The sequence below is a fragment of the Aythya fuligula genome, chromosome 16, assembly GCF_009819795.1.
Source record: "Aythya fuligula isolate bAytFul2 chromosome 16, bAytFul2.pri, whole genome shotgun sequence".
Classification (NCBI taxonomy): domain Eukaryota; kingdom Metazoa; phylum Chordata; class Aves; order Anseriformes; family Anatidae; genus Aythya; species Aythya fuligula.
This window is the reverse complement of record NC_045574.1, coordinates 3,400,303-3,537,015: the sequence shown is the minus strand read 5'-3', so window position 1 is coordinate 3,537,015 and position 136,713 is coordinate 3,400,303. Positions and strand designations below refer to the sequence as shown.

General features: G+C 57.2%; 4 protein-coding genes and 1 long non-coding RNA gene across 8 annotated transcripts in view; 3 read left to right on the top strand and 2 right to left on the bottom strand.

Annotated features, from left to right (window-relative positions):
• Positions 1–830, bottom strand: part of LOC116495921 — an 8,094-nt gene extending 7,264 nt beyond the window's left edge. For all 3 annotated transcript variants that reach the window (XR_004253972.1, XR_004253971.1, XR_004253970.1), the window contains exon 1: positions 777–830. This is a non-coding gene — a long non-coding RNA (uncharacterized LOC116495921). The remainder of the gene's footprint in view (positions 1–776) is intronic.
• Positions 831–33,180: 32,350 nt separating this feature from the next.
• SOGA1 (suppressor of glucose, autophagy associated 1) lies at positions 33,181–53,275 on the top strand. Its single transcript, XM_032198513.1, has 16 exons — positions 33,181–33,487; positions 39,125–39,349; positions 40,290–40,448; positions 42,572–42,634; positions 44,443–45,669; positions 46,938–47,057; positions 47,218–47,343; positions 47,655–47,885; positions 48,002–48,109; positions 48,272–48,439; positions 49,152–49,403; positions 49,558–49,629; positions 50,021–50,091; positions 50,327–51,776; positions 51,864–52,005; positions 52,863–53,275. The coding sequence occupies exons 1-16, from the start codon at positions 33,356–33,358 to the stop codon at positions 52,916–52,918; spliced, it is 4,602 nt and encodes a 1,533-aa protein (XP_032054404.1). The 5' UTR covers positions 33,181–33,355; the 3' UTR covers positions 52,919–53,275.
• A 9,763-nt stretch (positions 53,276–63,038) lies between these two features.
• Positions 63,039–94,180, top strand: ACSS2 (acyl-CoA synthetase short chain family member 2). Of its 2 annotated transcripts, XM_032198634.1 has the most exons (19): positions 63,039–63,121; positions 63,238–63,433; positions 78,297–78,388; positions 79,095–79,198; positions 79,485–79,557; positions 80,353–80,428; positions 82,424–82,538; positions 84,080–84,118; positions 86,630–86,767; positions 86,907–87,077; positions 87,945–88,078; positions 88,559–88,691; positions 89,081–89,137; positions 89,259–89,339; positions 90,018–90,126; positions 90,270–90,338; positions 91,070–91,246; positions 92,194–92,268; positions 92,434–94,180. In XM_032198634.1, the coding sequence occupies exons 2-19, from the start codon at positions 63,345–63,347 to the stop codon at positions 92,559–92,561; spliced, it is 1,860 nt and encodes a 619-aa protein (XP_032054525.1). In that variant the 5' UTR covers positions 63,039–63,121; positions 63,238–63,344; the 3' UTR covers positions 92,562–94,180. The 2 variants fall into 2 exon arrangements, with proteins under 2 accessions (XP_032054525.1, XP_032054526.1); XM_032198635.1 differs by lacking the exon at positions 84,080–84,118.
• A 1,140-nt stretch (positions 94,181–95,320) lies between these two features.
• GSS (glutathione synthetase) lies at positions 95,321–101,935 on the bottom strand. Its single transcript, XM_032198653.1, has 12 exons — positions 101,690–101,935; positions 101,446–101,591; positions 100,790–100,865; positions 100,420–100,559; positions 100,215–100,331; positions 99,971–100,051; positions 98,973–99,050; positions 97,819–97,885; positions 97,081–97,275; positions 96,820–96,901; positions 96,435–96,624; positions 95,321–96,318 (listed from the first exon to the last, which is right to left on the bottom strand). The coding sequence occupies exons 1-12, from the start codon at positions 101,816–101,818 to the stop codon at positions 96,195–96,197; spliced, it is 1,425 nt and encodes a 474-aa protein (XP_032054544.1). The 5' UTR covers positions 101,819–101,935; the 3' UTR covers positions 95,321–96,194.
• A 6,681-nt stretch (positions 101,936–108,616) lies between these two features.
• MYH7B (myosin heavy chain 7B) lies at positions 108,617–136,075 on the top strand. Its single transcript, XM_032198506.1, has 42 exons — positions 108,617–108,713; positions 109,565–109,668; positions 111,516–111,659; positions 111,764–111,920; positions 112,076–112,103; positions 113,213–113,309; positions 114,192–114,215; positions 115,553–115,645; positions 116,427–116,490; positions 116,612–116,710; positions 117,537–117,640; positions 118,211–118,349; positions 119,205–119,323; positions 119,848–119,997; positions 120,368–120,538; positions 121,248–121,427; positions 121,512–121,644; positions 122,138–122,214; positions 123,835–123,922; positions 124,383–124,500; positions 125,101–125,224; positions 125,725–125,861; positions 126,276–126,531; positions 127,077–127,319; positions 127,703–127,879; positions 128,237–128,382; positions 128,939–129,029; positions 129,651–130,040; positions 130,430–130,556; positions 130,978–131,096; positions 131,326–131,522; positions 131,692–132,041; positions 132,623–132,747; positions 133,018–133,133; positions 133,279–133,471; positions 133,557–133,760; positions 133,846–133,971; positions 134,131–134,301; positions 134,525–134,629; positions 135,001–135,096; positions 135,228–135,371; positions 136,058–136,075. Exons 1-42 carry the CDS (start codon positions 108,617–108,619, stop codon positions 136,073–136,075), a joined length of 5,841 nt encoding a protein of 1,946 aa, XP_032054397.1.
• Positions 136,076–136,713: the final 638 nt, after the last annotated feature.

The window sequence follows — 136,713 nt, the reverse complement described above, 5'->3', positions numbered from 1 at the left end:
CCTTCTCCGCTCCATCCACCAGCACAATGTGAGGAGCATCTCTGTCTGGGGGGGTGGGAAAACATCTTACGTTCTTTCTGTCTCCAGTTTCGAGGTTTTCATGATAAAATCAAATGCAGGCTATGGCAGAAACATGTGTGGCAAAGCAATGACAAGAAGTGGTTGAATTATTCATGGTGAATAAATTAGCGATGAGCACAGGCCCTTCCCAGTGCAGGAAGCCTCTGTGAGTTATCTCCGAGGTGGTGGAGCCCTGTGCATGTCCAGGGAAGCTCCACTTAACTGGACAGACTTTCTGGGGAAATTAGTGCCAGGATCAGATCCGTAACTTGAAACAAAGCACTGGAGCTGTTGCTGTAGTTATGCTTCATTAGAAAATATGTATTTCATTTTCATCCAAATGTTGCACAGCAAACCACTGATTTCCACACAATTTTTGATGGGAAAAAGTCAAAATAAAGCACTTCTCTCTCATTTTGATAAGGAAAAAAAAAAAAAAAACACGTCACCTATTTAACTGACTTCTTTTTCCTTTCCTGCGTGATGTTGATGTTCTCACATTTTAGAAAGAAAGAACCACAATTATATCACTAACGTTCTTTGTAACACTTTCATCCTGTCGGAAAGGTAAACAATTTTTCTCTTCTTTGTTTTTTAAATTCAAAATTTTTCTGTAGAACAGAAATTCCTTTTTTCTGACCAATCTGCTGTGCGGATGGGATGAATAATTTTTCCGGCTGCATTTGCTTCCTAAGTTGTTTACTTTGACTACTTACTAGTCATTCTGTGGGATATCTGAGCTGTCACTGAAGTCATTTTGGCTTTCCTTCTGCTCCTGGAACAGAGGACAAACTGTTTAAACAGAGGAATAACAAACGACGAGCAGCAACTAAAGAAATGTAAATAATTCATAACTAGTTGTTTCTGCGCATCCTGGCACGGCCGTTCCCCAACAGCTACGCACACAGAGATCTGTTTGTGCCGCGATACCCCAACCCCTTCCCACCGCTGTTCTCAGGCAGCAGCCTGGAAGCAGAGCTGAGAGCTGCGAGCGGCTGTATGGAAAATGGGGGAGATCAGGCATGGTGCGAGGGGTGCTCCCGTCAGGAGAAAGGGCGATGGGTCCCATTTCACTGGCACTTGGTGTATATGGAACCACAGAACCCACGGGTTTGGGTGGGAAGGGACCTCAAAATCCACCCAGGGCCATCCCCTGCCCCCAGCCCCCCCCAGCCTGGCCTCGGGCACCCCCAGGGATGGGGCACCCCCAGCTCCTGGGGCAGCCTGAGCCTGCCCTCTGCCAGTTTAACGCCATCCCCAGCCTGTCTCTACCCCCTGCAGGCTCCCTCCCCTCTCTCCTGCAGCCCCTCAGGCCCGGGCAGGCGCTGGGAGCTCTCCTGGGGCTCCCCAGCCCCAAACCCAGCGCCCCCAGCCTGGCTCCATGCCCGGGGCGCTCCACGGCTCCCCCCGGCCCCCCCCAGCTCCTCACGGGGGCCGCCGCGGGCAGGGGGCGGTGCTGCCGCCGCTGCCCCGTGCCCCTGTCGTGTCATGTCGTCAGCCGCTCTCGCGATAGCTGCGGGCTCCCCCGGAGGGTGCCTGGCTCAGCCCCTGCTGTGGGGGTTTGTGCGTGAGGGCACGGAGCTGGAGGGTTTAACCCCTGGGGCTAAATGATGTCGTTTCCTTAGGGGGACTTCTAAAAAAGATGGGAGCGTCTCTTTACTCCTTGGTGGGTTTTCCTCCAGCTCTGCACAGACGCAGCGCAGGGGGGTCCCTGTGGTACCCAGTCCGCACCCAGCAAGGGCGATCCCACACCAAGCACCACGCTCCCCACACGGCCCATCCCCACCTCAACCTCCACAAACACCAAATTTGAACAAGAAATGGGGCCGGGCGCTTCCCTCAGCAGCCCCCTGCTTCTCCTGGGCACCTCAGCCCCGCTGCTTGGCCCCAGCCCGGAGCAGGGTCTGATGGTGGTGCCCAGGGTCCAGCTCCTCACCGGCCCGTGCCAGCCGATGGCTCTGGGAGATGCATGCAGGGCCCTCAACCTTCTGTCTGAAGCTGTTCTTCAGGAAATAATTAGCGAGTAATCAAGTAATTCAGACTTTTTGGTTTGGCACAGGGACCGTGTGTTTCTCCCACCGTATTGAAATCTCCGTGCTGTCAACTCACAAAGTAATGACAGTGGTAGCTAGGTGAGAGTGGATACATTTTGGGGTGATGCCCTGCAGACAGCTTCCCAAGTGACCATAGAATCATCCCCCAAGAAAAAATTAGTTTTCCGTTGGTCCCCTTCTGAATCTTCTCTCTTGATTTTTTCATGGTTCCACCAGCACAGCCAGTCGCTGGGCTTTTCTCCTCCAAAGTAAAGGGCAGTTATTTGCACAAGGTGAAGCGAGAACAGGGAGGGAAATGGGTGACAGGAGCGCCTGTACGTTCTTGCCCCATGGGTCTCACTCTCTGCAGCATCACGGGAGGGTAACCCAAACCCGAATCAGGAGCAGACATCCTCCATGGAGGAAATTCCCAGCAGCCGAGCGCAGTGGGTGAGCTTTCCCAGCCTGACATCCCCCCCCCTTACATCCCTCTTTGTGTTTAACCCAGCCTAATTAAGTTGCTTAATTCCATGTTGCTGATACATTGTGGGAGCAGAGCTCCATTCCAGCAATGCTAATGAGCCTCGGAGAGAAGTTAAAGCACCCACTAATGTGTTTAAATGAGTTCTTCCCTGGAGCTTTGCAGTCAGCTGGGAGATGCCAGCGGTGGCACAACGGGCCAGGGTCAGCCCCAGGTTAAGGTCCCTCTTCCTACATCAGGCTCCTCAAATCAATCAAAGCCCATGGAGACCACCTGGCGGAGCTGACAGCTTCCCACATACCTCCTGAGCTTTGCCCTTCAGAATACTGTGGAGTATCAATTGTTTTTTGGTTGTTTTTTGTTGTTATTTTTGTCCTAAAACAGTTCCTGGGACGCTTCTGCATTCCTGGGGAGAAGGGAGCTGCCTCGGACTGACCCCTCTAATGCTGCCAAGAAATCTTCAGCAGCTCCTTCACCCCCCCAGGATCAATTCTGTGGAGGTAATGGATGGCTCCTTCATCAAGTCTTTCTTCTTGCAGTAAATACACTTCCTCGTAGCAGGCATTAGCATGGTCAAGTGAACTCTTTGCAATCAATGGCCGAGGGTGAGGAAGTTTCTCTGAGAAAAAGGTTGTGTTAGCAAACTTGGAGGCTTGCTGCTGGGGCAGAATTGAGGCTGAAAGGAGCAGCACTCGGCTTCTCTTGGGCTGTTTTATTCCTACACTTTTTGTGTACTTTGCATAATAATGCAATAGAGCTGACAAAAGATTTATTCCTGGCGCCTATAAAATGACACAATACAATGAGTTTTAAACAGAGAGGAGAAAAAAAATCAAGAGAAAAGGTAATTATGCGGGCTCCTCTTAAAGTCTGTAAACGCTATGGACAGAAATTCAATTAGTGCAGATGAAACTGCAGAAGCATTCATTTTCTTCTTTCTTTTTTTAAAGCCTTTTAATGTCCAGGCAACAGGGTGGATTTGAAAGACACCGCTTGTGCCTGCACATGCATGCAGGCACATATACATGCATACATCTGCACACGTATAACCATCGCTGCTCTCCTTTACATCCACACACAGCTCTTCTCTTTTATGATGGAGCACTGCTTGCTTAAGCAGAAATTTTTTTTTGTAGATTATATATAATCTTAAAGCAGTGGTGCTCATCCATGGACAACAGTGTGTGCATGTAGTTCTTATAAATCACTAACTCGCTCACAGAGCACGTTTGGGTTAGAAGTACTTTTGGACTGAAAAGATGTTGATGGGAGTGCTGGGCACCCAAGCCTTCTACAGCACATTTGTTTTTTTTAAAGCCTTACCAAATTCTCTCTCAAACTTCCCAGCCCTGCTCCAAAGCCAGCTCACGTACCACTTCCTACAAAGAGGGCACCAAAAAGCATTAAAGCAGGCTGCAGTGCAGGGACACCCCACATGCAGGACACTGCACCCGTGATGTGTTTTCTTGTGGCTCTAGCTTTCTTTTACAGAGGGTCCTTTCCCTGAGATGGAGCTTTCTGGGGCTGCAAGAAGCCCTGGAAAAGATCTTTGTTGCCTACGTTGCACATTTAGCCTCAGCACCTTCTTGAAAGACACGTTGGTGGACCGTCCACAAGGGCATTTGGGTGCTGCAGCCATCAGGAGGCTCAGCACAGCCCATAAAGTGCTTGGGCATCTCCAGTTTTGCATCCTGAAGGAGTCTCGCTAGGGACAGGCTGAACAGCGACCGTCTGCTGATGCTGCGGCTGCAGGCAGCTAACGCAAAGCACGAGCACCATCTACTGCTGCACAGCGCTGGGCTGTCTGTCAGTGCCAGGGGCTCAATGAGGCGCTGTTATTATGGTCAGGTTTCTTGACAGTTGCACTAAATGTTGCTCAATAGCTTATTAGTGTTTACTAATAAGGAAAGCTCATGGAGGAATGGATTTTTCTATTCAGCACTTAGACCAAGTGCAAAACTCAGCATTTACCAGGATGCAGCAAGGCCCTCCTGATGACACGTGCTGCAATACCACAATAAAGTTATTTTGCAGGGTCCAATAATATGCATTATGCAATGCACAGCCCATTATAAGGCTCCTGAAACGCCGGCATGCATTTTTCAGTGGAAGTAACATGTTTGAAGAGCAAGCAGGTGCACGCCATCCTGCACAATCCAGTGCACTGATCAGCTCTGTATAAATAAACTTTTATAAAAGCAGCCTATGAGTTGCACGTCCCGGTCCATCACTGAGAAGTGTTCACTGCCCCATGTGGCTGCTCCTCCTCTGGCATTTTTCCCCAAAGACAGGGGTGTCAGTGCAAGTTGGAGCACAGGGAGCCAAGGGGAGGCACCGCAGCTGGTAGCAGTGGTGCCATTCTGATCCAGCAGCGCTTTATACCCACTTTGATTTAGTGGAAAAAACAACCAAGGCACAGATCAACTGGCCTCATTTTCACAGGGAGACTCTTAAACCTCTCCCCTCCCAGATCAAGAAACATTTTATTTTCAGTCAGTTATTTAACACAAATTTGTTTTGCTGCAGGCCATCACAGGGAAAGTGGAGGTTGAATCCCAGACCCGAATAAACTCTCACGTTTCCTTTTCCACCTTTTCCGTTGCTGTGTCACCCTGCACGTTGCAGGTTTCAGCAGTTCAGAAGGCAATGCTGAGCACTCTGGTGACTGCAGCGGTTTTCCTCGCAGCCCCATAAATTTCTCCCAATGGCTTTTTTTTTGTCTTGCTCTTGCAGCCCCGATTTGCCCCCATTTCCCCCAGGGACACAGGGGGCCAGTGGGGTCCCTCATGGGGACAGGGACCACCCGTTTCACAGCATTTGCGGCTCATACCTGCAGCACTGTGGAGCACTTCAGAAGGCAATAATTTCTCTTTTTATGGGTTCTTAGAAAACAATTACCAGCAGGAGCGATGAATGCACCTCTAATTATATCTTCAGTCTCACCCACTCCTAGTCATGAACTCCTGTAATAGCAGAGGGCACTCAGGGAAAAATCAAAATGGTTTCATACGGGGATGATTAACCAGACTCGAAGGTTTCCTCACCGGGTTTGCTCCGCAGGGATGTCCCCAGTGTCCAGGGTTATGCTGTGCAAGGCTGAGGGTGGGAACCCAGCAGCAGGACTGCGTCCCCAGAAAGCCTGCATGTGTTTTGTATGCAGCTGCATCCCCGCTCCGCATGGCACTGCCACATCATTTGGGCCACCTAGCATTTGGAGGCACGTTCTACTGCTTTGCCTTGCAACAGTTGCTCCTTGTTAAGCAGAGACTCGCATGGTGTGATACAGGTGGACAAACCAGCAGGAGCTTTTAAAGCAAATCAGTTCTAGCTGTGCTGCGTTTTGGCTGTACTTTTTAGAGAAGGGTGAAAAGCATCTTTCAGGTGTTGCTTTTTTGGCTAAAATTTGTTAACAGAGGGCTTCCCGTGTGTGTAGGGAAAGCCTGAGCAAGTCCCTGATGGGGGAGACGTGTCTGAGGTTCACCCAGCCTGGGAGGTCTGTTACACAGTGCTGGAGAGGCCACAAAACCACGCGCTGTCTGACCACAGCAGCACTGCTGCTACCTGCCTCGGCTGCCAGTCTGACCCCAATATCTCTGCAAGGATGCAGAGATGCAGCTCTGCAGATTTCCTTCCAAATTCCCACAGAGATCTGCATCTATTGCATTTTAACTGCTCTTCACTGGGTCTGGCCTTTGTTTCTCTTCCTTCTTCTCCCCGTTGCATCTAAGTCATTTGCATTGCGTAAACGCGCTGCAGCACTCTGCTCGTACTGCACAGGCTGCACCACGAGCCTGCCTCTCCGCTGTGCAGCTATTGAATCAGCTTTCTATTGTCTCAAAGTACTTTTTCCTCCTCCCTCCTGCAAGTCTTTGAGAGATGTATAATACCCTCTTGAAAATGGCTCATCATGGATGCAGCACCTGAGGATCTGTTTCTAACTGAGATTCACACCAAATAGGCATTATCCTTGATAGAATTTTTCATGCATTAGGTTGGAGGCAAGCGTTGATCAATACGAGTTAAAATATCACTAAGCTACATAAATATAGAGCTCAAGTTTGTAATTATTTGCAATACTTGACTATAAGCTGGAAAATAACATTTCTTATCTCATCATACACAACCTTCTCCACGTGACAAAGCCTGAGCTGCCTTTCCATATGGGCTTGAGCCTCCACTGCCAACGAGGAGCCTGCCTTCGGAGAAGTCACAGCACTGAAGAAATGTCCCCTCTGCTAACCCCGGGCTGCAGCAGAAAGGGCAGCTGCAGTAATTTAACGTTACCCCAACCTTTAAGAGACACAGGTGCACAAAATAAATTTAAAATAGGTTTATAGCCCTGGACTGCCAATTGCCTGCAAATAAATAGAGATTATTCTTAGCTTTGGTAAAGGGCACAGAGCAAGGCAAGGGGGGATGCAATTGGCAGCTCCCATCAGCTGTGGCTCCTCGCAGGGGGGCTCAGCAAGCACCAGCAAATGTAATGGGGACATGGCAGCGCAGCCCCACAGCACAGCTGTCAGAAAAGCATCTCTGCCTTCAACCCTGCTGATTACAGCTCCGGGGTGGCTGATGCTCAGCCCCAGCTGTTTTGCCATCACGGAGCCTGACAGAAGAATTTTAAGTCTATTATCTAAAATATGTAGCACGCTGCCTTTTATATTATAATTGAGATTTCTTTTTCTTCCCTCTGTGGATTTATTTTTTCTTTAGTTGGCTCATGGCAATCAGATAGATCTCTTCATCTTCCCAGGAAAGCTTCCAGTTCATTAGAATCCACTTTTTTGGTTCCTTTTTTTTTCTTTTCTTTTTTTTTTTTTTTAATTACCGTGAGTCACAGAATATTTTATATTTGGAATGGCATTATTTGTAGACAGTAGTCAAGCATGTTTGGTTAGCAGCCAGATGCTGAGCACATGCAGCAGGGGAGCGAGATGAAAGGCCCCAGGTAAGCAGGGGGACACGTGCTGACAGCAAGGAGTGCACGGACTGACCCCTCCGTGCCTCTCCCCTCCTAAAGTGGGTGCCAGCACTCAAGCAGGCTGAAAGGCAAGCAAAACCCAAGCTCAAATGGAAACCAGAGATAATTTGGAAGGTAATTTTTTAATTAACAGAAAGCAGTATGGGATAGCAAGTTCAGAAAGATTGTTCCTAAAAGCTTCAAGCTTTGTTTCTCTGCCTGCTATCTTTAGCTTTTTTATTATTATTGATACTGAATGAGGAAAGAGCTTTTTCAGGGTGCTTTGTAGGAAAGTACCATTGATGCTATAAGCATCTTTCTCATTTCTATCCACTGTGACTGCTATGGCCTTTGAACGGCTACAAAAAGAACAAATAGAGCAGAAAGGGACTCTGCTTGCCAAGTGACACATTGCAAACAGATCACACAGATCTAGAACTGCAATAGCTTCTAATTATCTTGCAGGGGTAATTTAAATTAGTTTGACTCTTATTTATGAGTGTGACATTTGTTTCTTTGCATTGCAGCCGTTCTTGAATACCTTAACGCAGGATCGATATCATTTTGTACCGAGCCAGACCCGCACAACATGCTGCTCCCCACCGAACGTTTGTTTTGCCAGAGCAATTTGCTCGACCCACCTCCTGCCAGCAGAGCAGCGAGGGACTGGGCACCCCAAGGGGTGAGCTCCCTGGCTGCCTGCCTGCACCTACCTCCTGCTGTCCGGCCGGGCACCCGCTCAGCAATGCCACCAGCCTGCCACAGCACCGGGCTTTGGCCTGGACGGGGACAGACAGGGGACATGGGGATCACTGGGTGTATCAGTGCCAGGAGTACGGAGGAAGTGAGGAGCTGGAGACCTTGCTCAAGTAATCCCCCGATTATACCCTCTTTGCAAATTCACAATATAAATAGACAGTGAATATGCTGGAAACCCTTCTTTCCCATACAGGCAGCCTTTTTATGTTCCAGTAACCCAGCCTGGTAGATGAAGTCAGCCAAGCAGCAACCTCGTGGTGCACGGCGGGTTTTCTCTGGAGCAGCAATGGCATGTGAATCTGGTGCTCCACAGACTGCGCCCACCCGTGCTTTGACAAAGCTTTTGATTTGTCTCCTGTAGCCACAAAAAGATGAGTTACTTGTGTCTTCATGTGACAGACACCACCTCTCAGCAGAGGCTGGGGAAAACTATAACAAATGGTTTGGGGAGAAGTCTGAACTCTGGTCTTCCAGCATATGTGGTGCTGGAGACAGGAAAATATTGTGTGAGAAAGATCAGCACCAAAAACATTTCTGTAGGACTTTTTTAGATCAAGGATCCCTCCCCACAAGATGGGCAGAAATCTGTGAGATTCGGTGCAGCACTGATGTGGGTGGCTGAGGCTCTACCCACCAGCACTGGTACGGGCAGAGCAGAAGTAGCCGGGCTCTGCCCCTTGGAGGTAAAGGCAGGCTGGAGCTGCATCCACTCCACTCATCCTCACAGGACTCGAGGCTAGACGAATACAGGCATCACCCTTTGCCTTGTTTTTCCAAGTCACTTGCCTCTGAGTCATTTTATGGCCAGATAGCCACATACACATGACCCATCTTGGTCCAGATTAACACAGAAGTCTGTGAGCTTCAGGATGGTCAGGGACAAACTCAGTGTTCACAGCAGCCACTCAGCTCAAGGCCTTTGCTCTTGGTGAGGACTTGTAAATTCCCCCAGTGCTGCACAGCACCTTGGCAGAGGCCGCAGGGATGAGCACTGGGGCTGGAAGCAGCCCAGGACCAGCAGCTCCAGCACAGGATTTGCTCCCTGCTGCTGGCACTGGCCTCGGTTCCGCAGATTGGCAGAGGAGCACCCGAATACCAGGAGGGACCTAACCCCAAGCACTGCTGGACAAGCATGGAGAAATAGAGGGAGGAACAAGGCAGTTGTGACCTTTGTAAAAGGATGAAACAATTGGCGTCACATTGCTCTGATATAACTGCAGATGGCAAATCTTTAAATCCAGAATATTTCCAAAGCCAGAGACGCATATTATCGGTCCTGGTCTATCCCAGTGCCAACTCCAGTTCCACCAATGGAATTTTCTCTACAGTTACACACCTCTTGCTTCTCTGAAAAGCCAAGCTGTTCTTTTCAAACCTTGGGGCAGATGCATCAAATGAGAGAGGTGAAAGCAGTGCTTTGGTTTGATCTGCCTTTGACAGATAAAATCAGAGCCGCCCAGCCAAGCCAAGAGCAAAGCACTGAAGTCAGATTGGCAGCTCAGCAGCAAGACCAGAAATATTCCTGGAGGCCATTGCACAACCCCCCAACACTCCTCCCCAGCCTCAGTCTCCATGATGAGGGCCTTTTTTTTTTTTGGCATAGGCAGAGATATTTGAGATCCAAGCAAGCGTGGTTAGCTAGCTCTGACTGCTCCTAATAGTCACCCTCATTCATGGCCTCAAAGGACAGCTGATACAGCCCAGGAACCTCTGAGATGAACAAGCTTGTTGATAAAGGACAAGCAAGCATTATATTTTAATGATACTAAATATTAGCATATCAAAATCTTGTTCTTTCAGAAGCCTGTGTTCCTGGAGAGGGGGAAGGAGCTGCCAAGCAGTGGTTCCTCAGCACTGTAATGCCTGTGTTTCTGTTCAGCCAGCTGAAGCTCTTCATCAGGAAACTTTATCTGAATTCCTAAGTAGCCACAGCAAAGAACTGTTCATAGGGATATGTGGCCATGCCTTAGGTCTGAGGATGCAGACTTCATACAGGGTCTCTCCTTTCCCATGTAATTGCAGGGTATATACACAACAGTGGCCACTTACTGTCGAGATGAAAAACATTTTAGCAATTCCTCCTCGGCGTCACGGCTAAAGCACCTTAGGCATGTTTCACCATGGCTATTTCAGGAGAGGAGCTCTATGCTATTCCAGTCCTTGGGCATAAAGCAAAGGCTGCTGGAAATGAAGCAAGCCTGCCAGCGAACATTTTTGTAACTATCACTTTTGTTTTCAAATCCTGTGCGGTATTAATTATTTGCCCATAAAAACAGCATGCAAAGGGGACCAGATGAGAATTTAGTGTTTTACGAATCCAGATGGTTTCACAGCTCAAGTTGTAAGGGACAGGCAAAAAGAAAAATTCTTGCTTTTCTGACTTCTGCCTGCAGGAGCCCGAGGGGAGGGGAATGAGTGGGTGGACGGGAGTTATTGGTCCCATTAACCAAGCTGCCAAAACTACCTCTATTGTATGTATTCTTTACCCTCTCACCTACTCAACACACAAAACCACTGAAGTGTGACTGATACAAGCTAGTGTCTCACCAGCCTATCTTGACAAAAGGCAACCTTGACATCCCATGAGTAATTTTAAAAACTGTTTAGAGTCAAGATTGTATTTTTTCTTATTTTTAGTTTATCCATTTAAAAGACAACTGAATTTATCGCGCTCTCCAGAAAAGTTACATTTCCAAGGTTAGATTTCTGAGAACTTCACTCTAGCTATAACCTAATGATATTTTTGTCAAGAAATCAACACTTCAAAGCTTGAGATAGAGCCATTGTTTGAGCTAAAGCCCAGCAGCACTTACTACTGAAGAGGATTTAATCCCATCCATCTCCTGAGGGAATGAGCATGTCCATCCCTGCAGCATATTAAGAAATTTGCATTGTATGCCCATTTGCACCCTATATGGAGGCAGTCTATATTATATCCCCATTTATTTAGAGGAATGTCTAAAGACGGACATGAACCACACACAAAACCCGAATGCCTGGTTGGGCTGCAGTGACGCAATGACACTTCCTGCTGCCTGAAGAATAAAAGGCAGGTTTTGTAGGGAAGTATAAGACATCTATTAGACAAACACTGATATAAGCAAACCAGAGACATGCAAACTACAAAGTGCTATGTGCAAACCATTTATGTCTTTCCAGAAAATTTGAAAAAGCAAAGAGGTGCATGCTTTTCATTCCAACATGGCCCTTTCCTTACTCTCTACAAGTCATCTGCCAAGCGTATGGCAGGGGGTGCTTTAGCCTGCCGCATACTCCTCGCGGAGCCAGGGTGTTTGGAACCTGCACTTTCAAGTATTAACACTGCTCTCAGATATGCCAATGGGTTTGCAAGAGAAAGTATTGTGGTGAAGGCTCTCTGCTCAGAATTTAAACACGGCAGCCAAATGCACAGTGGGATGTACCAGCCCTAGGAACTGCAGGCAGATCTTTGAGGTCTTCCCCTAGACGTGCTGGGCACACTTTTCCACTTGGCCTTGAAAGAGCCAGGCTTGTTCCAAGTCACCCAAGTAAAGGTAAATTGTTGATCAGCATCCAGAGCAGACCTGCCTGGTTGAGGCTGCAGAAGAAAAATGGCTTTATTAGAGCCTGTCAAACCATAACCCTGATCCCATGAAGAAGACACTGCTTCATGTCCATGATAAAGAACCTCTCTGCAATGACAGGCTCAACCCCAGCAGTAAGATAAATAGGCAGCAGAGCCCAGCTGTGTGCACAGTGCTGCAAGGACCTCCAGGATTTGCCCATGGTGTAACTAGGAGCATGGCCAGTGCTAAGCTGAACCTCTGAGAATAACTGACTGTGCACGCCAGAAGCCTCTTCACTTCAGGAAATGCACCCAAATCCCTGGGAAATGCAGTTGCTCAGAGGCCTGCAGAGCACAAGCTGCACTTGGTGGAACAGCTGCTTTTTAGCTCCCTAAATCCCCCTCCCAAGCAGCTTTCCTACAATTAAAGGAAACAATTCAAGATCCATCCTGGAAATACATTTTCAGCAATGTTTCGAACTCTTCGGGAAGAGACAAATAAGGACAAGCCTGGAGTAGAGAGAAAAGCAAATATAATTATCGAAGCTTCACTTGCTTCTGCTGGCAAGGTGAGAGCAGTAACAGCGGCCCTGGGCTTATCTCTGTCTGCTGGAGGGTTTGGCTAGGGCCCAAGGCAGAGGAGGGCAGACCAAGTCTGAGCCTCGCTCTTTATATCTGTGGCCTTACCACAGCAGTGAAATAGAGCTCAGACCATCCTCTGTCCCCTTCTACAAAACCAAGAGGCAGGAAGGTTCTGCTCAGCATCAGGTGCATCCAAACAAACTGCAAGATGTGCATCCATTGAACCAAAAATAGTTTCAAAACCAGGTCACCGCAAGGTAGCCATGTGCTGTAGCCTGTGCTGTTTTTCCATCAGGGAGCGATTCCTGGTTTGGGCAGGGAGGAATTGTTCAGTCGGGTATGTGGGGACCCGAGGTGGATGCAGCCATGCTCAAAACACAGATGCATCCTCAAAGGACAGATGCAGACAGCTGTTACCAACACTTTCCCCAAAACAGACAGACACAAGGCACCTCTGGGCCAGACAGTCCTCATAGTCCTGTTAGCATGGCATGGAGCCCACGGTAATACGCCAAGCCTTTCAATTTATTTGTGTATTGTTTATATGTTTATAATGATAGAATCATAACTCTCTCCCGTATTAAAAGATCCCAAACAGATGCAACAATAAACTGAAATTTAAGAGAAACAGATTGCAAGGCAGAGACAGAGCAAAAAAAAACAGTACTGGTGAATCACAAATACTGAAATAAAATAAATTAATCATCCTAAATAGTCTAATTAATAAAGGTTAATTTATCATCCTGGCTAACCTGATATCTCTGAACCCATCTAACTTAATGCAAAAGGAACAAGCCAAAAAGGACAGCAGTAACTGGAAATCCTCAACAGAAACATTTTCCAGAAGCTGCTTTTTCTGCTCTGTAGAAAGCATCGCAGGTCCATTAGTGCACCAACATGGTCAAGGTGCACATAGATGCTCACTCAATTCCTGATGTACAGCAGCATAATTAACAGGACATGGACTGACTAACTTTTGATTAGGGACAGATCTTTCCCCTTCCCTTTGCCGTGAGCCACAGACGGTCAGAGGCACACAGCACAACGCCCCCACCGCGCCCCGTGCAGCCTGCAGCGGGGTGGCTTCATCACACACAACAAAACCAGCATGGGACAGTCACAGGCTGAGAAATGAGCTGTTCACCAAGCCTGACTGCAGAGCAATCTCTGTAACGTGCTACTTTTCCACATCCGTACCTACCCCCAGCTTGTACCTAATTGCAAACACCACAGTGCCTGCTGGCTCCCAGTGACTGGCAGCGCAGTTCCCTGCTGATGTGCCATACTCAGTCCTCACCAGGGCACAATCCTCCAGTGCTGATTTCTTTTAACACAGTCAGTTCTTCCTTAAGGCCCAGAACTGAGAGATGGAGGAGCTGCATGGCTCATCAGCAAGACCTTGGCACAAGTGCTGCACTTGGGGCTGGTGCAGGGGGCAGCCTCCAGACCCACTCATTCCTCCCACCACCCCACAAGCTGTCCTACACGCAGTCCTTGTGACAGAAATCCTTACTTAATACTTCAACAGCAAAAAGAAAATCCAAGAGTTGTGCTTTCTGTTGCACAATTAAAGACACCAGCACAAGTTGGGCAATGCCCAGGTTCCCACAAAGCAGTTACCCCTTCTTGTTCCGGGGGCTCCACTAAGCTCTCCACACCCACTTTGACTCCTTGGTGAGTTTTAAGACCGATCTAATGTGTTTAAACTGGAAAAAGAAATGCTTGGAAGGTCTACAAAGACTGGGAATGTCCCAGGACTGGCATTTTGATGCCCCTCTGAGCTCCACACTCAGTTACACTCCGCAGCTTCCCTTCCCCGGGAGATGCTTTTGTCTTCCATAAGGAAGGAAAGATGCAGCCCCTACCAAAATGCTTTAATAACAATTTATGAAATGTGGCTTGAACTCTGCTGGTGGCAGTGGGCGGAGAAGTAGATTATACAACAGAACTATGGTCAAAAAAATGCCATTTTTTCTTCCTTTCTTTCTTCCTTTCTTTCTTCCTTTCTTGAAGAGGCCTTCTGGATTGCTAAATCCTGTACATTGTCAGTGGCAGCTTCATTTCTAAGGGCACAAATGGCTGTCACTTAGCAAGCAACTGTGGGAGGTGGTAGGAGAGTATGTCAAAGTGTTCGCTTTCAGATGGGCAAGTGATTTTTCATTACTTTTCCTTGACAACTCTGCAGCTGCTAAGGAATTCTGCCCTCTTCCAGAAGAAAGAACTCTAAGGACTATTTTCTTTTTTTATCAAAGAGGTAAGTGCAGGCTTCGGAAGTGAAAATAGCTTCCCACTGTCTGAGCCAGACCTGGGAGCTTCAATGTGTCACTGGAAAAAACAGCAGTGCAATTCTGGGAGGTTTTAAAGGCCACAGCTTAAATAAAATGTAATTGACTTTCAAGCATTGATCCAGTATTATTAGTGTTTGTTTAATAATCAAAGCTTATCTGAAGTTATTTTGCTGCTCACTTTGGCTGCACTGTTTGATTATTTCACCAAAACAAAGTAATTTTGAGAAGCTTTTCTTCCAGTAATGCTGCTTTCCACCCTTCCTCCTCATTAACTTCTCCATACCCTGATGATTGTGGAGACTTCACTTAGCTCTGAAGCAGCTTCTGCCTAGCTTTGGCTTCTTCATTGTCATCAGTGCTTCTCATTAGTATATGTCAAATCTAGAAGACTGCTCGGGTTGTGAGATCCAGATGGGGACAACAAGGATAACCCCAGACCCTTCAGCCTCTTCTGAAGTAGCTAGAAAATGCAAATCTTTTCCATTATCACCATGAAAAGTAAAACAGCTCCCTCCATGCTCTGTTTGGTTACACTGACCCGTGAGATGCGGTCGTGAGTTGTCACGGTGGCCATCAGAAAGTCCCCAGCTTCCACCAAAGGCATGGAAACTTGTCCACGTCTCTGCGGGTCTGAACAGCTCGATTGCTGCTATCTTCAAAGAGCAGACACCACGGCCAGGATGACCGGGTGGATTAGCGAGAAATCATTTCCAACTGCTTCTTCATTGACTGTTGCAGGGAAGAAAGCTGCGGATATTTCATTTGATAAACATCATTTAATCCATTTATCCAATTACTGGATAACAAAACAGTCTGAAAAATGTGAACAACTCCATTGCAAGCTAACAGACCTTCTTTGAGTAGAATCACGATTATTTGTCAACCTTAGACTAAGATGAGAACTGGGACTAAGTCAATGTCTCCTTAACCTTGAGCTTACAAGAAATTCCTGCAGTTTGCCAAACCCACTGGTTGAGTCTTTAGGAGGTTAAGACTTCACAACAAATCGTGGAGATACCTTTAGTTTCCTTTAAAAGCAGCAGTTTTCATATAAATACATGACCCCAGAACCTGGCATTTGAAGAAACCGGACAAATGTTGCAAAGGAAAAGCTCTGAGCCACCACGATTGGCTACAGAAGGCATACAGAGCTCCCTGGAAATTACCCCAAAACACAGCCAGGTAAATGAACATAGTCAGTGCTAATACACGTTAGTCTCTGCACAGCAGCCACCACAAAGAGGTCCTGGACGTGAGGCACAACAGCAGCATAGATGTAAATAATTCGGGCACTGACCTCGTGGGACTGAACCCAAACCCAGAGCAAGAGGAGCTGCTCCTCTGAGGGGGACGGATCCCTGCCAGCTTACGCTGAGGAAGTGGCCCCAGATCTGATCGCAGCTGTGGGAGCCAGATGGTGTCTGATGATTTTTTTTTTTTTTTAATTTTTTTTTGAGTTCTTCAGACTGGCAAGGAGAAAAGGCAGAGGAACGGCACATTGCATCAGGTTGGTGGGTGGTGATGGGGAGGGGAGGAAGAAGCAGGAGTATTTTCCCAGCTCTGTGGAATCTGACGTAGGATGAACCAGCATTACAGGCTAAGTGTAGTGCTCGATCCTCATGGGTATGAGTACGCATTTTCTCAGGGGGTGTTACTGGGCAGCAGCTCTTCCCTCTTTTCCAGTGAAGCCAGCAGGGGACCTGGCTAGCTCACTCCAGCTATGGATCAAGTTCCAGTCTCCTGAACCCCCATCCTCTGTTCCTCCTCACTGGAGGTTACCAAGCTGTTAAACACATCGAGCATATTGTTTCTCCTGCGGGTTGTCCCTCAAATCTGCCCACGCTTCCTACATGGGGGTAGAGAGTGAGCTTCCAAACTATTTTTTTTTCTATCCTTTTTCTTTAAAAGGAGGTTTACTTCAGCTGAAACGAAGGAGAGCAACAACTCCAAAGTGGAGGCCAAGAACCTATTCGAGACCTTCCCAGTATCTTTACCTCTTGGAGAAAACTGCTGAGCACGCAGTAGCACATTGCAGTGACTTCTCAGATGAGGAAAGCTTTGTGGCAGTTCTGACAGACAGAAGCTCCCCTGGAGAGCTCACCTGCTGGGCAGACGGACAGAGGGAGGCTGGGCAGGGCAGCTCTTGGTCACTGATGGTCCCAGCTCTGAGTGCTCACACGGGCTTGTGCCCTTCTTCCTCCATGTCTATATGCTGTTACCTGTATGTATGCATGTGGATATGTATACATTTACAAGCTCCCAGGCAGGAACAGCTCTTCAAACGTGATATGCAAGGATTTCCATTTGAATTGATTTCCATGATTCCATTTGATTAAAATGGAAAGACATTTGCAGGCAACCCAGCTGAAATTTGCAACATGCTGGCAGCCCCAGTGGGTGCCAGAGGCAGTGGCCCCTCACAGTGTGCCTGTGTAGATAATTCCCCTGGCCACATCCTGAACTTCAGAGCAGCCAGAAATTGCACCAAGACACCCCCACATGGTGATGACAGTCACTCCTTCCTGACAGGAACCAGCTGATCCTCCAAATCACTTTTCCTTGCTAGCCTGAGGACAGCTCCTCTGTCATCCCCCCCACGCTGAAGACAGTGGGAGAGAGGATCTGGTTTCCACTTTGGCACCCCAGTGCCTATTGCCAACCACAGAGAGATTTGCCAGGTGGCTCAAGCACAGTGGGAGTTGCGTGTTCAAAGGCAGGGAATGGCATCAATAAATCCAGGCAGCCTCTCTGCTTGCAGCGGAACACCATGGAGAGCAATGAAACCTCTGAAACAGCTTCTAATTGCAGTCTCTACCCCTGGGAGCCACGGTCTTTATTAATGCAATTATGATGTAGCCAAAGGCAGGGGATGCTTCTGCTGACCTTGGTAGGGGAATGGAGGCCTTTAGTCACCACAGGCAGATTGCTTCCTCCCCCGGTGAACAGCACATAACCCAGCGTGCTCCCGTTCCTGCAGATGCACTGTCCTGTCATTTGACCAGAGCCTATGCAAACCGCTGCTTCGTGCCACCCCCCTTGCCCTCACAAATCACAAGTAAAATTCAACAATCCCCAAGTTAGTCTTTTGGTAAAAGAAAAATCAACAGAAATAAAGCTTAAAGTTACACCAGAAGCACTCTTACGTCTTGATTTATACAAATTAGGAATAACAACCTTCAAAGAGCCCTGATTACAACAAATTTTGAGCTCTGATTTAACTGTCATTTGATGCTTTGGACTAATTACCTTAAAAGCAGTCAACGTGGAGGCCTGTTCTCAAAATAAATGCTTCCATAAAGTTAAACTCTGGGAGCAAGGTGGTGCCATTAACAGTAATGGGGATGAGGAGGGAGATGACCACGTCTTACCTGTTCAGATGAGAGGCTTGGGAAAGCACCGTACAGACTTCACTGTGCAGACCTGCAACCAAAGCAGATTCTAGCTTCAGAGCATTGTGTAGTTTTAGTCAAAAGAGCTTTTCTTAACATTACCATAGACACTTTGTGAACATAAATCTGAAAGGGGATTACTAGCTGTGCTTGGATTGTAAAGTACCCACTGCCACCCCCCTTCGGAGATCAGTCCCAGCACTTTATACCTGGTAGCTGTAAAATCACACCAACCTGAGTTCCCCTACGTAGTGGATCAATCACAAAGTAAAAGAGCATCCTGAGACTGGGTTTCTCTATTTGACTACTCAAAGCAGACAGTGAATAGAAGGAGGAAGATTTCTTACTTCACATGACACAGACCTGGAGCAACTGGGTAGCTTGGGCAAGGTTATTCAAGAAATCAGCAGTTACGGAGCACTCCTGGGGCACTGGATCCACCTTTCCTGGTGCTGGCTGCAGCACGCTGTGGATGACCCCAGGACAGGCTGCGTGCCAGCCAAAGCCTTTGGCTGGGCTTCACAGCAGAAGCAAGCAAAGCCTCTGCTTTGCTGGGAAAAGGACAGAGACCTACAGGGTCTGTCTGCAAAGGAAAGGATTGAGACTTAAGGAGAAGGCACAGTGTGTAGAAGCATGGGAGGCGGGGTGGGGCAGGTCACTCACACCTACCCTGAGGACACTTTTCCCTTGTACATCTTGTATAGACTGTGACAAGGCCCCAGGGAACTGCATGCTGCCAGCCCAAGGTCCAAGGAGTGAGCATCCCATAGCTTGAGGGGGTAATATGTGACAGACACTTAGATAACATCCTCAAGAAGTCTAAGGGCTGGAGTTTTAAAAGCCAGTGCACTAATCAACATTAAAGTAACAGCCTCTGTGAGCCTCTATCTTAAAATTATGCTTTAGGGATTTACCCAAGTTGCACAGAAACTGGCAGCAGGGAGACGACGGCTCCTTTCAGCCCCTGACCACCAGGCTGCCCCTCCTTGAGGCAGTCAGACGCCCATTAATGAGTAAAGGAGGATTTGTATGCATTTATCATACTGTGTTGCTCATGGCTCATAATAGCTTTCTATTCTGCATGATACTATAGTTTAGTTTCCTACTGTTAAGCATGAAGAACTGCTATAAAGCAACAGCTGGTGCTAGCAATATCTGCTTAGCCTGTAACACCACCCAGCAAGCACTAGCACTGAATAGTGAGGAAACTCAAATCTTATTACATGGTAGCACAGTGTGCTCCTTGCCTATAGATCCCCCTTTCAGCTTCTCCTTATAAAAGTAGATTCAAAATGAGGATCTGTCCAACTTCAAAAACCCACTTAACCCAAGGTTTTGAAAAAAACCCATGGAAGGGTCTTGCATGGCTCTGGGAAGGAGGGTTTCCTACTGCAGAAGTACAGCCCAGCTGCCAAGTGAAACCCACGTTGGAGGATGTCAGGTCTCGCTCCATCTCAGCATCACATTGCACCAAAGGGTGGTCTCATTGTCCTGAAGACAAATTTACCACTTCAGAAAACAACACGAGTTTCCCCACAGCAAAACTTGCCAACAGAATCCAAGAGGAAAATCCTTGTTTATCAAATTCACTTTCAACTTGAAATCTTTTTCAAGTTCAAAACTGAAAGTGAAAAAAATGTGGTGAGCTGCATTAGTCCAGAAATTTCTTGGTCAGGACTTTGAGTCTTAACCCTCCCCTGACCTAGTTGCAGCTGAGATCTTCTGTTTGACCTCATTTGCAAATTTAATAAGAACAATCTCTGGCATCTTCCAGATCATTAGTGAAAACACTGACTGACAGTAAACCCAGTAAACGGTTGCAGGACCCCACTTTACCAAATCCTGTTTTCACAAGAAATAACTTTTTATCATGGCTTCCCTGCCAGATTTCAACCATCAAATGAAAGTTTCTTTAATGCAGTTTCCCCTACCATGATTATGAAAATATAATGGGAGAAAAATCAAAAGCTTCATTAATGTCAGGTTACATGATATCCACTGCTTTTCTTTAGAATTTAAAAAAAAAAAAATGGATGATGCTGTCACAGGAGAAAATCAACACGGTTTTAAAAAGTGCTGCTGACCTTATGTGCTAACTTTCATTATTTGTTACAGTATTTTCCTGGAAATTAAAATTAAACTTGCTGGTCTGTACCTTCCTGGAGCCCCATTTTAAAGAGAATTGTTTTTTATCTTTTATCAGGAGACATCCCTAATTCTTCATACGGTCTCAAAAATAGTGGTGAACAGCTCTGAGGTTGCTCCAGGCTTTTCTCTACATACCCTACAGTGATTTTCAGCGCACCTAACTGATTTCAAAACAATCCATTCTTTTTCCTGCAGTCTTCTGTGTTAGCTGCTGGACATTTCAGTTGAAGCTGAAGCAAATTCATCACGAAATACTTCTGTGTGCTGGGCATCACCCAACCACAGCCTCCCCTCCTCACTGCAACCAACACTCCCTCTCTTCTTCCTGCATCTGATATGCTTGCACAGTAGCTTTTCATCCTCTCTGCCCTTCCTAGTTCTGCAATCATTTTGTGCCTGGGCCTTTTGACAGTCCCCAGCCTGTTCTCCCAGGCCCACACACTATCCTTTTGTATCCCTCTCTAGCAATCTGACCCACTTTCCATGGTCTCAACTGTTCCACTCTGCTTTTGTGGTGACCGAAGGCACTGTGACTTAGCACCAGCAAATAAAGCCTGTTAGATGCCCAGACAAAGCCAGCCAGAGGTATCTGGGCCACAGCCCCCTGCCCAGCACACCCGCTTTCTCCCTGCATACTGATAAGAGAAGCTTCTGGCTGCAGAGAACCAGGAGACGGGCAGCTTTCTCAGGGATGTAATTAGGAATTATTTGCACTAACACCTAAACTGGGCTGTGACTCAGCTGTGCTAGATACTCAGTGTACTGAGCAAGGACAACTTCTGCTTTGGACGATGAAGGTACCGCACATAGAGTGAGCAGGGGGCAGAGGGGCTGGGAGCAGTATGAGGCAAAGGGCAGGGGGAAAAAATAGGATTTAAGGGTACCCACTAACCCACTCATGCACAAAAACATCTCACAAACCTGCAGTAAGGAGATGGAGCTCCAGACCCACCACAGCTCTGAAAGCCTCCCCTGCACTGGGCTTCCCTGGTAGCACCAGAAGGAACATCTGAGCCCTGGGTGAGCCACCAGGCACGGACACTTCTGTGTCTGCAGAGATGGGTAAAAAGGCACAGCAGGAGGCTGACCTGGATGATAACCATGGTACTGGGGACAGATCAGGGAAGAAGATGGAGGGAGGAGACCGAGGGCTCACTCAGCAGTGTTGGGATTGAGCTGGTGAGAGGCAGCCCCTCTGGAGGAGACTCAGACAGCCTGAGCTCTCCCTATGGAGACAGGACAGGCCTGACGAGGCTGGAGCCATCAGTATGAGACCAGGAGCTGGATGTTTCCTTGCAGAAGGTTATTCCCAGGTAAGGCCTGAGGAGCAGATGCTGGCCAGAGGTGGATGTCCTCGCCACAAAGTCAGCGAGCAGCACTGCACCGCGGTGTGGGGCCAGGTCGAGCTGCTGCCAAACAGCCCCGAAGTGAGAACCACGGCCCGGCACGGCCACATCGCCCCAGCAGCCAGGGGCAAGTCACCTCGGTCTTAGAGCAGACGTGCAGAAAAGCCACAATGCTGTTTATTAAAGCAAAAATCTGTGGGAAGGTTACGCCTGAGAGACAGGGTTAGATAAATAAGGAAAAATGCTTTGAAAAGTATAACTGATCATCTCTTACTGCTATAGCAACGGACCTTGAAAGTCATTGTTAGGGCACTAGGAAAGGGCCCTGAAGGAGGAAGAACCCAAACTTGGATTTTGGTATGTTATTAAATGCCACTGGTGTGATATGTATTACTTGGCCAACAGAATAAATGTGTATTACCCAGCCTCAGAATAAAAAAAAATATATATGAAAAGGCCAAACTCACCTGATTCAGCTAATTGCACCAATGAAACCTCATTGCCTCTGGCAGCCCAGCAGCTCTCCTGGGCACACACTAGCACCACCCAGAGCACACAGCTCTGTCCACACCACATGGGACAAATCCCACGCCACGTGGGAACACGGGCAAAACCCCGCAGCTGCCACAGGTGGAGGTTTTAAGGACCCAGACAAAATCACCCCATGCCAATGGGAAGCCCAGCCAGCAGCTACCAGTCCCAATGCATGTGCTGGAAGGCAAGGCAATCCATCTGGGGGTGCCTCAGGGCACCCCTTGGCCCAGAACACGTTTGTATAGCAAACGGTGGGAATTTTGCTCTGTAAATTATTCAGCCTCTCTGTCCAGTACTGGCTGTTACTGAGTCACTAAGGAAAAGGTCTTCCTCTGACTTCAGAGGGCTCCAGATCAAATCCCAATAACTTTATTCTACAGAGTGAACATCTGAAATTAAAATAAAGTTCAGGTTAGCATTTCACACCTGTGAATTTTTTGTATTTTCTAGATTTTTTTAAAAGCTGTGACGACCCAGATGTTTGCTTGACAAGAAAGAAGTTTGCCACAGGAACCCATTTTGTTCATTCCTTCACTTTGTAACACAAAAACCTTCCAAGAACTGTCCACATGTTTCATGATGCTGATCAAAAGCATCATTATTAATGAAGAACATAATTTGACAGGACATGTTCAGAAAAACCCTTCTCTGTAAGACGACTCAGATCAGGAACCCAGCATCAAATAAAAAATTGTTCCAAAGAGCCCTCCTGTGCAGAAAGCATGAAAACAGAGGGGAAGGCACAAAAAGAGCAGTGGGGCAGAAATCCCACATTTCTCTGGTGCCTCTATGCTCAGTACAGCCACGTGCCCTGTGGTACAGAAGTGCTGTTGCCTGAAGCAGCCCCAAAGCCTTGTCCTGGGTTTGCGAGGACTCAGGACTTGCAAGGACACAGAGACACAGGGTGTGATGCAGATGTGCAGCCAGTTAACGAACAGCAGACCTGAAGCTGGGCAAAAGCAGTTTCGGGTTGACAAAACACAGAAGCAGGACCTAATGTACGCAGATGCCACCAGAAATAGTGAATTCAGGCATGACGTAGCCACAAAAAAATGAAAAAGAGCAAAAGTGTGAAGACAGGTTAAAAACAGTTACCCTGACTGGACCCCAGAAAAAGCAAAACAAAATCCCTGACCCAAACATCGCGTTCCTGCCCACAAAGGGCCCAGCTGGTGACAACCTCCTGCAGCCCCCACATCGTCCCCAGACAAACTGCTGGCCTAGCAGCTGTGGGAACAGGGCAGGGCTGAGCACAGCCCCCACGTGAGTGAAAATTAGGTGCGTAAAGCCATTGTAATTGTTATTTCTTCTTGCAACCAAACTTTAAAAATGATTAACTCATATATAACAATATATTCTTGGCTTTACTTACATATAAAGCATGCTCTTTGGCCGCTTACAAAATGCTGAGCCCAACCGCAGCAATTAATGTGAGCGCACACAGGCTCAGCACAGGTCGTGTAAGTACTTTTAGGGGGATGTGGTGGTGCTTTCCCTCTGACTGGGTTTGCCCACCAAGGCAACTCCCCCAGTTACAGCAGACACTGCTCGCTCCCTGTCTGTGCTCTCTGAAGAAACCTTTGCAAAGACCACGGGAAGCCTGCTGCCAAAGCCACAAATTAATTTTATTGTGTTCAATGCCATAAAGCCCCGTAGTGATGTCTCATTTGCAGTGTCCCTATCCCACAGCACCATCTCGTGGGAGACTGCAGCTTGAAAAAATGAACCAGCAAAACCACCAATTTAGATTAAATCTACTTCCAAGCATCCCATTGCCCTTCCCAAGGATTCAAGCCCCTGCAAGAAGCTGCCTCAGCCCAGCAGGACCAACGCCGCAGGGCTCACACCACCTCCTGAGCGCATCCTAAAGGAGGAGGGACAGAGCCCCACCAGGGCACAGCACCACCAAGGGCACGTTTCTCCAGGAGAAAGCCAAGCATCCTGCACCACGCTGCAAAACCTGTGCCCTTTAACGTGCTGGGAAGGATCTGGGCTCAGAGCAGGAGCTGGAAGTGCAGCAACCGTTTAGCCCATCTAGGAAGTGCCCTGTTCTATTTTTTTCCTCTGAAGCCCTTTGAGCTCTGCACGCTCAGCTCCTGGGACACGATTAGTGGGAGGAAGAGCCCATGCAAGACCCCGCATCTTTCAGGTCATGCTGACAGCCTGCAAAGCCTCCAACTGCTCAGCTCATAGCTCCAAATATCCCTGAAAAGTCTCCCCAGTTTCATGAAGCATCTTTGGGCAGGTTGGGAGATCGTACAGTCAACCCAAAAGCACACATCTTTGGGGTATAAAAAGAAATTTGGATTAGAAAACATTTTCATCTTCTGAAATATTCTGTTTATGGTTCTGTTGCTTGGCAGCCACAACTGAAGTGGAGCAGCCTTTGCTCACCCAGTTTCCCCCATATTTAAGAGGTTTCCCACAGCAGTGCTCCATAAAGCAAGGGCGAGGAACCCAGGGGCTGCTCCTGCCCGGGGCTGTGCCAGGGTCCTCCCCAGCATCCCAGAGAGCACACTGGAGGGTGTAATCCCCACCCCTCAGAGCAACAAAAGGGTGAAAAACGGGTTTTAATTGAGTTTGTTTTATTTTCTGCATAGGTTTACAGGAAAAGCTTGCCTGTGGCTGCAGACAGTTCACTTGGAGACAAGGGAAGCCAGAGGAAGGCACACTCCAGGTCTCTTGGGCCACATATCACTGCCTGGGTCCTACTGTAGGGCAGGGAGACGCTTCCTCCTCCCAGAAAAGGATCACCTGAGGTCACTTCAGTGGCACCACTTCTCCTCATGGGCACCCACAGCAGCTCCTTGGCACAAGCATCTCTTGCTGCCTTTTACAAAACATCTCCCTTCTGAGCCAGTGCTGCATGGGAACACAGGAGGAGTGGCAAACGGCTCACTGCCTCGTGTCTGCTACAAGCATTGGAGGTAAAGTGTGCCAAATTAGCCCTACAACTCCGTAGTAATGCCTCAGCCTACCCCAGCCACATGCTGGGACTCCCATTTGGGGAGCAGCCATCTGCTCGGGGGCAGGAGACCCAGACGTTTGGCTGCACCTCCCACACGCATACCCAAAACTCAGATTTAGCCTCTGGCTTGTGATTGTAGGAGCTCAGTGCTTCCAGTTCCTTTATATACCAGCCCCAGAGGGTTATTAGCATGCTCGATTTACACCAGCACGCTGGAAGTGGGGTGTATCGAGCATCCACTGGGCTTTCAGACAGCCTGCTGAGCTAGTGTCCAGGCCGCTTTGTTCTTCTGAGCTCAGAGATCTTGGCCAGGGGGACAGCACTGCACGCGCTGGCCCCCAAACCAGTACCAGGTGCAGGCAGCAGGGGAAGCTCCTTCGTTTCCCCGTTTACACCCCCCTACGGAGAGGGCCAGCACAGAGGACGCTGTGGCAGTGCTTTGTCCTTCCCCACCAGCTGCTCTGAGCTCTGCGGTGACTCGTGGCCACCACAAACCCACCCTGCAGGGCTCAGCATGGCCAAAGCCCAAGTTCACCCCAGGGCTTCTTCCAAGCCCTCCACAAGCCATCCCTGGCAGATAAGTTCTTCCAGCTGACGTCCTGAGGCTGGTTTTGTACATTTTCCTTCAGCCCTGAGCACTGGTGCTCTCTACCACTCAGGAAAGTCTGACCTGCCTTTACAGAGCACTGGCTGCAGGCTGAAACACCCCACGAGGCCCCTCTCATGGGCTTCCTTCAAGGTTTATTAAACAATTTGTCAGCCTAGCAGCCCATCGGCTCCCCAGTGCTTCCAAACCCCAAACTCACAATGTATTGGAGCCTGGCTCACACTTTGTTTATGGGACACGTGGCTAAGGAGGAAGAGAGAAGGGGTTTGCTGTTGGTATCCAGAACTCTGGGAATTCAAATACCACATGGAAAAGCTTCCACCCCACTTCAAACTCTGCTGTGATCAGGTGAGAGACCAACATTTCTACCTACGCCATAGAACTTGCTCAGAGCTTTAAAGCTGAGATTAGGCCCTCCATTTCAGAAGCACAAACTCCCAGAAATTAACCCAAAATAGGCTTTCCATTAATGAGCAGTAGTTAGGGCTGCTGCAGAGCCAAGTGACTCTGATTCCACCCAAAGCTGGGATCTGTGCTCTTGTGCACTGGCCAGCTCGTTACAGCTGCTTTATTTGCCATCTTCAGCACAGACAACATCAGAGACACCTCTCCCCTCCTCTGCCACCGGTCACCCAGTGGGAGACATGGGCCAGGCACATCAGAGCACCCAGAACTTTGTTACACCACATCTATGTGTACAAAAAAAATGCGTACATGGTGCAGAGAAACTCCTGGGAACCCCAGCTCAGCCACAGCCACAGCTGGGGGCAGACACGAGGAAGGCTCCTGCACACCCCCACCTCGTGTGCTGCAGTGCCAGCACCACACACAGCTGCCCGGGAAGCCTCACTCACACCAAAACCCCACAGACCTGGTGCTGCCAATGTCACTTCTCGCCATGGCACGTCCCCACACCACGGACAGGGTCAGGCAAAGAGGATGCAGTGATAGAGCTGAGCCAGGTGAGATGGGCTTTAGGCTGTAAGTGGAATGGAAGTCTGTTTTTTATCAGGTATTTATTTTGTATTCCATACGATTGCTTTTCACAGCATCCCCTAGTTTAAAGTTGTCTTGGTTTTACTGATGTTTCGTGCTCTGAAGGCATTAAAATGCCTTAAATCTTAAACAAATCCATTTTCTTTCAAGCTCAAGAAAAAGCGATGCATGTGTAAATTTTATTCCTGAAGAACACTCCTCTAAAGAAACCCCAGATCCCCTGTTTAACACCGACCTGACACAAAGCAGCTTAACCTCAAAGAAGAGCTGAGAGCTACGCCTGTACAGCACCCACTCAGTAACAAGGAGAGGGAGAAAGGTGCGGGATCGAGGGTCCTGACTCAATCTGCAGAAGATGGGGCCTTCCTCGCACCCTGAGGGCAAGCGCTTTGGGGTACAGAGTCTGTTGGTAACAAACTCACAGGGACTGGGTAAGCAGGCCGGTCTCTTTGGCTGAACCAAGTCCCCGTGAATATCCCCTTGGTCTCTGCACTGGCTCTCTGGGTTTCGCAGCCTGAGCTCCATGCTGCTGGGGCATCATGTAAAGCAGGTGTGAAAGGCAAGGAGGCAGTGGTGGATCTAGGGCACACGGATGGAGCAGTGAAGGGCTCCCTCTCTTGTTCAGAGAGACCTCGCTGTATTTAAAGCTAATTCGAAGTCATTAGGTTGCTTCTCACATAGAGGCAGCCCTCCTCTTCCTCCCTACTCACAGACAGACCCCTCGCTCCTCTTCCTCACAGGGATTCACTGCCAGCCTCCACCCGCAGCCCTCCCAGCCCTCTCCCCTTCCCCTGCGAGGGCAGAAGGGATCTCCAGTGCCCAGATCAGCAACATCTGCCTGAGCACAAGAGGCCCCAGCTATAGAGACGTGCAGAAACACTCACTGCCTTTTCCAAGCCCTCATGGTTTGTGCCCGGGTTTTCCCCAAAAGAAGCTCCTGCTGAACAAGATTGCTCGTCTGCTGAACTAAAACCATACCAAGGCACCTGGGATGAGCGTCCCTGGGATGCACACCAGCACCGGGCACAAAGCCACAGACCACAGCAGGTCGTGGGGCTCAGGACAAGGAGCAGCAGCCTCCTGAGCTGTCCCATCAGGGGCCACACGTGGGGCAGGCAGCTACTCGAGGAAACCCTCCCTGCAGCTCAGCTTCCCCTTCGGGGCTCCTCTCCCAGTGGGAGCCACATGAGCACACCCTGACTCTCCCCACCTTCAGCCTGGTAGCTGCAAACCTCTCTGCAACCCCCCAAAGGGAAGGCTGAATATGGGTGTTTCTTCTCCTTCGTGATCAGTTGTTTTCTGTATTCTGATATTAAATGTTGGCCTGATGTCATCTACTCACAGAGCTACAGAGTGCAGCCTCTGTCTTTCCTTAAGGGACCTCATCTCAGCAAGGCTTTGGTGGCTTTTGCAGTCCTGCCCGGGGGCTGCCCCGTGCTCCTGGCTGCCAAATCTTCTCCAAAAGGCAAGTGTGAGCACAGGGGGCTCGCCCAGGGGTCAAACCCGAGAGGTCTGAGCGCTGGTACGGCTTCTCAGCAGCCGAGTTAGGGCAGGAGAAGAATCTGTTTTGATTTTTCCTCATCTGTGTTTGACCCTCTGGCTGAGGGGTGGCTTTGCTGTCCCCCCCCAGCAGTTTTTGGCTGCGGGGAGCTGGAGCAGCCGCGCTCCCGGCTCAGCCTCTGGGCTGCCCCGGCCAGCTCCAGGCACCAGCCCGGTCCTCCCAGCACCCATACGGGCACAGCGACGTGCACAAACCCTCCTGCCTCACTTCCCCTTGCTGACTGCTTTCCGTGCCCTGTTTTTGAGGAACTGCAGCCAGGAGCTCGGTTCAAGCACCGCCGAGGAGCTGCGCTGCTCCGCTCGGGCACCAGGCGGCAATGCCGGGTGAGAAACGGGGAGGGAGGCGCTGCTGGGGCGGGGATGGCAGCACCCCCTTAGGGACCTGGGCTTGCTTTGGGGCCAGGAGAAGGCTGGTGGTGGGTGGCAGGAGCCCCTGAGCCCTGGCGATGTCCCTGTCGCAGCAGAGCAGCTCCCCCGGGGAGGAGTGAGGTGGGGGGGGGGCAGGCTGGGACCCCCCTGCTGCAAATTGGGGCTCAGAGCAGCAGCGGCACAGCCCAGAGCCCCCCGGAGCATGTAAAGGGGACCCCAGGGTGGGTTTGTGTTTGCTTCATCCCTCGGTATTCTCACACCTCAGGGCCGGCTGGGGAGATGCTGGTATCGTGCCTGGGAAAGCCGGGCGCTGTCAGCATCTAGGGGGCTGCTCTGAACCCCTCAAATCCCCGTGGCCATTCCCGGACTCAGGACCCCATCTCCAAACCCCAGCAGCTGTCTGGATGAGAAACACCCTCGTGTTCTGTTGTGCCAAGCCGTGCTGCTGGTGCTTGGCTTTTCCTCCCTCCTCTCCTTCCCTTGCAGGCAGGCAGCGCTCCCCACCCTGCTGCGCAGAGAGAGCCAGGCAATGGGGTGCAGCTTAGGGCTCGGGGGGCACATCAGCCCCTGTTCCCTGTCTTGTGCTTGGGCTTTTGCTTGAATCTCTCAGGCAGCAGCAATTTTGGGAGAATCAGCATTATCCGTGCTGGGAAAGGTGGAGAAGGGAGGCAGCCCGGTTGCTATGGCTGCCGCAGAGCCGGCCTCGGCGCGAGGCTGCCTGGAGCAGCACGGGGATGTGCACGGCTGGCACAGCTGGGGGCGAGCACGGCATCACTGGGGCACGGCACCTCCGTCCCCACAGCCTCAGCCTCCCTGAGGTGCTGGCTGCTCCCCTGGTGGCACATCCCCATCCTTGTCCCCCAAAAAACAAGCAAAAACCTCATCCACGCACGGCACTTACACGAGGCGGTGCGCGTGGGTGTTTGGAAATGACCCCCTGGGATTTCTGTCATTCAAATACTCACGTAGGTGCTCGATGGTGGCTTCAGGTGCAGTTTGTGTAAGGGAGGTGCCAAACGCTAAGGACTTGTAAATATTTTTCCCCTCCCAAAGAAATTACGGCATCCTCAGCTCCTTGGCTTTGGGTCGAGCTGGTAGGAATTGGGCCAGCACCTGGGGGCCTGCTACAGCCTCGGAGGCTACACCTGCTGCTGCTGCTGCTCCAGGGCTCTTTGCTATGAGCTCTTTAGCATCTTAACCCGAAATGCACTTGACAGCAGCCTCAGAGGTCTGGAGGGGAGCCAGCAGGGAGGGAGCCGGGAGCAGTCAGTGCCCGGGGCCTGATCCAGCAGGGTGCTCAGGTGGGCACGGGGAGGCTGAGCGGAGCCTTGCTCGGCGCTGCCCGCGGCCGTGCCACATCCTGGCTCCGGCTGGCTGCCAGCCAGACCTCCCCAGGGCCCAGGGGGCTGCTTAAGCTCATTGCTTTTCTTCCAGAGGCTTCAGAAAGCCGCCCGCCCGCTTTTAATTCAAATTTATTGAATAATTCCCCCCCGGGATCAGCTAGTTCAAGGCCAGCCGCTAAACCAGCCCCTGGATGAGATGGGTTTGGCTCGGTGTCTCCCAGCTCATCCCTGCCACCCTGCCAAGGGGGTGGCGAGCGCAGGAGCGGGCGCCTGGCTCGGGGCGGCGTTGGCTCGGCTCTAATCCTGGCTGCCTGCATGGACTCCAGCCCCAGGGAGCATTTTGAGGCCTGTTAGCGTCCCTCCCTCCTCCACCCCAAACCTGTCCCTGCCTTTGAGTGGTTTTCCCCTGGGGCAGCAGTTCTGGCTGCTCTCTCACCTGGGCTGTGGGGAGGTGTGGGGAGGCTCTGGGTGCACAGCCCGGGGACACCCGGCTACGAGCAGGGCGCCCTGGATGTGATGTGTGCCACTGCACGCCGGGGCTGTGCACGTGCTGACGCACACAGTGTCCCCTGGGAGCACGTGGCAGCGCTGGGGACAGCATGCAAGCCACACACCCGCTGTGCTGTGCCAGCCTGGCTGGTGGGGGACACCAAGGAGCCCCAGCCCCAGCTCACCCAGCGCTCAGGGCAGTTTTGGAAGCACAGCACGTGCCACATCCTCATGGCACCACGGGGGCTGTCCCCAGTGCAGGGTTGGGACATGGCATCTGGCCCCTGCACAACCCCCCCGCCACGCCATGGCTTGGTGAGGGCAGCACACGGCGTGCCTCGTGTTGTGCAATTAACCACTGCTCGATGGGACACTAACGATCCTCGTTAATGAGCACCGCACTGGGCAGTCAGGGCACGGCCCCGCACGGGGCAGTCGTGCAGCAGGACCAGCCCCACGGAGCGATGCTGGAAGTCAGGAGCCCTTTGCTTGCAGCTGGGGGGGCTGTGCCTCGTGCGGCCACGTTGGGGACAGAAGGGACCAGCACGGCCTCGCTGGGCACGGTGCTGGGACAGGCGAGTCCCCCAGCGAGGCTGGTGGGGCCAGCACGTCGGTCACTCCCTGGCACACGGGGGTAGCCCCCATTCACCATTTCACCATTACTCACAGCCAAAATAACTGCTGCAGACACGGGGACACCATCCCCAAGGCTCTGAGGCAGGAGGGGCACAGGGGGCTCTGTCAGAAGCTGCCTGAGGTCCGTGCAGGGCTCTGCGCCCTGGCCAGGCTCGGGTTTGCCCCCCCGGGGCAGCGATGTTGGTGCACTGGGGTCGTGTTGGTGCAGTGGGGTCGCGGTGCCCTGCACGCAGAGCCCAAACCGCTCGGCGCAGGGGGCCGGGGCTCCGCTTCCTGCTGCAGGGACGCGTCCGGCCACCACGCTCGTGCTGCGCTGCTGCGGGCGCAGGCACGCGGGAGCATTTTTCAAACCCAGCCTTTGGATGCTCGCCGTGGGTTTGGGGCCGGGTTGTTAACGTACGAGACGCGTGCCGCTGGGTGGGAGCGCGCGCTGCTGGCGCTCCCCCCCCTTCCCGAGAGGCACCGTGCAGCAGCAGCACCATGGGGCCGCGCGCGCCCCGGTGGCTTGGCGGGACGCCCTAGGGTGCGTGGGGGGGGTCCCCGGGGGGGCCCCCACCCATGGGGTACCCCAGGGAGCTTTGCCTCTGAGGATGTCCTGTGCTTACAGCGGTGCCCTGCTGGACCCCCATGCCTGGGGGGGTCCCATTCATCCTAAGGGGACCCTGGGGACCCCAATCAACCCCCCCGGGACCTCAGGACCTGCACTGCTGAGGACACCCCAGAGACCCTCCCCTCCAAGGCTGCCCCGGGGGACCCGCGCTTGCAGGGACACCCAGGGGACCTGCAGTGCCCCAGGGGACCCTCACCCTTAGGCATCTCCCAGGCACCCCCAACCCTTGTGACACCATGGGGAACCCTCACCCATGGGGGTACCCCTGTTCTTGGGGACACTGCCAGCCCCCTGACCCACAGGGATGCTCAGGGGTGTTGGGGGGGGGGGCAGGATGCCACCAGACCCCCATGCATAAGGGTGCTCAGGGGTGTTGGGGGGACACCACCAAACCCCCCACTGATAGGGATGCTTTGGGGGCGGGGGGAGATGGGGGAAGGGGCCACCAAACCCTCACCCATAGGGATGCTCGGGGGTGTTGGGGGGGGGCACCCCAGAGACCCACACTCATGGGGATGCTCAGGGGGTGTTGGGGACACCCTAAAGCCCCCCACCCATAAGGATGCTCAGGGGGTGTTGGGGGACACCCCAAGACCTACACCCATAGGGATGCTCAGGAGGTGTTGGGGGACACCCCAGAGCCCCCCACCCGTAGGGATGCTCGGGGGGTGTTGGGGGCCACCCCAAAGCCCCCCACCCATAAGGATGCTCAGGGGGTGCTGGGGGCCACCCCAACGCCCCGCACCCATAGTGATGCTCGGGCCCTGCTGGGGGCCACCCCAAAGCCCCTTACCCCGTGTCCGCCCCCCCCTTACCCCGCGGCTGCCGGGGGCGGGCGGAGGGGTCGCTGTTGCCTCCAGCGCGGCCCCCCCGTCCCCTCGCCCCCCCCCTCTCCGCCGCCTTTTGTTCGCCGCCCGTGCGCGTCCCCGCCCGGCGGCGGGGGCGGGCGGAGCCGGGGCCGCAGCCGCAGCCGGGGCCGAGCCCAGCGCCGCGCCGCGGGGCCACGGGCACGGAGATGGAGGCCGCGGGGCCGCAGCCGGACCCCCGGGAGCTGCCCCCACCGCCTCCCCTTCCTCCCCCTCCTCCTCCTCCTCCTCCTTCTCCTCCTCTTCCTCCGCCGCTCCCGGAGAAGAAGAAGCTGCAGCGGGCGCCGTCCCCCGCCCGGCCCAAGGAGCTGCCGGGCTGGGCGCTGCCCCGCAGCCGGCGCGGGGCTCCGCGCACCCCCCGGCGGCCCCGCGGCGAGCGGGAGGCGGCGGCGGCGGCGGCGGCGCAGGGAAGGAGGCGAGGGCCGAGAAGCGATCGCGAGCGGCGGCGGCGGCGGCGGCCCCGGGCCGGGGCGGGGGCGGCCGGGGGGGGCCGGCGGTCCGCGGGGCGCCCCGGGCCAAGGGGAGGTGCCGCGGGGCGGGGCCGGCGGCCGGGGGGCTGCGGGCGGGGGGCGCCGCCGCCGGCCCCGCGCCGGGAGCGGGGTCGGGGTCGGGGCCCGGCTGCGGGCTGAGCGACAGCGGCTCGGAGGCGTCGGAGGGCAGCGCCTCGGAGGAGGCGAAGCTGCCGTCGCTGGAGCTGAGCGGCAGCGACGGGGAGAGCCCCGGCTGCCCCCCGCCGCCCTCGGCCGGCGAAGCCTCGCCTCTGCCCGACGAGCCCTCGGCCGGCTCCATGGCCAGCAGCCGGCTGCGGCTCAGCGCCTCGCTCGCCTTCTCCGACCTCACCGAGGAGCTGCTGGACGCCGGCCCCGACGGGCTGCTCCGCGAGCTGGAGGACCTGCGCTCCGAGAACGACTATCTCAAGGTGGGCACGGCGCCACAGGGAGTCCTCGGGCGTCCCTGGGGGTCCCCGGGCATGGCACGGCAGCCCTGGGCTTCCCTGGGCATCCTTGGGTGTGCCTGGGCAGAACGGAGCCTCCCTGGGCATGGCACAGCGCCCCTGGATATCCTTGTGCATGGCATGGCATCCTTGGGCATCCCTGGGCTTCCTTGGGTGTGTCTGGGCATAACAGAGCATCCCTGGGCATGGCACAGGGTCCCAGGGCATCCCTGGGCTTCCTTGGGCATCCTTGGGTGTGCCTGGGCATAACAGAGTGTCCCTGGGCATGGCACATCGTCCCAGGGCATCCCCAGGCATGGCACAGTGTCCCCTGGCATCCCTGGGCATGGCACAGGGTCCTTGGGCATCCTTGGGTACCCCTGAGCGTGTTACAGCACCCCTGGGTATCCTTGTGCATGGCACAGCATCTCTGGGCATCCTCGGGCACCCCATGGCATCCTTGGGCATGGCAGCTCATCCCAGGACACCCTTGGTTGTGGTGCAGCATCGCTGGTCATGGCATGCTTTGGCGTGATGTGACATCCCTGGGCATGGCACAGCATCCCCGGGCACAGCTCGCATCCCTGGGCACAGCATGGGTCACGTCCCTGGGCATGGTGGGCATGGCACAGGTGGGCACGGCTCAGCTCAGCCCAGCGTGGCCTGGCCCAGCCTGGCAGGGCATCGCTGAGCACGGCCTGGCAGGGCTCGCTCTGGTGTCATGCCCAGGGGCAGGGCTTGGCTCTTCTGGGCCTGGCGTGGCATCACCAGGCATGGCCTGGCACAGCGTGGCTGAGCCCAGCTCAGCTCAGCCTGGTGCAGCTGGGGATGGGCTGGTTTGGCTCAGCTCAGCTCAGCTCAGCGTGGAGAAACCCAAGCTCGGCACGGCCCAGCTTGTGGCACGGCTCGGCACGGCGCAGGGTGGGATGCTGCTGCTGTCCTTTCTGCTTGCTGACGCTGCCAGGCCCTGAGGAGAAGATTTTCCAGCTCATTTCCCTCCACCGGTCCCTGTGCTCGCTCTCCACGGGGCCCCCAGCTCCCTGGGGCTTTTTTCCAGCCTGGCTGGCTCGTGGGCACGTGGTGGAGCCAGGACGGGCTTGGGGACGAGGGGTTGGGGACACAGAGAGGCACAAACAGTGGACGGGCTGCGGGTACTTTGTATCCTCTGCTCCTCTTCAGGGTGCAGCTCTGGGTGAGATGTTTGTGCCATCACCCAGGCTGCAGTAACACCTCGGGAGGGGGGCAGGAGGCGATGGCAGGCTCGGTGGCTTCTCCTTCGATGTGGCAGGTTGGAAAACGGGCCAGCTCCCGAGCACAGGTGCCAGAGTTTGTGAATGCGCTGGGATTAGTGCTGCGAGGTGAAGGCTGGGCGCTGGGTGCCGCGCCGGAGATGCTCAGCCAGGCCCTTTGTCCATTAGCAAAGCCCCAGCTCGCAGCTGGTGTCCAAACTCCTGCCAGAATTAGCAGCAAGAGCTTAAGGGCTTTGATTTACTGAGAGCTGGAAAAATACAGATGAGGCCCCTCCGGTTTCCAAGAATGCGTGTGAAAACGCTGCTGCTCCGGCCGAGCGCACGCTTGCTTACTCCATCTTCACGTGATCTTCACGGCGAGCTGCGGGCCTGGAGGGCTCGGGGTATTTTGTGAGCCACGAGCAGCAACGGCCTCAGTCCCTGGCAGGCAGGGCACAGCGCCCGGGGCCATCGCAGGGACTTTGGTGTCCCCCCCGCTGCGGTCAGGATGTCCGTGCAGGTCCCGCCAGCTGTCCCCCACGGTTCCCCGCTGCCCCACGGGGTAGGGAAGCAGCAATTTGGGGGTTTTGTTCCCCTCTCCCGGCCTGAAGGCAAAACACGCCGGCTCCAGCTGGGCAGAAACCCCAGCCACGTGCACCCGTGGGGCTCCAAAAACCGAAGCAGAGGTCGCTGGGCAGTTTGTGCCCGGCTTCTCCGGCAAGGAGCAGAAAATGGGGCTGGGCTGCAGCAGGGTCCGGGGAGCTGCTGGCTTGGCTGTGAATCTGTGGGTTTGGGGCTTTAGAGCAAAAAAAAAGCCAACCCTAAACCAAACGATAGTGGGACCTGTCCCTGTCGAGCAGCGAGCAGGGACCCTACAGAGGCAGCAGCTCCCCTCCCCTCGGATACCGATGAACCCGACTTGGTGACGGTGACACGTCCTGAGATTGATCAGAATAGCTGCGGGTGACGTTTTAATTTGTTGGAGCCAGGTGAAATTCGTGCTTAAAGAGGTGAGGGTTTGGGGCAGGAGGGTGTTCGGCTGCACCCCGGTGTCCCCAGGGGCCGTGCGGGTGCCACCACGCCGCGGTGGGCTGCTGAGCCTCGACAGGGCGAGGCGCCGGCTCGTGTCGCCTCCTTCCCCGGCCGTGATAATCAAATGTACATATTTAAGCACGCCTCACCCGCTTCCCCTCACAGCAGTGATTTCTCAAGGCTTGGAGAGAAAAAAAAAAAAAATTGACAAAGGCTTTCAGAAAAACACCAGCAGTGCCGAAACGAGCCACAGGGCTGCCGCTGCCAGCCGCTGCCCTTGGGGCCCACGCGTTGCTTTTCGGGTTGGGGATTTGGGTTGGGATTGTCCCAGCCGGCCTCCTGAGGCCCTGCCGTGGGTGCTGTGGGATGCAGCTCGAGGTGCCGATGATGGGAGCCCCCCCAGCAGCCGCCCTGCGAGGGGCTTGGCAGCGTCCTGCCCAGCCGGCAGCGAGCCCGTGGCTGTTTGCCTCTGAATTTCCAGGGGCAGGTGGAAAGCTGGGAACTGTGTTGTTTTTTTTCCCTCGCTGAAGGGTGCAAGGCGAGGGCAGGGAGGCTGATGTTTGCTCTCAGAGCTGCTGCTCTGCACCGAAAGGAACCCCCGGGGCCGTCCTGTGGGGCGTCCCTCACTGACCCCACACCCCACTGGGGGCGAGCGCTGTGCTGGGACCCTCTCGCTGGCAGGGCACCCTGGATAATTTCCCTTAGAAATCCAGTCTGATTTTATATTGATTTTTATTTTTTTCCCTTTAACAAGTTACAGCATAATTCCCTCTTCTGTCTGGCGGGGGTTCGGAGTTAATTGGAAGCTGCTGCTCGTGCCCTGTAATCTGGGAGGGAGCGGTGCCTGCTGCTGCTGGGCGGTGACCCCGGCTCGGCACGGGCACAGCAGGCGCTGGGCACAAAGGCCCTGATGCAAAACAACCCCACGGCTCTCATCCTTCCCCTCTCCTCCTTTGCATCCCACACCGAGGTTTTGGGGTGCACATGGTGCTTTTTGGGGTTCACATGGCGCTGATCCCTGGGTGCTGGTGGTTGCTGCTTGGCTGCGCCCCAAAGCTGGCGGTGCCGGCGCTGCCAGCGGTGCCGCTGTTTGCGTGGCTCTGTTGTGCATCTCCTGCTGCTTTCTGCTTCTAAATACCGGGTGGGATCCTGCCGGGGAGCTGCGAGCTGCTCCGGCTGTGCCACCCTGCGGGGACATCACCAAAAGACCCGCTTGCTCTGAGGGTCGCAGGGGCTTTGGGTGAAAGTGGTGCCTCGTGTTACCGGGGGAATGGCCGAGGGAATTCCCCCTGCTTCTCCTTGCCCTCCTCGTCTCCGTGGCACGCTTTGTTCAGCGTTGCTTTACGGTGCTCCACGCTTCCAATGCCAGCCCTGATTTCGGGCTGTTTCTGAAGGGTGTCTCCCTGCTGCTGGCTCTGTCCTCGCCTCCATCTGGGTTTTTTGGTTGGATTTTGCAAAGATGCCATTCCCAGGAGTTTCCTCCAGCCTGTCTGGTGGTGCCACGGGGCTGCTCTGCCTGCGAGGGCATCAGCTCGGTCGTCCTAAGCTCTCCCCCAGCCTGGTGGCGTTTCTCTGCTCTCCCACCCTAATCCAGTTACCAGGGCTTAGCAGCGCAGCCGGCCTCGCGGGGGAAGCGTCCCGTGCAGCGCCCTGGCTGCCCCTGCAGCCGTGTTCGGGTGTTTGAATTCCTTCAGTGGTGGAAGCTTTCCCGAGCCACCGGACCCCCATCTGATTTCATGCCCCCTTCTTTTCTTGCAGGCACTTCAGGGTGTTTGGTTTTCAAGTGCTCACGTTTGCCGTGCAGGATCTGCCCCGCAGCAGTCCCTGCTCACAAGCTGTTGTTTTCCCCTGCGCTGCTGCAAGCTGCCTGCTCACCTGTGATGTGTAACACATTTTTTTCCATGAAAACTCCCAAGATCTTCCCAACCCCACCCCAAAAGCTCTTCAGGCTGTCTGGGCTTTTGCTGGGCTCCCCAGGTCATGGTGGGTTTCCATCGGGGATGTCACCCCGGGGGGCACCACAGCCCTCGCAGCCCTCGTGCACATCCCGGGTCTCATCCCTGCGGGGTTTTATGGTTGAACCAGCCCGAGGGAAGTGCCCACCACGTGCCTGCACTGATGCCCCTCAGTGGGGCCATCCCGGCTCTTCCTGGAGCATCTCACTCCCACCCTGCTCCCTCTCGGGGTCACCCCCGGTTCCTGCCCGCTCCGGAGCCCCAGCACAAAGCCACGCGGCCGCCGTGGCGCTGGCTGGCTTGGGGATAATCGGGGATTGTCTCGGTGACGTCCCCAGTTTGTCATCTCGCGTTGAAATGGGGGCAGGGAAAAGGATGCTCAGGCCCTTTCAGGATCATACCGGGTCTTGCCGAGGCAGATAACACCCGCTGCGGTGGCTGGAGCGTTTACGGGGAAGATTTGGGTGGAGATCGGGGTTTTTCACCAGGTTGAGGGGTCCGTCAGGGTGAGAGCTAACGAGGCCGGGCAGGAGGTGGAGGAGGACCCAGCTCGGCGATTGCTGCCCGGGGGCAAAACGAGGGGAAGCCGCAGGTCCCCGCTGCTGGCAGCCTCTCGCTCCTGTCCCTGCGTTGCCTCTCCTCTCCTCTCTGTGCCTGCCGTCTCCTCCTTCCTTCTGACACATCTTTTCCAAGACGACCTACATTTTTCTCGCTGCGGCTGCTGCCTGGGCTGCTCCTGCAGTGAATCCTCTCCTCCCCCATCTTCCTCTTTATTTCGGTTTATTTAAGCAGGAGATGCCGGGAGCCGTGCACGTGCTCCTTGGCTTGCTGGGGCTTTCACGGCACCACCGCAGCCCCCAAAGCCCTGTAAAATCCACCCCCTTTCCCTGGTGTGTGGCTCTGCAGGGCTGCGCGGGGCTCGGATGGGATTTCACAGCCACCTCGGGTGCTTCTGGTTGCTTCCTCGGTGCCACAGGTGGGCTGTGCACGGCGCCGGTAACTCCCTGGGCTGATGTGCATGGGCTGCAGGCGGTCCGGTGCTGTCCCCTGGCTCCGTGGGTGTCCCCACCATGTGCAGAGCAGGGTGACGGTGTCCACGGGTCTTCCTGGTGGAGGAGGGAGCCAGCTGCAGGTCTGGGGTCTTCCCAAGCCTTGGTGTAAGCAGCGCTGCTCCATTTGCAGGGACAGTGGGGGCTTGACCAGGGGGTTGAACATTTGCAAAGAAGGCTGGGGAGGGGTGGGGAGCACAGCGAGGAGGTGTCCTGGGGGAAAAGAAGGAGACCGAGGTGGTAGCCCCCACCTGCAGGCTGAGCACTGGCACGTCCCATCCTATCCCCAGCAGTGCCATCCCGGGCAACACGAAATGGGCTGCGGGACTGACGTGTGCCACGTGCATCTCCCCGCAGGATGAGATCGAGGAGCTGCGCGCTGAGATGCTGGAGATGAGGGACGTCTACATGGAGGAGGACGTCTACCAGCTGCAGGAGCTGCGGCAGCAGCTGGACCAAGCCAGCAAGACGTGCCGCATCCTGCAGTACCGGCTGCGCAAAGCCGAGCGGCGCAGCCTGCGCGTGGCACAGACCGGCCAGGTGGACGGCGAGCTCATCCACAGCCTGGAGCAGGACGTCAAGGTGATGCTCGGGGGGCGACGTTCCCCCTGTCCCCAGCCCCAGGTGTTGGGGGATGCCCAGGGGAAGGGGTGGAGCGAGGCGGGATTGGTCCCGAAGTGGTTTGGGGTGAGATGTGCAAGGTCTCAGGGTGCAGCTCCCCCAAAATTTGGGGTCCTGGGAGCTGCTTCTCCTCTTGGCCATCGTGGAAACCTTGCGGAGGCCTGGGCTGGCGTGGGGACGAGGTGACTGCTGCGGGGTGGCATTGCCTCGCCCTCCCCAGCCGCCAGCCCGGTGCCAGGGAGTGTTTGCTGAGTGCTCCGTCCTGAACAGCCGCTGCCGGGGGGTGCGGTGGCAGCCGGGGACGTCCTGGCGCCGGGGGGTGGCTCGAGGAGCAGCTCGGTTTTTTGAGAGGTGACAGAGGAGCCCGAGACCAAGCACCGGGGGGAGGCTCGGGGGCTGTTCAGGGATGCTCGTGCAGTGCTGACCTCCAGCAATGCCTCCCGCAGAGGCTGGAGCTGGGGCACGCTGGGCTCTGGGGGCTCTTGTGAGGTTTTTCCGTAACCCGATGCAGCAGCTCGCCTTTCCCTCTCCGCGGGGCTGCTCCGCTCGCCCCCCTCCCAGCCGTGCAGCTGCTGTGCTGGGGTGAGCCCCCGGCTTTGGCGCCGCTTTTCCAGTGTGGTGGCATGGAAAAAAAGCACAAAGAGGCAACGAGCATCCCGCAGCACCACGATACGATGGAGGAAAGCAGGGTTTGGCCACTGGAAATAGGGGCGGGGGGAATGGTGGTCTGGGGACGGGGTGTGACCCAGTGTGGTGTCTGCTCCCAAGGGTCTCGGCAGCACCCTGGTGAGCTCCGTGGGTGCTGTTTGGGGATGGGAGGTGCCCACGAGGTCCTGTCCTCGTGTTGTGGCCGCAGTGTGCTGCTGTGCCCGGCCCAACGACTGCCCCGTTGTGTCCCCAGGTGGCCAAGGACGTCTCCGTGCGGCTCCACAACGAGCTGGAGGTGGTGGAGAAGAAAAGGATCAGGCTGGAGGAGGAGAACGAGGACCTGCGCCAGCGGCTGATCGAGACGGAGCTGGCCAAGCAGGTGGTGCAGAACGAGATGGACAAGCTCCGAGAGGTGAGAGGGACACGGAGGGGGGACCAGCGGGTGGCCCCAGGGCTCAGCCCCTAGCAGGTGTCCTGGCCCTGTGCCGCGGCAGCCCCTTGGCCCTGCTCACATCGCTGAAACCCAAACCGTGCTGCAGATGCTGGTGAAACCCGAGCAGCGCCGCCGTGATGTGCAGGCAGCAGGGCTGTCCTGGCCGCCCGTGGGAGGGATGTGCTCCTGCACCACGGCTTCGTGCAGCTTGGGCTCGTCCCTTAGGGCACGACTGGGCTCGGCTGGCACACACGTGGTCCCCTGCGGGTGTCCTGGGAAGCCACGTGCGTATCTGCACGAGACCGGGGTGCTCCGCGCCGTCGGTCTGGGATGAGCTCCCAGCCAGGAGCGCTGCTGGTCCCCGTGCAGCAAGGGGACATCCCATCCGCTCCATCCTCGGGGACAGGAAAGGCATCCCGGTGCCAGCACCGCTGTGTGATCCATCACGGCGCTCGTAACCCACTTCCCTACTGCCCCGAATGCCTCAGGTCCCCGGGGAGCCTGGGGAGGCGGCGCTGGCTGAGCGCAGGGCAGTGTGCCGGGGGGACGCAGCGGCATCGCCCAGCCCTGCTGCCTGCTCGGGGCCACCAGGAGTGGGGACAGGGACAGGGGGCTGCACGTGTGGGACAGGAGATGTCCCCTCTGCAGCCACATGAGCCCGAAGGGTCTGTGCTAGGACATGGCTGGGGACAAATCCGGCTGTCACTGCGGGCTAGCCATGTGGGGACAAAGCCGGGCGTGCTGGGTGCTTCTGCAGCTCCTGCTGGGCTCTGCACTGAGCACAGGGGCTTGCTTCCACTCTCAGAAAGGGCACGTCCCCAGGCGTTGGGGTTACTCACTTATTCCGGAGCGTTAATTAGAGTTAACAGCCCTCAGCCGCCTCCTCCCTTCTGCCGGAGGGCGCAGAGCAGCGGCACGGCTTGTTAGCAGCCAGGCGAACAGGAGGAGGCTGGGCAGGGCTGGGCTTGCCCCTCGGGCCCGTTCTTTCTCGCTTCCACGAGGTTTTTTTCCATGGTGGGACGTGCAGTGTGTCCCCCAAGGTGCCTTCACCCCCCTCCAGGGCTCGATCCCAGCCTCAGGGGCCGCAGCACCTCCAGCGCAGGACGCGGGGCGAGGGCTGGGCCGAGGGATGCCGACGTGGCACAGGGAGCCCCCGGGGGGGTGCAGCAGCTCCAGCGCTGGTCTTGGCCTTAATAGGAAAGCTGGAGCCCGGCACCTTGGCACAGGCAGCCGCTTACATTTCACAGCTGCTTTCTTTGGCTGCTGGGGCCTCAGCGCCAGCTTGGAAGCGCGCCCGGGGCGGCCCCCGGCCCCCCGTGCCTGGGGGGGCTTCGGCCCCGCTGCGTCACCCACCCCGGCAGAGCGGGATGGGGTGCGTGGCCGGGGACAGGTTCACACTGATGTGGTTTTTTTTAGACCCTTATGGCTCTGCCTGGGCTCCCCGTGTCTCAGCTATCCTCACTAGCCTCGGGGTCGTCCCTTGTGCCCCCGGGGATGCTGGTGCTGCCTGCTGCTGGGTGCTTCTCGTGCTGGGGCAGTCCGAGGGACAGGAGGACGATTGCTGGGGGATTTAGGGACAAAAATCCCGCTGTCACGCTCTCGCAGGCTGTCCCCAGCAGCCTGACAGCCAGTGGCTGATCCCAGGTCTCCGTTTGCAGCTGCAGCCGGTCGGGGAGAAAGGCAGCAGGGACGTGTCCCCCTGCTGCCTGCAGGCAGGGACGAGGTGGTGGGGAGGTGGTGGGGAGCATCGGCTGCTCCCAAGCTGGGATGCCCCGGAGCCATCTCGGCCTGGGATTCCCCGTGAGTCCTGCCATGACTCAGCCTCTCCACCACTCGCTTCCTGCTCCCTTCCTGCTCTCGTGCCCGCAGGGGTATTTCTGGCCAAGCCTCATGACACGACGCCTGGCAGGCCGGCTCCCCCATGGCGAGGGGCTCATCCCACAAGGCCTTGGCATTTTTCTGGCTGTCACGAGCCGTGGAGCCATCGGCACTGCCCTGCCTGCGGTGTCCCCAGCCCTGGGGGTGGCGGGGTGGCTCTGTGTGTGTGCACACCGGCATGCCATGCTGCGGCCGTGGGTAACGTCCCTCTCTTCTCTCTGCAGAATTCCCTGAAGAAAAGGGGCTCTCGCTCCCTCGGGAAGGCCGAGAAGAAGCCGTCAGTGCAGGTAGGGGCTGCGGTGCCCACCCCAGGTAGCGGTGCCAGCCGCTGAGCCTGGCACAGGGGGGAGTCCCGTGCAGGGCGGCGACATCCCCTCCTTGCAGGGCTTCTCTGCCTTCTGCACAAGGCAGGGATTGATGTGCTGGGCCATCCTCCTTGTCCTCAAGGATCCCTTGTCTCCTTTATCAATGGGGCCTCAGAGCAGGCAGTGGCTTGAACCTTTTCCTCGTGCCGGGCCTGCCTGTGCCAGCGGCCGGGCTGCAGGGTGGTCCTGGGGGGCCCAGGGACCCCGTGGGGAGCAGCTGGAGGCTGCTGCCCCTGTCCCTGCCCCGTGACAGGCTGCTGGGCCAGCACGGGGAGGGGGACGTTCCAGCAGCAGGAGGATTTCATCTGTCACTCGCTGTTGTGCTGAGCTGCCCTGAGTCCTAACGCTGTCAGCGGGGAGGGGCAGGGCTGGCTGCTGCTGGGAGGAGCCGAGGGCTCAGACACCCCCCCGAGTCCCCTCCCGAAGGCAGCCCCGTGGGATCTGGTCTGGGCAGCAGACCTGCGCCCCAAAGCCTGGCGGGGAGCCTCATGAAGGTTTTCCTGCTGGGAGGGTCTCATCACGGGGCTCCCTGGCTGGCCCCACGTCCCCGTGTCCCTGCAGTTGGCAGCACACACCCCGCTGCCCCCTCGCTGCCTTCTGCACAGAGCTGAGGGCCCCGCTGTGGGGCCGTGGGGAAGGGCAGGAGCGGGTACAAAGCCGAAGCCAGCCCTGGGCTCCCCGGGGTGCCGGTGCCCTGGCAGCGGGTCCCCGTCCTCCTTCCTCCCTCCCACCCCAGTGCAGCCGCCTGTGACTCAGCGGTGCCTTCCTGGGCCCCCTTCCTGCCTGGCCCTACGGGGCTCTCACAGAACACGGAGCTGGGGTGGGGGCAGGCTCAAAACCAAGCTCCGTCCCCTCTGTCCCCACCCCGGGAGCTCTCGAGGTGCTCCCCGTGCTGCCTGGAGCGTGGGTGCCCCCCCGGCCATGCAAGGGGCAGGGGGAAGCGCCTGCCTGGGCGCTTTTATTTATTTATTTTTTCCTGGAAAAAACAGGAACTGAGGTCACGTCTGCCCAGCTGGGTCTGTGGCCCTGTGGCGCTGTCCCCGTGGCCATGCTGGGGAATACGGCAGCACCCTGAGCCCAGGGCAGCCCCTCGGGGCTGGAGGCACCGCAGCGTTTGGTGGCTCCTGGAGCCCTGCAGGCACCGCTGCCCATGCTGGAGGGGCACTGGGGTGCTGGGGACGGGGCGAGCAGGCGCTGGGTGCCCCTGCAGGCGGTCAGCAGGCTGCAGTGACCCCACAGCACAGGAAGCCACGAGCTGGGCGTCAGGAAATCCTGGTCCTCTGTCCAGAAACCGCTCCGTAGCTGAGAAATGGTCTCTGAGGGCAAACAGCAGGGCTGGCTGTTGTAGGATTGAAAACCGGCCTGAGCAAAACCCCACAGAGGGCTCCGGGAAGCAAAAGGGCTCGGGCAGGGCTGGGGCTGCCACCCCCATGTGTGGCAAGGGGGGCAGCGAGGACAGGGACAGGACAGGGACAGGGACGGGTGGCTGGGAGGAAAGGGGCTGGGCGAGGGGTGGGACCTGGGGAGGTTTCCAGCCCTCGTGAAAAACAAAACCTGACCAGAAGAAGGCCTCGTTCCAGCCACTTCCCCCGGCACCCGGCAGCTTTCCCTCCCTGTCACACGTGGTGGCGGGGCTGGGCCAGGTCCCCACGTCCCACCTTGGTGTCAGTGCCCCATGTCCCTCAGGTCCCCCAGGCCCTTCCTAACACCTGTCCCCGCTCGGTCCCCAGGAGGACAGCGCGGACCTGAAGTGCCAGCTGCATTTTGCCAAGGAGGAGTCAGCCCTGATGTGCAAGAAGCTGACCAAGCTGGCCAAGGAGAACGATGGCATGAAGGAGGAGCTGCTGAAGTACAGGTCCCTCTACGGGGACCTCGACAGCTCCCTGTCCGTGGAGGAGCTGGCCGACTCGCCCCACTCGCGCGAGGCCGAGCTCAAGGTCCACCTGAAGCTGGTGGAGGAGGAAGCCAACATCCTCAGCCGCAGGATAGTGGAGCTGGAGGTGGAGAACCGCGGCCTGCGGGCCGAGATGGACGACATGAAGGGCCAGGGGGACAGGGAGCTGCCGGGGCAGGACCTGCGGTTCCTGGCGTGCCCCTCGGGCTGCGGGGACGCGGGGGACACAGTGGTGGAGCTGCGCCGGCACCTGCAGTTCGTGGAGGAGGAGGCCGACCTGCTGCGACGCTCGCTGCTGGAGCTGGAGGACCAGAACAAGCTCCTGATGAACGAGCTCAACAAGTACAAGTCGGACCACGAGCTGGACGTGACGCTGTCGGAGGACAGCTGCTCGGTGGTCAGCGAGCCCTCGCAGGAGGAGCTGGCCACGGCCAAGGTGCAGATCAGCGAGCTGAGCGGCAAGGTGAAGAAGCTGCAGTACGAGAACCGCGTCCTCCTCTCCAACCTCCAGCGCTGCGACCTGGCCTCCTGCCAGACCACCCGGCCCATGCTGGAGACCGACGCCGAGGCCGGGGACTCGGCACAGTGCGTCCCCACCGCCGGCTGGAGGGACGGGCACGGCGGCGAGGCCGAGCAGCAGGACAGGCCCGGCGGGGGGAAGGCGCTGGACGGGGGTCCCGCCGCCAAGCTCCTCAAGGCCAAGGACTTGGAGACCCTGCTGGGCATCCGGGACCAAGCGGCGCTCGTCAGCAAAGCCATCGACGTCTTGATCTCGGACGCCAACGGCTTCACCTCCGGCTTGAAGCTGTGCCTGGACAACGAGTGCGTGGGGGGGCTGCTGGCTGAGGCGGTGGATAACAGCAGCGAGGGCCCCAGCGACGCCAAGCTGATGAACGTGCTCCTCATGAGGCTGGGGGTGCTGCAGCAGGACCTGGGCTGCTTCATGAGGAAGGTGGACCACCTCGCCGGCGGCCTCAAGGAGCACGCGGACTCCTTCCCCTTCTCCGGCAGCCACGAGGCCACCAAGGAGGGGCTGCAGAAGGAGCACGGCTCCGACTTCCAGGTACGGGGCTTCGTCCCGCGGCCGCCCCGCAGCACTCGTTGCTTTATTTGCCGCTTCTCGCTCTTTTCTCCTGCTTTAACGGAACAAACCCTGACCCGTAACGTTCCCCTCCTCCTGCCTCCCCAGAGCAATCCCCCAACTAACGCTCGCCTCGCTGCATGCCGTGGCACCCGGGACAGATAGGACTCTGCTCCAACAGAGTGTGCGCCGGGCGGGAGGTGGGGCCGGGGGGCTCACGGCCGTGTCCCACCCCAGCGGGGCGGCTCGGCCGCTCTCCTCCATCTGTGGGCAGGCTCCTCGCAGAGCCAAACGTCCCCAGCTGTGATGCTCTTTGCTGACGGGGATGGGCCCCTGGTTTGAAAGCCTGTCCGGTCGGCATCATAAGAGCACCCCAAGTTCACAGAATCATGGAATCATCTAGGTGGGAAGAGACCTCCAAGATCGCCCAGTCCAACCTCTGACCTAGCACTAACCAGTCCTCCACTAAACTCTGTCACTGAGCTCTACATCTAAACATCTGTTAAAGACCTCCAGGGCTGGTGACTCCACCACTTCCCTGGGCAGCCCATTCCAATGCCTCACAACCCTTTCAGCAAAGAAGTTTTTCCTAATATCCAACCTAAACCTCCCCTCCTAATATCCAACCTAAATTTCCCTCGCAGCCTGGCTTGCAGCAGGCACCCAACTTGGAAGGAGCTTCAGCCCCCATTGGTGTGCACTGAGACAGTTCCCAGGCAGGGTAATTCACAGAGCAAAAACCCCGAGGCAGCTTTGTCTCCAACAGGGAACCCTCCCCTGGAGAGCAGCCCGTGCCCTCCTGTCCGGGGAGGCCAGTTCGTGCCAGGACAGCCAGGGATGGGGACCTGGCTGGGGACACGGGTCCCACCATGGGCACAGGGCGCCTTTCTGGAGCACACTCGCTTGTTCAGAGTCCTATTTTTCTGCATGCTGCTGGACCACAGTCCCACCAGCCCCAGGTCCCGGTTTCCCCCAGTCACTGCATGGCACCGTAACTGGTGTTTGCACATTTTTTCCCTCTTTCTCTCTTTTTTTCCCCTTCCCCAAACAATCCAGGCCACGTGTCTCATCCTGTGTTTCCTTTTGGTTTCCACATTGTCTCCCACCATGGTGATGAAGTTCCTTCTCCTCATCATCCTTTTTGTTGTCTTGTAGTCCTTTACTGTTTCGGAGACCCATTGTTTTGTTTTCTGGCTTTCTTTTCTTCCCGCTCTTTTGGTTTGTTCTCATTAACTTGCCCACGCATGCAGCAGCCTGATTTTAGGGACGCCGACCCTTACCGCATCACCCACACCAAGGACACGGACCCCGCGCATCCCCGGAGCTACAAAACCTGCCGGCCCGACGAGAACGACTCCTACGCCACCGAGGTACGGAGCCACCTCCCAGCACAGACGGGGACCCGTGCGTGGCCCCTCGGTGGGGCTGCCCGGGGAGCAGCTCAGTGGGAGGGCTGCAGAGCTGGGGAGGGGGTGCTGAGCACGTCCCCCTGCCCACTGGGCACCCACCGTCCCTCCCGTGCCCTTGCAGATGAAGGAGCTGCAGCTGGTGCTGTCGGAGGCCAACGAGAGCCTACGGGGGCTGCAGGAGCAGCTCTCGCAGGAGAGGCAGCTGCGGAAGGACGAGGTGGACAACTTCTCGCAGAAGATCTGCCAGGTGAGCGGGCGGTGGTGGCCACGGGAGGAAGGGGCCCCATGTGTCTGGTGACCCCCCTGGTGACACCCGGACCACACAACATCCCATCCTCCAGGGGCGCAGGGACCGAGCGTGCCTCTCTGTGCACGTGGGCGTGCAGCCGTGCAGGGCTTACACCTTCTGCCTTGATGGCCCTGCTCTCCCAGGGGGGTTGCAGCTACCCGTAGGCTGAGCTGGGGGCATTATTTTGGGGTCCCATGCTGGGCTGAGGCTGTGGGGAGGAGGCACGACAGCCTGCGCGGGTGCTGGTGGCTCACCGTGTCCCTCCGCAGCTGAAGGAGGACCACCAGAAAGCCCTGCTGCGGCGGGAGTTCGAGCTGCAGAGCCTGAACCTGCAGAGGCGGCTGGAGCAGAAGTTCTGGAGCCAGGAGAAGAACCTGCTGGTGCAGGAGTCGCAGCAGTTCAGGCAGAGCTTCCTCCTGCTTTTCATGAAGCTCAAGTGGTTCCTCAAGCGCTGGCGCCAGGGCAAGATAGTGCACAGCGAGGGCGATGACTTCCTGGAGGTACCGTGGGCACGGGTGGTGGGACACTCGGATGTCCCCTGTCCCCGGCTGGGTGCCGTGGGATCCTCACGGGATCCATGGGACCCTCAGCAAGCTGCCTGTGCCGTCTCCTGCAGGTGAACAGCATGAAGGAGCTGTACCTGCTGCTGGAGGAGGAGGAGCTCGCCCCGCAGCAGCAGGCAGACAACAAGACCTGCGCTGGGGACGCCTGGACCCCCAACACGGTGAGCGGGGTGGGCAGGATCAGTCCCCACTGGGCATCACCGTTGGGCGGCGGGGTGATCCCAAACCCTGGTGGCACCCCACGTCCCTCCCCCTGGGGGTGGCGGCGTGCAGGGCCGGGGTACAAAGGCAGCAGCCCCCGCTCACCCCCCGGTCCCCGGCAGCCCAACGAGTGCATCAAGACGCTGGCGGACATGAAGGTGACCCTGAAGGAGCTGTGCACGGAGCTGCGGGAGGAGCGGCGCGGCGCCGGCGAGCTGCAGCAGCAGTTCACCAAGGCCAAGGCCGCCTGGGAGATGGAGCGTGCCGAGCTCAAGTGCCACATCGCCCAGGTGGGAGCCGCGGGAGGGGGGACGCGGGGCTGGGGGGGGGCTGCCCGCGCCGGGTGCCAAACCCTGGCTGCTGCTGGGGAGGGCTGGGAGGAAGGATGGCACGGCGGGAATCACAATGAGCAGCAGCTCCGGCAGGCGAGTTTCTATAGCAACGGGGCTGGCACGAAAATCCGACTGCGGGAGCAGAGGATGCTCTTTATTCCTCTGCTGGGTTTGTCTGGGGCGGGCGGGGTGGTGCCGGGGCTCACCGTGCTCTGGCCACGCACCGCGCTCACCCCGTCCCCTGCTGGAGCAGCACCAGAGCCCTCTTCTCCTGTCCCCTCGGTCCCCCGGCCCGTTGTGCCCTGCTCTCGTGGTGGTGAGGGGTTTTGGCTCCCTGGGGCCGTGCTGGCAGCAGCCGGTGGCTGTGCATCTGCTCACCAGAGCAGTGCCAGTGCTTCCCGGGCAGCGTTTCTCCACGGTGCCCATCCACGGTCCCCAATTCCCCTGTCTCTTCCCCAAAAGCAAGCTGCTCCGTGGGGGCAGCACCTCTGGTCCAGATGCCTTCAGGGCCAGCAGTGGAGCCTCTCAGGGAGCACTCTGCCAGCCCCAGGCAGTGCCACCCTCACGGGGTGGGGAGGAGGGCAGTGGGGCCATCCAGCCCCCGTCCCATCGGGTGGCCGTCCATCGGTCCATCTGTCTCGACGGGGCTGCCAACGCCGTGTCACCGCAGCTGGAGGCCAAGGCGGGCAAAGGCCTCACGGAGCGGGCGCTGCCGGACTGGAAGGTGGCCCTGAAGAGGGAGCGCGAGGAGCACCAGCACCTCCTGGCCGAGTCCTACAGCGCCGTCATGGACCTGACCAAGCAGCTGCAGATCAGCGAGAAGAACTGGAACCAGGAGAAGGTGGAGCTGCTGGCACGCTTCAAGGAGGAGCAGCAGCAGGCGGAGCAGCAAGCGAAGGACCTGCAGAACAAACTCAACCAGGTGTGGTGTCCCCGACCGTGCGCGTGTCCTCCAGCCTCTGCTGCTTGCTCGCTGTGCTTGAACGCCCCTGGGGCACACCCGGCGAGCAAGCAGCAGAGGCTTTGTGTGCCCAGAGGGGCACACGCACGCGTTGGGTGACCGGCATGTTCTCCAGTTGCAGAAAGGAGCCAACCCATGGGCTTTGAAGCACTCTGAAATGGAGAAGCACGGCGGCAACTGGAAAGAGGTGGGCAGGAGAGGGTGGCGTGGTCCTTTGGCTTCCCATGGGGCTCAGGTGTGTGCTAAAAATTAGGGGGAGGTTGTGTGCGCCCCAAAATAGCATTCCCTCAAGCAGCAGCCTCCCAGCCATGGTTGCAGGGAGGCCACCAGGGATTAGGGAGGTGGAGACAGCAGAGAGCATGGCTCATCCTGCTGTGGCAAACCCTAGGGGCTTCAGACAGTTGATTTAGGATAGTTTTGGTCACAGCCAGCCCTGTTTAGCCTTGGGGGTGGGGTGCAGGACCTGGGGATGTTGGGGAGGTGCCGGAAAGGAGCAGGGTGCAGCCCCTGCTCCAGCACATCCATGTGCTATGGGCCTGTGCCTTCTGCCACCAGAGCTTGCTTCTGTGTCCTCCTAGGCTCTCAATGAAAAAATCACAGACAAAGAGACAATCTCTGAAGAAGAAGCCAAGGGAACCAACCTAAAAAGGTGAGTCTGTCAGTGGTGTGATCCTCGGGGCGTGGAGGGGGTCAGCAGCCCTCGCAGCCAGGCCTGCCTCCAGCTCCGACTGGACACAGCCGTGGCCCAGGATTGTCCCGCAGGCGAGAAGCAGGACTGGGTGCCCAGCAGGTCCCATTGGGGTGGAGCCTTCAGCTGTCCCCACACCGTCCCCCTGTCCTGCTGTCTGGGCGATTGGTGAGCCCTGTGCTCTCTTCTCCCGCAGGACCAAGTCCGTTTCCTCCATGTCAGAGTTCGAAAGCTTGCTCGACTGTTCTCCCTACCTCCCTGGAAAGACTGCGCCCGGGCTGGGCGACCATTCCCGAGGCAAAAAGGTGTCTGCAGCCGCCCAGCTGCTGCCCAACGGGATCCGGGACAGCACCGGCCTTCCTCCCCCGAACTGTACATATGTGAATATCGAGCAACCTGCCCCTGACGGCCTGGCCAAGGAGAAGCTGGGCATCTCCTCCTGGGACTACTCGCGGGCCAGCAGCTTCTCGGGACACGACCCGGCCCAGAAGCAGATGCAGAGGAGCTACACGGCGCCCGACAAGACGGGGATCCGCATCTACTACAGCCCGCCCGTGGCGCGGCGGCTGGAGGCGCCTCTGGTGCACAACAAGGAGGGGAAGATCATGATCGAGCCCGGCTTCTTGTTCACCATGGCCAAGCCCAAGGAGCCGGAGGAGTCGGCCAGCGCGGAGAGCACGTACAGCCAGTGGCTGTGCAACTTCTCCAAGCAGCAGCGGGAGCTGCTGGACGGCGGCGCGGTGGAGAGCGCGGTGCCGCCGGTGCCCCGCTTCCCGCCCTCGCTGCACGACCTGGAGATCTCCGGCAACATGAGCGACGACATGAAGGAGATCACCAACTGCGTGCGGCAGGCCATCCGCTCCAGCTCGCTGGAGAGGAAGGTGAAGAGCGCCTCGAGCCAGACGGTGGGGCTGGCCCACGTGGGGACGCAGACCATCCAGACGGTGAGCGTGGGCCTGCAGACGGACCTGCCGCGCGGCGGCGTGCACGGCAAGAGCTGGTCCCCCCGCAGCTCCTCCCTCGTCTCCGTGCGCAGCAAGCAGATCTCCTCCTCCCTGGACAAGGTCCACTCCAGGATCGAGCGGCCCTGCTGCTCCCCAAAATACGGCTCCCCGAAGCTGCAGAGGAGGTCTTCCTCCAAACTGGACGCCTCCAAGGACAGGAGCCTCTGGAACCTGCACCAGGGCAAGCAGAACGGCTCCGCCTGGGCCCGCTCCACCACCACCCGCGACAGCCCCGTGCTCAGCAACATCAACGACGGCTTGTCCAGCCTCTTCAGCGTGGTGGAGCACGCGGGCAGCACCGAGTCCATCTGGAAGCCGGGCTGCCCCGAGGGCAGCAGGGCCAAGCCCGAGGCCCCCAAGTACGGCCTGGTGCAGGAGTTCTTCAGGAACGTCTGCGGGCGGGCGCAGAGCCCCACGGCCCCCCCGGAGAAGAAGGATGCCGGCGGCGGGGAGGAGGGTGCCAAGAAAACCGAGCACCCCGGCCCGGCCGCCTACCACCCGGCCGAAAGCGCCTCCCGCATCTTGAGCAAGAAAGTCCTCAAACAAAGCAGCTGCGAGGACCCGAAGCCGTCATCCCCCGGCCAAGGGAGCAAGGAGGCGGCCCCCCGGGACCCCGACCTCATCTCGGCTCTGGCCAGCGAGGTAACGAGGCGGGGTCCCCCCGCGCACCGGGGTGTCCCGCGGGGGCGGCTCCGGCACCCTCTAACCGCCCCCACTCTCTCTTTGCAGGACATGGCGTGCGACTGCAGCTCGCAGTCCCTCACCTCCTGCTTCGCCCGGCCCTCCCGCTCCGCCGCCCGCCACTCGCCCTCCAAGTGCAGGCTGCACCCCGCGGACCCCCCCAGGGCGGAGGAGAAGCCGGGGCCCCTGAGTGAGTGAGGACGGCGGGACGGGGCGCGCAGCCTTGCCTGCTTCCCACTCTCCTGCCCCGAGAGCGCCCGCGGGGCCCCTCTCGGGGACGCATCTGTCTCCTAACCGTCCCCTCACCCGCGGGGACGCTTAAGAAGCAGATGGCGAAGGGCGCCGGGCGGCGGAGGCTGCCGGCAGCAGCGGGGCGTCCCGCCGGGGTGGCCGTGTCACCGGCACGGGGGGGGGGGAGCGGCGGGGTCCCCGCGGTGGCCTGGGGAAGGGGACGGCCGCCGTGCGAGGTGGCGGTGCTGCTCGGCCAGGGCTGAAGCGCTGCGGGGTTGGAGTCGAGGGACGGAGGCAGCGTGGCTCCGTGGGCTGGATCCGGCCCCGTGGCCAGCGCCGCCTGCCCGGCGTGTCCCCGAGGGCCGCGGTTGCGGGGCGGTTGCATCAGCCGCATCCGTCGGCTGCATCCTGGAGGCTGGAGGGAGGCGGGGAGGGTCCCCGGGCTGGGCGGCGCACATGGAGGCTGTCCCCATCGCCCTCCTGCTGCTGGGGGGCTGCCGGGCTCCTCTGCTGGTGGGAAGGGTGCGGGCAGCCCCCGGCGTGGTGGGGAAGCTGGGTGCACGCGTGGCGTGTCCTAATCCCTAATCCCAATGGGCCTTGGCTGGGAGCAGCGCGTTGGGGCCCCCCCAGCAGCCTCCACCCTGCAGAGCGCCCACCTCCCTGCCCGGGGCCACGTGTAGTTATTTGCTCCTCCAAGTGCTGAATTGAAATATTGCCCCCCGTCCTTGTTTCCCCCGCACCCACCCTTTTTTTTTTTTTTTTTTTTTTTTTTTTTCCTTTCTTCCTCCTCTTTTGGCTCTGCCCATCTCCGGACAGCCTGCAATGTAAACCAAGTGCATTTTTTGAAAACAAAACAGACCGAAATGAGCTAACTTGGAGATGCACCAATTGGATTAAGAGATTGTGGGCTGGGCGGCTGCAGCCCGGCTCGCAGCCTCCGCCGCACAGCGGTCGGGCGGTCGCCATCGAGAAAAGCCTCAGCTGGGGAGGGAGGAGGGCAGCAGCCCGGCAGCGCTGGTGCCCCTGTGCGCAGCCCAGGGCGAGAAGGGTGATTTTGGAGGCGGCTGCTCGACCTATTTTCAAGCTGCGTGCCGGGGGCTGGGCAGGATTCGCACAGATGGAGCTGCCTGCAGGTGCCTGTGCCCACCGGGGCTCTGGGCATTGCTCGGAGGGGGGCTCTGGGCATTGCTCCAGAGCCTCCGGGCGTTGTTCTGAGGCAGCGTGCACTGCTCCAGGGGCTCTGTGCGTGGCCCCAGGGACCCTCAGCATTGTTCTGAGGCTGCGGACATCGCTCCTGGGGCTCTGTGCAGTGCCCCGGGGGCTCTATACACAGCTCCAAAGGCTCCTGCATTGCTCAGGGGCCGTGCGTAGTGCTCTGGGGGCTCCGTGCAAGCCCCTGGGGGCTCTGTACATTACCCTGGGGGCTCTGCGCGCTGCTCCAGAGCCTGTGCACATTGTCCTGAGGCTGTGTACATCGCTCCAGGGGCTCTGTGCACTGCTGTCATCTTGCAGCCAGGCTCAGAAAACGCTCCTGCTGCCGCGGCTGCTGCCCCCTCCCGTCCAGCCGCTCGCTGCCCGCAGCAGCACGGCCGCATCACTGCCACGTCGCAGCCTCCGTCAGCATCTCCGCGACAGCCGCTCACTGCCTGTGTCTCCGGACACACCAGCATCAGCCAGGGCCAGCCGGCCCAGCACCGATGGCCTTTCGCTCTGGGGGCGGCCAGCCGGCCCCCCGGGGCCCTCGTCACCCCGGTGTGTCACCAGCAGCCAGGGCCAGGCAGCGTCCCCCCCCCGGCCACCCCCACGCCCCCGGCGGGCGCAGCGCTGCCGCCAGCACTCTCCTGCTGTACATAGATCCTTCCGGGGTGGTTTTTAGCGTTTTCATCGAGGACTAGGTTTTGTTTCCGTTCCGTTTTTAAAAGACTCTCTACTTTTGGAATGTGGTTTCTCATTTTTACAACTGCCTTTTAATTATTTGTAATATCGGTCAGTTCTGTCTTACTCTGTAAATAGGGGTGCCAGGTGTTTCCCACGGGGATGGGGACGGGGACGGGGGACGGCAGGGGCTTTGCCAAGGCTGCGTTGCAGAGAGGCAGGAGCTGCTTTGGCTGAGCCCAGGGCTCTGGGAACAAATCATGAGCTGGGGAGGCGGCAGGTTTGGCCTCAGCCCCTGCAGCCTCTGCCCTTGTCCTCACCATGGTCCCCGTGCCCACCCCAAGGTCGCATGAAGGGCAGGACCTGCCCCGATGACGGCGCCCACCCGCCCCCTGTGCCGTGCCTGCTTGTCGTGTGATGAATAAAGCCCTGCAGACCCTCACCTGCACCCTCAGCGCCGCTTTCCCGGGCTGCGGAGGGGAGCGTGGGGTGGCCCCTGGCTGTGGGGTGCCCCCAGACCCCGTCCCTGCCAGCTGCCCGCACGCGGTGTCCCCTCCTCTCCCCATCCCCGTGTGCTGACCCCAGCTCTGCCACGCCACCGTGGCTTCCCTGCCATCGCCCTCGGGTCCTCTGTGGCCTCTCACCCCACGTGGGCTCCTCACAGCTCCGTGGTGGTCTCGTGCCGCTGGTGCTCCCCACGCCTCCCCTGTCCCATCCTGCCCGGCCGTGTCCCCATCACTGCCCTGGCTTCCCACCCTTGTGCCCCTCATCACCCGGAGGTCCCTGTCTCCTCCAGGCTCGCTGGATTCAGCTGTCCCTCCCTGAGCTCCTCCATCGCCTCCCATGTCACATTTTGCTCCTCCATCATCCTTTGTGTCCCACCCCTTCTGTCCCTGCTCCTCGCTCCCACCGTGTCCCATCCCTCCTCCTTGTGCCCCTCCATCACCCCATGGTGCACCCTTCCCTGCCGTGCTTCACTACCATCCACCACATCCCCTCCCTTGTTATCCTCATCTGCCTCCCACCATCTCCTAATCTCATCTTCCTCCGCTTCCATGCTGTCCTATGTCCTCACCCTGCTTCACCTCCAGTCTTTTCCTCTCATACTACTCCTTATCTCAACATCTCGCCATCCCTTCTCGTCATCCGTGAGCTCCCACCATCACTGCAACCTGCTTTAACCTCTTCCACTTCTCACCTTCTCCCCATCTTCATCCTCTTCTGCCTCTTGTCTCCTCATCCTCTTCCCCATCCAATCCATCCTCACCTCCCACTATTTCCCTGTCCCTCCAGTTGTCAACATTTCCCAAGCCTCTTCATTCACACCCACGTTTCCAGTCCCCCTCCATCTCTCACCAGTTTGTCTTCCCCTACCCCTTAAACATCTCCATCTCCTTGTCATCCTCCTCCATCTCCCATCTCCTCATCCCTCCTCTTCATCCATCTTTCCTTCCCTCCTTGTCCTCCACCACCTAGCATCTCTTCATCTCCTCTCATCTCTCATCTTCCTCTACTGTCCATCACTTTGCCAACCTCCATCCTCCTCCACCTCCTGCTCTCCCCAGTTCCCCAGCACCTCCCACCGTGTGCCTGTTCTTCCTCCTCTCCCAGTTCCCACCTGCCTGGTTCTCCTCATCCTCCTCCAACCTCCTGTTTCCTCTTTTCATCATCCTTCACTTTTCATCTCCTGTAGCTCTTTGTCCTCTTCTGCTATCTCCTATACCTTCTTCATCCTCCATCTCCCACCTCTTCTTCCTCCACCTCAGTCTCCCCGTCCCTCCTGCCAACCTCCCCCTTCCATCATTCCCCATCCCTTCCCACGCACTTTCAGCTCTTGCCATTGCCTTTCTCCTCACACCTGACCTCCAGCCAGCTCACCATCCCTGGCTGTCACTCACCTCCCAGTTTCAATGTTTCTCCTCACATTACATAATCACAGAGCTGTAGGGGTTGGAAGGGACCTCCAGAGATCACCAACCCCCCACCAAAGCAGTTCCCCAGAGCAGGCTGCCCAGGGAGGCGCCCAGCCAGGCCGTGAATATCTCCAGAGGAGACCCCCCAGCCTCCCTGGCAGCCTGTCCCAGCGCTCCGGCACCCTCACCGTGCAGAAGTTCTTTGGCATGTTGGTGCGGAGCTGCCTGGGCTCCATTTTGTGGCCATTGCTCCTTGTCCTGTGCCCACAGCCCACTGAGAAGAGGTCGGCCAAATCCCTCTGTCTCCCAGTCTTAAGGGTATTTATACACATGGAGATCCCCTCTCAGTCTTCTCTCCAGGCTGACCAGCCCCAGGTCTCAGCCTCTCCTCACAGGGGAGCTGCTCCAGGCCCCGTACCATCTTAGTGGCCCTCCCCTGGCCTCTTTCCAGCAGATCCCTGTCTTTTCTGTACATTCTTCCACCTCTCCCCATCTCCCCATCCCTCATTCTCCACGTGTCCCGCCTACCTCATGGGTTCCCCTCCACCTCTTCCTGACCCCCAGCCATCCTCATTTACCTCACCCTTCCCTTCCTTGCCATCCTTTCATTCTCCTTCACCTCCCAGCTCCATCCTGACCTCCCCTCTACTCCCAGCCTGACCTCTTGCCTCCTCTCCTCTGTTCTTCCAGCACTCTTATTCCCAGCCCATCCGGCCCCTGCTGTTACCACCTATTTCTCCTCCTCCTTCCCGTGCCTTGCATCCCATCCCTTACCAGCCCAGGAAAGCCACCCCTGCAAGCAGGAAGGGCCCCTACCGCTGGGGATGGGGTGTGGGGCTGATGGATGGAGAACCAGCCTCCCACCCCATCCCCGCTGCTCGAGGCGTTTTCGTAGCAGAGGTAAGGGCCCAGCCTGCAGGGTGGGAGATCCCTGGGGCTGGGGCAGGTGGAACTGGTCACTGGTGTCCTGATTCAGCATCAGCAATAACCCTTTGGAACCAGGGAGCTCTTGAAGCACACCCGTCTGCAGGAGATTTCTCCAAGCAGTGGAGGGTTTCCAAGAGGGGCAAGACATGGCTTTGAGTGCCGTGCTTGGGATGCTGCGGGACACGAGGAACCATCCTGGCCACTTGCAGCTGCTCCATGGTGCTCAGGCAGGACCACTCCATGCTTCTCCAGCAGGACCACCCCATGCTGCTCAGAGCCACCCCCGGCTGCGTGAGCAGGACCCCTCCATGCTCTTCATGCAGGACCATCCCATGGCTGCTTGAGCAGGACCATCCCCTGTAGCTCAGGCAGGACCTTCCCATGTTGCTCAAGCAATTCCACCCCACGTAGCTTGAGCAGGACCCCTCCAAGCTACTCAAGCAGGACCATCCCACGTTGTTTGAGCACCATGAGCCAAGCCAAAGTGGCTTCCTGAAAGACTTCCAGCTCCCAGGCCAGTGAGGTACCCCTGAGATGACCCCTCAGACCCCACAGCCAGGAACCCTCGCATCTCCTCCTTTTCCTTCCTCGGACCGGGCCGTGCAGGGACATGGCCTTTCCCTTCCAGCCTCCTTACGGCTGCACCAGGGCAAGGGGCTGCTGGCGCTGCTGCCACGGGGAGGACAAACCTCTCCTCCATCCCGTGGGAGCCCCAGACCCGGAGGGACCTTCACGGAGGGCCCTCTCAGAGCATCCTACAGCACTCACGCACAAGGGCCAGCCGGCCGCAGACCTTGCCTTGCAACGTTGGGGGCTCCCAGCCATGCCGCAGGGATGCCACGTCCCACGTGCTGTGTCCTCCTGCGACACGGGCAGGGACGGGGCAGCCAGCGTCCTGGGGTGGGGGTGACATCTGTAGAGCGTTCCCGTCCAAATGCCTTCCTGGCTGGTGAGTTTGGGGGAGGGTGGAGGGAGTTTGCTACCTGTGTTAGAAACTAGCTGAACTTAACGTGTCTCCCCAAGCTGGATTTCTTATTCCAACCGTTCAAACTGTTGTATATTGTACTGGGATTTTTACATTGAATTATTGTAGAAAACAAAACAAAACAAAAAAACTAAACCAAGTCTGTTAAAAATAAACATTAAAAAAAAATCTATGAAAAAAAAAAAAAAAAAGAAAGAAAGAAAAGCTGCGTCCAAGTCATCTTCTCACTGGTGTGTCAAGCGGCGGCGTACCTCCGGCGCTGCCTCTCCTGTTCCCTCTGCTGCTTGGCCCCTGCCTGCCGCACCCCTGGGGACACCGACCACGCTGCAGACACAGCTCCCGTGGCTTTGTAAGGCCCCGGGCGATGAAGGGCACAGTCCCCACCTCACAGTGTTGGCCTGACCCTGCGGAGACCCTGAACCCCAGGTGCATGGTGGCACAGGGGGGATTCACCGGTGCCCACACGCAGGCAGGGCACAGCTGAAGCCGTGTTGAGCAATGCCTGGAGCCTGGTTTTGGGGTCCAGAGGACGTCGCTGCTGCCTGTCCCCAATCTCCCATGGGTGCAGGGAGGCTGCAGTGCCACGGGGAAGAGCTGTGGAGGATGTCGTGCAACAGAGGGCCCTGCTGCTGCTTCAGGGACCGCAGCATCCCCACCCGGGTGCCCCAGGGCGCACAGAGCCCCGCTGTGCTCCCTGCCTTCCTCTGCAGCCCCACGTGGCTGCCATGAATTCATGCCTGGAGGCTGCATCGCTGACACCGTGGGCCACACGTTGCCAGCGTGGCAGAGCCACCTCACTGCCACTGCAGACCCTGCAGTGCTGGCACCGAGGGTCCCGTGCCCGTGCCACCACGGCCCCTGCAGGGCTGGCAGCTCAGCAGCAGAGGGCACGCCGCTGCCGCCTGCCCGCGCTGCCTGCGCTCCTGCTGCCAAGCCAAGCAGAAGCTCGCAGAGGTCGCTCACGCCCAAGCTCAGCTGTCCCTGCAGCCCAATGCACAGGGAAAAAAAAAAAAAAAAAAAAAAAAAAAAAAGGTGGTTGCATTCATGACCGGGCAAGGACACTCTCTGCAGTTCTGGGACACCAATTCTGGGACAGCTGGCCTTCTGGGGAAAGCAGCTATTAAACCCCAACCTCTCTAACGTGCTGCTGATTGAGGCACTGTCTCTCCTGAGCCTGGTTTCATTTTCTCTTTACCCCTGGCCTCTGCCGAATCCCTCACCAACACTGTCCCATCTTCCAGATGGAAAATAGCAGCAGGCGGCAGCGCCCAAGTAAACAAACAAGCTGCTGTGAGAGGGGAGAGCATCTTTATAAGGTTAATTGGCCCCATCTAGGAGACAGACAGACATTGTCCTTTGGCTCGATCACTCATAAAGCTCAGGCGAACAGCAGTAATGCATCTCCTGGGTTGGATTTATAACCATGATTGCATTATCAGCTCATCTACATGCAAAATGATTATGAATATATTGTGTGTGCTCTGCAGAGGCTAAATTACCAGGTTCTGATATTCATCAGCTTCCCTTTGAAGCTTGAAACAGGCTGAAATTCAGCAGTCTGTCTCCCTGTGACAGCAGAGGCAGGAATGGGATGGCTCGGGCCTGATCCTGCCCAGCTGGGCCCATTTTTACTCCCCAGACCAGCAGCAGGAGGGGGCTGCTGAGCCCAAGGGCTGCAGCCGTGCCCAGAGCCGCAGCGGTATCGAGCAGCTCCATTTACAAACAAAGGCACTGATAACTCCCAGCAGGACCGACAGCCTGTTATCGCGGAGCTGATTAAAATTTCCTCTTGCAGCCAATGCAGAGGAGTTAGCTCTGTGGCAAAATGTGCACACTCCAGCCTTTAACCCCACTGCAGCGATGTGCCGAGCCCTTCAGCTCCAGGGACTGGCATTGCTTGAACCAGGTGGCACCGTCGAGTGACACGGTGGCATCCGTGCATGCAGCAGCTGGGAGGGGGATGCAAACGAGAAGGAGCGAGGAGAGAAGGGGAACGCTGGTGGCACAGCCCCAGGGCTGTCACAGAGTGGCGTGGTCCCTTTCCTCCTGTCCCAGATCCAGGCTGGCCTGGCCAGCAGCTTTGGGACAAGCGGACAGTCAGCAGGAGAGAAGGGTGGTGACCTCGGTGCTGCTCAGACACCTCAGTGCCTCCCTGGGTCGCTGTCTCCACGGCTGAGAGCTGCTCCCTTTCTGCTGCGCTGCATCCTGCACACCCACGTTTTGGCGAAGAAGACAAGACATCCAGCTGCAGAAGAGACCCTCTCATGGCTTCTGCTCAGAGCTGGTCCCGAAAGGACCTGACCCCCAGAACACCCCAGAGCTGACCCAAACCATGCCCTGTGCAGATCTCACACTCAGCGGAGCCTCACCCCGAGCACAGGGCACCCAGTCGTGCACTCCTGCAGAAGGACCACAACACAGCACCCCTGCGACGTGCCTCAGCAGGGTCCTCGTGGTGGCAGAGGGGGTGAGGAACACGGGGAGCCCCTTTTGGTGTACCAGCAGCGGGCACTCAACACATTACGGGGTTTTAACTGCTGCTAGCTGACATGCATTTATCAGCAAGCAGATTTTAGAGTGACAGGGAGCTTGGATGAAGCAAGGAGGATGATGGGTGGAGGGCGGAGAATGCTGCTTGTTTCGTGTTACCCCATATCTGATATGCTCAGTTGTTTGCAAGAATGAGGATGTGTGTGCCACCCATTTCTGGGTAATTAGACCAGCAAGAAGGGCAACCCCACAATCCTGGCTGGAGCCACCCGGGTCAGGCAGCCAGCTGTTCTACTGAAGCACGCTTTTGTCCCATTTAACACAAGTTCCCCATGCAGAGATGCTTCCCATGCACTGCTTCATACATGAGGCCTCATTTTCTGTTATTCCAGCTTCTCTTTTCCCCCTCCAGGTTCTCTAGGACTGAGGTTCTGTATGTCAGGGACCGTGGAGGAAAGTGTCCCACAGCCACCACTGAGCTGTGGTGGGAGCTGCACACAGAGGCTGCTGGCAGAGCACCCCTGCAGACCATGCGAGCAAGGCACCACGTAACATTGATGTGTCTTATTTATGAGCTTTTTTTCCTTTACAGGAAGAGGAAGTGAAGGGCCCGAAGCGAAGCTGATTTCCTGGGGTTTCCTGGTGAGTCAGGAGCAGAGCTGGGAGCCGAGCTCCGAGCACGCCCTGCAGTTCCCGGCCCCACCAAGCTCCAGGGCAGGAGCCCAGCTGGATGCAAGCTGCGCTGGGGCAGAGGGAGCTGGAGCAGCAAAGTATGGTCACGCAGCAAGAAATCACTGCAGGGAGGCCAGGACATGTCCATATTTTGGCCATGGACCATTGAAATGAAAGTTTGGGAAGGGTCATGTCTATGCCATGGCGCTGTCCAGACAACAGCATGGTTCACAGCCTTGTGCACAGGCATTTGGAGGATTATTGGGCTCCTGCGAGACAGCATGGGAAAATGTGCCCAGGAGGCTATTCTCAGTTTTCCTCCTGCAGGTGGTTTGCGAGAAGCGATTGCTCCCCGTCAGGCAGCTTCTTGGCCACAGCTGCAGCACAGCAACTCCTCCAGCCGTGGCAGCCCATGCCGGGCAATGCTGGATGGAGGACAGCTGGGGCACGGCGCTGCCCCGGCCTCAGGGCTCTGTATGTCCTGCCCACAGCAGGCAGCAGTTCCTTATGAGAAATCATGCTGTCACGGAGCCTGGTGGAGCATTTCAGCTGGGCAAATAAACCTGCAAAGTGCTTCTTCCTGCAGTGTCAGGGCACCTGGAGGTTCGTTAGGGAACCACCAAGCCCTGCCTGTAAATGCAAGACTGAGGCTGCTAATACTGAGGGCTGGCAGTTCATAATGGCAAATGTTTGGTGTGAGGTGGCTTCTGAAGGACTTTGGAAGTGTCGGGCTAAGTGTAAGTGGGGTACACTGGCCCTCTTTGCAGGACAGGACCAGTGCACTTTCCAGCTGGAGCAGCTGAACAATGTGCGATGTGTACCCCAGAGCTCTCAGGGCTGTGCCTGGCCCACAACTCCATGGGGTGTTGTAACTCCTATAGCTCCTAAAACACCCATGCCAGGGTGCCCAGGTTGCAGGGATGAATTCAATTTTTCTCCAGAAACATCTTTTTGTAATAGGGAGCTCGGAGGAAACAATAGTGCTGGCTGGAGGGGGAGACACCTCGCAGAGGTTGGCTGTATCTGTGTCACATCTGCCTGTGGAGAGAGCCTGGGCTGGGAAGCTGTGGGTTTGTGTTCCTGTAGCATACAGCAACACGATACTCCCAGGGAGTGCATAAAACATGGAAAACAGCAAGGATCCCAGAATAGGCTGGAGCTAATCGCTGACAGGAATATGTGCCAAGTTTGAGATTCTGGATTTTTATCTTCTGAGTGCTCCTGGCCCCCAGCCCAAACTACCACAGAAATTGCCCATGTCTCCGGAGGGAATGGCTCCACAGACACGGTGGAGCTGTCTCGGAGGGATGGTATTCCTCACTGCAGAAGGGACCTTCAAGGTTTCAGCAGCCTGCCCCGGCAATGTAATCAGGACATCCCAGCTCAAGGCAGGAAATATTAAGGATTGAGCTGAGAATGGATCTACTGAGGTAGGCACCAGCTCCAATCCCTCAGAGCAGAGAATTGGACTGGTTCCTCAGGGTCCAGCCTTCTGCCCCAGCACAGGCCACTCAGGGGCTTGTCCTCTGAGTGCTTTTGAGGTAGCTGGAGGAGGATTTGGGGTGGGTGAAGGAGGATTTGGGGTGGGTGAAGAGGGTTCTCAGCCATAGCACCCTGTGCCTGGCAAGGGGAGACCTGGCCCTGAGGGGATACGGCTCGCGGGGACACTGCTGATGGCAGAGATGGCGCTGAGGGGGCAGCACTGCTAACGGGGGGGACACTGATGGCGTGGGGGGACAGCAGTGACAGGGGGACACGGCTGGCTGGCTGGGCTCCACTGACGGGAAGACATGGCTGACGGGGGGACATAGAGGCTGACGGGGATACAGCTCATGACAGGGACACACGGCTGTCAGGAGACACCGCTGACGGGGCCACACGGCTGACAGGAGCCCACCAAGCCGCCCGCGGGCGACCGCACTCTGCCCACACCGGCCCGGGGGCTGCGGGCGGGCGCTGAGGGGCGGTGCGGGGCGGTCCCCGCCGCCGTCCCCGTCCCCGTCCCCGTTGCCGGTCCCCGCCCCCGGCTCCGCGCCGCTTTGAAGCGGGCTCGGCGGCGCCCTCCCGCTCAGAGCCGGCGGCGCCCGCCATGGTGCAGCCCGAGGAGCAGGCCCGGCTCTACCCGCCGCGGCCCGAGCTGCTGCCGGCGGCTCACGTCCCCTCGCTGCCCCACTACGAGCGCCTCTACCAGCGCTCCGTGGAGGAGCCGCAGGGTGAGGGGACGGGGACGGGCCCCGGGGGGCTGCGGCCTCGCTGAGGGGGGAGCGGGAGGGGGCGGCCGCGCCGCGGTCCGGTTGTTTTTAACATCGGGCTCCCGGTGCCGTTGCAGAGTTCTGGGGCGACATCGCCAAGGAGTTCTACTGGAAGCGCCAGCACCCGGGGCCCTTCCTCAAGTACAACTTCGATGTGACCAAGGGGAAGATCTTCATCGAGTGGATGAAGGGGGCGACGACCAACATCTGCTACAACCTCCTGGATAGGAATGTCGGCGAGAAGAAGCTCGGCGACAAGGTCGCTTTTTACTGGTAAATTCCTCTTTTTATTATGATGTGGGACGTGTGTGAGCATAACGCAGGAGCGTGCAACCGGTGTGGATTGCTGTCGAGGTGAATTAAAACATGATAAAACCCAAGAGGCTTTAATCTCGGCACAGGTACAGCAGGTGTTTGCAGGGGGCTGTGTGGCCGAGCTGCGCTGCCCAGCACGGGGTGGTGGTGCCGGGGGGTCCCGGCTGTCCTGGGCTGTCCCTGCTGCGAGCCACCGGGTGCGCTCCTGGCAGGTGTCACAATGCCCCTGGGGAGTGGGAAGAAACAGGGTGAGGAACAGCCAACATCCACAGTCAGAAAGCAAATTAAGCCTGTTGCTGTGTTCTGTGGGTCTGGCAGGCTTCCATTCCTGTGGCAGAAAGGCACTTTCCCAAACCTGCTGTATCGATTCCTTGCACTCGAGCACATGTGATGTTGTGATGCTGTCCGAAAGGCTGGCTTTTCAGACCTTACCTTCAGGAAGAAAAGTTAACTTCCAGCCTTATCTGAATGTGCTTGTATTTTTTTCTACCCCCCAGAGTAGTTCATAGTTTGAAAAGCTCTGCAGAGCTGAATTTTTCATGTTGATACCAAATAAGCTTCTCTAGTGATATGTGAGATCTAGAACCACTGCTCTGCTGCAGGACGAGCTCAGCTGGCATCACAGCTGTGCCCCCAGGTTGAGAGCAGTGCCTTGCCCACCCCTGTTTGGCTGCTCCCTCCAATTAGCATGTGTTTACTCTGCATCTATGTTCCCCTGACTGCGCGGGGCAGTGCAGAATCAAAATGAAGCATATACAGCTTGTTAGGATGCAGTAATTTGGGTTAATCTGAGTCCCTTCAGAGGGGCTGCTGTGGAAGTCTTATCCTCGCTAAAGCAAAAAGCACCAGGTGCTGTAACGGTGATCAGCGGGCCTTCTCGAAGTAATTGGGTGCAGCTGAAGAGTCATCCCCACCGTGTGTGGCTGTTACCTTCAGGTGATTTGTGGCTACTCTACTGCAAAAAGAAACATGCTCATAAAGTGTTGTTGTGGCTGCATTTGTGAAACTGGGTTTGTGAAAGCTGTTTCTATCCATCCAACCGCTGCTTCAGCGAAAGAAAATTGCACTTACTGCCCAGCAAGTAATCATAGTGATGACAGTACACAGGTGAAATGGTGGGAAGTATTTACTTCCCTGCTAGTCAAACACATGTGCCAGCTCACTCAGCTGTAAAAATGACTTCAACTTCTGAATGAAAACGCCTTTGTAAACTCATTCTGGTAAAGGTGTGGCAGCAAACAGCACCATTTGGCAGGCTCCTGGGCAGCCAGAGCATCCTTCTTCTTGCACATAAATGTCCTTGTGGCAGTTAGGCAGTAGCCTACAGCTCTAATTTTGTCTTAGTGAAGGCTTTTCTTGTTAGCTTTCCTGGCAGCCTTAGCAGGGTGTTTGGTGCTGAGCAATACTTGCAGTGCCACTGGTGGGTGTCAGTTGTGGTGTTTACAATGCTAAAAACGAGTCTGTCTTCATCCGCAGCAGGCAATTTTCCATGATAATTTTGGGATAAACTCTGGGGTCTGACACGAATGACTGATTCTGAGGCTGGTGCTGGGGTGTCTGGGGCTGTCAGCTGTGGAGGTAATAGTGCAAGGGGTGGAAGAGGCACGCTGAGCATGATGTGTGCAGCGCTGACCTGCAGGCTTGTGGTGCAAGGAGCAGGGCTAAGGGTTGTTAACTGTAAAATCACTCTCCTGGGAACATGCACATGGCTCTCTGGACACACGCTTTCATCTTCAGTAACAAAATATACCTGTTGTCATCTTGTCCTTCCACATTTTGCCTTTAAAAACTGTTGAATGAGCCTGGCTTTCTAAAAACACTTGGGACTTGTCAGACTGGTTGAAAGGTCAGAAGAGGAATGAGAGCCTCTGCAAGCCAAAGAGGTTTCCTAGGACAAAGTTAGGTTTTTGAAGTGCCTTGGCCACCTCCTTGCTTCTAAGGATGTCTGTAGAGCTGGGTAGGAGAAGGGGCTGAGATGACCCTGAGGTATCCCTGACTGCCCCAGCTGTATGAGAGCTTTGAAAAGATGCGAGGCCGTGGTCTTTGCTTTCAGAGAGAAAGCAGGAGCATGAATGGCATCTCCAGGCATGGCTGAATGTGTCTGAGGAGAAATGTGTCCTGACAGAGGTTAGAGCAGCTCGCTGTGGCCGTGCTAAGTTTGGCACGGGCTGGAAGGAGCTGGCAGCTCATCCCCATGGGCTCTCACCAAGCCGCTTTGAAGGTTCCTGTACCCCTGCCAGTCCCAGAGGGCACAGCTCAGCCCTGCTTGGAGGATCTAAGCCCAGGGATGTGCGTTGGCCACCAGGCTCTTGGAGCAGCACCATCATCAGGTTCACTGGCGAGCTGTGTGGCTCAGGCGTGGGGCTGCTCTGGCACAGAGGACGGTCCATGAGATCGCTTTGTGCTCCGGGACTTGTACGTAGGTGTCTCTGCTGTGGTATCACCCCTGGGTGCAGTTCGGGCTGCTGAGTTAAAACGTCCGCCCTGAGCTGTAGGAGATGGTGTTTCTCTGCCCTTTTCGCTGCGCTTTCTCCTGCTGCTTGTGAACGTTACCCATTTCTGCCCATGCTGCTTTTGATTCCTCTTTCTGCTTGGTATTGCTGACGTGGTCTAAAAAGGAACCGGAGAGCCAGGAAAAGTTTCTGCTAAAGTGCTGGCCTGAAAAGTGACATCTCCTTCATCGCTCTGTGGGAAATCTGAAGGCAATAAGGCTGCAGGTACTTGGGTACCTACCTGCCCTGGCACTGCACGGCCAGCTGGGACAGGGCATCTGCACGGGGCTCGGGGCAGTGCACAGACAAACCCTCACGTCTGTGAAACGCCTGTTAATGATCTAGAGTAAATGTCTGCCTGGTGAGGCTGTGGAGGTAAAAATATAACCAGGTGGGAATTCAAGAAGCCAAGCACCCATTACGGAGCTCTGCCACAGTCCCACTAATTAGGCTTTGGGGCGCAGAGGTACGTAGGGGAAGCACGCTGCCTGTGTGACCTGGGCACAGCTGAAGCACCCATTGCTGAGCTCTGTTTCCCAACCCAGGCAGCCCAGCTGGGACTGGGGGCAGGAGATGGAGCTCAGCGTGCTGCTTTTTGTCTCCCCGTTGCCTTGGTGCATGGGTTTAGCAGGGTGCTGGCTTCTGCCAGCTTTGGAAGAATTAAAGTTTTTTCCTTCCTTGTGTTTCTGTATGGAGTAATGCATTTAGAAAGGAGAAGCAAAGGGTAGCGAAGGTGGCCAGAGCTCACTGCAGCTTTATTTAAAGGAGAGAATAACTGCTAATTGATCCCAATCTGGGTCTTGAGCAAATATAACATGCAAGGATAAAATGAAGCTGTTTTTCTAAATGTAGAGAAGGATTCAGGGGGTTGTAGTCATAAGACTTCTTCCAATAAATCTTTCTGTAAGAAATAAACTTGGATAATGGTTTTAAGTAAAATGAAATCAACTGGAAAGCAAAACACTACTCCCTGGTTATTTTTTTTTTTAGGAAACTGGAAATAGTTTTGTGTTTTTTTTTTTTTTGGCAGCAGCCTTCCCGAGAGGACACAGGTTGTCCTCTGTAGCTCAGTGCTCAGCCGAAGCTGAATGCCTGTGCGGTGTGAGCGTGCTGCTGGGGCCCGGTGGGACGATGTCGCCCCTGCTGTGCCCTTGGTCTGGTGGCTGTTAGCAGAGGGGCAGCTCACGGAGTGCTTGATTCTGGGGTGAGCAGTCTCTGAGCCAAAACCAAAGCCAGATGCTGCTGTATTGCAGTTGCATTTCTGCACAGACCTGGATCTCTTCTGCTTGCAGGAATGAGCTTGCCTTAAACTGCTGGGTTTGTGGGTTTGTTTTGTTTTTCTTTTCTTCCTTCAGATAACTTCACAGGTGTCTGTGTTCCATTACTGCCGTGCACACGGTTGCAGTGACTGAGGATGGTGGCTGTTAACACCAAGGGGTTCAGAGGTGCTTAATCATAGCCAGCTTCTACACCGTGCTCTCAGCTCTCTACTCCCACTGGCCTCAGGACATCCGAAAGTCTGTGCCAAACTGACTTTTCTTTGGTAACTTCCTGGATGATTTGTCATACTTGAGTGACACAGCCTCTTTCAACAGTCTCCTGGTAGTGAAAGCACGTCCTTGAATCACACAGCTTGTTTGAAGTGGGAAAAAAAAATATATATATATATAATCAAATCAGCCCTGGGAAAGCTGTGTTTACTGCCACACACCTCCAGGCGTGTGCCTGCACGCTGCTGAGAGCAGTCAAAGGGTGGCTGCCACCAAACTGCTGCACCCAGTGCTGCTGTCCCCCTGCTGCTGCACGGGGATCCAGGCAGGTGCTGCAGCAGCACGGGCCGTTTTTGGGGACGTTTCTGTGTGTTTGGGGTGTTACCCAGGCCCTGCACAGCTCCCTCCTGCTGGAGGGGATGCTCACTGGGGAAGGGGTGACCCTGCTGGCAGAGCAGAGGGGCCTTTGGGGGCACATCCTTGGGGCTGTGGTCTCCCCGCTGTGTGTGCTGAGAGCAGCGTGATGGATCTGGGGTCTTGGCAGATCTTAAATATCGTGGGAGCATCACTGGGCAGGCGGGTTAGGTGCCCCAGAAGGAGGTAATAACACGCACCGAGTGTACTCCTGCTCTGAGAAGCACACATCTGTGTGCTCCAAGGGCAGCGACAGCCCAGGCTTTCCACCCCAGCAAGCAGAGCTGCCTGCTGGTGGGTCCCATGGCACCTCTGGGCATGGCAGGGGTGTTACAAAACTCTGCAGCAGCTGCACCGGAGCCCTTGGGATCAAGGGTGCTCATCCTTCCACCAGGACACCTCTGCTCTGCGGGGTGGGGGCTGTGGGGAGCAGCAGCAGGAGCCTGGCTTTAAAGGAAGGAGGTCAGATGCCTCCAGGTGTCGAGGAGGGGATGGGTTTTCCTGATTTCTTTGGGATCTTTCCTGTCCCGGTGCAGGGACAGGCACAGGGTGTGGTTTGTGCCATGGCAGCTGTGCTGAGAGATGGAGGTGCCTTGGGGCAGCCTCCTGAGACCTGCACAAGGGGTTGGCCCGAGGGGTGCAAAACACTGTTGGGGGTCTGGGGCTTGTTTCTGGGGGCTGTGTGTGTTTGTGCTGAGATCTGGCATCAGCCAGCTTGCTGCTCTCATGCCCTGAGGTGGCTGTGCCCTGAGCAGTTCTGTTGATGGCTCATGCTTACTGTGTTGTGTCCTACATCCTCTTTGCTTCTGGTGAAGTCTGAGGCAGTTTCCACTTAAGAGAGCGTGCCAAAGGATGAGCTGAGTGTGTGAGAACAGCAAAATGCCTTCCTCGGGCTGCTGCTGTCCCTTCCAGCCCCAGGAGCGATGCTCAGGCTGTGCCCTCCTGGGTGCCGCGGGTCAGTGCCGGAGCCCCGCGCTCCCAGCCTGCAGGCACAGCAGGGCTGCTCCCTTCTGAGGGCAGGCTTGTCAAGCTTTGCTTCCTCGTCCCCACCAGGTGCACGAGGAAGCAAATCCCAAGCCCTGTTCTCCTTCTGCAGAGCCGTGTCCTCCTCGGGATGTGCACTGGGACGTGCTCTCAGCCCGTGCTGCTCCTGCCGGGAGGTCTCCGGCTGCTGGCAGCGGTGTGTGGGCACAGCAATGCCCGAGGACTTCTCGGGCTGCAGCAGCAGCTGGCGAGGCCCAGGCTGGCAGAATGGGGCTTTTTCTCCCCTTTTAACAAAAGGGAGCCTGTGCACAGCACGGGTGTGATTGTTCTGGGGCTGAGCTGCGAGGAGCGGGGCTGTACGAGCATCTCCTGCTTGGGAGCACGGGCTGGAGGCAATGCTGAGCAGGGCGGCTGGCTTTTGGGCTGTCCGAGCTGCTGTAGCTGCTGCTGACGGGGCTGAAGGAATAGCCAGGAAGCATTTGACAGAGAAACGAGCTGGGTGTCAGGGCGTGCCCAGGATTAGGGGGCTGCAGGAACCTGCCTGGAGCTGCGGGGCTGCTGCCGGGGCTCTGCCCGGTGCAGGGGAGCAGCGGGGCGAGCTGCCCCGTGTCCCCGTGGGTCGGGGTGAGCTCCCTGTGCTGCTGTGAGGACGGGGGCTGCGTGCTGCCCTGCTGGGGCTTGCTGCGGTGGCGGTGAGGGTGTGGACAGAGCCGTCAGGCAGCCTTCGTGAGGTTTCCTGCGAGATATTAATCAAGAGGCTCATTTAGCCACGGGTAGAAGAAACGCTGCCTAATCAAGCTGGCTTAGCCGCGCTCTTTGCTTCCTCTCCCAGGATCTCAGCAGGTTCCCCAGGTACTGCTCTCCACCCTGGCCAGGCTCACGCCCCCCAGCACCTCCTGCTGCTGAGACGAAGGCTGGGGCCTGGCTCTGCCCGGTGGGTGCTGGGGCTTCCCCTAACGGGGTCCTGCCCACGGGGCTGCCAGCGTCCTACTGCTCATGGTGCTGTGGTGTGAGACCTGCGGCTGCTTCTGTCCTGCTAGCTGGTATCTTGCTCTCGTGCTCATTTTTGGACTGTCAGGGTCTGGCTGTAGCTCAGCACAAGGCGCTCAGTAATTCTGGAGCTGTTCCTTGTACCTCTGCCCTAACGCTGCTCGCACCCTTCCCAAAGCCACCTCTCTGCGTGCTTCTGGGTGTGTGGTTGCCCAATAACTACCCGGGGAAGTACAGGAGCTGCTGGATTTTCTCCCAGCCTGTGCAGCACGCATCTTGCAGCTCTGGCAGACGTTGCAGGCACCTGGGTGTTTCTAGAATAGTTTGCTCCCCGCTGGGGGGACGCTGCGGTTACGCAAGGGCTGCTGTGAGTATTGGCAGGGGCTGACACTGCAGGTGGAGAAATGGAGTTCACGGACAGGGGATGCTGACCTCCCGTGCAGACCGAGGGCACGCTCCTTTGCAGGGAAGATCAGAGCCTTCAGTTTGCTCACTGGACTGGAAAACCTGATTATTTTGGCTGCGTGGCCGGTTTGTGTGCTCTCCTCCAGCACCGCCACGTGAAAGGCAGAGACGCAGGCAAGGAACGAGGCTGGAAGCGGGTGAGGCTTGCTCAGACTGGGGGCACTTAGAGCACACAGGGTGCTCGGGCTTTGCAAGGAGCAGTGCAGGCAGGTCCTTGTTCCAAGCACAGCAGGTTTTTCATGGGGAGCTGCATTTGTTGTGCCTGCTGGGCTTGCTGTGCGGCTGCAGCACTGATTTACCCCTGCACTGAGGAAGTCTCTCGGCTCCCAGCAGCACAAGGAGCTGATTTCCCCCCGTTCAGTCCCGTGCCAGAGCTGTCACACCGTGCTGGGGCAGGCTCTCAGTCTCCCTTTGCATTTCTGCACGCCGTTCGGAGGTGTTAGCGCGTGGTGTGGGACCAAGTCAGGAGCCCCGGCAGTTCCCTGCGGGGTCAGAGCCCGTCCTGCTGGCAGGGGAATCCCGCGGGGAGATCGGCCCCTTCCTGGTTGCCTTTTTGTGTCCGCATACCTGGTGGCTCAGCCCTCCTGGTGCCACTGCCCAGCCCCTGGGGGATTTTTGTGCCACAGGGTGAGGGGGCAGGCGGGCAGGTGACATCTGCCCGTCACCTGCAGGGGTTTGAGGCACGACCCCCTGAACCTGACTGAAGGCACGACCCCTTATCATGGGCTCGGTGGATGTCCTCTGAGCCCTACAGAAACCCGTTTCCTTGGCCTTCAGTGTTTCTGTGTCTGGAGAATCCAGCAGTGCTCGCCCAGAGCTGCACCACTCCCCCAGCGGGGCGCTCCCCAGCCTGTAGGTGAGTTTTCTTACCCCAGCTTCGCCCAGGACACGTTTCGTAGCCCAGCCACAAACTGTTTAAACAAGGCATCAGCTGCGCCGTGCTGGAAATAAGCTCCCCTCCTGTTGGGCTGGTAAAAATAGTCCGTGCTCCTCTGACAATATTCCTTATGGTAAACATCCAAAATGTTTCCTGCCGTGTCCCTCTAGCTGGCTGTGCTGCAGCACGCGGGGCTGGCGCTGGCTGAGGTCGGCCAAGCTCTGACCTTGCCCAGGAGCTCTGCCACCCTGCGATCCCCGGGCATGTTGTTCTGGGGGTAAATGGAGCTGGCCCGAAATAAAACGGGCAATAAGCAATCGCTATTTTCCTTCACTGGCTGTCTTTGTGCTGCCAAATGCTTCAAGGACTGAGTTAGGGTTGGTGCGTGTTCTCCTTCCGTGATGGTTACTGAAGAGAAGCAGGGAGCAAGCCAAGCTGCAGGGCAGGAGGGCTCCCCTTGCTGCTCACCCTGCTCCCATCAGTGCTGGAGGACCGCTGGCACCACTGGGATGGGTCTGGGGGCCTGTCAGCTCTGCCTTGTTTGAGCAAAAGTGCCAAGGCAGCAGAAGATCCTCCTTGAACAGGGCCTGAGCGGCTGCTGGCAGTGCTGAAAACGTGCCTGGAGCGTCAGGTGGGAGCAGGAGCAGCGCAAGCCCTGTCCGTCGGCTTTCCTCACCTGCTGCTGTTGGCTGGCTGACAGCAACAGTGCTGTTATGTTAGCTGGGGGGGGCTCCTTCAGAGCTGTCCGAGCAGCCTGCAGCCTGCTGAAAGGGGCTTGGAGCAGATTTTGGAAATCTGCACAGCCAGGTGGATGAGGGGAAGAAGCGTGGGGAGTTGTGTCCACCTCGGGCTGCAGGCATGGCTCAGGGCACAGCGAGGCGAGCGGTGTTTGGACTGCAAAAATAAATATTATTTCTTTAGATGCCTCTGGTGCCTGTTCAGCTCCTGAGAGGCTGCGAGGAGCCGAGAATGTCCCCAATGCGAGGGAAGGACAGCAAGATGGATTGGGTTTTGCCGTGGGACACTAGCAACCTCGCAGGGTGCTGGGTGTTTCCATTCCAGGCTGCTCCCATCCTGCTGCTTCCAGAGGCCACCAGCGGGCCCATTCCCTGACCAGAGGGCCGGTGGTGGCCCGGGGTCCCTCTGGAAACGAGCTCCTTTGTGCTGCTTTGGCACAGCACCTGGGCGCTGTGTGCTGGCCCTGTCTGGGTGTCTCTGCAGCAGGAGGAACCTGCTCTCCGGGGCTGTGTGCTCAGCTTCCAGCTGAAAGGCTTGGCTCGGGGACAGATCTGGCAGTGGGGTTTTCGTGGATCCTACCTGTGTGTATGGGGGCGCTGGGGTGGAAAATCATAGGGTTTCTGAGTTAACTGCGTGGATCTGAGAAGTGGTGGTGTGAAGTGGGTGTGTTTTTCCTTTTCCCCAGGATTTGTTGCCGGGTTTGCCTCGCAGCCTCCTCGTGAAGCGCTGCCAAGTGCTCTTGGAGAGGCCGAGAGCCCCTCGCCCGCTCCCTCCCAGGCCACGCTCTGTCGTTGCACAACTTCTTCTTTCTCGGTCCGTGCCGTGACGCAACAGGAGCTGTGTGGCTGCAGGGAATGCGGAGGCCGAGCTTTCTGGCAAACCTCTGGTAGAAACCTTCAGCCTTCCCAGAACTCGGCTGGGAATTTCCTGCCGTGCACCACCACCGAGGTGGCTGATAGGGGCGGTGAGCATGGCTGGGGTGGGCGATCTGCCCCGCTCGTAGGAAACGTTGTCATGAGTGCTTTGTGCAAACCTGCTCGAGCTCCACAGCTTTGTCTTGGAGTGCAGAGCCCTGCTGGAAACACTTCTGCTTGGAGCCGTGTGTTCAGGAGCATTTCCATATTGAACAACCCCTGTGCCAGCGAATCCATCCTCCTTTTTCCAGCGAAGCTGTCTCATTCTCAGTGCTCCCACAGCCTCCCCAGGCCTCCACTTCAGCCTGGGCTGCTCTTGCAAGCAGTGAGACTTGAACGGCTTCTGCTCCTCCTGCGCCACGTGGGGTGAGCAAGGCTGGGTGCGGGGCGAGAAACCGCCTCTCCTTTAGCCTCGGGGGCTCTTTGAAGCCTCCGGGCCGTCCAGATCCTCCCGCAGGACACTGCTTCCAGGGCCAGATGGCACGGGGGAGGCTGCGAGCAGGTGAGAGCCCCGCTGGCCGCACGCAGCCCGCACGTGTCAGCGCCAGCTCCAAGGTCCCGGAGCCCCGGCTGCCCACGCGGCGTGCACGTGAGCCCAGACGCTCCCCAGACGGCGGCGGCTCGGCCTGGCCGAGCTGTGCCTGGCATTTCGGCGGCTCTAATTCTAGAGCTGGGGGAGCCGAGGGCTGGCTGGCTGCCCCCTCGCACGTGAGGTGGTGCAGGGAGAGCTCCGGCCTGCTGCTATCCCTGCTCTGGGGAGGAGCTGGGAGGCTGCGTCCCCTCGTGCACCAGCTGGGTCCCTCGCTCAGGAGGGGTTTGGGGCTCTGACCGTGCTCCGGTTTGGAGTGACCTTCACCCTCTGCCTGTGTCTGCTCTGTAGGAAGCTTTCTGCAGGTCTCTGAGCGAGTTCTCCCATCGCACTGCATCGCTGGGAATGGTCTTCTGCTCCCCCACCACCTCCTCCAAGCTGGAACCCCTGTTTCCTGGAGGGTGCTCGCTGCTAGCCGAGATGCAGAGCCTCTCCCCTGCACTAAGCAGAACTTCTCTGGGAGCTGCTGCAACCTCTCTGCTTGCTGAATGACCCCTGCTGGCCTGGAGGTGGTTTGCTTTGCTCTGGAAGCACCTGCGGGGTCCCCAAGGCAACTGGTTGCTGCAGGAGCACCCCCAGAGCACTTCCTCTGCATCACCCACCCCCTCCTGGTTCTCCCCCTTTGCCCAGCAGCCCTTAAGGGGAGGTGAGAGGAGCTCTTCCTGCCTCCTTGGGACTCCTCCTTGCTGCTGCCACCTCCTTGCTGGGTTCCACCTGGAGCCAGGCCATGCCCCAAACCCCGCTGTCCTCAGGGACTGGCAGTCCTGGTGATTTGGGACCCCTCTGCTTGTGAGCTTGGGTGCGTGCTTGTGTTTGAGAGCAACACGGTCACAGAAGCTTAAGGGAGGGACAAAACCATCTTCAGCCCCTTTGGCCCTCAGGGGGAGTGTTTGCAGGGGCTGGGTAGGCTCTGGCGTTGTGCCCCGCTTTGTTTGCAGTGGTTTGTATGATTTTAGTTTATTTTTTTCCTCCTTCCCCTGCCTAGTTTGGACTGACACCCTGCGGACCTGCAGGTGTTCTGGCAGATCTTGAGGACGCCTAACTCTTCAGTTGCCCAGCTTCCATCGCTTTCTCCTGTGCGCCAGCTTCTCCTGGTGCTGCTATAACCCCTGCAAACCACAATTATCATCAGCAATTACCTCGAAAACCATAATTTCCACTGATGCAACCTGCGCTTCCCGCTGTTCCACACAAACGCTGCGTCAGGGTTGCACAAGGGGGCTGCGTTCAAACAGGTTATGCAAATAATTGTTACTTAGAAATCTGATGAAAGAGAAACCAAAGAGCACTGGCTTAGTGTTGGCTCAGCTCCCCCTGACCCGCTCGGGTGCTCCCTTGGCCGTGGGGCTGTAGCAGGCCAAGAAGTCCCCACCCCAGCTGGATCCGTGTGGTTAGGGCAGAGTGGTGCTAGAAAAAACATCCTGCACTCAGTCCTGGTGCTCGAGGGAGCGCCGAACGCCTTAACCTGCTGTGCTGCAGATGCCAGACGTGGATCTGAGCACCCACGTGGCTCAGGGTGTGTAAAACGGGGGCTTCTGCAGTGCTGGGAGCCCAGCTGCGTCCCTGCTGTGGTCCAGGAGACCTCGTGGCACTGCGATCCCTTAGGTGCGGGGTTTGGTTTGCGGGAGACAAGAAACCTGTTTGGTTTAGACTGGGTTTTGCCGGGTGTTTCACCCAGCGGCGTGTCTGGGGGTTGCAAATTGCTCTGTTCTCAGAGGCAGGCTGGCTGCTAGCTCCAACATCACACACCGGCGGTGCCTCTGTCATGTTTTCAGCAGCAGTGCTTAAAAAAAGATGAACCTGGGGACTTGTGCTGCTCAGAGGTGAGCACTCCGGACATGTTTGCGTGCTGTTTGAGTGCTGTTTGTCTTTCAGTTAATTTTGGACAAGCGAGTCTGTGTGGGATGCTCAGCACTGATGGTTTTGCTTTTACCTGCTGGGCACCAGAGGGAAGATGCTCGCTGAGCTTTGCTTCCAGGAGCCCGCAAGCTCCCTTCTGACGCACGCAGCACTTCGCAGCGTGCGAGTGGGCACTCCTTGAAGTGCCCCATCCGAAATGCTTAATTGCGGTGGCTTTTGTGCCAGAGAAGCGGGCAGAACAATCCTGGAGTGCTCTTGCAGCCCGCTGAGTGTAGCTGTGGGCACTGCGAGCTATTTTCAGACCTAGGGAGGCTCGAAACAATCGCTTGCTCCTGAGAGCTCGGCGAGGTCCCCAGGAGGCGCGCTGGCAGCGGGTGTCCCCTGCAGAAGCGCGGCCGTGGCTCCCCATAAGGGGAGGGTTGCCCTGATCTGAACACGTCATCCCAAAGCCTGATGCTTCCCCCTCCTCGTGCTGGTGGAGCTGTTCTGCCGTCACGAGGACGAAGCGCGGGGAGGACTCTGAGAAGCCCTCTGAGAACCCTTGCAGAAGTTGCGCTCCCTCCCCGCGTCCCTCTGGCCGTGCCCTGTGGGTGCTGGCGTTAGGGCCTGGCCTGCGCCCCTCCTCATGTCCTGGAGAGGAGCAGGGCCTGGTGTGTGGGATGTGTGCACAAGGACGTGTGTGTGGGGTTGTGTCCCAGCGGGTGCTGTGCCCGGGAAGGCAGCGTGGAGGTGCCGGGTGCCGCTCACCCCAGCAGCCGTGCCCCGCGGTGGCCTGGGCTGTGCCGTCCCCATTGGCCCCGTCCCCATCCCACCCTCAGCTCATCCCGCGGAGCAAATGGGTGCCCGGGAGGCCTGGTGTGAGGGCAGGGCAGGGCAGGCTCTGTCGCAACCCCCGGGAGAAACGTGGCCAGTGAGTGCTCGAGGTGGGGAGCCAAACCTTGCCGGGCCTGGCCCTGATCCTCCCGGGCTCTGCACCCAGAGCAGCGCCTCCCTGCCCCTTCCCGAGCTGCTCTCTTCAGAGCAGGGCTCGTCCCCGAGGGGCAGAGCTGTGTGTGCAGTGCTCCTGGCCAGCACGGTGCTCAGCCCAGCACCAGAGCCCTGTGTGCAGTGAGGGGAAGGGACAGGAGGAGATGCTCTTCCCTTGGCTCGGCTCACTTACAGCTGCTCGGCCCAGCTCTGAAAGCAGCTCTCGGCTCTTTGACCCTCGAGTAATAAAATCCGAAAGGAAACCTGTCGTTTCCTGGTTTCTCTCTCCGCCGGGAGCCCCGCTGTGAGGGAGCCCAGCCCGCTGAACGGCCCCGTGTCACGCAGCTGAGCTGTGGTGGAGCGATGATTTTGGTTGTGGGAGGGGAAGGGGAGGAAGCTGCTCGGGCCAGGGCTGAGCTGGCCGTGCCTGAGACAAACACTGCCCCAAACGCTGCTGCTCGTTCTCATGACTCTCGGCATTCACCTTTCTTTCCTCTTTGTGCTTACAAAGGGCCAAACTTGCCTCAAGGACCCAGCTGGGAATCCCCTTTCAGGAGCGGCTGGTTGGAGGTGCCGCACATCAGCGCGGGTATCAGCGGAGCTATCACAGAGCCCTGCGCAAGCCCCAGGAACAGCCAGGACGAGCCGAGTTTGTAGGCAGCAGATCCCTGAGCAGCTCTCGAAGGGGATCGTGCACGTGTAGCCCCCAGGCCTGAAAGGCCCTGCACGGGGCAGAGGTGTGGGGCCTGTGCCTGTGGGGCTCCCCAGCAGAGCACGCGGCTCCGTGCTGACGCAGAGCAGCCGCTCCTGGGGAATTACGGGAGAAAGGCGAGCGTTGCCCTTCCCCGTGTCCGTGCCAGAGCAGCTCTCCTCCCCTCGCCTCGGTGCGTGCCTGTGCGCTCGGGGCTGTTTGGGATGCTGGGGGTGTGAGGTTTGTGCTCCTGAGTTAGGGGGAGCCTGGCTGAGGTCCTGAGGACGGAGCCGCGTGGAGGTGCGCCCTGGCCGCTCCCCAGCGCTGGTGTTGTCTTTCAGTCCCCTGCACGTAGCCGAGGGGACACTTCTCAAGGGGAGCCGTCAGCCGGGAGCCACGGCTATTCTTTTAGGGGTCACTCGTGTCGGTGTGCTGGCTGCCCGGGGAGAGGCCAGGGGAAGTGTCTCCCTCCTTCCCCTGCCGTGTGGGAAGTCAACTTTTCCTTGCTAATCTCTTGATCTGTCGGGGTGCCACCTCGTTTCCTTCTCTGCAGCGGCTGAAGCCTTGTGTTGTGTATAACCAAGGTGTTTTTTTTTATTTTGGTAACAGAACATTTCCCCGGGGACGTGACATTTCTGTTCTCTCTCTGGGTGCAGCTCTTGGCCCTTCTCCCTGGGGTGCCTGGTGCCAAGGTCCCGCTGGCACCGTGGTTACAGGAGCTCCTGGTTCGGGGAATCACAGGCTGAGCTAGGAGAAGGCCCGTAAGATCAAGTCCAACCATTCAGCGAGGACCACAGAGAGAAAATAATGCAGAGCAGGCCTGGCACTTAACAAACACACGTGTGTATAAATACATGACCTTGGAATATAAGACAGCCCTTGGCATCCCCTCCCAGCTCATCAGGCAGGAGGTATGCAGGGGCTGGCTGCTGCTGCAGGGCAACACTGGCCAATGTCTCATGCAGACAAGTCTGCAGGCACAAGTGTGTGTGAGCAGGGTGCCACACCACAGATCCCAGCTTCCTCCTGAGCCTGCGCACTCTTGGCTTTGCTTCTCTTAGCCCCTTCTTCCTCTGGGTGCTCTCTGAAAGCACCACGTGTTTACACTGTGGGTGTTTGATTGTGTTTAGCTGGAGTCATTTACGTGGGGATGGGAACTTTGGACTAAATCGTCCCGCTACTGGAGAACTTCAGTCCAGAATTGGATTTCTGGGGTTTGGTTACTCTGTGCTCGGAAGGGCGGGTGAGGACATCGGGGTTGCCCAGAAGGGTAAGCACCCCGAGTCTGCAGGGTCACTGTTACGTTGTAGTGCCTGTGCAGTAACAAATACACCTCGTGTCCTTTTTCCAGGGAAGGGAACGAGCCTGGGGATACCATGAAAATCACCTACAGCGAGCTGCTGCACAAAGTCTGTCAGTTTGCCAATGTCCTCCGCGACCAAGGTAGGCGGCTGGAGCAACAGGAGCGCTGAGTACTGGGAAAGCATCAGGCTGGTTTTTGGGACTGGGCCTGTTCTCTGCGTGGCTGCTGGTCTGTTGAGTAATTCTGTGCAAAGTGCTTCGCTTCTCCATTGGTTTCCACAGCTGTAGAGGAGGGTATATGCAGGTTTGCTCTGCAATGTATTTTTGCACGTTCATCTGCAGTTCTGTACGTGAAAGCTCCTCAGTGCTGCTCCTGTCAGCTGTACTAGGAAAGAACCTGTGCTCAAAGCTCTTGGGCTTTTCCAGCTTAGCAGTGGGCACTGGTCGCGTTTCTGCCTCCTTCCAGGGACTGAACCCATCTGATCAGAACGTGGAGCATTCACTGCAGTCACCTCACAAGAGCTGTGGGGCTTGAAAGGCAAAATGCACGTGCCTGATGTTGCTGGACAGGCTGGAGCTCTCTTTCTGGTCACCACTGGCGTAAAGTTCCTCATTTCAAGTGTCTGCCACAGCTGCGTGGGCATTGCTGGGAAACGGCAGTGGAAGCTCATGCCTGTGGACGCTTGCTTTGGCCTGGAGAGCTGAGGTGTTCCACGCAAGGCTGGCTCAGCTCTAGCTCTAGATGAAGCTTTATTGTGTGTATATAAACATTGACTTCCTTGTGTAGATCCTTCTTTGCAGTAAGGTGTTCATTTGGATGAATGACGTGTCCGTTTTCCCTCCACAGGTGTGAAGAAAGGAGACAGAGTTTCCATCTACCTGCCGATGATCCTGGAGCTGGTGATAGCCATGCTCGCCTGTGCCAGGATCGGGGCTCTTCACTCCGTTGTGGTAGGAGCAAGCCCTGCGCGTCGCTCTCGGTGCAGGGCTGTGGGGGGGAGCAGCCCCTGGTTTTAGGAGGGTGAGGAGAGAAGCTGGAAGGGCTGAAAAAAAGATGGGCACTGACCAGAAGATGGGTGGAAATGAAACTAATGCTCTGTTTCCTAGCCCTCTTCTGCACCGTGGCATGTCCTCTGGTGCTCTCCATCGATGCTGGGTGGTGTTTATGGTGGGGGAGCAGCACAGCTGTGGCCATCCCTGTTGTGCCGCTTGTTAACCTGGTCGTCTGATCTGTCAGTTTGCAGGTTTCTCAGCGAACTCTCTTTGTGAGCGGATTCTTGACTGCGGTTGTTCTCTCCTCATTACGGCAGGTAAAGCGTGCCTCAGTGCCCCTGACCCTGAGCCGTTTCTGTTGGCTGGCTGAAAGGTCTGTGTTTTAAAAGCCAGATGTGCTTGGAATTGGGAGAGAAAGAGGCAGTGCTTCAGCTGAGCTGCTGCGGGGCGGATGCGCTGCTTGTAGCTGTGCTTGAGCACAGTTTTCCCCTTTGAACGTACAGCGGAGCATCTAAGCAGCCCGCCCACTTGGTCCTGTACAGCATGATGTCACCAGCTGATAATAACATGTTTCCAAATGCTTCTCATCCATGTTTCTCTCCAAAATAAGCCAGATGTTTGCAAGATGTATCATTTATGGGGCAATCCAAATATGAGGATTCCCTCCCTTCCCAGTTTCAAGGAAATTCCTGTCTCAATTCCCAACCTTGTAAAGCAAAGACTACGGAGAGTGGTGGTGCTTGCGTGTAAGCCCACTGCGTCTTCCACAGCTGTTTTCTGAGACAGTGCTGTTACTATTAATAGCATGGAAAGGACCCACTAAACTTTACAATCTGTGCTCTTGCCACATTGGATTATTCCCCCAGGATATCCCCAAGAGCTTTGTTGGGTCAAATCTGAACCTCTCCCAGGGAAGGAATTTCACCATTTCTCTTGGCATCCTTTTCTCTAGACCAAAAGGGTATATTAGGAAACCTTTCCCATCAGCTGCTTGTCTTTCCCTCCCTCTGGTGCATGAGTTCTGCTCTGCCCTCATGAGGCTGCCTGTTTCTAGCTGTCCCAGGCTGCCTTGGCTGAGGAGCCTCTCTCAAGTTTTCCTTACTGTTTCACAGATGCCTTTTATCGAGGAGACAAGCTGGTCAACTTGAAGCAGATTGCAGACGAAGCCCTCCAGAAATGTAAAGACAAGTAAGTTCAGGTTCCTTTGTGAGAAGGGCATTTATTGGAATCTGCTCCCGCACAAGTGGGAACAGAAACTTTTGCAGTTTGGCAGACTGGAGCGGGTCTGGCACAAGCTGCAATGAGCCTTTCAAAAGGAACGTGCAATTCAACTACCTTGTCTTAAGAATATTATCTTTAAACTTTGCTCTCCTCCGTTCTGACCTGGAGGCCCACGTGTTGGGTGGGAGGACTTGCTGGGGATGTACTGTATAATCCCAAATCACTGCAACCTGGGGCAGATCTCCCAGTGCTGTAGCAGCAGCTTGTAGAGCGGGAGGGAATAACACACCTCTGTACACAGTGTGCCTGCTCTGACACAATGCAGTGGTGCATGCTGAGACGGGGCTTAAATCTTGCCTCAAAACCCCTTCTTCAACAATAGTGAAATAAAACAGAACTATTTCAACTCTGGGAAACGGCTGTGTAACAGGAAGCAGCACTTTAATTGGCATGCACCAACCTGTGCACAGGATCAGCGCCTGGCTGTGCACAGGTACGTGGTTAAGCTGCTCCATTTTAGAAAAGGTCTTTGCTGAAATACTGGTACGTCGCAGACAGGCAGACATCATCACCTTTTCCAGAAAGGGAAAGAAACATGGTGAAATGACTTTGCCAGGCTTACAGATGCAGTCACTGTCACACTGGAGACCACACCTAGATCCTTACACTTCCACATCAGAAGTTCCTCTTCTGATTGCTCTCCCTTCATTGACAAGAGGAGGCATTGGTAATGACTTTTTTGTAACCTTCTGTTTAGCAGGCAAGGTATTCCTGGCTTGCTAAGGTAGAATAAAAGCAACAAATCTGTAGAAAAATGTTGACGTTCAGAAGCATAATCTGTGCTTCTGCATTCAGCTTCCCAAGGAATGAGTTCGGTTAGATGTTGTTTGGAGCTGGAAGTCTCCCTAATAGGTACTCAGTGCATTACAGGCCGGGATGAACGCACAGGGTTCTTGTCAGCAGAGGTACAAGGAAGACTTTGGGGTGGATGTTTTCAGCTTTGTGTTTCAGATCTGCATCCAGCTCTTGACAGATACCAGCTATTACTGAGCCTCTGCTCCAACATGGATCCCTGAGATGATGAAAGAAAAACGTCTAGCTTGTATGAGACTAAATGTAGTTTTGTAAATGAGATCGAACATGTAGATTTGGGGTAGATAGCCTGAATGTTAAAAATTCAGGCTACTTAAAATCATTTTCAACTCTTACGTTTGTGTTTGTAGAAGCAATTGCGTGGTAGAGCAGAAGTGACCCTGAAGTTAGGAATTGAAGCTGAAGGATTTAACTGATAGAGATGTGTTGGTACCCTGACAGGACTGAAAGGAGCTGTCTTCTGATGGGGGCTAGCAGAGAATCTAAAGCCCTGTTCTTTTCCTTGATGTGTAACCTGGCACTGGAAGTGTTTTCCCTTCCAAACTAGCCGATGGATCACACTTAGGGCTGGGAGCAGCCACCTACCATCCCCTGGGTGCTGTGGGAGGCCGTGTTCAGATTCACAGACAGGCGAACTTGGGATTTGTCAGGCACTTCTCCAGCAGAGAACTGAGAGATGCTTGTGGAGCCGCTCCTTCCCCTGCAGGCAGGAGTGGCGTGCGTGTGGTTTACCTGATAGCTCCCTGGTAAGCTCTGCACAGCCCTTTCCTATTCTCCGAGCTCTGCTTTTGCTGTGGCTCGCCTCCTGCAGCAATTCACAGGAGGCCTGACGGTTACATGGCTCTGCTCGCAGCGTAGATGAGGGGAGGTGATCAGGAGCCTGGGGATGGTCTCCTCGCAGCCAGGGCAATGCCAGGCTGCAGAGCAGCCCTTCGTGGCAAGCTAACAGCGTGGGCACAGGGCAGTGTGTGCTGTGGCTTAAGAAACACAGCTCAGGGCCTCTGCTCTGCCTTCAGTGCAGCCCACAAAACCCCCTGGGGGCAGGCTTAGCTTGAGCAGCCTGAGCTGATGGCTCCTTTCCCTTGACAGGGGCTCCCCGTTGAAAAAGTGCATCGTGGTGAAGCACATGGGCAGGGAGGAGATCGCAGCGGACGGGACGTGCAGCAAGTCTCCCCCTCTCAAAAGGCTGTGCCAGGACGTTCAGGTATGCTCCTGGGGGCTGGGAACGGGGGCTTCTTGTTGCTTCTTGTTTTTTGGAAGTCAGAGCCCAGCAGATCACTGTGTGAAACCACTGGAGAGCTCCCCTGGATGCTCCTGACTCCTGTTCCTGCATTCTCCCTGCTTGCTGTTGTTGCTTTGGGAGCGGTATGACGAAGGGTTCCTTTGTCTTCCCGAGATCCCTTCCCTGCAGCTTTCTTTAACACCTTCCCTAGCTGCCAGCCTGCGGGATCCCTGGAAGCACAGCAGGGCGCAGCTTCCCCAGGCTGGATGCTGCTAGGACGAGGACAAGATGGTGTTTTCCTCTGTCTGGTGAAGGACTCCCTCATTTTAATCCCGTATCGATCTCCCCTTTTGTGCAAGGAGCAATGGGGCTTCCTGCACTGTAGCTGTGACGGCAGAAACAGCAGAGAAAAGATTTCGTTTTGGGGCCTGAGCCCAGCCCCAAGATAACAATCCTAAGCTGGGAATAACGCAGTCGCTGTGTGGCTGGCACAGGAACTGTGTCAGCTGTTGGGGCTTGGGCTTTCCCTCGCAACTGAACCCAGATGGAAGGATGCGGGCCAGGGACATGTGGTGAGAGGGGACGGAAGGAGGAGAAGGTGTCAGGAGCCGTGGCATCCTGCTGAGCTCCTGGGGCTGGGCTCAGCCCTGCTGCACCTGGCAGCCGGGTGCTGCCTTCAGCCTCCCGTCACCTCCCAGCACTAACAGTGTGCTCCGTGCCACGGGGCATTGTCTTCTGCCCCTAAATGTTTGGTAATTAATTCCCAGCAGCTCATCGAGTTACCCCTAGGTGCTGGGATATGGCCCGTGCAGGCTGGTGCTTGCCCAGAGCTGGGCTGTGTTTGGGGGACGCGTTTGAGCTTTGGGTTCTGCTTCCAAAGGGAAGGTCCGTGCACATCCTGGCAGAAGCCCAGCAGATGAGGTGTCTTTTAACTTTGCTTGTTCAGCTGTGTTAACTTCTTTGGGGTGTTGCTCACTGTTTGCCAGCCCGGCCGTGTTACGCTGGCCTGCGTTGCCCCTTCTCTTGCTAGGAGAGGGGAGCTGCAGAGGGGTGGGAAGACGGGAGCAGGCCAGCGTTTGTTGTTTCCCCAGCTGGGAAGCTGCGGTGCAGCCAGCCCCGTGCTGCTGCTTTTGGTGCTGTGAGGCTCCCGAGCAGCCTCTTGGGCGCAGGCAGGATCCGGGCTGCTGGCTGTCAGCCCCTGGGTCGTGCTGCTGCCCTTGTTCAGACACTTCATGAAGGATCGCCCTCCCCCTGAGTGCATTTTTGCTGTTCCATTGCCTGTGTGATGGTGTCGGGGGGCTGCGTGCCTGTCCCGTGCTGTTGTGCCCTGCCTGGAGGTGGTGGGCACCTGGGGAAGGTGAGGGAAGTGGCAAGGCTGCTGCTTAGAGAGCTTCTCCTGGCCCGGGCGCTGGGGCTGTGCCCCCTGCAGCCTGCCAGGCCGATTTCCCAACTCCTTGCCTGCAAAGCCTGGTCCGGATCCTCCGCTTCTCATCTTTCACACCCTCTTTGTGGATTTTTAACAGGAAAAAAAGGCTGAGAGCCCACAGAGACTCCATCCCAAGGTATTTACGCACAGCGCTGCCTTTCTCCCCTCGGCACCTCCCCTCTCCAGCCCTCCACCTTTCTAACCGCTCCGTGTGGCCGCACGTGCCCCCCTAACCGTGCTGCCAGCGGGTGCATGTCAGCTGTCAGACACCGCTCGCTGCTTGGCTGCGGTCACCGGGCGCTGCCGCCCTCATCCATCGCTCCCGTGAGGCCGCGTGGCACAGCCTGGGGTCTGCGGCACCAACCGTGCTGCCAGAAACAAATCTGCTTCTGTAAAGCCACCTGAACGCACCTGAGTGTGCTGGCAAGGTGAATTCAGAACCCCTCGGGTTTGCTGCTGGTGCTAGGACAATGTTTCACCCCTTCTCCTCTAGGAGCAGTCCTTGCAACGTGCTTCCCCTCGCCCCAAGGCTGGCAGGAGTCGCGTGCAGCTCCCCAGCCCTGGCCTGGGCTCTGCTTGTTCCAGCTGAGGAGCTGCAGCCTCAGGGCCCCACATGAAGCACGCACGGGCCAGGCAGCACGGGTGCTCTGCTGGAGCACTTGGAGAGCCCGGGCCTGCACGCTGGGATGGGATTTTATTGCTCAGCATCACCACGTGCTGTCGGAGGCTCAGGTGTTCCCCAGTCCTGCTGGGGCCCCCAGCACGAGCTGCCCCAGGGCCTTGCTGACCTCTCTCAGGAGGCATCCCGCTTGGGTTCTGGCTCCTGGCCTGGCTCCACGGAGCTCCCGTTACCTAAAATCCCACCTAGGATCAGGGCAGCCCACTTTGCGCAGCTCACACGCGTGGGGCAGCTCTGCCTGCAGGCACCTTCGGCTCTGCTCCGTCCCTCGGCTCTGGGTCTCCTTCTTACCCTGACAGCTTCACGGGGTCAGAGGGAGGCAGCACGTCCTGCTGGCTCCCCTGATTTAGGAGCTGTCGGGCAGGGCTGGTTCCAGGGGCCGTGTGCTGTGCTGCAGCTCGGCCCCGCTCCGTGGGGCGGTGGAAATTTGGGGCTGAGGGGGCCTTGGGGGAAGGGTGCCAGAAGGCTGCTGGGCTGGCGTGAGCTGAGCTTGGGGGTGTTTGCCGTGGCGCCTTGCTGGGAGCTTGCTGATGTGCCAGAGGTGTGGAAACGTCTCTCCCAGGTAAAGAAATCCCAAACGGGTGCCGTGGGGATCCGCGAGAGCTTTCCAAAAGGCCTCAGCCCTGCGGTGCTGTCAGCGCAGGGCCGCAGCCGCCGGTGTTGCTGCACCACGCGCAGGAGCCGCAGGCTGAGCGCTGCTGCCCAGCGCCTCCAAACGGCGTGCACACAGCTCTGGGGATGCGGAGAGTCACTGTGCCACCCCGTGGCTGCTCTCTGCGCAGAGATGCTCCAGCTGAGGGGATTTCGGGCTGCCAGACTTGCAGCACTGGCACTTGCTGCCCTCAGGCCGCTTGGTGCAGCCTGCAGCTGGGAGCCGCTGGGATCCAGCTCCCTGCTGGGGACCTCACGCCCAGAAATCCACCTGACTTGGCAAGTGCCACAAGCAGGCCACCGTGCCTGCTCAGCCACAGCATCCCCCGCAGCCAGAAGTTCCCTTTACCCATGTTTCCACCCTGCCTTGCTGGGGTGACATCCTCCTGTTGCGTTTCTGCCTCTCGGACCGAAGGCAGCCTCCGGCCCCATCTGCTCGGGGGGCAGCCTGGGGGCTGTGTGTGGGCTGTCCCACACCACGCACCCCCTTGCTCTTCCCGGAGATGTCCCAGCTGGGAGCTGGCCTCCTGGTGCTGTGAGGCTTGGGGTCAGCGTGCCCGGCCTCACGGAGATGTGCGAAGCAGAGACCTGCCCTCAGGGTGAGGAGCACTGCCCGTGCTGTCCCCAGGCTCCTCCAGGGAAAGGAGAGAAGGTCGGGTGGACTCGGGTCTTGCACTGCACCGTGCCATCCTGGGGATGGAGCCAGCCAGCACGGCTCTCAGGGTGACCTCTGCCCATCACCCATGGGTGCTGGCAGCCCCACTGCAGCTCTGGCACCTTCAGGCAGCTGCCGCTGGGCATTTCGGTGTCAGAGCAGCCACCTCTCATCAGGGGAATTAGCTTAAAACCGGGATGTAACAGGTTTTCTGGGCTGCAGGGCCAAACAGCATGAGCCTGGTGTGTTTCTGTTGGTCTTGGGGCGTGTGGTGTGCTGGGGCTCGCTGCTTTGCTGTCGGACTGCAGCTCAGGGGCAGGAGGGGGCCCGTGCCCTGAGAGCACGGAGCAGCTGGGGCTGCAGCACCTCTCCTGGCTGCTCCCGAGAGGGGTTTGTTTGTCTTGCCAATGGTTTGGAAAACCTGCTTCAAGGCTCGCAGCCGGACGCCGTGTAAAGGTTTTCCTTGCTGGCTGCAGGCTGAGAAAGGAGCTGCTGGAGTGGGAGCTGCAGCTCCGATGCACGGTTTGCAGCAAGCAGCTCTGGGCAGCGGCCGTGCTGTGAGTCCTGTGGGCCAAGAGGGGTGACGAGGTCGGGGCTGCAGCCCCCTTGTCCCCTCCCTGCTTTTTGGGCAGGGGCTGTTCCTAATCCTGTGCTTTCCTCAGACCCCCTGGAACCCAGGCACGGACATGTGGTGGCACGAGCTGATGAACGGTGCCAGCACGGAGTGCGAGCCCGAGTGGTGTGACTCGGAGGACAAACTCTTCATCCTCTACACCAGCGGCTCCACGGGGAAACCCAAGGTACGGCTCGCCTGTCCTGAGTGACAGCAACACCTCAGGGGGAAGAGGAGCTGTGCAGGGGCTGTGCTGGCTGCGGTGCTCGTCCCGGGAGGACGAGGGCCCTGGAGCTCGCTGACGGTGCTGTGCCCTCTCCCCGCAGGGCGTGCTGCACACCGTGGGCGGGTACATGCTTTATGCTGCCACCTCCTTCAAGTACGTCTTCGATTACCAGCCTGAGGACGTGTACTGGTGCACGGCCGACATCGGGTGGATAACGGGCCATTCCTACCTCACCTACGGACCCCTGGCCAACGGGGCCACCAGCGTGCTCGTGAGTGCTGGGCAGCCGCTGGGTGCCTGACTGCGGGGGGCTGGAGGTGCTGGTGCTGAGCCACATCCCTGCCTTGCTCTGTGATAACGCCCCAGGACGTGCTGTTCTCCCTCGTCCAAAGCCCCATCGCGCTGTCTGCCACGTCACAGGGCTCTGTGCAGAGAGGTGGCAGTCCCCAAGGATGATGCAGGTGCCTTCCCAGTGGTGCTGGGCAGTGCCAGGCTCTGGGTGGTCAGTTCTGCAAATGCTCCCGTGCTTCTTTCCCTTAGAAACACAAGCCTTGTGTACTGGGCTGCCAGGCTTGCTGCAAACTGATGTGAAAGCTGGACCAGGAGCTAGGGAGTGATGTTATTGACACCTGAGGTGGATCTGGCAGCCTGCGGTTAATTCCTGTGCCTGTGTCTCCTTTGGCAGCGTACAAATCGGGAACCAGAGGCCTGTGTCCAAGACTCCCGTGAGGAAATGCACACAGGGAAATGTCATGCTGGGAGAATCCTTCTTAGTGGGGTTCTGGGTGCTCCTGGTTGTGGTTCCATCACTCTGTCTGGATCGATCACCCTTTTATGTGACACAGGCAGTGTCATCGGGGCTGGTGGGACCGTGTCACTGTGAGAGCCCCCCAGCTGCCCTTGCTGGTAGGGTGCTTTGGGGGACAATTGCTAGGACACCAGCAGCAGGAAGGTGCTAAATCCATCTGAGGAAGCAGTACGAGGGGTCCTGGACTGGTTTCACACCCGGTGCCCCTGGCGTGCCTCTAAGGACGCTGCTGGGCTGCAGCCGTTCTCAGGGGCTCTGCTTGTGAGGGTGCCTCAGGCGGCTGGGAGGGAGCAGCGAGGATCAGCTGTGTCACTGCCCTCTCTCGCTCAGTTTGAAGGTGTCCCCACCTACCCGGACATCGGGCGCATGTGGAGCATTGTTGACAAGTACAAGGTGACCAAGTTCTACACAGCACCCACAGCCATCCGGCTGCTGATGAAGCACGGGGAGGAGCCCGTTAAAAAGTGAGTCAGTCCCCTCGGACACGGGGCCCCTGGCTCTGGCGTAGCTTCCTCTCCCAGCAGCAGCTTCCCCACTGCGCTTTCTGAACAAACCGAGACCTTTTGCCTTCAACCCAGCACCTTGCAGGCTGTGTTTCTTTGCCCCCAGCACTCCCTGCAGCATGATGCTCAGAGCAGGCTCTTCTCTTTCTCCACGAGCTGCAGATCAGCTTAGACTTGGGCTTTTCCCTGCTCCCCACCCAAAGCTCACGGAGGTGGCCCAAGGAAGGGAAGGAGCAGAGCCAAGTGGGATCTAGCAGACAGCAAAACCACAGAGGTTTCTCCTTTTCCCCCACAGTTGAGGGCAGAGAAAGGGCTGAGCTGTTGAAACCCCAGATCCATTTGGGAGGCCCAGGGATTCCTGCAGGCTCTGCAGTGCCACAGACTCACAGCTGCTTCCCTCCGTGGCCTGCTGAGCCCCTGCGAGCCCCCTCCTCTCTGCAGGCACAGCAGGAAGTCTCTGAAGGTGCTGGGGACCGTCGGGGAGCCCATCAACCCTGAAGCCTGGCTGTGGTACTACCGTGTGGTGGGAGAAGAGCGGTGCCCCATCGTGGACACGTTCTGGCAGACAGAGACGGTGAGTCCCCACCTGGGTGGGTGTCTCGGGGACTTCTCTTTCCCTGCTGCTCCTGGCAGGCAGCGGGGTGTCTGGGCAGGTTTGCCATAGTGTTCCCGTGGTGCCATGGGGACTAGTTGGTTGGCTTGCCCAGGAGCTTGCTCCTAGTGGCTGGTGTAGCCTGCAAGTGTTGGTTCCCCTTCTCTCAGGGCCTCAGAGTCCATGGGGAGACCTCAGAAGGGTCTCTGCCAAGGTCTGCTCTGAGCCCTGCTCTCTCTCTCCCTCTCTCTCTCTGTTTTCTCCAGCATCTCCAAAGCTTTAAGCCCAAACGTGGGCTCCCTATCCCCTGTTGTATCCTCCCCAACAGGCTGGCATCACCTAAACTCATTCCTTTTTGCCTCCCTTCACAGGGTGGCCACATGCTGACGTCTCTCCCTGCTGCCACCCCCATGAAGCCAGGCTCTGCTGTGAGTACTTCTCTCCTTCCTCCTGAGAGGGAAGGATCCCCAGGATCCCCACTCCCTCTACTCTGCCCGTTACAGTGCCTGGGCTCACCGCCCTGTCTCCTCGCTGTTGTCCCCATGGCAGACGTTCCCCTTCTTCGGCGTGGTCCCTGCCATCGTGAATGAGTCGGGGGAAGAGCTGGAAGGAGAAGCAGAAGGCTACCTGGTAAAGAGGGGCTGATGTCCCACGCCCTCCCCTTGTCTGTCCCCCATCACCTCCAGGACGTTCCCGGTGCCGTGAGCACCTCTCTGCCTGCCCTAGGCCCAGACAAGGCTCCCTTTGGGTGGCAGGAGCTGCCCTTACTGCCCTAACTCCCTGGCAGTTCTGCGAATGAACTGTTCAATGATCCATGAAAACACTTGCACACATGGGCAAGGCAGGAGGAAGAGAACAAGTTGTCAGCCGAGCTCCTTTCCCTATGCCAAGGGTGGAGAGACTTTCCCAACAGATCAGCACAGGGCAGCAGCTGAGTGTCATCGCTTAGGGCTGCCTCTGCAGCATCTCTGTAGCTGCACAGCACTGCAGAGATCAGGTTATTTTCCCTCCCATTGCAGAATAAATAGTTTATAAAATCCCTGGGGGAGGTAGAAAGCAGTGTGCACTACCTTGGCCTTTGGAAGAGCTCCTCAGTGAGGTGGTTTCCTCCATGTCCCCAGGAGCTGCAGAAGGGTTTTGTTCAGCTCGACAAGCCCTGGAGCAGTGTGGGCACTGAACTTGCTGGCCACTGATGCTTGAATCAGATTCAGAAACATTGACCCACAGCAGAGGCCGAGAGCTGGCTCGGTTAAGAGTTGTTTTTGCTCCCACTGACTCCGGTTTGCATTTCTCATTTTCTCATTGCAGGTATTTAAGCAGCCCTGGCCAGGAATAATGCGCACGCTGTACGGAAACCACCAGCAATTTGAAACCACCTACTTCAAGAAGTTCCCTGGGTACTACGTGACAGGCGATGGTAAGGTGGCCTGGGCGGCGTGTGGGTGCGGAGGCCCGAGGACAGCAATTAAAATATTGCAGTGGCTTGGCCTCAGGATCCCTTATCGGTTGCTCTGAGGACTGGCACTGCTTCCTCACGCTGTCACTTCTGGTTATTTTTAGGTTGCAGGAGAGATAAGGATGGTTATTACTGGATCACAGGGCGAATCGATGACATGTTGAATGTTTCTGGTAAGGACAACTCTTGTCTTCAGTGGGAGCCAGCGTGCTTTGTGGCGCGAGTTAACGAGCCACCTTGCTTTTATGGGGGACAGCTCTGCGTCTGTGGGCCTGCCCAGAGACCTGTCCCCAAGTCAGACAAGCCTGAGGCTTGGTGACTCCGGATTAACGCCTCCAGGAGGGAGGGAGCCTTCTGTAATCTCTCAGAGGAGGTCCTCAACCAGCGTTTTGTGCTGCTGTGTTGGAGCACGTGGGGCCACAGGGGATCTCAGCGAGGCGAGGCAGGGCAGGGCCTTGCTGTCACTGATCCAAGCTGCAGCTCCAGGTAGGGCTAATGTCAAAGCTGCATCAAACTGCACAATGCTGTGTCACCAGAGACAGAGCTTTTCCCCAAAATCCAGCTCCCTCTCAGCCCGTGCTTTGTTTAACCCTGTGGCCGGAGACAATTCAGACCTGTTAAAGAAAAGCCTGAAGACGGGAGGGAGAACAGCTGGGGAGGGGAGGGGGCCTTGCTCTGCAGCCTGTCCCCCAGGAGCAATTCCTGGCAGCCTTCTGGGGCAGCCCCACCACCGCGCTGCAGAAGGCAGTTCCTCCAGCTGTTTTCTCAAGGAACTGGAACCCGACCTCTCAAACCTACAGTTCCAGGGCCTTTTGGGCTGGCAGAGCTCTTCCTGCCAGCTGCTGGAGGCTGCAGGCCCCCAGCCCCACGCAGCTCTGTGCAGCGCTGCCTTTTCTGCTTCCAGGCCACCTGCTGAGCACCGCGGAGGTGGAGTCGGCCCTGCTCGGGCACGCCGCTGTCTCTGAGGCTGCGGTGGTCAGCCACCCGCACCCCCTGAAAGGGGAATGTCTCTACTGCTTCGTGACCCTGAAGGACGGCCACGAGTTCAGCAAGAACCTGGCAGACGAGCTGAAAAAACAAGGTAGGGACAGCCAAAGATCTGGGTGGGGGAGAGCAGCGCTGGGTAGGCAGCGGAGGGGTTGAGGGCTTGGGCGCTTACGGGTGCGTGTGGCCTGGGGAATGCAGCACGGACAACTGTGACAAGGTGCCCCCTCTGATTAGAGAGCACGGCTGGCACAGACTAAAATTAGTTCTGCCTTTGGCTGCTCATGTGATGCTATCTCTGCCTCTCGGGAGCTGGCGGCCGCGCCGAGGACCGGGGTAGCCAACCTGGGGCTGTTGCAGCGGTGGCAAGGCTCCCGTGGCTCTCCCTGGTGGGCTGGGACTCGCACAGGGGCTGCCTGGTTACTTTGGGTGGGAAAAGGGCACGTTTGCGAGGCTGTCTCCTGCAGCCAGGAGGTGCTGGCAGAGCAGAGGCTGTCAGGCAGTGCTCGAGCATCAGCTTTGTGCAGTCCTCAGGCCAGCGTGCTCCGGCTTTGGGTGTGCAAAGCAGGGCAGGCCGAGGTAACAGGGCTCATGCGAACTTTCAAATCCAGTCTGCTGTCCCTTACTGCCGTAGTTAAATACTTCCTGCTGAGGGTGGGGCTCTGGTGGTTTGTGCTGTGTGCCCGAGGCAGCTCTGACATTGCCACAAAGGACTGCATGAAATGCATCCGTGGCAGTTTTGTCTCTGCAGCAATGCAGTAGCGTAACAGTGATTGCTAGGCCATGACAGAGGGCTCTTGAAAACGGAGGGAATGGAAACAGGAGTGCTGCTGCCTGTGGGAAGACGTGCTGCACCCTGCTGGCGCTGCAGGGCTTGCTGCCCCTTCCCACAGCTCTGAGGCTGGGGTGCAGCAGCCCTGGGCTCCCCTGGGGGCTGTGCTCTGTGTGTCTGAGCTCAGTCATCCTGCCTGAATGTGTGGGATCTCCTTGCACCTACCATTAAAATATTTTTTTTTCTCTCCCTTCACCACTCCTCCTCCCCAGTCCGGGAAAAAATTGGACCGATAGCAACGCCGGATTACATCCAGTATGCCCCCAGCCTGCCCAAAACCCGTTCAGGTAAGGCCAGTGGAAGGGAATTGTCCCTGAACTGCTTGTCTGAGGCTACTTAGACCCACGGGGAGAAACCCCAGGGCAAGTGGGATGCTGTGGGTTTGGACGCTGACTTCTGGGGCTGCTGAAGTGATCCTGAGCCCTGCTCTCCTTTTGTGGCTGTTCTCACAGGAAAGATCACCCGACGGATATTAAGGAAGATTGCCCAAAATGACAGAGACGTGGGGGACATCTCCACCTTGGCCAACCCAGGCATCATAAACCACCTTTTCAACAGCAGATGCGACACTAAACTGTAGCAGCAGGAGCTGTCCCAGCTGAGCAGGGCTGTAGCAGCAGCGGTATCCTGATGAGCAGGTCCCTCAAATAACCACTGACTGCCCTGGGAGAGAACCCTTCACCCGGTGAATCGAATGTACAAATATTAGAGACAGGAAAGGCTGGCCCCGGAGAGAGAGGCAGCACCTCGTGGGCACGGCCCTGCCTTGGAGGAGCACGCGCGTTGTGTCGCAGGTGGGAATCATCCACCTGAGCTTCGGCCTGGTTCACGCAGGGACTTGTGCTCCTCTGTTTTTCGTCACCTTGTCCTTGATTTATTTTTATTTTTGTTCTTTTTGGGAGGGGAGATGAGGTGTTAATTAGTAACTTTATGTCATTGAGGGGCCCTGGTGCCCTCCCCTTAGTGGGGAGGAACTGGGGGGTTGTAGGGGAAGTGGTACTGGAGTTACTTAATGCAGGCAGACAGGGGTGGTTCATCTGCCACTGCCCACACACTAAGTTTCCTTTCCTTCTCAGGCTGCTGTGAGCTGAGGAAAGACTTAAAAACACTTTCACATCGTAACTACAACAGAGTTTTAGTCTTGTATCCACTGTCCAAGCTGGTTGCTAGCGGAGCTCCCCTAGCCTGAAAGGGAGTGAGGCAAGGCTGGGGGGAGCTCTGTGCTTTTGGGTGGATTTTGTTAAAGTTCACTTGTACCAAGATCTGCTACATCTACCTGCAGGGTAGCAGCTGGTTTTATTTTTCACAACCCAGGTTCCTTTGCTCTGGCTGCAGAAACAGGGAGCCAGAGGCCAGGGGCTTGACCTGATGTGCTCCCTGGAGCGCTGCTGCCACCAGCGGTCGGCTCAGCCTGGCAGGGGCAGCACAGCCCAGGGCAGGGGTGGGAGCTGCTGGTACCAAAGCGAGCAGGGGCACAAAGCTGGCCACAGGCACCTCTCCCACTGCGAGCAAACCAGCTGTGGGTTACAATGCACCACAACCTGTGCTACAGCAAGGAACCCAAAGCACATGAGGCTGGGTTAGGCCTAGGTGACTTCTTATCAGGAAAAAAGAAGTTTAAAGCCACTTTGTGCTTTATGATGATGAGAAAAAACACCTCCAGCTTCCGAGTCTGAGCAGCACCAGGTACTGCCACAGCCAACGTTTCCTCTTCCCATCGCTCACACTGCCCTCCAGCCCTGGGCTGTGCCGGGAGCTGCTTCCCTGTGCTGTGTGTAATGAGATCAGACGTGAGCTGTTGGAATTCCTACACTCAAACCAAAGGAGAAATGGGCTTTAAATCTTGCTGCAGCAGGTGTTCAGCAATCGCCACCCTACAGCCTCTGCCTGTAACCTGAGCTGACTTTTGGTGGGGCTGGAAAGGAGGCAGGGACTCTGCCGGGGCTCAGGGTTGGTGCAGGTGCCCTGGGGGCTGTTGTCCAAGCCTCGTTTCTTACCTGCTGCTCACACCGGCATGCTACTTGTCTGTGATCTGTAATGTCAGTCGTGTGTCCCATGTGCCACCCACTGCTCTGTGCCACCTCTCTGACAAGGATTCCTACATCTGCTCTCCTCCTATGTTACTGTGGGTCTGCTATGTAATTTTGGCTGGAGACAGCTAGAATTCTATGCAAAATGGAATAAAATGCAAGGAAACAACATGGAAGCGGACTTAGAGCATGTGTGGGGGTTGTAGGTGCTTGCCTGGGGGGAGGCTGGGCTGCTCACAGGGTGTTTTTGGGCCTTGGGGTCAAAGGCTGGGGCTGGCTCTGCTGTCCCCTGCCATGGGCAGAAGCTCCAGGGACACAGCCTGGACCTCAGCTTCTTACAGGTCTCCAGCCAACGCTGCTCCACCAAGGTGCAGGGGAAGCAGGAGGCTGAGCCCCCCGCCTGGCAGCAGCCCATGCGTGCAGGCTGGGGGCAGGAGCAATGCCAGGGAGAAAGCTGCGAGCAGCTGGGGGCTGTGGGGCTGCTGAGAGCACCCTGGGGCTTCACCTGGGCACCGGCCTCTGCACCACGCTCCCCAGCCTCACCTCCAGCTCAGCCTTCCCAGGGAAGGTGTGTGCATCCTGCCTCTCCCAGCTGCTGCTACCCTCCTGCTCCTGGAGCAGTGCACAAACTGCACGCCCGCAGACCCAGGGCACGGTGTTTTATCCTGGAGAGCGCTCACCCCACGCCAGCAGCTGCTTGTGCTGGGCTGCAGCTGCAGAGCTGGGTGCCAGGACACAGCCCCAGCACTGAGCTGTGCAGGTGGGCATTGAGCAGAGCAAAACCTGCCCCTACAACAAAGGGTTGTGTAGGGTCTGTGCACAGCTGTGCAGCTGCCCCAAAGCCAGGCCTGGCCCAGGAGCTGCTTAAAGGCTGAGCTCGGCTCCTGCCAGGTGGGAGAACAGAAGGATAATGAGATGCTGAGGGGCTCCAGTGAGCTCGCAGCTGCCAGTAGGGCTTTTTGGATCAAACCGGACTTTGCAGGGGTCATGTCCAGAAGAATCAGCTCCCCAGAGTCCCAGCAGTGAGTTCAACCACCTGACTGGAATCGCTGTGAGGTGTGGGGGGTCTGAGCAGGGCCCAGCGCCCTCGACAGCCTCACCTGGAACCTCAGGGTGCCCACACAGCCAGGAGCTGCTGTGCCCATGCCCCACAGCTCACAGCCGTGCCATGTCAGGGCACTACACCACAGCTGGCAGTGACAGAGTGCTGTAGCTGTAACCCCAGGGACACAAAAGGCCCCTCACGGCAGTGCTCTGGGCACCCCCTTCCCATGGCTCCTGCCAGACAGAACTGCCCCCAGGCCGGTGCTCAGATTGAACGTAGGTTTTAATCTCCATTTGGGGGTAATCAACCCCCCCATCATGAACCCCAACATGGGAGTTGTGGAATTAGCCACAGACCTGAACCACTGCAGTGCCCGGTTAGTGACTGGGTTGAGCACCCCGGCAGCGGGGTGGCCGAGCAGCCCACGAGGTCGTTCCTCAGGAGCAGCGGCTTTCCTGCTGCCACCGCCACAGCAGAGCTCGGGCTGCTTTACCAGGGCCCCTCCTCGGCTGAGGAAGGGCTGGGGGGGAGAGGGGTGTGCTGGGGGGAGCAGCACGAGCTCGGGGGCCGGAGCGCCCGCACTGTTCCCATTGAGTCAGGAAACCCGGAGGGAGGGAGGCGTCCCACCGCCGGGGATGGTCCCACAGTGACGCCAAGCGAACGTGCTGGCTGTGATGGACGCTTGGCAGAGTTAAACCAGGGCAGCTGGGGCTGTGCAGGAGCCACGAGGCTGCTCAGACACCGGGGAAGGTGGAAATCGGAGCAGCAGCACCTGAGCCGGGGCTGGAGGGGCTGGGGACAGGCAGAGCTGGTCTCAGCCTTTGCCGTGGCAAGCAGCAGGGCAGCGGGAGGGGAGGCACAAGGGGCCTTGAGTCCCACAGCTGAAGCTGCTCCTGGCGCCTCCACCTTCCTCCTCCCCTTCCCTGGGCTTTGGGTTTCGGTGCCTGCAAACAGTGCAGCAGGAACCCGGGGCCAGCACAAATTTGGGGCCGGGAAGGGCCACCCTCCGGCCCTGCACAGACCCCGAGGGGACACCCCAACCCCCTGCACAGCCCAGGGCCGACCCCAGCCCGTCCCCCCGCTGAGTGCACCCCGAGGAAAGCAGCTCGGCCCCGTGGGCAGCACAGCAGCGGGGCACTCACACCAGGTAGGGGGTGTCCAGCACGGCCACCCCGGCCGCCACCCCGCCGTCCGCGTGCTCCACGGCCTTCGTCCGCAGGAGGTGGCCGGCCGCCTCGTTCATCACCAGCTCCTTGCCCTGCCTGCAGAGAGAAGGGCAGCTGGGCAGCACTGGAGCAGAAAGCCCACGGCCTTTCCACCACCCTGGACAGTTTGAGCCCTGTTCCCATTCCTGGCTGGGGCGCTGACATAGACTCACCTGACATAAACGCCGAAGATCCCAAGCTCTGAGACGCACTCGGATGCTTTTAGGGGACTGTGAGCCCTCAGCAAGTAATTCCGTGTTGGCTGGGGCTGGATCTTATCCATCAGGATGTAGGAGGTTCTCTCAGGGCTGTCTTTGATCTTCTCCAGCACCTGCCTGAGCTCCTCGCCGTAGAGGTTGTTCCCTGAGCACAGGACGGGCAGGTCAGGAGCTTCCCAGAGCAACAGAAGCCGTTTGCAGCCCGAGCAGATGCAGCGCTGCCTGTGATTCCCCCAGCTCTGGGACCTGGAGCTCCCTCAGCACCATGACCTGTCCCCGTGGCCAAAGCAGCTCCAGGCCTGAGCCCTGAGCCACACCGAGACCCCCCTGCAGCTCCTACCTCCGCCTTCCCGCTGCGGCTTCAGCACGAACTGGTCGGGGTTGGCGATAGCCGTAGCAGCTATCTTGTCACCCTCCTCACCCTGGCAGGAAAGAAAGCAACAGCAACGCATCGGGGAGGAGCAGGAGCTCCTCGATGGGCTGCTGTGAGCAGGATAACCAGGGGCCCGAGGCCACAGCGAGGCCCCCTCGTGTTTCTAACCAAGGAGGAGCGCCACGTGTGCCAAGAGCGCGCCCGCACCCTCACTCCCACCCCACTCACCACATCCAGTGAGTAGAGCCCGGCGAACGTGGCTCGGATGCGAGCAATGGCCTCGGTGCGGCCGGGCAGCAGCTTCTCCAGGGTCCCCGGGCGGCTCAGCTCCTGCTGCACCTTCTTGGTGCCGGCCAGCTGGGTGGCGATGTCGGGGCACTTCACTGCCCTCGACCTCTCCAGCAGCAACCGCGCCTCCCAGTTCTGCGAGAGAGGGAGAGCGACCGGCCCATCACAGCCAGGTTCTCTCCCTTCCTCTTCATTTTTTTGACAGGCAGGGACGGGAATGGCATGCTGGAGAGAGGCACACGTGGGCCTGCCCCTGCCCCGGGGAGCAGCACAGCCAGGCTGCTCCGTTGCCTTCCCCTGCACTCCCCTCCCCAGCATTTTCAGCCAACAGCACAATCTGCCCTGTGTCATTACCTCCTGCAGCCAACAGTCCTAGTGCATAGTTTAGGGCAGAAAATTATTTGTAGTTCAAGCCTAAACGCTTTAAGCAGGCGCTAATCAATGTTAACCCGTATCACACAGCCACAGCTCGGTGCTGCAGATGGAGTGACCACACGAGTGGTGACTGGAGAAACCCACTCCTTTTTCTTATTACAGGAGCACTGCACGAGCAGCAAAGATGTGTCAGCTTCCCAAAGCCGCTTGGATGGGCCTGACCCACCCGGGACAGGACCACAGGGTGTTTCAAACCCTCTGGCACTGCCACAGAGCTTCTGGGAGCGAGCAGTGGGTGCTGACCTGCTGATTGTAGTTTGTCGGCACGTAGCCCTCTCTGTAGTACACCACTGCTACCTCCTGGCCATCCCTGGAACAGAAAGCAGCAGCCATCAGAGCCAGCAGCCACCAAGGGGGCTGCCAGGGCTCAGAGGGCGTTCGCCCCTTCTGCTTGGCCTCCCGAGCTGCTCTGCTCCTCCTCGAGAGCGCCTGCGGCACGGGGAGCTGGCACCAGGCCTCTGCCCTAACCAACACCCCGGTAACTCAGGCACCCAGCTCAGGAGGGAGGCGAGAACCTCATTTTTTAGTAGCCTTGCGTTCCTGCAGCTGGGGGGGGGAACGGGATCCTTCCTGGATGGCGATTCCAGGCAGGACACAGCAACCTGCCCCAGAGCAGCCGCGGTGCCACGCACCGAGCCGCAGCAGCGGAGCGCGGGCAGGGAAGGCGGCACGGACACTGCCGCGGGCAGGCAGCACGCCGTAACCGCCTCCACAGCCAGACAGGATGCTCTGCGGGAAGTATCTGCAGATACTTTCCCCTTAACCGTCTGGCGATGACAAACGCTCAGTAGTTAAACATGGCAGAGGTGCCAAAAGGTCAGAGCATGGAAAAATAAAATTTAAAAAATCAGCTAAAAAGAGGAAAAACACGGGCAGGCAACCAGTGCTCCTCGTGTGGCTCCAAGCACGACAGCCTGGGAACGGGACGAGCGAGGAGCCTGGGATCAGCTGCGGGCTGATCCTGAGGGCGCTCAGAGCCAAGGGAGGCCGCAAGGACTTGCAGGACTTCACTTCCTCTGCACGGGTAACCCAGCCCTGCCGCCCGCAGGGCATCACGTGGAGGCTCAGCAGGAAGCATCTCGGTGGAAACCTCTGCAAGAGCCAGGGTTTCTCGCTGCATGTGTACACGGGGGGAGAGGGGAGCACGCGGAGCTCAGGAGGCTGTGGTTTGGAGGAGGGAAATGGGGTTTCCAGCTGTAAGGGACTGATGGGTGTGTGCAAAATCCTAGCACAGCGAAAACAAAATCGTTTCAGCTCTAAGGGGAATTAGCGGCAGCAGCCTGGAGCAGCAGCACATCTCACAGCGCCACTATTTACACTCAAAACTGTCACCAACACTGCCAGGCTCAACCCTGAGTGCCAGCAGGGAGCCAGCAGCACACACAGCTCGTACTCACATGTACAGCCTCCTGGCTTCGTCCAGGGAGCCCTTCTCAAACACGTCTCGGAAGCGCTTCCTGATGACCCGAATGTTCCTAAAAGAGGAGCGGGACGGTCACACAGCAGGCTGGGCACAGAGGCACGCGAGGAGGAAACCTCAGCTGGAAGCAGCACGGAGCTGCTGCTCCTTCCCCAGCCACCTCGGCACACTCTCCATGGAGCAGGCAGGTCACAGCAGCTCCTGCTGCCCGCACCCACCCGCGCCCCCAGGCGTGTGCCGAAACGCCCGCGTTCGCCTTCCACCTCCTGAAGCATTTCTGCTGGCAGCCAGGATCCTGCTTTTCTATCCCTGCAGGACGGAGCCGCTCACGGCCGGCTTCCCAGCCAGCAGCAGCCGGCGTTGTGCTCCCTGGGACCACCCCTTATCGCCCTTCTCCACACAGCGGCACTGTGGCCCCGCAGACCCCACTGTTGGTAGGGCCGGGGATCTCCCCAGCTCCGCCTGGGGGCTCGAGCTCCTCACCCCCCCCTTTTCCAGCCCTTCACCCCACAGACCTGCTAACTTTGCACAGATCCCCCACAGCGGGCTGGAGGCTCTGTTAATGAGGCTTTTATGAAATCACCCTCCAGCCAGTCCCAAGTTAGAGCGAGCAGGACCCCGTTATCCCCGCTCTGCTCCTTGTCGGCTGGCCCACGGCAGAGCCACCCCGGTGTGCCCTGAGGACCGCGTGGGGACAGCAAGGAACCGGCCCCGCACACCACAGGCTCTGGAGGCCGCTGGAGCTTCCAGCAACGAGCCTGGGAGGGGCTCTGGGAGGTTTGGGTGAAGATGAAGGGGGCGCTGAGGCTGGGCAGGGGGCCGGCAAAGGAAGGCTGAAGAGACCCCGGAGGGAAGCCCAAGGTGACGGCTGCCCTGTTACCCACCAAGGCCCCCTCACAGCCTCGGAAACCGCGACGTGTTCGGCTTCACCCTCGTGTAGGTGACCGCGTAGGAAGCAGACGGGCTCTGCTTTACCTGTTCCAAAGCTCTTTCTCCACGCATCGCTGATCAAAGATGTTCCTTTGCACCTCCTCCACCAGGAACATCACCACAGCGCTACAAGAGACACCCAGAACACCGTTACACCCTGAGACCCCGGGACCACCACCCCCTGACCTCGGCGATCCCACACGGCTCCCGTGAGCCTCCTCCAGCCTTCCGTGTGCTGGCACGGGGAGCAGGACGGCCCCGTGCAGCTGTCCAGGGGCAGGCTCCTCACCTCCGCGAGCCGTACAGCTCCCAGGCCTTGGCGATGCCCGAGGCCAGCCCCTCGGAGGGGTTGTTGGGCAGCAGCCGCGACGCCTCCTCGGCCATCCCCAGCTCCTTCAGCACCCGCCTGCGGAACGAGAGCGGCTCCCAGGGCCTGGCCGTGGGGCAGCCCCACGGGGCCGGGCCGGGGCGCGGGGCCGCGGCCGCTCCCTCACCCGTGCACGGCGGCGGTGCGGGAGGCCAGGCCGCCGAAGCTGGCGGCGATGGTGTTTATCTCGATCTGCTTCAGCGCCGGCGCCCCGGGCGCCCCGCAGTCGAACATGTAATCCGAGCGGTTTATGCCTAAAAACACGGACTGAGGCGGGAGGAGGGGGGTGAAGCGGGACCCGCGCCCACCCCTGCTTCTCCTGCTGCCTCTCACCGCATCCCCCTGAGGCAGCCTGGCCCCAAACCCTCCCGGGGCAGATGTGGCTGCCCTGGTGCCGACCAGCACCCAGGCGAGGCGAGCCGGGGCCGCGTGGAGCCCACAGCAGGCGCGGCCCCGGTGCCCTGCAGGTCCCGAGCGGCCACGGGTCCCCGCGCTACCTGCGCCAGTCCTTCCTCCAGAACCTGCAGGTGGATCCTGAAGAGCCGGGCCGTGAAGTCATCCACCTTGACCGTGCTGGGGGAACAGCAGGACCCCGTCAGCCCCCTCGCCGGGGGAAGGAGAGAATCAGCCCACCGGGCGCCCTGCCGGGCTATGGGAGAGGAGCCAGACTACAGGAGCTTCGCTGGGTCACCCTGCCGGGCTCCAAACCCCACACCCCATGGTGCTGAGCACTCCGCGGGGATCGGGCAGCCAGCGGGAGATGCAAAATGAGGCCGAGGCAGGCTCCTCAGTGCAGGACTCAAAGAAGCCTCCAGCAAGTTGGGATTCAAAGCCCTGGTGCCAGCACGCTCCAGAGTGAGAAGCCACAAGGCTCAGACACTGGCAAAGGGAAACAAACTGCTGGAGATCCCAAAAAAACTGCTGGCCCAAGGAGACCCCAAAAAAACTGCTGGCCCACGGAGACCCCAAGGCTGCTGGCGTTATGTGAGGACAAACGAAGCAGAACGGAGAGGTGCCTGCCCAGGGGAGTGCACACCGCACCCCTCAGCTCCAAAGACAGAGGCGGACGGCAGGCGGGGACGCCTGGAGGGTGACAAATGCTTCCCAATTAACATCCCCCGTAATTAAACTCGGTGAAGCCCCGAAGCGTTACCTGGCCAGAGCGCGCTCCAGGAACTCCCTGTCCTGGCTGATGGCGTCCACCAGCAGGTTGAAGTCCTGCTGCACGGCGTACGCCTGCCGGAACAGGGCGCTGGGCACGGCCGAGGGCAGCAGCGTGAAGGGCGCGAAGCTCACCACCTGCAGGCGGGGAGCACAGGCAGTGCCACCCCGACCCCATTGAACCCCCAGGCCCACCCCATGGGGTTTTGGGGAGGTTGTGGGGTGGCCGGGCTTACGTCGGAGGCGTTGGGCTCGGCCTCGGTGCGCATCAGCACGCCCTCCAGCAGCGCCGCGTCCACCGCCGCCAGGGCCGCCCGGCGTACGGCCGCCTCGCCCCGCAGCGCCGCGTCCCACAGCCCCGCCATGCCTGGGGAGCCGCCGCGTCACCCCACAGCGCCAACGGGGGCACGGCCAGCGGCCCCAAAACCAGGGTCCCAGCATAGGGGGGGCGAGCAGCGGCAATGCCGGCCCTGCCCCGTGCCCCGCTGAGACCTGGCACCCCACAGCCCCAAACCCAGTCCCCTAGAGACCTCTGGCCACATCCCACAGCCCCCCTGCCCTCTATAGCCCCACAGTCCCCCATAGCCACCCTGCACCCCATAGCCCCCCCTGCACCCCACAGCCTACCCACTACCCTGTAGCCCCCCCGGACCCCAGGGCCCCACAAACCCCACAGCCGCCCCGCACCCCACAGAGCCCTGTACCCCACAGCCCACCCAGCCCCCTATAGCCCCCTGCCCCCCATGACCCCACAGCCCCTATACCCCCCCTGTACCCCACACCCCTCCCCACACCCCATATCCCACCCAGTCCCCCACAGCCCTCCCGGACCCTGCAGTCCCTATATCCCCCCGCCCCCCATAGCCCCCCTGCCCTCTGTATCCCACCCAGCGCCCCATAGCGACCACAGGACCCCATAACCCCACCATGCCCCCCCTGCACCCCACAGCCCCCCCAGTCCCCTGCAACCCCCCCAGACCCCGTGGTCCCGTGATCCCATAGTCCCTGATGGCCTCTGATAGTTCCCCTGCACCCCATAGCCCCCCGCACCCCATACCCCCTATATCCCCCATAGCCCCCATATCCCCTATAGCCCCCATAGCCCCCCGAACCCCCTCCCGCCACAGCCCCGCCCGTCCCGTACCTGCTCCCAGTGCTCCCTGCCCGCCCCGCCCCCTCCCCACGCTGATTGGCCGCGCATCGCTTCCCGCCCCGCTGATTGGCAGCCGGCAGGGGAGAGGGGCGGGGCTTGGGGAGTGCGTGCGCGCTGGACCCGGGGGGCGGGGGACGGGAGCGGGGCTGGCGTCACGGCCGTGTGACGTCACGGCGTGACGTCACTCCGGGCCGGGCGGAGGGGGCGGAGGCACTGGGGGGGGGGTTAGGAAAAGGGGTTCCCTGCCTTAATTAACGCCGTTAATCAGCTTGATTAATTAATTAATGAAGGCTGCCCGGCCACCCAGCCGTGCCTGCAAAGCATCGCTCGTCCTCTGCGCTTGGTTCCCCTGGTACCCCGTGGAAAAGAAAAGTGGAAAAAAAACACCAAAAAGCACCAAAAAACGCCAAAAACCACCCAAAACCACCTCAAATGGCCGTTGTGCTGTGCAGCTGCGGTGCCTGGGGCTGTGTCATTTGTCCTGGCCGCAGGAGCAGGGGGAGCAGTGGGGCAGCAGCCACATAACGACAGCGCTGGGGCTCCTGCTGAGGGCACAGCCCGGGGGGCTCCCCCAGAGCACAGCCCCTCGCCGGCCCCGTCCTGCAGGAGAAAAACGGCTCAGCTCCCGCAGCCTGGCTGCCCTGCCCTATGAGTGCCAGCTTCGGCAAGGGTATGAAAGAAATCTGTTGTCCCCCAGGCCGCCTTTCAACGCGAAATGCTCCGCTAAGGCCAGCAATCTTAAACCCCCCACACGTGTGCCTATTGTTTGAGGTGCAGAACAATTGAAGGGTGCTCTCATGGGCTAAAGATAGCCAGGCAGCTGGTGCTGTCCTTTTCGCTGTAACTGAGAATAAAACAATGCCCGCGTATTGTCTGCATGACTGGAGCGGTGACATTGGACTCTCTGCCAAGGCAGCATCCACAGGATCAATGAAACGCCGGTTATTTATAAACGGGTAGTGTCATTTCTTCCCCAAAGTAATTTCACTTCCTTAGCTTTTCCACCAGGCCTTTCTGCGCCGTGGAGCGAGGTATAAATAGCACCGAGCCGGGCTGCGAGGGAGCCAGCGGGACCAGCGGGTGGAAAACCAAATTGGGGGTTTCCACCTGAGTTTGGGTGTGCTTTTGCTTCCCGGAGCGACGCCCAAGCTCCTGGATGGGGACACGTGTGGCCAGCACTGCCCTGCTCCCCAGCTGTGGACGCTCACCCACTTCTGCTCGGCTCAGCCTGCGGGGAGCAGCCCACCAGGGTGTTTCCAGGCTGGTGACTGGAAACCTGGAATCCACGGCCAAAACAGAAGTCCTGGGGTGGTGGCCACCATCTCCTGCTCCCCTAACCTGGGCAGGGCAGCCAGGAGCAAGCCACCTCCTTGCTGTGACCTCCTGATGGACCACAGCAACGTGGGGAGGTCCTGGCACAGTGTGGGGACACACAGCAATGCTGCTCCCTCCTAGGTGGCGGCCAGGCTTGAGGACGGCCCAAGCCTACCAGGTCCCATGGGAAAATCCCACATTTGCTGCCTCTCCGTCTTGAACTGCTGTCCCCTGTCATGAGCTGAGCTGAGGTTGATCAAGTGGGAGAAGACACCTTGGAAACACCTTGGAAACCAAGACCAGGGCAGCTCTTGGGCTTCTTTTCCAAAGGCTGCTGTGTGCCAGGGCCTGTCCCGGCAAGCCGGCTGCAATTGAGGTGCCATTAAGTGTTCAAATAAGGGGGCGAGAGGCCCTTTTCTCTCATCTCTTTTTGTAATGCACTGCCAAAACCTCAAGCGTCTTCACTGAAGTCAGCTCACACATTCCTGTAATATTTGCAGTGTTCGTTACAACCTTTGTTCCTAAACAGATGTTGGGTCTTTCCAGTGGCCATCCCTCTGGAGAAGAACGTCCCTAAAACCTCAAAGCTGGGAAATTAAATGCAAACAACTAAAAACTCCCCAGTTTTTCCCATCTCCAGGTGACCTTGCTGCCTCTTTGCCCGAGTGGGACCTTCCCAGCACGTTGCTTACTAACTCCAGCCCCCGATTTCTCATGTCATGCCTCTTCCAGGTACATTCCCAATCCCAATCCTCATTTTGGATCCATTTTGTACATTCATTTCTTTCACTCACTGTGGGAGTACAGTGCCCAGAGGCTCCGGTGTGCTTATGCTGCCCAAGCCTCACGCTACAGCAAGCAGCAGCACTACTCCTGAAGGCTTTTTGGTGAAAAAGTGCTTTGCAGAGAGCACAGCCAGGGTTTAGGGGTCTGCTCTGGAGGGAGCCTCGCAGCCACAGGCTCGGGGTCCAGGCTGAGCCCGAGGGACACTGGCGGGTGGCAGTGCTGGGCTGTCACCTCCGCCTGAACGCAGACATTCCTGCTGCATGGAAATATGCCTGAAATAGCCCCTCTGCAGATTGTCTTTATCTAATCAGGCGCCTTCGCACCCCCCTCCAGTGCATTTCAGGGAGCTGATAGTGGTGATATGTTAAGTGTGGAAAGAAACCTCTAGCGAATGGCCCGGCTCGGAGAGTAATTCTCCTTCCTGCCACTTATCAGAGCCTGCTAATGGGGAGCATTCCTCCCGCGGGGTCGGGGAGCAGCAGGGAGGTCACAGGGGGGTGGCCGAGCCCCTGGCACCCCCTGGCTCTCTGGGACTGATGAGGAGCTGCTCTGACTGCAAAACACCCAAACAGTTGGGTGCTGGTGGCGTCCTGGCCCATGGGGAGAGGCTTGTCATGCCCTCAAAGGCATGGCCAAGGAGCCCCATCCTCATCTGCCACCTCACGGGACGTTGATACGCCAAGCAGAGAGCTGTAGGGGGAAAAAACAGGGTGCCTTAATGGCAGGGGAGATGCTCACAGTGCTGAGGGTGGTAGTGGAGAGCTGGTGGGATGTCTGAGCAGGCCTGGCACCAGGCGATAGCCACCTAAAGCAAGTCCTCTCTGCTCCAGATAAAGCTTTGGGCTCCTCATTGTGCCTGTGGGGTTCTGTGGGAGGTTCATGGAGATCCCCCACCCGCTGCCCCGCTGAGGGTGCCGCACTGCACCTGTCTGAAAGGCACAGCTCAGGCCTGGCCGGGAATGGCAGGATGAGCGTCCTACCACCCTGAAAACCACATCACAAAGGCTCCAAAATCACCCGCACCCAAAGGAAGTGCGTGTCAGCAGCTGCCGGAGTGACCATTCCACATCTCCCTTTCTACAGAGCTGCTCGGCCTTTGATGGACCCTGCTGGAACATCTTCAAAGAGGGAGGGAAACTAGGGCGAGCAGAAGGAACTGCAGAAGGAATCTCCGAAAATAAAATCGCTTTAAAGATAAGGCAGGGAGGGGGTGAGCAGAGCGCGGGGTGGGTACGTGCCCTGAGAAGAATGTGCGAGGCCGGGCCAGCTGGTAGGGCCAGCACGAGCGCTCGTCCCACTGCCCGTGGCAAAGGTACTTGGCACCGCACCCGCCTCGGGCCTCGGGCCCCTCCAGGGCGTGGGTGGAAACCCGACTCCGAGCTCGGGACAGGGAGGCAGAAGACCACCGGGCCGACCTCAGAGGAACCTGTGGCCCACCACCGCCTGCTGCTCTTCCAGACGCTGCAGCCCTGCTGTCTTGGCGAGGTTGAACACCTCTGCGGCGCCACGGCCAGGTGGGGGCTCAGGACCCCCGATGGTCTCCCCGTAGGGGAGATGGAGGAGACACATCTGTGGAGTCCAGCTCTGCAGCAGCTGCTCTCACGTCCCGGTGGATGAAAACATGGACTTCAGGCCACCCTAGTGGGGGAGTGCCCACGTGGTATTTGGAGATGGGGGCTTGCAGCCTGCTTCATCCTGGTGGGCTCAAGGTCACCTTGTTAGTGACAAAGCAACACGTCTTGGGCACCAGGCCACAGCCTCCTCTCCAGTTTAATTCATGGGAAGACCAGCACCATGCAAAGCCCTTACATTACACTGTGCAGTCACTGAAGTCAATACCGACCCGTCTCTGAGCTCAGCCATCCCCTCCAGCAGGGCTCCCACCCCAGGGGCCAGCTCTGGAGTCCTCCTCCATCCCACAAAGCTCCCAGGCTTCACTCCGGAGTCACCTTGGTGGGATCAGTTGGCATTTCTGTGGACATGACCATAGGACTGGGCAGCCAAGAGGTGTCCCCCATGTCTGCATTGAGGCCCACCTGCTTCCCCAGGGGGTGAGGTGGCCTGGTGCCTGGGACAGAGCAGAGCTGGGCTGCAGAGGGGACCAGCCGCGAGCTGGCTGGAAGGAGGTGTGGGGGTCTTCTGCGGGCAGTGCCAGTGCCAGCCAGGAGGGCAGAAACCACTTAGGATGCCAGCAACTACATGGCTCTTCCTTGAACCTGGCAGAGAAATCCCCATGACGCAGCCACTGGGTTGTGCTGCTCCCACCGGGCCCATTCCCATCTCAGAAAGTTCACGGTGCTGCTGCTGGGATGGAGCTGTGCTCTGAGTGGTGGTCACCGCGTTGCCCATGGACTCTTTGGGGTCAGCCTGGGTAAAATGATGTGGAGGAAACCCAGCAGCCTCTCTGAACAGAGTGATTTTTCATCTGCCTCAGCCATGAACAAAGCTCTGGCGTTGAGGTGAGCATGCTCTGGAAGCAGGACCCAGGGGTTTAGTGCTGGGCAGAGCCCATCCAGAATCAGCCCCTCCAGCAAACCCATTGCATTTCCATTGCCTATAACCAGAAAAGCAAATTCATGACATTTGGTGTTCAATGAGAAGCAGATAGTGTGGTTGGGTAAACTAACCAAGCCCATGGAAAAGAAGGCAAAGAGGTATCAAGGGCCGACCCCAACGTCCTTGCCCTGGTTCCCTGCTCCCGGGCAGTCCAGTGAGGAGAGCCTGGACCAGAGCTGAGCAAGAGGTTCGGATGGGCCAGCCTGGGAAGGTGGAAAGCAAAGATTTTGATCCTGCACTCCTGGCAGAGCAGGCTCCCGGAGCCGTGCTGCCTCCCAGGGCTGCAGTCCCTCGTTCTGCCTTTGTGCTCGCCTGACAATACAGGAGTAAAAATAACCAGGCTGCATTTGCAGGGAGATAAAAGCGAAGTTTGCCTTTTGTGTCTCTCCGGGCAGTGGGACAGCAGCACCAATGGAGCTGTGTGGACATGACACATGGGAATTTCTGACATATCTTTTCCCACTCTGACCTTGACAGACACAATAAAAAGGGGCTTTGCGGCACGCACGCAGCCGCTCAGTCCTATCACCAAGGTTAGTAATAAAGAGCACGGCTGCGTGCACGCTTCTCCTCTGCTACTAACCCGCTTCACCTCCGCAGGGCGGGTGTTCCTGGGAGACAGGGGCTGACTGCTGGCACAGGGTGGGACAGACCCGAATCAGGAGTATTTTTGCTACGGTTTGTGCACTTTGCCAAATTTTGTGCACTTTACCGACTTTGCACTGGGCGCGTTCGTGGCAGCAGCAGCGTTTCGGCGTCATGCCGCGGGACACTGCGTTAGATGGATGTTAGAAAGCAGTGTCATAAAAGTGCCTTTCCAAGCAGCTGTCAGCGCGGTCCTCTAGAAGGGCTCTTCCAAGGGCTAATGCCTCCGTTCTTGCTTTTATTGTCTTGCAATACTGCTCTGCAGCACGGACACGGGTCTTTGCAGAGGCTTTGTGCAGAGCACCCGGGCTCCAGCAGGTCTGCAGAGCTGCAATAGCTCTTAGCTGGGCTTATCAAGAAAAGGGGTGCTGCTGCTGATCTCTGGTCAAGCCCTAAATGCGAATGATTTTGATACCAGGGCGATGCAGGCTCACATAGCTGGGACTTGTAGTGCGAGACTGATAGCAGCAGCAGGAGAAGTGTTCGGTGATTGTGTTGTTATTAAGGTTATTATTAGCTAGTATTGTTGTCGCTGTCTTCTCTCACTCTCTAAAATTAAAAGGACTCTTGGTGACTGTTCCTCTGGGTTAGCAGCCCAGCGGTGGATGCCTTCTCTGTGCACTGACTTCTTGCCCCTTCCCTCTTCTCAGCATTCAGGTGTTGTTCACTCTTCCTTCGCTGTCGGCAAGTCCTCCTCCAACCAGGCAAGATGTCTATGCTGGACATGAGCGAGTTTGGGGAGGCTGCTGAATACCTCCGGAAAAGCTACACAGAGCAGCTGAAGCTTCAGACAATCCCATTTGATGGTAAGCCCCAAGGCACAGCCCCAAGGAACCCATGGCCGTGGCTCTCCTTGGAGATTGTCCCCATCCCTTCCCCAGGGCTGTTTCTCAGGGTGTTGCAGGTGCTGCAGAATTGCCCCCAGCACCCTGGAGGATCTCAGAAGGTTTCTGACTGTCCCCTTCTCTTCTGAGTAGCGGGAGGAGTTGGCCCATCATTTCCCCTGGCCCTGAAGGGCAGAAGGGCTGGGGAAGATGGGCTGAGGGACTGGAAGTGGCAAAGCCTTCTCCAGCTCCATTTCATTTTGGAGGTGTGCAGGGCTTGCTCTGAGGCAACCCGCTCTATCCCACACTTCTGGGCACTACAAACCAGGAGAGGGTGTTTTTGTTTTTGTTTTTGTTTTTGCTTCCTCTCACCTTTCTTTTTTATTAGAGTTTGACTGCAAGCACATGGGAAGCAGCAGACTTCTGTCACACCAAAAGTTGATCCAGGCAAATTAAACAGCTGCCAAACATGGAAAAGGCAAATAAATCCCCACTCCTATGACCAAGGGCGTAGGAAGGAATAATCACTGTCCTGCCATGTTATCAGACTGCATTGATGCAGCTTTCAGTTGACACTTTCAATATTTTTCCTTTCCTTTCCTTTCCTTTCCTTTCCTTTCCTTTCCTTTCCTTTCCTTTCCTTTCCTTTCCTTTCCTTTCCTTTCCTTTCCTTTCCTTTCCTTTCCTTTCCTTTCCTTTCCTTTCCTTTCCTTTCCTTTCCTTTCCTTTCCTTTCCTTTCCTTTCCTTTCCTTTCCTTTCCTTTCCTTTCCTTTCCTTTCCTTTCCTTTCCTTTCCTTTCCTTTCCTTTCCTTTCCTTCTTCCCCCCCTCTAGGAAAGAAGCGTGCTTGGATCCCAGATGAGAAAGAAGCTTACGTTGAAGTGGAAATCAAAGAAAGCTCCGGTGGCAAAGTCACTGTGGAAACCAAAGATAAGCAAGTAAGCAAAATACCTTTCCTTTTCCGAGAGCCAGCAAGTGTGTGCAGAGGGGGGATACGCGTGACAAGATCACGTCTGGACCTAGCCAGGCTCTCCCTGAGAGCCCATCCATGCTCAGCAGTCAGTTGTCCCCTGAGGGCTGGCCGTGCTGTTTGTCACACCGCCGTGTGTCGGCACACACAGGACAACAACTTTCTGAGCATGCCAACCGTTCGGCATCCCCCCGCCGAGGGGCTGCTTTCAAACCCGATTTACCGGGTGAGATGGGTGGACGGGACAGCGGGCCGACTCCAGCACAGCCCCTTGTGCTGCTGAACTGTTGCTTTGCCAACCTTGAAGGTTGAAACCAGAGGTAAGGAGCCAAGTCCTGCTTGTTTTAGCCTGAATTTGCAGCAGAGACAGCGGTGTTGGGGGAACAAGCAAAGAACAACTGTACGGGGGCCATCACTGTGCCACTCGCTGCATGAACATGACTGAAGATTTGTTCTTTGCCAAATGCTAGGGTGGTGTTGGGCACTGAGGGGCTGATTCTGAGCCCTGTGCTCCCTCCCGCAGCCCAGTGGCTGCTCCCACCGCTGCCCTGGGGAGCAGGGCTGAGGCCGGCAGGCTGGGGTGGTGCAGCTCCAGCTCCCCAGCAGTGGGGGGAAGGCGAAGCAGGCAGCCGTCAGCTGGTATTTCTCCAGATAACATCCATTATGAATAGCCACAAATGGGCTTAATTAATGTTCCCTTCTCGGCTGTGGGAGCTGCATGCCCATGCAGCGCTGCTGCTGTGCAGAGACTTGCACTGGTGTAAAATGGGGAAAAGAACAAGGTGCTGGCCTGGCAGTAAATGATAGACGTCGATGTTTTTATTTCTTGTCTAGTCTTAATGACACTGAGAAGTGCTCATGCCTGCCCAATTGAAGTGTATGCAATTGCCTATGAAAAGTGTAAAGGTTTTAAAAAGATTTTTGTCTGAAATTGGGGAAATTTTTCTTCCTCCATGAAATTTTCCCTCCATGAAAGATAATTTACAGTGAAGGAGGGCGTCAGTTTGAAAGGTTTATTTTCCTGTTTAAAATGCTCTGGTTCGAGATCTTCAGATTATGCAAACAAAAAAGTTTCCAAACCCTTTTTGCCGTTCCCTCTTGAAACTATTTTTTAAATTTGTCATGGATTTGCAAAATCTCAAGCTATACAAGCTATACCTGCTGCCACTGGAGCTAGGGTTCCAACAGAAACAGTTTCAAGAGAGAAACTCCACCCTCGTTCTTCTATTCACTTTCTGGCTTTTAACATCTAACACCTTTTAACGTCACATGCTCAATACCTGAAAAAAAAAAAAGAATCTCTTTGAAAGATATTGTTTCACATGCACTAACAGGCCCATTTGCTAAATCCAGCGCCTTCCATCCAGATATGTAAGGCGATAGTTCCCCAGGGCTTGGATTTACGGGATTAAATAGATGCAGCTAGAAGTGGTGGGGTCTCGTTTCAGCTGTTTGCCCAAATAACCAGAGACCCCTCTGGTGGGCTGAGGGGTGCTGAGCACCTTGCGGGGCCAGTGCAGTGCCATTTCCCCTGTCCCGTGTGTGGCCATCCCGGTGGCACCTCTGGGAGGGCAGAAGGAGGTGGCACCTGCAGGGCAATGTTTCCATGGGGGTTGGAGGTTGGGGGGTGGCATCTTGGTGCCCCCAGGCTGGGAGCCCTCCTCAGCTGTGTCCCTGGGGAGGGACAGGTTTGGGGCTGCTCCTCCCAGCCTGGGGTGCTACCACCCTGCCACCCCAAAACGGAGGGCAGCCCATTGGACTGGGGGAGAGGGTGCCCTGGAGCCAGCCCCAACGCCCCCATCCTTGCTGTGGCAGACACGGGTGGTGAAGGAGGACGAGGTGCAGCCCATGAACCCCCCCAAGTTTGACATGATTGAGGACATGGCCATGCTGACGCACCTCAACGAGGCCTCCGTGCTCTACAATCTCAAGCGCCGCTACTCCCACTGGATGATCTACGTAAGCCGCCGCCGCCCGGGGGGACCCCGCCACCCTCACCCCACCATGAGGGAAAGGGGTGCCGGGGCTCCCCTGCGCCTCAGCCGCCCCCTTCCTGCCCACAGACCTACTCGGGGCTCTTCTGTGTCACCATCAACCCCTACAAGTGGCTGCCCGTCTACACCGCGCCCGTGGTGGCGGCCTACAAGGGGAAGCGGCGCTCTGAGGCCCCCCCTCACATCTACTCCATCGCCGACAACGCCTACAACGACATGCTGCGCAGTAAGGGGCCCGCCGGGCACCATGGTGGCCATGGGGATGGGGGGAGGCTGAGGGATGAGGTGGGGGGCACTGTCACCAGCCCTGAGGGGGTGAAAATGGTGGAGTGGGCAAAACCTTCAGGCATCCCCACTGACTGCCTGCTCCTTCCCTTGCAGACCGAGAGAACCAGTCCATGCTCATCACGTAAGTCTCTCCCTGCGCCTCCCGCCCCCCATCTCACCCCCAGCCGCCATCCGGCTGCCCTCACCAGCAGCACCCCCTGCCTCAGCAGGGCCCCCAGCACCTCACACCCCCACCCCGGCAGCTGTCAGCCCGTCCCACGCCAGGTGACAGTGCCAGGCTGCCCCGCACCCCGACAGCTGCCACCGGGCTCCCCGGCCGCCCACCGGCACCCATCCCATGGCGGGCAGAGATGGAGGCTGAGGCCAGGGGGGAGATGGCGGCATCGGCAGGCGGAGGGGTGGCGGGCGATGTGGGAGGATGCAGGCCAGGTTAATTTCAAGTGACATATAGATAAGGGCTATATAAAGGACTCTAAAGGACCCCCGGCCGCTGCCAGGAGCCACGGACATTTTTAGCCTCGGCCATAGCCTAATTAGGTAACGCAGGGGCTGAGGAGAGATGCTTGGCTCTGGTCCTGCGGCGCTGCGCTCCCCAGCTCCCCCCGCTCTTTGTCATCTGGGATTACAATAGGGGAGCGGCTATCTATAGGGATGAGCTCAGCGGGCCTGTGCAGCCGGCCAGCCAGCCAGGCCCTACGCTCATCAGCCCCTGTGTGGGCACCGCCTGGGCAAGATCGGCCCCGCCACAGCACCCTGGCCGTCTCCAAGCTCCCCCAGCAAAGCGGGGCGTGCTGAAACCAGCCAGCACACGGCCCCGCGCTGATCCGGGACAGCTGAAGCCCCGGGGCGAGGGCTTCGTGCCCGCCAGACAAAGCTCGGCACCGCCTCGGTGTCTGCTGGCACCCCCTGACAGCCGGCTGCGTGCGGCCCCGCAGCAGAGGCAGGCAAAGCCCAGGTTGGCGGTGGGTTTGCTCCGGAGGATGCGGAGCAGGGTTTTGCTTGCCTCTGCGGGGGCCCAAAGGACACCACGTTCGCCCTCGCCTCGAAAACTGCTGCCCAGGATGGCAAGTTGGTAGCCCCGTCTCTCCCTGGTGCTCCTCTTCTCCTACCTAGCATGATGCGTGGGGTGGCTGGGCAGCCCCGGCAGGTTGGCAGGGTCTCTGTTTGAAGTTTTTTTTTTGCCTGTTCTTTGCCTCATGTCCTTGATCTGTGTATTTCTGTTACTCTAAGCGGAGAATCTGGTGCTGGTAAGACTGTAAACACCAAGCGGGTCATTCAGTACTTTGCCATTGTCGCAGCCTTGGGCGACACACCGGGCAAGAAATTAGTAAGACCCTCTTTTGAAAGAAATTCTTGCTGTTTTATTCCTTCCTTTTTTTTTTTTTTTTTTTTTTTTTTTCCTTTCTTTTTCCTTTTTTTCCCCTTCCCTCTTTCTTCTTTTTACTTTTTTTTTTTTTTTTCTTCCCCCAACTTTTTGCATTTGGAAGCGTGTTTTGGTCTGACCCACCCAGGGCTTGGCTTTTCCCTGACTTTTGAACAAGCAAGGCTTGAAACAATCTTGCTCAAGGGGGAATGGATGTTTTTTTAAGTGGCTGCTCAGACTGAGCAGCCTGGAAGAGGTGCGTTAGATGCCCTCTTCATCTTCTCTTCCTTCTTCCACACGCCACAGATCTTCTTAAGGACCATTAAAGAAATGGAGTAAAGCTGCCATTACCCACCTTGTCTCTTTTAAGCCTTGCTTTTCGTCCTTTTCTCCTTTTTATTTTTCTCTTTTGTTCATCTTGACCCTTTTCTACCTTGTGCTTTTCTTGCTTTTGTTTTGATTCTTGCATTTCTTTGGTGCTGGTTATTTTTGAGCTGCTCTTGCAATTGCTTATTTCTTCTTGACATGTTGAGGCTCCAGCCTGCTTTCCCCTTACAGAAGCAAACTGGCTGCTTTAGGTATCAGATAAGCCATACTTCAGCATTATTTTCTTTACTCTTCTTTGGGTTTGGATTTAACTCTTCTTGCTTTTTGATGCATTTCCTCATTTTCTTGAGCTAATCTATTTAACAAGTTTTTGGCATATCTTAAAAAATTTAATCCTCCCATTTTTTCTTGGACCGTTTTTGACACTAAGTGGCCGTGTCCTGCTTTTCTGACCATGCTTCTTGTGGCTCTTGCTTGGCTTTTCCAGATTCTAAAGACAATTTTCTTTCTTTTCTCTAGGCAACTCTTGCCACTAAAACTGGGGTAAGTGTTATGGACTCTTAATCTTTAACGCTGAGGGCAGAGTTCAGCTGCACCAGAGCTCCAGCAGGACAGCGGGGAGTGCCAATGCGGGGCAGCAGTCCTGGCTCAGCCATTTCAGCAGCTCAGTTCAGAGCCCTTGGCCCCCAGACTCTCCGTCCAGCACTGAGGGGTGGCTTTAGCTGATGCACATGGCTAGCTGCCCTCATGCCCTGTTGGGTGGGAGATGCTTGTCAATACTTGAGGCTCAGGAAAAGCATTACTAAGAGCCAGCTAGTTGGAGGACTGAGCCTGTGGTTCTGGGGCAGCCCATGGGGCAGCCCCCCTGGCATCTCGCAGGCAATTTTTGATGAGGTTAGATTTAAATAGATCAAAGGATATCCAAGAGACAAGATAGAGTCTGCTAGTAAAGCCGTGATTCACAACAGCTCCCTGTCTCTTTTGCCCTTTAAATGCCTGGAGCTGCAGAGGTGGGGACCAGTCATGGCCCCAGCCTTGGAAGCCCAGAACTGGTGTTTCGCCTCCAGCAGGAAGGTGCTGTGAGCTGTCATGGTGTCAGGGAGCAGGCACAGAAAGGCTCTCTCCTGACAAATCCTGCAAGTGCCAGTGCTACCAAACTCTGCTGCTGTTGTCAGACCCCAATGTCCTTCATGTGGCTTGGCAGGAGTCTCTCTCTCTCTTCTAATTCTTCTCCTGCTTTGTCTGTGTTAGGTGGTGACTGTCTCTGTCTCTTTGAACTATGTGTATGAAACATGAATAGAAAAACAAGGTTATGGGGAGATAAATCTTGGGGTTTTCTCCAAAGAGCTCCAGAGAGTTCAGAAGATGACACCAGCTGGGACCTGCAATGTGTCCCCATCACGCTGTGGCCCTGCTGTGCATTTTGTTAGCACAGGGAGTCAAGCTTCTTTTCTGCATCTGTTTACTTGCAATTTGCTGTGACTGGAACTCTCCAAGACTTTGGTTTGGTGGAAGGGGAAATGCCTGACAAAGAGCCTGAAATGCTTCAGACTGTTGTGGTGGCAATGTGTGCTTGCTCTTGGTTTGCACATTGCAGCAGCCCAGGAAAGGGGCTAAGGACCTTGTGCAGAGAGGCGAGTTTAGGCAAGGAGAATCTCAGAGACAACTTCACTGCAAAATCCAGCTCTTCTGCCCCTAAATCCAGCTGCATCCCCTCATGAGAAAAGGAGAGGCCTCAGAAGCAGCAGGCTCTAAAGACAATTAATGAGCATAGCATGCAGACGCGACAAGGAGCCTCATGCTCCCTTTCCCTGCAACATTGGTGACAGATCCCCTCCAGCTGGGCAGGAGCTGACACAACCTTTGGTTTTGTTTTCCAGGGAACCCTCGAAGATCAAATCATTGAGGCTAACCCAGCTATGGAAGCTTTTGGCAATGCCAAAACCATAAGAAATGACAACTCCTCACGTTTTGTAAGTGTCGGAGGAAGATGGGGTGCTGATGTGCAGCTTTTATGTAACTGAATGTATCATCTGTAGTATTCGTGCTTTTGTTCAGTGGAGTATCTAGCTGCAGAGCAGACACCTAGCTCTTCCTCTAGTGGGGTTGGTCTGCTAGGGCCAGGCTTCTGCTGGCTAAATCAGCGCAGTGGGTGGCGTGGTCAGTGTGAATTGCCTGCATCACAGCCTGGGGCTGCAGTCAAGTCCCTTACAAGTCCAAAGCTGAGGGGCCAGAAAGCACATCTTGGAGTGCTGCAGTTGAGGCAGACAGGCATGCCACTTCCAAGCAGTATCAGCCCTTTTGCTAAGCCCAGCCTGGGTCTGCACTGGGATGTGGAGCTCATTGACCACAGGTGGCTTTGATGGCTGTTTGTGTGCCTTGAGAGGAAAGGAGGGGCTCAGGGGCTGAGGTTGCCCAGCACACGATGAACAGGAGGCTGTGGACAGGCTCAGTGTCATACTGCCCTGCGGGAGGAACAGCCCTGAGGACAGGGATTTATCTGCTGTGAGTGGAATTTCTGCCTACCCAGTGTTTAAAGACCTAGGCAATACTGACTGACCCTCAGCACGTTACAAACAAGAGAACTTCACCAACCTATCCCTCACTGAGCACAGTTATTTGCCTGGCATCAGCAGAAACCTAAGAAGTGGGGAATTACCAGTGTCCTGTAGCTATCTGAGGTTTCTAGGAGCTGCCTGGAATCGTGCCTGTGTAGCCAAGCCCAGTGCTTACCTCCTTGTAAACGTTTTTCAGGGCAAGTTCATCCGCATCCATTTTGGCCCCTCAGGGAAGCTGGCCTCTGCAGACATCGACATCTGTGAGTAACACGTGCCAGCTGCAGCGGGGAGGGATTTCTTTCTCACTATTTCTGCTGATGCTTGGTCAGCTCCAGGGAAAAGCAAGCCCTCCTTTAACCCCTCTGCCCTATTTGCTTCTAGATCTTCTGGAAAAATCAAGAGTGATTTTCCAGCAACCCAAAGAGCGAAGCTACCACATCTACTACCAGATCCTCTCTGGGAAGAAACCAGAGCTGCAAGGTAAGGCAGCAAAAGTTGCAGCATAGCCTTTACAGTGTGGCAGCTTGAAAACAGCCAGAAAGAACTATGTTGTCAGGGTCCTGCTCTCCACAGAGCTGAGCAAACCCAGCTCACCATGCAGGTATGGCCCTCAAATGCTTCGATGGCTGTGCAGGACTGTAGGGTTGTTGGATAATTCATGGTAGAAGGGATTTAAAGATGTTGTCTACTCTGGCCTCCTTTATCTTCACAGACTGAGAAACCAGTCACTTCAGTCTGAAAATTAAAGCCCTTTCTGCAACTGTCTGGGAACAGGGCAGACATATCCTAAATGTGTTCCCCAGGACAGTCTCAGCTGACCCTGAATTTGCCATGGGGCCACTCTTGTGCTCTGGGCAGCCCTGCCCTCCAGGTGCCAGGTTGCACAGAGTGCACAGGAAACCTTTGTCCACTGCAGAAGGATGGCTGGCACGACGCCCTGGGGTGGTCAGCCTTTTGGCTGCAGGCTCTTGAGCCCGCTGCTGGCTCCACTACGATACCTTATTAGGTAGTTTTGGAGAGCTGTGCTGAGCAGTAATCTTATCTGGTGGTCACAAGGGCATGGATGGCCACTTCTAAATCAGTCTACCGCCAAGCCATCTCCCAAGATAGCAACCAGGAGGAACATCACAGAAGGGATTGACCCATATGAGGGCCTGCCTGGGCGTGCAGAGATTGTCCCACTGGTTGGTGCCATCTAGTTGAGGCCACTGTGGCCTCACCTCTTCATCTACATCCAGAGTTACCCCTCTTTTACCCAGCTTCATCTCAGTCTGGCCTCACCCCCTGCATGTCTCCTCCCCTACAGATATGCTGCTGCTCTCCCTCAACCCCTACGACTACCACTTCTGCTCCCAGGGCGTAACAACCGTGGACAACCTGGATGATGGCGAGGAACTCATGGCAACAGATGTACGTGCGCTTCCTTCATGCCACAGAACCAGAAGTGGGGGCTTTAGGGAGGGCACGGCCTCACAACCACACTCATAAGGACATGTCCTGGCTTTTCTCTGTCCTTCTCTAAATTAGCTGTGGGCTCCTTCTGGTTCATTGGCAGTTGCTCTGCATGTGCTGTGAGCCTACAAGAAATGGCAGGGTGACTGATCCCCCGTGAACAGCCTCTTCCAGGCACAGAAGGGACAGGAGGTCTCTGCAGTAAGAAGCGCCTGTAGTGCAGAAGCACTTCACAGAGCTCCCATGAGAAAATGAGAAATACGGTCCCTAGACCTCAACTCAGAAAACCTAGCTGTGGATGCTAGGCTGGTCTTTTTGCTTTCAGATGGATCTTGGGAAAGTTGAACTCACATTTGAAATCCTGTGGAGCAGGATTACTCAGCTAGGTGCCCACCAACTAGAGCATCCTGCCCTACTCAGCCAGTAGAGCCTCAGGAGAGGGAGAGCACCTTAGGAGGCAGTAGGAGCACCAAACCTCATCTCAGATCCATGACTTTGTCCTGTTTATGCTGCTTTGTCTCTCCTCAGCATGCCATGGATATCTTGGGCTTCAGCAATGATGAGAAGTACGGCTCCTATAAAATAGTGGGCGCCATCATGCACTTTGGCAACATGAAGTTCAAGCAAAAGCAGCGGGAGGAGCAGGCAGAGGCTGACGGCACTGAAAGTAGGTTTTTTTTTTGTTGTTGTTGTTTGTTTGTTTGTTTGTTTGTTTTTTTCTTCTCCATGATACCTGACACCCAGTGTGGCCTTTACATGCAAAACTCTCTGAGAGCAGACTGTGATAACGCCCCTGGCCTGGTCTGTGAAGGTCCATGATCACAATCCCTAGCAGTCAGATCCCTAGCAGTAGGTCTTAGGACTTACTTTGGGTACACAGAGGGGCTTGTCTATAAGCAGGCATTTTTGGGGACAGACTCTTGCAAGAAGTAGATGTTCTCATTTGCATCAGACCTGTCTCAGCCACAGCCCATCACAGAGTTGTGACAGACGTCAAGAAACCTGCCAGTACTTCACCTTGTTCAGTGTTCTCATGCCCTTGCTCACCAGAAATGTGAACACAGGATTCTGCTGCTACCTGGTAATTAAAGAAGATTGTGATCTAGTAGAAATTATTTCCCTACAGAGCTGTTTTTCTTGCTACAATCTACTATAAAGAGTCTATGAAAGATAAGCAAGAAAATCCCTTTTCATCTGATCAGTTGAAATTTTCCACATGGGAATCCAAGCTCCTACAGGAAAATGCGTAGAGATTCACAGATCAAGAAGACTGGAAACCATACTGGGGGCAGCAGATCTATTAAGGCTATCTCCAACAAACTGACTTCTCAGGCAGGAGGTCCAGACTTTAAAAGTAAAATATGATACCCAAAGCAGGAAATCACAATACAGAGACTGGAGCAGACTATGCAGCAAGTGGATAAAATGATATAGTTAGTGCTGATCAGCAGAAGAGCTGGTAATATATATATTTTTCGTGGCTTACTTGCTGGCTTCCTCATGCCTTCCAATTGGTTTTCAGGTGCTGACAAAGCTGCCTACCTCATGGGAATCAGCTCAGCTGACCTCATCAAGGGGTTGCTCCATCCTCGTGTGAAAGTGGGCAATGAATACGTGACCAAAGGTCAGAATGTGGAACAGGTGGGTGTGCCAGGACACAGGCTCCCTGCTCATACTGGTATGTGTCTCCTCTGTGGTCAGGTTTGTTGTGTAATGTTTTCTGTACAGGGTGCATCGTGCTTCAGTTCACTCTCTTGGGCTTGGGAAGAGACTCCAGAGCACCATAACAAAATGTGTCTACAGTTACTGGCTTTTAGTAGCTAGAAAATTTGGTGGCAGGGCTGGCAGAAAATTTTGGGTGTTAACCAGGGCTGGAGTTTCAGTTCAGTGTCTTTGCAATGTGGGCTGGATCACAGCCAGAAGAAATCCAAATTCTATGGGTCTTCTTCAATCCCAATCCCATGAAGAGTTCAGCTCTGACAGAAATCTCATCTAAATCACTGATCTTGTGGGAAACTTAAATGCAGCAGAAATGCATCCTGTCGGCCACATCAGAGTTAGGAATCTAGACCTGGCACGGATGGAGCTCTCTTCTGCAGCCTACTCCCTACAAAATCAGGGAGAAGTATGAGTGCTCATGACCTCATCTCTGTTTGCCTCGGCAGGTTGTCTATGCTGTGGGAGCCCTGGCTAAAGCCACCTACGATCGTATGTTCAAGTGGTTGGTGACTCGGATCAACAAGACCCTAGACACCAAGCTGGCCAGACAGTTCTTCATCGGAGTACTGGACATTGCAGGCTTCGAGATCTTTGATGTGAGTTCTGCAGGCCCTCTGCAATCAGGGGAATGTGGTAATGACACAGCTAGGTCCCCTAGTGTCCGACAGCTTTCCTCCAGGAAACTGTTGGCCTTGATAACAAAAAGAGCTCTTGCATGAATTCATTTGTCTAGAATAAACAAGTAGCTCACTACTACTGTCCTAACATTGCTGTGGGCCCATCTCCAGTGAGCTCCTGGCTACTTGTTCATGTAGCAATCCAGCTACATGAACAGCTGATGAACAGCTACAATCCAGCTACATGATCATAGCACAGATTGCTCTTCACACCCAGACAAAGCAGAACAATGACTCCATTCACCTCTGGAGCTCCTCCTGCTGAAGCAGGATGGTTTTGTTCTTGCAGTTCAACAGCTTCGAGCAGCTGTGCATCAACTTCACCAACGAGAAGTTGCAGCAATTCTTCAACCACCACATGTTTGTTCTGGAGCAAGAAGAATACAAGAAGGAAGGCATTGAATGGGTCTTCATTGACTTTGGCCTGGACCTGCAGGCTTGCATCGACCTGATCGAGAAGGTAAAGCATGAGCCAGGCCACAAAATTGGTATTTCTGGTAGGCAGCTTGTTTGCAAAGGCTGAAACAGTGAGAGGTGCTCTGCTACCAAAAATGAAGCAAGTCCCTCTCCCAGTCAGTAGCAAGTGCACAACTTTGTTTTGCCTGCATTTATAATCGAACCTGCAGCTCATTAGGCCCTTTTTGAGACGAATTTTGGTGTTGTAAAACCATGGCAATTCCGTTCCTACTCACTGGTGAGCCTGGTGGGGCCTTTTCCTCCAGAGAACAGTGATCTCTGCCCCCTTTTCCCCACCCTCATTGCTTCTTATTGGGGTGTTTACTGATTCAGAGAAGCTTGTATTAAATTTTGGAAACCTTTTATGGAGGAAACCCACCTTTTTTTGGAAAGGGGCACACCTGCCAGGATACAGGAGAGGGCCTCCCCTGCAATAGACCCTTCATGGGTCTGGGCAAGACCCATGTCTTGCAGGCCTGGCCAGTCCCACTTTGGCTGGCAAACGGCAGCAGACCATGCAGCCTGAGGTACACCAGAGGAGCAGTGAGAGCTTGCCCCATGGTAGATGTCCTGCACTATTTGTCTGAATGAGGACAGGACCTCCTGGGTCAGACCTTGCCTCGCCTTGCCCAGGAGCACAGAGAATCCCCTGTACTGGGATGGCACCTGGCAACACTGAACTCAGACCTCTTTATACCACCTTTTCCCTGCAGCCACTGGGAATCCTGTCCATCCTCGAAGAGGAGTGCATGTTCCCAAAAGCCTCTGACATGTCGTTCAAAGCTAAGCTCTACGACAACCACATTGGGAAATCACCCAACTTCCAGAAGCCCCGTCCGGATAAGAAGCGGAAATACGAGGCCCACTTTGAGCTGGTGCACTATGCTGGTGTGGTACGTCCCTTGTCAGCTCTTCTGCAGCAATCGCACTCCTCCTGCACAGCTGTGCTTACCTGTGCCTCTCTCGTTTTCTGACAGGTGCCCTACAACATCATTGGGTGGCTGGACAAAAACAAGGACCCCCTGAATGAGACAGTGGTGTCTGTCTTTCAAAAATCCCAAAACAAGCTCCTGGCCTCCCTTTACGAGAACTATGTGGGCTCCACTTCAGGTGAGGAACAACTTCATCTTCCTTCTAGCTGATCCTCCCTCCCTCCTTTTACAGCAAAGCCCTATCATGCACACCCCCAGCTGTGGGTGCAGCATTCCTGCACCTAGCAGGCTGGGCAAAGGCAAGACCCACATCAGCTCTGGAGAAGCAGAGCCGGCCTAGGGGCTTTAGGTGGGTGGGCAAGACCAGGCTGAGCCTGTGCAGTGCTGTCCTGGTGGCCCTGCCAGAGGTAACGTGGGTTGTGTGAAGGGCAGCCCTGTTACCCAGAGCTGGGTGCTGTGGGAGGAACTTTTGGCAGTCCAAGGCTTTGCTCTGCAGTGTGGTGCTACCATCTCCACTTTACAGAGAGCAGGGGTGGTGGTCATTTCACTGACATTTTCATTGCAGGTTTGCTTGGAGGTGCTCCTGAGTCCTCCAAAGCAAGCTGACATGTCATTATTTGTCATTAATTTCATGTTTAGTCAGGTAATTAATCAATATCTCAACCCTACAGAGGAACCTCACAAACCGGGGACCAAGGAGAAACGTAAGAAGGCAGCTTCCTTCCAAACAGTGTCCCAGCTACACAAGGTAAGAGCCCGGCCCTCATCCAAACCCACGAGGGAAGCGTGTTCAGAGCATCCCAGTATCAATCCCACTTCCCTTCCAAGACTCCAGGGTATCTTACACACCAACTCCTGGGCCTTGAAGAACCCCAAGGCCTCCAGAGAGTTGTCTTGGCTAGGCAAAAGCTCCTGAATATCTTCTTGCCCCTGGCAAAGGTTGGCTCTGGTCCTGGCAGAGGCCCTGTCCCCGTGCTGCTAGGGAAGGACACGAGGCTGGGGCTGGTGCTGCTGCTGCCCGCGTGATGCCTGTGCTGCCCGGCAGCTCCTTCGCCTTTGAGAGAGCGGCAGTTAAGACTTGTAGTGATGTTTAGATAATGTATTACATGAACATCACTTTAAGTCTGTGCTACTTCTCTCCTCATTCTTGTCGGCGGGAAGGCCAGCCTTTGGGCAGAAGAAAATGGAGGAGCATCTTACGGGTCTCTGAGCAGGCGGCTCTCTGTTCTGCTGTTCAGGGGGAGCTATGTGACAGCTCAGGATAGCTCACACCCCTGACCCCATGCTCAGAACAGGAGTTATTTGTCCACCCCAGAGCTTAAGCAACTGAAAAACAGCTCAGGGGTATCTGTGAGCCCAAAGCTGAGTCCTGCTGCGACAACTTTATGGTTCAAAGAGGGCAGCATTTCTGATAGGTCCACTGACAGCTCTGGTAGCCAAGGAGTTTCCTGAGGGCAAGGTCCCTGACCCAGCCCTGTCCAGGGAAACGTGATTTTCTTTGTTCTGGACAAGTCACAGACCTTGGGGAAGGTGTCTGTGGTGAGAAGTTGCCCCACACTGAGGCTTTCCAGAGCTGGTCCTGGACAGGCTGAGCCTCTGAGGAGGGAAAGGCAGCCTGGAAAGACCAGAGATGCAGATGTCTTTTCTGCAAGAAAACGTAAAGCCAGGAGTCATCCCAGGATTCAGGGCCTATGACGGTGTTCTACAGGGCTCTAATCCCAGAGACCCAATCCCACAGTCCAGGCAGGGCACACAGGCCTTGAAGCAGACGTTCACAGAGCAACCCCCATGAGCCAGACCTGGGACAAAGCTGGCTGGCAGGATGCAGAAGGCCCAGGCTGGCTTGGCAGGGCCCTGTCACAGCCAAAGGGCATGGGCAGCACTGTGGGGTACAGGGAAAACACAATGAGATGGGGGCTGCAGGCAGTGTGGATGCCAGCACTGGGCTTGCAGGGTGCTGAAGGGAGGGCTGGTGGACACTAGCAGAGGCGTATGCCAGAACTGGTCTCAGTCCTGTGTTCCTGGCTCTTCCCTGTAGCCAAATTTTACTTACAAATACTGGTGAAGCATCTGGCTCCTCTCTGGCAGAGCAAAACCAGCAGGTGCCTATCGGCACGGCTGCCAGCCCAGTCCTCTCTGCTGCTGCACCAGCCTGGCAGAAGTGGTGCTGCTGTGGGGCGGGGGATGTCCGGGTAGCAGAGCAGCACTGAGAGCAGCGAAGCAGGAGGAAATCCCTCCTCTCCCGTGAGCGGTGGTAGGGGGCTCACAGGGTCTGCTCTCTCCTGCCCGTGGGGGGAATGTGCTGGAGAGAAGTGTTGTAGGGGCAGAGGCATCACCTCATGCCTCATCCCCCATGTCTGCCCTACAGGAGAATCTTAACAAGCTGATGACCAACCTGCGCTCCACTCAGCCCCATTTTGTCCGCTGCATCATCCCCAATGAGACAAAGACCCCAGGTAGGCACGGCACAGGAGAGCGGCCTGGCAGCTCCCTCAGGTGACAGCCCTGCACAGCAGCTGGCAGGGTGTCCTGCCCAGCTCCTGCACCCACCAGCTCCCCAAACCTTTCCTCGCAGCAGTTCTGCTGCTGCTGAGCCCTGGCCCCAAGTCTGTGTGGAAACCACCGTGCCCCTTCCCAGTCTCTTTTACTGGGGAACAAGACTTTTGCCAGGCTCCCAGCTGGGCTCTGCGCTGGCAGTTGGGCTGCCTTGTGCCTGTCTGGCACCAGGCATAGATGAATCTTTCAGACCAAATTCCATCTTTTGGGGCCTGGGCTGCAGCACCAGTGCTCATCATAGACAGGTTAACACCCCTGCTCAAAACCAGAGGCTGTTTGCAGAGCTCCGGCCCGTGCTGCAGCTGCACTTCCCCATCTGCTTGGGCTGAGCCCCTGCTCCATCCCTGCTCTCCCCCCTAGGTGCCATGGATGCCTTCCTGGTGCTGCACCAGCTGCGCTGTAACGGTGTCCTGGAAGGTATCCGCATCTGCCGCAAGGGATTCCCCAACAGGATCCTCTACGCAGACTTCAAGCAGCGGTAATTGCCTCCTCTCCCCTCGCCAGCTGCCAGCACGTGTTCTGGGGGGAAGCAGGCTGCCGTGGCTCTGATTTGCCCCTCAGCTCGTGCCCGGCTGCTGTGAGCCACCAGCACAGGGTGTGCGCAGCTCAGGACAGCTCTGCTGGTGGCTCTGGGGAGCCAGTCAGGGGTAGATTGATGCCTGGCCTGATGAGACAGCAGGGTTGCTGAGTTTTAAGATGCTGCATGCAGGACTGATGCAGGTGGATGGTGGCCAGGCTCAGGACCTCTGATCCTGGTTCTGATTTCCCTTTGCACTTGGGATCCTTGTCATTGCCCAGCCCGACTCCATCCACCCTGCTTGGGCTGGGTCTGGCCCAGGCCAGGTGAGGCCAGCGACCTCCTCCTGCAGAGCCCCCCTTGGGTACAGGGACTCAGTTCTGGCTGGGATCCCTGGGCTCTGCTCTGCAGTAAAGCCCGTGCTTCAGCTGGAGCCCCAGCACATGCTGCAGTGACAGCTCCCAGGGGAACTGGCATGGCCTGGGTACAGGGACAGTGACAGAGCCATCAGCTCTGTGCTGGGGTTCTCTTGCATGCCGTCCCTCTGCTCTGTGCCTGCAGCTACCGTATCCTGAACCCAGCAGCCATTCCCGATGACAAGTTCGTGGACAGCAGGAAGGCCACAGAGAAACTGCTGAGCTCCCTGGAGCTGGATCACTCCCAGTACAAGTTTGGTCACACCAAGGTGAGGTCGGGCAACTGCTGGTCCTCGAGAGGGAGACCTTGTGGCTCCTGCCTCTCTGCAACCCCAGCTCGCTGTCACTGCCCAGCCTGCTCTCTGCCTGACCACAGCTCTGCTGAAGCTCTGGATGCTTTGTGGGCTGAGTGTGGCCCCTGAAGGGACTGAGGAGGGCAGGGGGAGAAGCAGGCTGGGCAGAAACAGGTCTGAGCAGAAGGTCACTGCTGCCTGAGCTTGTATCATCCAACACAGTGGTCAGTCCCTGCTGGGCGACGTGAGGGGAAGGGCACGGGGCCAGGAGATCTGGTGCCTGGCTGTTTCTGTGTCCTGTGTGGGTGAATCTTCAACCAGTACTGAGCGTGGGTGCCTGCCCATGCAGGGCATGTTCCTTCTGCTCCGTGTATCCCTGCTTCGGGCCATGTTTTGTAGCCCTGTCTGACAGGTCACGTCACCCCTGAGCTCTGTCCTCTGTGCCATTGACTCTGTTCTCATGCCCTTGCCTGCAGGTGTTTTTCAAGGCTGGTTTGCTGGGCTTGCTGGAAGAGATGCGAGATGAGCGTCTGGCCAAGATCCTGACCATGCTGCAGGCCAGGATCCGCGGGCACCTCATGCGCATTGAGTATCAGAAGATCATCAGCAGGAGGTAGAGTTTTGGGAGGAGGCAGAGCTTTGTGAGCACCTCTTCTTGTTCCCTCTGTGTTTCAGTGGGTTTGGTTTGTGGGTCTTGCCTGTGGGTGGGAATGGAAGGGATGGAGGTGGACCTGCAGGGTCCAGCACAGGCCCGACAGGGACAGTCACCAGTCGCTGTATCTGGGCTGGGGAAATTTGTTTTTCACTGGAAGGATTCAGTGAGATGCAGATGGAGGAGAAGTGGCAGCCAGGCCACACCACTCATCCCACCGAGGCCACTACAGTGTGCTGACAGCGTGCTATTTATGCAGCTCTCTGCCACTTGGTGGGGAACAAAACCATCTCCAAAATCCTGCCAAAGCTGGGGGTCTGCTGCAGTGAGGATGGGAATCTACACGATGACGATGCTGTGCTTGTATCCCTGCAGAGAAGCCCTCTACACTATCCAGTGGAACATCCGGGCCTTCAATGCTGTTAAGAACTGGTCCTGGATGAAGCTGTTTTTCAAGATCAAGCCTTTACTCAAGTCTGCCCAGACTGAGAAGGAAATGTCCAACCTCAAGGAGGAGTTCCAGAAGCTGAAGGAGGCTCTGGAGAAGTCAGAGGCTAAGAGGAAGGAGCTGGAAGAGAAGCAGGTCTCCATGATCCAGGAGAAGAATGACCTGGCTCTGCAGCTGCAAGCAGTGAGTGCCTCACCACGTGCCTGGCAGCACACAGAATGTGCAGGGTCCTTGGGTGGGCAAAGGAGCAGAGAGCACCAGATCCCTCCTTCAGCCTCTTGCAGTTCTGAGGCCCAATCGTTGCCACAATCTGTTTGAAGTGCAGCATTGGTCTCAGTGGAAACCTGAAGCTACATCAAGACTTGCTGTCTTATGGGAATTCGTGGTCCCCTGGCTTTGGAAAGGGTGATGTTGTCATGTGGAGGTGGGAGGGATGGGAATGTTTGCTCTCTCAGTTGTGGCTAATTGGTAGCATTCCTGTGTCACAAAGTGTCAGGCTAGTGTCTTCTGCTTCTGGAAAGATTTGGTTGCCATTAGCTCTTCACCCCAGTCAGTGTTAGTTGTTGTCCCACGGTCCTGCATGGATCTCCTGATACGCCTGAGCACCTCGAGTTTGCTCTGTCCCTTCCACAAGGAGAGCTTGACCCATAGCCAGGGCGGTGTGGCTGATCCTGCCGGTGTGCTCCTGGGGCAGTGGGTGAGCACCTGCTCTCCTTTGCCTGTCTTAGGAGCAAGACAACCTGGCGGATGCGGAGGAGCGCTGTGACCTGCTGATCAAGTCCAAGATCCAGCTGGAGGCCAAGGTGAAGGAGCTTACGGAGCGTCTGGAGGACGAGGAGGAGATGAACTCAGACCTCACTGCCAAGAAGCGCAAGCTGGAGGACGAGTGTGCAGAGCTCAAGAAAGACATCGATGACCTGGAGATCACACTGGCCAAGGTGGAGAAGGAGAAGCATGCCACGGAGAACAAGGTCAGTAGCCCTTTCTGCAGAGAACAGCCTCGTTGCCAAGGGGCCTCAGTGCTTGTGGGGGCACAAAAAAGAATCCCTGGGGATGAGGCTGGTGGTGTGAGGGAGGTGAGGCTGGGTAGAGGGCAAAAATATGTGGGAGAGGGCGAAACCCTCCAGTGTCCTGCCTTATTGCACGGGAGCAAATGAGCAAACGGTTCTGTGCATTGGCAAATGACTTGGGGTTTGGGCAGAAGCCTGGCCAAGTGGAGAGGAGCTGACTGCTGCTGAGGTGCCGAGCTGCTGCTGAACGTGAACTCCTGCCCTCCATGGGCCAGGCTGCTGGACTGGCTTTGCATCGCTTGTCTCAGAGAAGATGCACTCAGTTTGTGACTTCATTGATCTAGGTTAAAAACCTGATTGAAGAGATGGCTGCCCTGGATGAGATCATTGCCAAGCTGACGAAAGAGAAGAAAGCGCTGCAGGAGGCCCACCAGCAGGCCCTGGATGACCTGCAGGCTGAGGAAGACAAGGTCAACACGCTGACCAAAGCCAAAGTCAAACTGGAACAGCAAGTGGATGATGTGAGTCATGGGCCAGTGACAGTGAAGTGGGAAAGGTTTGAGTCACACATCTCCAGGAGAGCACAGAGGCTGCCTCTGAGTGGGATCTGGAATGTGTGATCATTATCAGATCCCTGTTGAATATGGCCAGGTGATAAATAACCCCATTGCCAAACTTCCCCTGAACCACGAGGTGGTCCAGAGGACCCCATGTAGTCCATGGGTCCTGGGCTGAGGGCATGGAACTGGAGTCTAACTGGGAAACAGCTGTGAGTGACCCTCAGGGCTGGGTGAAGTTCCCACAGCAATGGACAAGGGGAAGGTCAGTGGCTTCCAGGGGTCCTTTCCCTCCCTAGCCTGTCTCCCTTCGTTCTCCAGCTGGAAAGCTCTCTCGAACAAGAAAAGAAAATCCGCATGGACCTGGAAAGAGCTAAGAGGAAGCTTGAAGGAGACCTGAAGTTGACACAGGAGTCCATAATGGATCTGGAGAATGACAAACAGCAACTGGAGGAGAAACTCAAAAAGTGAGTGAGTGACAAGTACTGGGGCTGTGTTCTTACCCTGCCAGGCCAGTGCCCGCTGCTAAACCCAGCGGACACGTGCTCTCTGCCGGGCGTGCTGGGATGTGGCTTGGAGCAGTCCAAGCAAATGGGCTTAGTTTTCCTGGCACTAAGCAGAGTTGACATGGGAGTTGCTCTCCTGAGGAACTCAGCTGCACAGATGAACAGATCATGGTGCTATAGCTCGTCCTCTGTACAAACTTGTCTGGCAGGATCCTAATGCAGAGCTGGGACCTCATGGCCAGTTCTAGCTGGGGATCTGTAGAAGAGTACCAAGGGGGATCCCAGGGAAAACCTCAGAGCCAGGCTGTCTGCCAGCACGGCCGTTCCAAGCCTCCTTCAGAGCAGTCCATGCGCTGCTCTTCACCCCAGCAGGCACTTTCCTGTGTGGGTTTGTTTGTTTTGACTCTGGATCTGGGTGTCTCAGTGCAAGGAACAATCTTCCTCTGGCTTCAGGACCTGGAGGGTCTTGGCGGGACAGTGCTTGTCTGACCAGAGGCTCTGCCTTCTCTCCCTACAGGAAAGACTTTGAAATGAGTCAGCTGAATTCGAGGATTGAAGATCAGCAAGTGATTGAGGCCCAGCTGCAGAAGAAGATCAAGGAGCTCCAGGTATGGTGGGAAGTGTTCTCACAGCCCAGGAGTCCTGAATTCTCATCAGACAGAATGCGTGGGGGGAATCTGCATGGGCTGGTTCCTCTCTGAGCATGGGGACATCTCTTCAGCAGTGGGACTATGAAAAAAGCTGGCAATATTAGTTGAAGGAAAGCCCTCACTCTAAATGTGGTGGAAAGAAAGATTAAAGAATGAACTCATGAGGTGAGCACCAGAATGAGGAACAGCTTCTGGGGTGTAGCTCTTTATCCAGGCTAAGATCATAAACACAGTCCCCAAGCTCTCCAGACCAAATCCAGTATGTTGGGCTTCTTTCTAGCAGAGACAGATGCTCAGATTCAGGCTTCTCAGTGATGGGAAGCTTACATCAGCCTGGATGCTGATGGCAGGGTACAGAGGAGAGCAGCAGCTCAGTGAAGTAGGCTACCAGGGGGCACTGGGCATACCGGCCTCCGAGAATCCCAAAGCAGCCCAAGAATTTGCTCTGGGCCAGTGCCTTGCTGCTCCCCAGCATCAGAGGAGATGCCTTGCTCCGTTGTGGGGAGCAAAGATGCTGGAACTTCAGCTGGTGCTCGGAGCATCTGCCTCATCTGCCTCAACTTGTCCTGTCTCTGCCAGGCCCGCATTGAGGAGCTGGAGGAGGAGCTGGAGGCTGAGCGTGCTGCTAGAGCCAAGGTGGAGAAGCAGCGGGCAGAAGTGTCCCGGGAGCTGGAGGAGCTGAGCGAGCGCCTGGAGGAGGCCGGCGGAGCAACGGCTGCACAGCTGGAGATGAACAAGAAGCGGGAAGCAGAATTCCTGAAGCTGCGCAGGGACCTGGAGGAGGCGACGCTGCAGCACGAGTCCACGGCGGCCGCCCTGCGGAAGAAGCACGCAGACAGCGTGGCGGAGCTGAGCGAGCAGATCGACAACCTGCAGCGCGTCAAGCAGAAGCTGGAGAAGGAGAAGAGCGAGATGAAGATGGAGGTGGACGACCTGTCGTCCAACATCGAATACCTCACCAAGAACAAGGTGGGTTCCAGCTCTGCGAAGGGCAGCTTCATCTCCCTTGTGAACAGGTAGCTGTGACTCCGGCATCAGTGCAGCTTGCTGCAGTGTGTTCTGCATGGCCATGCCCTTGGGCTGTTGTCCTTTTTGTCATGGCCACGGCCCTCTTGTCCTCATCAGGACAAGTATAGCTTGTCCTGATGCCACTGTGGCAGTGCTTGCAGGATGCTTTGCTTGTCCTCCTTAAGTCTGGAGGATATGGGAAAGGCTCTGCTTGTGAGAGTGACTGCAGAGACATGAGAGCTCTGCCAGGCTCCACTGCTGAGCAGGGCAGCGAGGTCCGAGGGGGATGCAGTCACTGAGCCCCTCAGGGCAGAGCTGGGTCTCACGTGGGCCTTGCTCGGTGCACGCAGGCCAACGCCGAGAAGCTGTGCCGCACCTACGAGGACCAGCTGAGCGAAGCCAAGTCCAAAGTGGACGAGCTGCAGCGACAGCTGACCGATGTGAGCACGCAGCGTGGCAGGCTGCAGACAGAGAACGGTAGGTGGGGGCCGTGTGGCTGCTCCTGCGCTGGGGCATCCGAGTCAGGAAACTGCAGATATCAGGGGGAGCTCCGTCTGGCGGGGAGGGGGTGGGGTGTGCATGCGTCCATGCTGTGCCTCTGGCCAGGCCTTGCAGGTGCCGTGTGGCTTGGCAAGGGAGGGGATTTCTGCAGTGATGCTGATCAGCTGGTGCTGGGAGGGACATTCTGTGATGTCCGGCATCGGAAGGAAGGGTTCCTGGCTGTCTTGCTTCATCTTTAGCTGCTGAGGGACGCCTCTGCCCGTGGGCCCCAGCTTGCCTGACTGGGGATACAGCGGGGGGCTGGAGGTCTCCACACAGCTGAAGGCCACAGGCTGTGCGCAGGCTCGTGCCTGGGTGCTCGGCCCCAACGTGGCTGTTTGGCTCTGTCTGAACCCAGGGGAGCTGAGTCGGCTGCTGGAGGAGAAGGAGTCGTTCATCAACCAGCTGAGCCGCGGCAAGACCTCGTTCACACAGAACATCGAGGAGCTCAAGAGGCAGCTAGAGGAGGAGACCAAGGTGAGGCTGCTGGGGCACGGCTGATCTGAGTGGCTCCAAGTGACACAGATGTCAGGGGATGGGACACGTGTGACAGTAGGCCAGCTTCTGGTGCTGACGAGGTGGGACACTCAGTACACGCACAAGCCCCTAACCTTGGGAAAACAACATCCTCCCCGGCTGCCCCAGCCCACCCCTGCACCCCAGCACGTCCAGGAGCTGCTCCACTCATGAGCTGTCCCTTCCTCAGAGCAAGAACGCCCTGGCCCATGCCCTGCAAGCCTCCCGCCACGACTGCGACCTGCTGCGGGAGCAGTATGAGGAGGAGGTGGAGGCCAAGAGCGAGCTCCAGAGGAACTTGTCCAAGGCCAATGCAGAGGTGGCTCAGTGGAGAACCAAGTACGAGACAGATGCCATCCAGAGGACGGAGGAGCTGGAGGAAGCCAAGTAAGTCTCACGCCAGGAGTAGGTTCCTTACAGGTGACAGGTTTCCATTCAGGGATGGATCTTTCCCAGATCCGGGGCTGTTTGGGCAGGCCGTGGCCTTCCCTGCTCAGAGCAGCAGGGTGGGCTGGCGTTTGGGCTGGGGGCGCTCACCCCTTGCTGCTGGCTGCAGGAAGAAGCTGGCCATCCGGCTGCAGGAAGCAGAGGAGGCGGTGGAGGCTGCCCACGCCAAGTGCTCCTCGCTGGAGAAGACCAAGCACAGGCTGCAGACAGAGATTGAGGACCTCTCTGTGGACCTGGAGCGAGCCAACTCTGCCTGCGCTGCCCTGGACAAGAAGCAGCGCAACTTTGACAGGATCCTGGCTGAGTGGAAGCAGAAGTACGAGGAGACCCAGGCAGAGCTGGAGGCGTCACAGAAGGAATCGCGCAGCCTGAGCACGGAGCTCTTCAAGCTCAAGAATGCCTACGAGGAGTCTCTGGACAACCTGGAGACCCTCAAGAGGGAGAACAAGAACCTGCAGGGTAGGGCTGGGCTAAGGCTCTCCCCTCAGGCTCCCTGGGGCCCTGCTGGCAGGGGCAGCCTGTGGCTCCCATGTCCTCAGCCCAGAGACAGACGTGTGGTGGGATGGGCGTCCTTCTGGGCAGGGAACAGCCCTTGGTGCTAAGCCTCAAGTGGCCCATTTCCTTCAGGCTGGGCTGTGAGGCACTGCATCCCTCTGGGAAACCGGCACAGGGCCTGTCCTCTTCATGGGGGCACTGGGCAGATGGACAGTGACATCTGACTGTTGTTTCCACATAGTGTATATTTTGCTTAGAGGAGGGCCATGGCGTGTCACTGCTCTTTGACAAGTGGGTGTCCCTGGCTCCTCACACTTCTCCTGTGCCCTTTCTCTTCCTCTCCTTCACCCTGGCTGCAGGGGAGTGCAGGAGAGCCCAGCAAAGGGGCTGATGCCCATTCCCCAGGCACAACCTCAGCACCCAGACTGATGCTCCCAGAGGGGCTGGGGGGACGTAGGCCCAGCCTGGGTTTGGGGATAGGAAAATCCTGCATGGGGCTGGCCCTGCAGACTTGCTCCTGACCAAACCCCTTCTGCTCCTGCCAGAGGAAATCGCTGATCTGACCGACCAGATCAGTATGAGTGGCAAAACCATCCACGAGCTGGAGAAGCTGAAGAAAGCCCTGGAGAACGAGAAGAGCGATATCCAGGCAGCGCTGGAGGAGGCCGAGGTGGGTCTGTGCTTCCCACTGATGCTCACAGGTGCCTGCTGCTCCTGAGAGCCCCTGACCCACCCTGCAGTGCCAGTGGGGTGGTGCTGGAGCAGCAACTCGCAGCTCTCTGATGCTGTGACAGTCCTGAGAGCCAGGGTGCACCCCGGGTCCTGCTCATGGGGGCTGTGCAACCTCAGCAAGGCACTGGGGTGGCTCCCCACAGCTCTGGGCTGGGGTGGCCGGAGAGTTTCCCCAAGGGCCCCCTCCCCCAGCTGCTGCTGTCTGCAGGGAGCCCTGGAGCACGAGGAGAGCAAGACGCTGCGCATCCAGCTGGAGCTGAACCAGATCAAGGCTGACGTGGACAGGAAGCTGGCAGAGAAGGACGAGGAGTTCGAGAACCTGAGGTGTGTGCGGAGAGGGGACAGGCTGGGCCATCGCTGCGGGGCAGAGCTGGCACCATGGCCACGATGGGATGAGCACCTCTGGCCGCGGCTGCCCCAGGCCAGGTGTCCCCATGCAGAGGGGGCTGATGCTTTGTCCCTCCTGCAGGCGCAACCACCAGCGGGCCATGGACTCCATGCAGGCCACGCTGGATGCTGAGGCCCGGGCCAAGAACGAGGCTGTCCGGCTGAGGAAGAAGATGGAGGGAGACCTGAACGAGATGGAGATCCAGCTGAGCCACGCCAACCGCCAGGCCGCCGAGTTCCAGAAACTGGGCCGCCAGCTGCAGGCCCAGATCAAGGTTGGGCGGAGGGGCTGCTGCTGGCCTTGGGGCCACCCCTGTCACCCCCTCCCTGCGTCCCCACTGACCCCACGCTGCCCCGCAGGACCTGCAAATCGAGCTGGATGACACCCAGCGCCAAAACGACGACCTGAAGGAGCAGGCGGCCGCCCTGGAGCGCCGCAACAACCTGCTGCTGGCGGAGGTGGAGGAGCTGCGGGCGGCGCTGGAGCAGGCCGAGAGGAGCAGGAAGCTGGCGGAGCAGGAGCTGCTGGAGGCCACCGAGAGGGTCAACCTGCTGCACTCACAGGTGAGGGGCTGCCCACCGCCCCCCGAGAGCCAGGAGCCCGTCCGGCACGGCCGGTCCTCATGGCACTGCCCATCTCTGCCCGCAGAACACGGGGCTGATCAACCAAAAGAAGAAGCTGGAGACCGACATCTCCCAGCTGAGCAGCGAGGTGGAGGACGCCGTGCAGGAGTGCCGCAACGCCGAGGAGAAGGCGAAGAAGGCCATCACGGATGTGAGAGCGGGGTGGGGATGGTGGCGCAAGGGTGCCCAGCACCTTCATAGGGCTGGGGGGGTGGGAGGAGAGGGGAGGGTCTCGGAGCTCCTCCATGGAGTCCCTGTGTCTGGCAGGGCTGCCCGGCCTGAGGGTGATGTCTGTGCACTGGCCTTGCAGGCTGCCATGATGGCAGAGGAGCTGAAGAAGGAGCAGGACACAAGTGCACACCTGGAGCGGATGAAGAAGAACATGGAGCAGACCATCAAGGACCTGCAGATGCGCCTGGACGAGGCGGAGCAGATTGCTCTCAAGGGGGGCAAGAAGCAGATCCAGAAGCTGGAGGCCAGGGTAAGGAGGCAGGGGGCAGCCCCCAGGTGACAGTGGGCGTTGCAGGGCCCCAGAACTGCCCCGTCCCTCCTGCTGTGCCGTGAGGGGCAGGCCCCAGGGACTGGTAAGCCTGGGATGGCTCAGCCTCAGCTGCAGCTGGGAACGCAGTGTGGCCTTGGCTGGGGCTGGCACTGGGTGCTCCTGCCTGGGGAGCAGCTCGTGAGCTGGCCTCTGCCTCCCGCAGGTGCGTGAGCTGGAGGGAGAGCTGGACATGGAGCAGAAGAAGATGGCTGAAGCCCAGAAGGGCATTCGCAAGTACGAGCGGCGGATCAAGGAGCTGACCTACCAGGTACAGCAGCAGCGGGTACAGCTCGGGCCCTGCCAGCCTCTGGGCCCAGCTCCCCCCTTTCTCAGCCCCTGACGTTAGCCAAAACCCCCAGCCCAGCACCTGGGCTCGGTGCTGGGGCCTGCAGGGCAAGGGGCCAGGCTTCGTCCAGCATCCCCCCAGTTCTGTGTCCCTCCCCTTTGGTGGTGCCTCCTTGGCTGAGGGTGGGACACAAGGGGGGGGGGGGGGTCAACCCACGTGGCACAGGGTTGGTGGCTGTAAAGGGCCCCGGAACCTCTGGGACTGCTGGCAGTGGGGCAGCTGCAGCCCGAGCAGGGCTGAGGGGTCTCGCACCACCACCGGGGTCCTGCTGACTGGGTCGGGGGCACTTGCAGACCGAAGAAGACCGGAAGAACCTGACACGGATGCAGGACCTGATTGACAAGCTGCAGAGCAAGGTCAAGAGCTACAAGCGCCAGTTCGAGGAGGCGGTAAGTGCTCGTCCCTGCTCGGCTCTCCTCGGGCAGTGCCAGTCTTCCCGGGGGCTGCCTGGGAGGCCTGGCACTGGGGGTGGTGTGGGGAGCGCACCCTACACCCCCCTCACCCCATCCGCGGCCCCCAGGAGCAGCAAGCCAACTCCAACCTGGTGAAGTACCGCAAGGTGCAGCACGAGCTGGATGATGCCGAGGAGCGCGCCGACATCGCCGAGACGCAGGTCAACAAGCTGCGCGCCCGCACCAGGGAGGCGATCACGCTCACCTCCAAGGTAAGGCTCGGCCCTGCAGCCCCCCAGGGCAGCCAGGGGAGCTGCACAGCCCTGCCAACGCCCTCCTGTTTGGGAGGGGGCTGCACAGCGCTGCCAACACGCTCCTGTTTTCCACCAGCACGAGTAGCAGGAGCCGGGCTGCCTGCCCTGCCTGTCCCCAGCCACCCGCAGCACCTCGGAGGCCAATGGCTGCAACAGCCACCGCCAGCTTTGCTCTGCGTGAATAAACGTAGCTCTGCCAGGAGCGGCTCCTTTGTGTCTGTGATGGGTACTGGGGCTGCTGCAGCGAGCGGTGAGCTGGGGTTTTTGGGGAACGCGCTTCACAGCCAGGCAGGGGCAGAAGGGACACAGGCCTCCCTGGGCCCCGCTCTACTGTGCTGGTTTGCTCTGGGCTTCAGGGAAAGTAGGAAGAGCCCCCCCACATTGCTCACATCAAAACTTTCCAGCCCACTCTCAGCTAGGAAGGGCCAGAGCCAAGAGACAAAGCAAGGTAGGGGCATGGGGGCAGAAGGCAAAACAGACCTTATTAAACCCATTACTCCCAGGCAAAATGTAAAACACAATCCCGCAGGGCAGAGACAGGTCAATGATGGCTTAGGCAAAGAGATTACAAAGAAAGACAGCTCCACTTGTTTCTTTAAAATAAATTTCTTTAATAAGTTTCCATTTAATATGTTTATTTGCAGTTAGTAAATTGGCATTAATCTGGGCAGCACGCACCTCAGTGAGCCGTGGGGGTAGTGCAGATTTCCAGCTGCAGGTTAGCGCCAGGGCTCCCACCTCCACCCCGTCCCCGCACAGAGCTGCTGCCGCCTTGATTGGGGTCAGCGAGCACCCCCCAGCCCCGTGCAGGCCCCTTCCTCCCTGTGCTCTCCGTAAATAAGCCACAACAAGGACGGAGCTGTCTGGTCCCTCTCGGAAAAGCTGCTTAAGGTACCTGCCGTGGACACATGAGCTGGCAGCAGCACTCACCGTGCTCATGGCTGTGCCCCCAGTGAGCAGAGCCTTTCCCCAGAGTGCTCCCTCCCTGGAGGAGCCGCCGCAGTTTCCCTGCCCGTGCCCTCTGCAGGCAGCCAGCTCAGCCTCCTGCACACACCTGAAGGTGGAAGCAAAGCCAAGCTGCCTCTAGCAGGTGAGGACCCAAAACACAGGACCAAGTAGATGGCTGTGCCCCCATGGTGGGGAGGGATCCCCGAGGCAGAAGCCGGCTGGGGTTATTTCAGCTCAGCCTCACACAGGCCCCTAGCCAAGGACAGCCACAGCTTGGCCCTTACCGGTGCATTACATAAAAACAGAGATGGAAGTGAGACTCTGCAGGGGTATAGCAGCAATCGCTGGATGC

Excerpts from the sequence above, each read along its gene's own strand:
- SOGA1 (XM_032198513.1), top strand. The coding sequence starts at position 33,356 with ATGGCCAGCAGCCGGCTGCGGCTCAGCGCCTCGCTCGCCTTCTCCGAC. Across the intron at positions 49,404-49,557 it reads TGCAGAACAAACTCAACCAG|TTGCAGAAAGGAGCCAACCC; the intron begins GTGTGGTGTCCC and ends CATGTTCTCCAG. Across the intron at positions 49,630-50,020 it reads ACGGCGGCAACTGGAAAGAG|GCTCTCAATGAAAAAATCAC; the intron begins GTGGGCAGGAGA and ends GTGTCCTCCTAG.
- GSS (XM_032198653.1), bottom strand. The coding sequence starts at position 101,818 with ATGGCGGGGCTGTGGGACGCGGCGCTGCGGGGCGAGGCGGCCGTACGC. Across the intron at positions 96,902-97,080 it reads GGCTCTACTCACTGGATGTG|GGTGAGGAGGGTGACAAGAT; the intron begins GTGAGTGGGGTG and ends CTTTCCTGCCAG. Across the intron at positions 96,625-96,819 it reads GCCGCAGCGGGAAGGCGGAG|GGAACAACCTCTACGGCGAG; the intron begins GTAGGAGCTGCA and ends TCCTGTGCTCAG.
- MYH7B (XM_032198506.1), top strand. The coding sequence starts at position 108,617 with ATGTCTATGCTGGACATGAGCGAGTTTGGGGAGGCTGCTGAATACCTC. Across the intron at positions 116,711-117,536 it reads GAAGAAACCAGAGCTGCAAG|ATATGCTGCTGCTCTCCCTC; the intron begins GTAAGGCAGCAA and ends CCTCCCCTACAG. Across the intron at positions 119,324-119,847 it reads AAGGTCAGAATGTGGAACAG|GTTGTCTATGCTGTGGGAGC; the intron begins GTGGGTGTGCCA and ends TTGCCTCGGCAG.
- ACSS2 (XM_032198634.1), top strand. The coding sequence starts at position 63,345 with ATGAAGGGGGCGACGACCAACATCTGCTACAACCTCCTGGATAGGAAT. Across the intron at positions 80,429-82,423 it reads CTCCAGAAATGTAAAGACAA|GGGCTCCCCGTTGAAAAAGT; the intron begins GTAAGTTCAGGT and ends TTCCCTTGACAG. Across the intron at positions 84,119-86,629 it reads CACAGAGACTCCATCCCAAG|ACCCCCTGGAACCCAGGCAC; the intron begins GTATTTACGCAC and ends TGCTTTCCTCAG.